We start from the raw sequence: 126,134 nt of genomic DNA, 5'->3' as shown, positions 1-126,134 counted from the left end.
GTTTTCAGTTGGCAAGGCCAGAAATACACTTTCACTATGCTACCTCAGGGCATCTCATCTCTCCAGCTCTATGTCCCTCTCTGCTTCTGGTGACGCCTGCCTAGGTCTAAGAGGTCTTGTGCAGAAAATCTCTAATGGTCATCACTGGGACAGCTTTTCCCTACTCTGCTGTCCATCATGTGGCCCTGTCTTCCACCCTAAGGGATCTTGGTACATTGTGGGCAGTGCTCTGCTGACAGTAATGCTTTGATAACCAAATGGGACTTATGACTTAGGACAATTACTATTGTTACAGAAACAGCAGGGGTTCAGTCCAGGTCCTGTTACTCACCACACAGGAAGCCACCCACTGAGACAACAAGTAGTGCCAAGGAAAAAGGTTTTAATTGGGTGCTGCAGCCGAGTAGATGGGTGCTCAGTCTCAAGTCCATCTTCCTGACTGACTAAAACCAGGAATTTATATAGCAGGCAAGAAATGTAACAATGTGTAAGAAAATAGAAACTTGGGAAGGGCCAGGAAGTGATCATGGTGAATGAGGCCTCCATCATCTGGTGTCCCTCACACTCCCAGGCTGGAGTACAGTGGCACGACCCCGGCTCACTGCGACCTCTACCTCCCAGGCTCAAGCAATTCTCCTGCCTCAGCTCCTGAGTAGCTGGGACTATGCGTGCACGCAACCACACCTGGCTAATTTTTTTTTTTTTTCGTATTTTTAGTAGAGACAGGGTTTCACCATGTCGGTTAGGCTGGTTTTGAACTCCTAACCTCAAGTGATCCTCCTGCCTCAGCCTCTTAAAGTGTTGGGATTACAGGCGTGAGCCATAGTGCCCAGCCTATGACCATTTAACAAGCACAAACTATAACAGCAAGCCTGGGATGGAAGACAGGGGTCTTTCTAATTTACTTTTATGTAATTCCATGGTGATTAGAGAATACATTTTGTATGAATTAAATTATTTTAAATTTATTAAGACTTGTTTTATGGCTCAGGATATGGTCTATCTTGGTAAATGTTCCATGGTCACTTAAAAATAATGCATTCTGGCCTGGTGCAGTGGCTCATGTCTGTAATCCCAGCACTTTGGGAGGCTGAGGCTGGCAGATCATTTGAGGTCAGGAGTTCAAGACCGGCCTGACCAACATGATGAAACCCTGTATCTACTAAAAAGTACAAAAAATTAGCCGGGTGTGGTGGTGCACACTTGTAGTCCCAGTTACTTGGGAGGCTGAGGCAGGAGAATCGCTTGAACCCAGGAAGCAGAGGTTGCAGTAAGCTGAGATCACTCTATTGCACTCCAGTCCAGCCTAGGCAACAAGAGCATAATTCTGTCTCAAGAAAAGAAAAGAAAAAAAAAGGGGCCGGGCACAGTGGCTTATGCCTGTAATCTCCACACTTTGGAAGTCCAAGGTGGGCAGATCATGAGGTCAGGAGATAGAGACCATCCTGGCTAACACTGTGAAACCCCATCTCTACTAAAAATACAAAAAATTAGCTGGATGTGGTGGTGGGCGCCTGTAGTCCCAGCTACTCGGGAGGCTGAAGCAGGAGAATGGTGTGAACCCAGGAGGCAGAGCTTGCAGTGAGCCAAGATTGTGCCACTGCACTCCAGCCTGGGCGACAGTGCGAGACTCCATCTCAAAGAAAAAAAAAAAGCATTCCTACTGTTGTCGGGTGGAGTAGTTCATTAATGTTAATTAGATCAAGTTGATTGATAATATTATTCAAGTCTTCTATGTCCTTGCTGATTTTTTTCTATCTATTCATTCTTTTAATTGTTGAGAGAGGGATGTTAGAATCTCTGATTATTATTGTGGATTTTTCTATTTCTCCTTGCAGATTTCAATCTGATATCATTTTCTTCTGCCTGACAGACTTTTTAAAAAAATTTCTGGCACCCGCCACCATGCCCGGCTAATTTTTTGTATTTTTAGCTGCGCCTGGCCTCCTCTGGCTGCTCTTAAGATTTTTCTCTTTATCACAGGTTTTAAGCAGCAATTTGATTATGACGTGTTTGGTGCTGTTTTCTTCTATTTTATGTTGCACGTGAAGTTGATCGAGCTTCTTGGATCTCTGGGTTTAAAGCAGCGTTTCTCAGCCTCAGTCCTATGGGGCCTGGGGGAGGCTGTCCTGTGCACTCTAGGAAGTTTAATAGCATTCCTGGTCTCTACCTACGAAAGGCAGGTGGTATTCCCCAGTTGTGGCAACCAAAAATGACTCTGGACATTGCCAAATGTTCTCATGGGGAAAATAATCCCCCGTTGAGAACCACTGGTTTAGAGTTTTTTAGATCAGGTTTGGAAAATTTGGGGCTATTTCTTCAATAATGTCCCCTTTCTCTATTCTCTCTTGCAGGAACTCCAACTCCATGTGTATTAGCATGACTGAATTTGTCCAATGACTCACTGATGCTCCATTAATTTTCTTGTCTTTTTAGTGTTTCGTTTTAGACAGTTTCTATTACTATTTCTTCAAATTCACCAGTCTTTTCTTCTGCATTGTCTAATCTTCTCTTAATCCTATCCAGTGTATTTTTCAACTCAGATATTGTGTTTTCACCTCAAACAGTTTGATGTGGGTCTTTTTAAAATTTCCCACACTCCTGCTAATGTGTTTGATTTTTGTGGAACATATGGAAAACAGTTATGATCATTATTTCAATGTCTTTATCTGCTAATTCCAATATCTGTGTCATTTCTGGGTCTATTTATATTAATAGATATTTCTTCTCATTATGAGTCTTAGTTTCCTATTCCTTTGCATACCAAACATTGTGGATTTTACCTTGCTAGTGCTGGCTCCTTTTGAATTCCTATGAATATTAGTGAATAGTATTCAAGGATGCAGTTAAGTTACTTGGAAACAGCTTGATCTTCCCAACTGTTATGCTCTTCAGCTATGTCATGTGAGATTAGAGAAACCTTTATTCAGGGACTAATTTCACCATTTCCAAGTACCCTATCTGATGCCTATGAAGTAAGAGGTTTTCTTCTCCGGCTGGTGGGAGCAGCAGGAACTATTCCTGTCCTATGGATCTCTGAGGTTTGTTCTCTCTGCTTCTTTTTTTTTTTTTTTTTTTTTGAGACAGTGTCACTCTCTCACCCAGGCTGGAGTGCAGTGGTGTGATCTCGGCTCACTGCAACCCGTATCTCCCAAGCTCAAGACCTCTTCCCACCTCAGCCTCCCGAGTAGCTGGGATTACAGGCGCCCGCCGCCACACCTGGCTACTTTTTTTTGTATTTTTAGCAGAGACTGGGTTTTGCCATGTTGGCCAGGTTGGTCTTGAACTCCTGACCTCAGGTGATCCGCCCACCTTGGCATCCCAAAGTGCTGGAATTACTGGCGTAAGCCACTGCGCGCAGCCTCTCTGCTTGTTTCTGGTGGCTCTTTCCCCAGCCTCAGGTGATCTCCCTCGCACTAAGTACACTGCTTAGCACCCAGCTGAGGCCTCAAAAGGGACTCTTGGTTCAGAGCTTTCTCTTCAACTGCACAGCTTTCTTCTCTTAGGTACCCTGCCCTGGGAAACTCTCCTTAGCCTCTCTAGGCTCCCAACGCCCCGTTCTCAATGCCAGCAGACCACCAGCTCCCCCTAGAGTCTCTTCCTGGACATGCACCCGCAGGTCTCCTCTCCCAGGACACTGTTCACCACCCTCCAAGGACCAGTGTCGGAAAAGAATTGTTTCATAGGCTTCATCTGTTTTTGTTTATTTGTTACAGGCTGGAAGGCAAATCTGGTCCCTGTTATTCCATAGTGAAAGCTTAAACCATTCTTTAAATGCTTAATTTTCATGTTAACTTTAATTTTTATATCTTTTTTTAAAAAGTGTTTTCTGTTTCTATTTGAAAAGTGTCTATAGAGGGCTGGGCATGGTGGCTCACACCTGTAATCCTAGCACTTTGGGAGGCCGAGGCGGGCAGATCACCTGAGGTCAAGTGTTCGAGACTGGCCTGGCTAACATGGTGAAACCCCGTCTCTACCAAAAATACAAAAATTAGCTGGGTGTGGTGGCGCATGCCTGTTATCCCAGCTACTTGGAAGGCTGAGGCAGGAGAATCACTTGAACCCAGGAGGCGGAGGTTGCAGTGAGATGAGACTGTGCCACTGAGCTCCAGCCTGGGTGACAGAGTGAGACTCTGTATATATATATATGTGTGTGTGTGTGTGTGTGTGTATATATATATATTTTAAAGTCTGTGGAGATCTAACTCTGAGCACAGTTTAAAAATTATTTACAATTTTAAAAACCTGGCAGATTTAACCTTTTTGTTTAAGTGCATAAAAACAGCAAGAAGGGGGTATCTAATTAGGATTTGATGTACCTTAGTATAGGAAATAAATTGTGAGTATTCATAGGTTGTACAGTTATCTTTCTACAGATTAATATGTCCCATTTTCAACACCTAATGTTTATAAAAGAATTACAGGCCAGGCGTGGTGGCTCACGCCTGTAATCCCAGAATTTTGTGAGGCCAAGACAGGCAGATCACGAGGTCAAGAGATCAAGACCATCCTGGCCAACATAGTGAAACCCCATCTCTACTAAAAATACAAAAATTAGCCAGTGTGGTGTCACATGCCTGTAATCCCAGCTACTGGGGAGGCTGAGGCAGCAGAATCGCTTGAACTCAGGAGGTGGAGGTTGCAGTAAGACAAAATCGTGCCACCACACTCCAGCCTGGAGACAGAGCGAGACTCTGTCTCAAGAAAAAAAAAAAAAAAAGAATTACAAATACTTTCTGTAAGAGTGTGCACCTGCTTCCTGAGATGCACACTTTTACCTGATTTCTAATTTTTAATATTTCCATAAACATGTTTCATGTAATGCACATATAGCTGACCTCACAGAAGTGGCTGACACATTACAGATGGCTCTGAAGTGGATCATGGTGGGGGAAAGTAAGACTTCAGGCTGTATTATTTTAAAACTCCATACAGTATGCTCGCTTTTAAGCTAAAATAAAATGTAACATTTTTGTGTGGGTTTTAATATGTGTAGCTGAAATATGATCTATTTTTGAAGACCACAGACATTTACAAAGAAAAACTAAAAGAAGCAGTTTTTGTATCATTTTAGGATGGTAGGTAGTGCTCTCTCTCTCTCTCCTCTCTTCCAATGACAAGATTTTAAAATCATTTTTAGATTTTGTGAGTTAACTTTCACGTCTAGATTTTGGGAAGTAGAAAGAAAGTGAAGCTTCTAGCTGGAAAGGAGCTGTCAAGTGGGCCACTTGCTGAGTACTGAAAACAATGGAAAGGTACCTTGTCGGCTAACACAAAATTCATTTCAGACACTGAATATATTAATAGGAAATTTTAGCAGAACTTATAAGAAAGACAATGTCTAAGTTGAGAGCTCGCCTAGTCTTTTCAGCACCACTGAATGGCCTTATTTTTTTTATTTTTATTTTTTTTTGAGACAGAGTCTCGCTCTGTCACCCAGGCTGGAGTGCAGTGGCCGGATCTCAGCTCACTGCAAGCTCCGCCTCCTGGGTTTACACCATTCTTCTGCCTCAGCCTCCCAGGTAGCTGGGACTACAGGTGCCCGCCACCTCTCCTGGCTAGTTTTTTGTAATTTTTAGTAGAGATGGGGTTTCACCGTGTTAGCCAAGATGGTCTCGAGCTCCTGACCTCGTGATCTGCCCGCCTCGGCCTCCCAAAGTGCTGGGATTACAGGCTTGAGCCACCGCGCCCGGCTGGCCTTAATGTTTTAAGTAGAGACGGGAGGATCCCTCACCTTCATTACCTGCCATTCCATCTCCCAAAATTCAGAGGTAAGACAACTTTAGGAGTTTACGTTTTTCCTATGAAGTAATGAAGTATACTGTTAGGAGTTAAAGTCATCTTTGAATTTAGGTTTCATACTGGACTTTGCTTTCTTCCCTTCTCAGTCCCAGCCAGTGGAACTTAGTCTTCTGGGGTCAACCCAAACCTAGGTCAGATGGTGTAAACATGTGTCGTCAGTTGAGGCTGCTATAGCAAAATACCACATGCTGTGCTTAAACAAAAGAAATTTGCTCCCTTGCAGTTCTGGAGGATGGAAGTTCAAGATCAAGGTGCCAGCAAGGTTGGGTTCTGGTGAGGGCTCTCTGCTTGGCTTGTAGTGGCAGCTTTCTCACTGTGTCCTCACAATGGGTTGAGAGAGAGCTCGGGCACCTGCATGCTAGCTCTCAGGTGTGTCGCTCTTCTTATAAGGAACTAATCCCATCGATTTAAAAAAAAAAAATCATTATTTATTTATTTAGTGAGACAGAGTCTTGCTCTGTCTCCCAGGCTGGAGTGCAGTGGCGTGATCTTAGCTCACCGCAACCTAGGCCTCCTGGGTTCAAGCAATTCTTGTACCTCAGCCTCCCAAGTAGCTGGAGTTACAGGTGTGCACCACCACACCTAGTTAATTTTTCGTTGTTGTTATTGTTTGTTTTTTGTTTTTTGAGGTGGAGTCTTGCTCTGTCGCCCAGGCTGGAGTGCAGTGGCGCGATCTCGGCTCACTGCAAGCTCCGCCTCCTGGGTTCACGCCATTCTCCTGCCTCAGCCTCCTGAGTAGCTGGGACTACAGGCGCCCACCACCATGCCCGGCTAAATTTTTTGTATTTTTAGTAGAGACGGGGTTTCACTGTGTTAGCCAGGATGGTCTCGAGCTCCTGACCTCATGATCCGCCCGCCTTGGCCTCCCAAAGTGCTGGGATTACAGGCTTGAGCCACCGCGCCCGGCCTCTATTTTTAGTAAAGATGGGACTTTGCCATGTTGGCCAGGCTGGTCTCAAACTCCTGGCCTCAAGTGATCCACCCACCTCTGTCTCCCAAAGTGCTGAGATTACAGGTGTGAGCCTCCATGTCATCATTAAGGCCCTACTCTCATGATCTCAGTGGTTGATGGGTTGATGGAATTAAGGTGAAAATATGGAAGAAAATAGGAATAGGAATAGGAATATTTGAATGGACTTTATGTGAAGTGGTTGCACCTCCTTTACCTGAATGTGTTTACGGGATGGATATTATGTCTGACTGGGGAACATGTCTGTATCTAGTATTGTGAAGCAGATGGCACGGACGTTTGCCCTTCGGCCAATATTAATTGGACACACTAAAGGGGAACCCATGGGCCCGAGCCCAAACAGGCTGTTAATTTGAAAAAGTATGAAACACTCAGTGAGCAAAGAGATTTTCACTTTAATGACCTGTTGGAGGCTGGAATCCTGGTACTCTGGTCTCTGTGCAACAGCATTGTGCATGAGTGCCACCCAGTGGTGACCACTGGGATTTTGGACCAGGAAATCCCCAGACCTGGTAGGTAGTAGCTTTCGATTGGGCATTAATTGAAACTGCCCCTAAGACTGAAGGACATACTCTAATCTTAAAGCCTGAAATACACATGTTGTCTTTCGGGATGGCAGAGATACACTTCAATAAAGAAGGCAGTGCTTAGAAGAGTTCCATAATACAACGGAAATGGTTTCTACAGGAGCATGATACTGAGGGAATGCAAGGAGGGCTTTTCCCCTGGGGCTGGTTTTGGAACCAGCTGAGGACCTGCCAGGTCTATGGCATCACGGAGGGTGCCCCGTGAACAGTTCTCAATGGATAACAAAGAGCTATTTGGTTTGTGGTTGGCAGTTTCAAGGTAGGTGGACAACATCCAGATCTGAAGGCCACTACCTTGTGAGCAATAATGGGAAAACTCATATTGAAAAAGGCAAGAACAAATCAGCCCAGCGAGATGAACTGCATGCTGCGTTTCTTGCTGCGATGAAAGAATGGAACAATCATAAGAGCCCGTGTTTGGGTTTTTACTGACTCGTGGGCCGTGGCCAATGGCCTGGCCCTGGGACCAGGCAGAGGGTGATGGCAAACTGGGCTGTGAAAGGGATGCCCACGTGGAGCACAGCACTGCAGGAATTTCAGGGGCACGTTAAAGTAGGTCATGTCAATGCCCACCTGAAGAACCCCTCCCAGGATCTGTGGTCAGATCCGGTAGGTGGATATCCTGATGAACAAACTTGAGGTGGCCACCTGGGTTCAACAAAGGAGTGGGCGACAGTGCAGGGATGGGCTGCTCGGAAACATGTCCCTCCTGCACCCTCAGAGACACAAACGCCAACAAGAACTGTCTTGACAACAAGAAGATGGAGACCGCAGGTGGCTAAGGGGCGGATTCCCCAGCAGGAGAAGACCCCACATGCAGCTGGCAGGTGGACTGTACGGGACCCCTGCTGGGAGTCCTGGAGGGAGTTTAACAATGGGTTCTGGCAGGAATAGATACTTACTCCGGACTGAGCTTTACCTTCCCAGTGGCAGATGCAAATGCTTAAGATACTATAAAAGTACTGAGCAGAAGACACTGTATCAATGTGTGTCACTAAGTTACATACCTTCGGACCAAGAAACACACTTTACAACCCACACAGGGCAAGGAGACTTCCCATCAAATGGGTATATCATGCTGCACATTATCCTTAGAGCAGTTTGTGAGAGAATTGAAACGGGCAATGGAAACATTTGTTATCTTACATAGGGAGAGACAAAAGCATGAAGGCTTACACACCTCCATGCATGTGTGCTCACACTTAACATGTGGAGGTCAAGGAGGGTTCCCACTAGATAGATTCCTCCACTCTCGGGGTGATCTGGGGAAGATGGCTGGGAAGGATGCTGCTATCACTATGCAGTTCTTCCTAACAGCACCTCAACTTTCCTGTTTCCCACTTGATGAAAAGAGCCTGAAATCAGGCCCGTCAGCCACCAGTGTTGGAAGCATCTGCTACTGGGGAGGTAAAGCTCATGCCACCATGCCCAGATAATTTTTTTTATTTTTAGTAGAGACAGGGTTTCACCATGATGACCAGACTGGTCTCGAACTCCTGACCTTGTGATCTGCTGGCCTTGGCCTCCCAAAGTGCTGGGATTACAGGCATGAGCCACTGCACCCGGCTGGAAGCAAGAATGATTCTTAAGTGAGAAATAGTTGCTGTATCTTTCAACATTTGTGTCAGAAATCCTGAAGGTCTGATGGGATGGCTATGCCTCCACTGCATCTGGCAAATCAGAGGTGGTGACTGAGTGCAGCTGTATCTCCTGGTGGTCAGGGCAGCCTCCCAGTTTGTCTCTATGCAGCCCTACCGTACATGACTGAAATGGCCCTGGGGGAGGCACTTGCTGGAGTAGGATTGCTGCTGGTCATCTGGACCTACACAGTGGATGAAACTAACATCCCTTTGTCCTTTCTAAAGGTGTAAAAGTTTGGGTGAAAATCAATGACAAATGGAGAGAAGGAGAAATAGTAGCTGAAGACAAAGGAATGAATAAATGGGTTATGCAATGAGAGAAACCCAACAATACATTGGTGCCTTGAAGTAAGCTCAGAGCAAGGGAATGATATTGTCTCTTAGCACAGTTATACCAGATGCCTGAAAGGGTAAACTTGTATGTTTGTCAAAACCATCCCCGCTTTAGGAATCTGACGAAGTTGAATGGCAGTCTGCAAACCTAGTGACATCACTGTCAGCGACACTGTGGTCACACGACGATGAGCAAGTGGAACTCTAGCATCTTTCAACTCTGACTTTTCAGGGTACATCTATGACAAAGGATATCATCTGGGAAGGGGTTTTTGGGAACTACTCCCTATTGGGGCATCACACTGCATGGTGTATGATTGCTGGTTGACTGACTCCTGTGTAACTATAAACCCTGGTGATCAGAGACTTACAAAGGTCCCCCCGGTTATCTTGAACGTCATAGAATGGTGGCCTGCCCAACATGCCACAGTGTGCTGTGCACAGACACAAATCACCCTGTTCTGTGAACAGAAAGCTCTTACACAAACCAGGAAAAACCACTGGGATTCTGATAGAACTAAAGAGTAGGCATCACCTGGTGGGTCCAAATTCCCCAGGAGAGCATCCTCTCCATGCACAAGGAAGACAATGGAAACCTCTATGACATATTCAGACTAAATGACAATGAGGTGCGACCACCACTTATACAATGCAAGTATGGGAAAACCCAATACTTTTGGGTAATGAAACATGTATCCTAACTGCACTCAGCCATGAGGACACAGTGGCAACAACATGCATGGTGGCCTGAACACCGGCCCACCAGACAGAAAAGGGCCTTAGGCTTAGGCTTTGGCTTCATGGGATGAGCTGAATTTGCCGTTTTTTTGTTTTTGTTTTTTTTTTTTTTTTTTTTTTTTTGAGAGGGAGTCTCACTCTTGTTGCCCAGGCTGGAGTGCAATGGCGTGACCATGGCTCTCTGTAACCTCTGCCTCCCAGGTTCAAGCGATTCCTGCCTCAGCCTCCCCAATAGCTGGGATTACAGGCACCCGCCACCACGCCTAGCTAATTTTTGTATTTAGGAGAGATGAGGTTTCACCATATTGGCCAGGCTGGTCTCAAACTCCTGACCTCAAATGATCTGCCTGCCTTGGCCTCCCAAAGTGCTGGGATTACAGGTGTGAGCCACCGCACCCAGCCTGAATTTGCTTTTGATGAGGAGCAGCACTCAGGGGGGAAAGATTCATTGAAAAAAAAAATAAGCAGATTAGAGGCAGCAAGGGGTAGGAGTCAGCCTGGGAAGATGATGAGGCTTTGGTGAAGTGGGTTGGGTAATGTTGGGTAGAGCTAGCACCCAGTGTTGGGAAAGGGCTTCTCCCTAGATCCAGAAGGGTTCCTTGACTATCCGTTACAGATGGAGGCCAAAGTGGCCATGGGACAGTGGCCCTCTGTCCTGATTGCTGAGGCTCAGGGGGCCCACCTGTGGGAATCGTATGGGTCTCCAAACCTATGGAAGCTCTCTGAGAGCTCTTGCAACTTGGACCAATGCACTCTGCTCTGGATAACCCACATCCTGTAGTATAATCAGCAGGAAAAGGAACTAGTCTGAATCCCACCCACATCTCTGTCAGAGAGAGGATGTGAGCCCCGCTGTGTAACGGAAGCCAGTCTTGCAGTACAAGCCTGTGAACTAAGACAAGGTGACTGGCTTTGAAACCCAGGAATTACCAAGTCATGGCCAATTTTTTTTTTTTTTTTTTTTTTTGAGACGGAGTCTTGCTCTGTCTCCTAGGCTGGAGTGCAGTGGCACGATCTCTGCTCACTGCAACCTCCACCTCCCAGCTCCAAGAGATTCTTCTGCAAGCCTCCTGAGTAGCTGGGACTACAGGCGTGTGCCACCATGCCCGGCTAATTTTTGTGTTTTTAGTACAGATGGGGTTTTACCATATTGGCCAGGCTGGTTTTGAACTCCTGACCTGATGATCCGCCCACCTTGGCCTCCCAAAGTGCTGGGATTACAGGCGTGAGCCACCGCACCTGTCCTGTCATGGCCAATTGTAATGATGCCTGGTCATAATAATATGTGGCATGTGAACACGGGCGGATTCTGTTGGAAAGGCCTAGCAAATAGCACTGAAATTATGACTGATGTATTCTGTGATGAAGCTAAATTGTGTGATGCAGCACTGGCATCGTTGGTAACATTCAACTATCCTACATATATAAGTCATATGATAATCTGATGTTGATGACCAAAGATATTGGGAGATTGAGTTAAAGCCTCCTGAGGACGTAATATCACTGGAAAATCACTGGCTTTTGGAAGAACTGGATTTAGTTAACCACCAGCTAATTTCTGTGCTAAAGAGTCTATAGGAGGCTATCATAAGGTACAAACAGCAGTACAGCAAAGGGGGACTGAATAATCAAATTAATACAGAAATTTGAAAATGTATGTAATGGCTTTATAGGACGGGTTAGTTATTTCTTTCAATCTAGCCCTATCCCATCCTGGCTCAACTACATTTCAGGCACATTCACACTGATACTATTGCTGTCTGCTATACAAATTCTATACTAAATGTAGATGCTTAAACAAATATAATTGTCTTGCAGTAAGAGAGTTCAGCCTAAGTATCATGGAGGTGGCCTGAGCAGACTCAGGGGGCTGATTCAGTAGGCTTCGTGGGGCTCAAACTTGCACATTCAGGCTGGGTGCAGTGGCTCACGCCTGTAGCCCCAGCACTTTGGGAGGCCAAGGTGGGCAGATCACCTGAGGCCAGGAGTTCAAGACCAATCTGTCCAACATGGCGAAACCCTGTCTCTACTAAAAATACAAAAAATTAGCTGGGCATAGTGGTGGCACACGCCTGTAATCCCAGCTACTCAGGGGGCTGAGGCAGGAGAATTACTTGAACCAGGGAGGTGGAGGCTGCAGTGAGCCGAGATTACACCATTGCACTCCAGCGTGAGCAGCAAGAGGGAAACTGTCTCAAAACAAAAACAAAAACAAACAAACAAAAAAAACTTTCACCTTCCAAAGAAAGGAATGGCCTGGATTGGCTTCTGATTTTGTATCTTGCAACTTTGCTGAATTCATGTAGTAGTTCTAAGTTTCTTTGTGGAATCTTTAGGATTTCTGTGTATAAGATCATGTCATCTATGAAAAGACATAATTTTACTTCTTTCTTTCCAATTTAGATGTCTTTTATTTCCCTTTCTTGCCTAGTTGCTCTGGGCAGAACTTCCAGTATTGTGTTAAAGAGAAATGACAAAAGGGCATCCTTGTTTTCTCATCTTAGCATAAAAGCTTTTAGTCTTTTGTCATTCTATAGAATGTTTGCTGTGGGTTTTAACAGATTTTTTTTTTATCAGTTGAAGGAGTTCCCCTCTATTCCTAATTTATTGAGTGTTTTTGTTTTGTTTTGTTTTGTTTTGTTTTGTTTTGACAGTGTCTCTGTCGCCCAAGCTGGAGTGCAGTGGCCTCCTGGGTTCAGGCAATTCTCCTGCCTCAGCCTCCCGAGTAATTGGGACTACAGGCGTGTGCCACCATGTCCGGCTAATTTTTTTCTATTTTTTTTTTTTAGTAGAGATGATGTTTCACCATGTTGGCCAGGATGGTCTTGATTTCCTGACCTCATGATCTTCCCACCTCAACCTCCCAAAGTGCTGGCATTACAGGCGTGAGCCAGTGCACCCGGCCTATTGAGTGCTTTTATTATGAAAAGGTGTTGAGTTTTGTTACATGCTTTTCCTGCATCTATGGAGATGATTGTGTGGGTTTTCCCCTTCATTCTTGGTTTTCATGTGTGCCTCTACTCTCGCATTCCTGGAATAAATCGCACCCAGTCATGGTGCTTACTCTTTTAAATACGCTGCTGAATTTAGTTTGTTAGCTTTTTTGAAGATTTTTGAATCTATAGTCATAAACGATATTGATCTGTAGTTTTCTTGTGGTGTTTTTGTCTGGTTTTAGCATCAGGATAATACTGGCCTCACAGAATGACAGAATGACTTAGGAAGTGTTCCCTTCTCTTCGGTTTTTTTGAAGAGTTTAAGGATTGGCCTTGACATTTAGCCTAGGCTTTCCTGCTGCAATTCTTTTTTCAATGTTTGGTAGAATTCACCAGTGAAGCTATGGTGTGAAGCTATTTGCTGCTGCACTTTTCTTTGTTGGGAGGTTTTTTGTTGTGTTTGTTTGTTTGTTTGTTTTTGAGACAGAGTCTCGTTTTGTTGCCCAGGCTGGAGTGCAGTGGCACCATCTCGGCTCACTGCAGCCTCTACTTCTGGGATTCAAGCGATTCTCCTGCCTCAGCCTCCTGTGTAGCTGGGATCACAGGTGCACACCACTATGCCTGGCTAATTTTTGTATTTTTAGTAGAGATGGGGTTTTGCCACGTTGGCCAGGCTGGGCTCAAACTCCTGACCTCAAGTGATCTGCCCACCTCAGCTTCCCAAAGAGCTGGGATTACAGTCATGAGTCACCGGACCTAGCTGTTGGGAGGTTTTTGATTATTGATTCAATCTTTGATATAGTTTGGATGTCCCCTCCAAATCTCACTTTGAGATGTAATCCCCAGTGTTGGAAGTGGGGCCTAATAGGAGGTGTTTGGGTCACGGGGGTGGACCCCTCATGTCTTGGTGCTGCCCTCACCGTAATGAGTGAGTTCTTGTGGGATCTGGTTGTTTAATGTGTGTGGCACCTCCACCCTCTTTCCCTCTTGTTCTTGCTTTCTTTATGCAAAGGGCCTGCTCCTGCTTTGCCTTCTGCCATGAGTAAAAGCTCCCTGAGACCTCCCCAGAAGCCAAGCAGATACTGGCACCATGCTTGTACAGTTGCAGAACAGCGAGCCAATTTCACCTCTTTTCTTCATACACTACCCAGTCTCAGGTATTTCCTTTTTCTTTTCTTTTCCTTTTTCCTTTTTTCTTTTTTTTTGAGACAGGGTCTCGCTCTATTGCCAGACTGGAGTGTAGTGGCACAATCTTAGCTCACTGCAACCTCCCCGTCCTGGGTTCAAGTGGTTCTCCTGCCCCAGCCTCCTGACTGGCTGGGATTACAGGCACGTGCCACCACGCCCAGCTAATTTTTAGTAGAGATGGGGTCTCACCATGTTGGCTAGGCTGGTCTTGAACTCCTGGCCTCAACTGATCCACCCACCTCGGCCTCCTGAAGTGCTGGGATTACAGGCGTGAGCCACCATGCCTGGCCAGGTATTTTTTTTATAGCAATGCAAGAATGGATTGATACGATCTCCTTACTAGTTGTAGGTCTGTTCGGATTTCCTATTTCTTCTTGAGTTGGTTTTTGTAGTTGGTGTCTTTCTAGACATTTATCCACTTCACCTAAGTTATCAACTTTGTTGGTATAAAATTGTTCATAGTACTATCTTATAATCTCTTATAATCCTTTTCATTTCTGTCAAATCAGTAGTGATGTCCTCACTTTCATTTCTGATTTTAGTAATTTGAGGCTTCTTTTTGTTTTCTTTATCCAGTTAGCTAACATTTCATTCCTTTTGTTGATCTTTTAAAGAACCAACTTTTGATATTGTTGATTTTCTCGATTGTTTTTCTATTCTCTATTTTATTTGTTTTCACTCTAATCTTTATTATTTCTTATCTTCTGCTAGCTTTGGATTTGGTCTCCTTGTTTTTCTAGTTCCTTAAGATATACAGTTCGCTTTTAAATTTTGAGGTACTCCTTCTTTGTTAATGTCTGCATTCACAGCTGTCCATTTCCCTCTTAGCACTGCTTTCACTGCATACCGTAAGTCTTGATATGTGTGGCTTTTGTTTTCATTTGTCTCAAGGTATTTTCTGACTTCCCTTATGATTTCTTCTTTGACCCACTGGTTGTTTAAGAGTATATTGTTGGCCAGGTGCGGTGGCTCACACCTGTAATCCCAGCACCTTGGGAGGCTGAGGTGGGCAGATCACAAGGTCAGGAGATTGAGACCATACTGGCTAACACAGTGAAATCCCGCCTCTACTGAAAACACAAAAACAAAATTAGCCGGGCATGGTGGCGGGCGCCTGTAGTCCCAGCTACTCAGGAGGCTGAGGTGGGAGAATGGCATGAACCTGGGAGGCAAAGCTTGCAGTAGGCCCAGATCGTGCCACTGCACTCCATCCCAGGCAACAGAGCGAGACTCCGTCTCAAAAAACAAACAAAAAAAGAGTGTATCATTTAGGCCGGGCACGGTGGCTTACATCCATAATCCCAGCACTTTGGGAGGCCAAGGCAGGCAGATCACAAGGTCACGGGTTCGAGACCAGCCTGAACAACATGGTGAAACCCTGTCTCTACTAAAAATACAAAATTAGCCGGGCGTGGTGGCACATGCCTGTAATCCCAGCTACTCGGGGGGTTGAGGCAGGAGAATTGCTTGAACTTGGGAGGCAGAGGTTGCAGTGAGCTGAGATCATGCCATTGTACTCTAGCCTGGGCAACAAGAGTGAAACTCCATCTTAAAAAAAAAAAAAAAAGAAAGAGTATATTGTTTAAATTTTCACATAGTTCTGAAAATTTCAGTTTCCTTATGTTACTGATTTTTAGTTTCATTCCATTTCAAACAGAAAAATATACTTTGATTTCAAACCTTTTTTTTTTTTTTTTTTTTAGACAGAGTTGCTCTATCCCTCAGGCTGGAGTGCAGTGGTGCGACCTTGGCTCACTGCAACCTCTGCCTCCCAGGTTCAAACAATTCTCCTGCCTCAGACTCCCAAGTAGCTGGGACTACAGCCATATGCCACCACGCCTGGCTAATTTTTTTGTATTTGTAGTAGAGACAGGGTTTCACCATATTGGTCGGGCTAGTCTCGAACTCCTGACCTCAAATGATCCGCCCAGCTCAGTCTCCCAAAGTGCTGGTATTACAGGCATGAGTTACCACGCCCGGCCCAAACTTTTAAAATATATTAAGATTTGTTTTGTGTTCCTTGGCTGATATTAGTCTGTATCCTTTAGCTCTAATAAAACAGTAACCAGGTGTATAACAGCTTTTCTGGATTATCTGAGTCATTCTAGTGAATCATTAAACCTTAGTGTGCTCATGGGGAAACTCCAGATACAAAGACCTAGAAAGAAAACTGTTAAATAGAAGTGGTGAGAGTGAGCATCCTTGTCTCGTTCCAGCTGTGTACACTAGTACAACCACGATGGAAAACAGTGTGAAGATTCCTTAAAGAACTAAAAGTAGAACTACCATTTGATCCAGCAATCCCACTACTGGGTATCTACCCAGAGGAAAGGAAGTCATTATGTAAATAAGGTACTTGCGCATAGATGTTTATAGCAGCGCAGTTCACAACTGCAAAAATGTGGAACCAACCCAAATGCCCATCAGTCAATGAGTGGATAAAGAAACTGCGGTATATATATATGATGGAATACTACTCAGCCATAAAAAGGAATGCATTAAAGGCATTCACAGCAACCTGGATGGGATTGGAGACTATTATCCTAAGTGAAGTAACTCAGGAATGGAAAACCAAACATCTGACGTTCTCACTTATAAGTAGGAGCTAAGCTATGAGGGTGCAAAGGCATAAGAATGACACAGTGGACTTTGGGGACTCAGGGAGAAGGTGTGGGAAGAGGGTGAGGGATAAAAGACTACAAACTGGGTTCAGTGTGCACTGCTCAGGTGATGGATGCACCAAAATCTCACAAATCACCACTAAAGAACTTACTCGTGTAACCAAACACCACCGATTCCCCAAAACCTATGGAAATAAAAAATTTCTTTAAAAAGAAAGAAAATTGGGCCGGGCGCGGTGGCTCATGCCTGTAATCCCAGCACTTTGGGAGGCTGAGGCGGGCGGATCATGAGGTCAGGAGATCAAGACCATCCTGGCTAACACAGTGAAACCCCATCTCTACTAAAAATACAAAAAATTAGCCAGGCGTGGTGGCGGCCATCTGTAGTCCCAGCTACTCGGGAGGCTGAGGCAGGACAATGGTGTGAACCCGGGAGGCGGAGCTTGCTGTGAGCCGAGATCGCCCCACTTGCACTCCAGCCTGGGTGACGCAGCAAGACTCTGTTTCAAAAAAAGAAAGAAAGAAAGAAAACTGTCAAACAGAAAACATGAACAAATACTTGAACAAATGGAAAAACTACCAAGTTCTCCGATGGGAAGACTCAAAATAATGAAAATTCCAAATCTCCCGGAGTTATTTCCTAGATTAAAATCAATCCTAACAAAAATGCCATTAGCAATTTTTTAAACTAGCTAAGGTAACTAACTATACAATTTATATTGGGGGTTTGACGAAGGAAAGTAAGATACTCAGGACATTTTTGAAAGGGAACAGCAGGTGGGGACCTAAGATATCAAAGCCTACTGCAATGCTTAGTACTTTAAACAACGTGAAATTCATATGCAAATAGACACCCAACTGGAACAGAATAGAAAGTCCAAAAATTCCCAAGTACATACAGAATTTAAAATATGACAAAGATGGTACTTCAAATATATATGTTGCTGGGAAAATTGAATATCTGTTTTGCAAAAAAAAGAGAGAGAGAGAGAAGGAAGGGAGAAGGAAAGAGAAAGAAAAAAGCAAAGAAAGAAATAAAGAGAGAAAGAAAGAAACAGGCCAGGCGCGGTGGCTCATGGGTGGATCACCTGAGGTCAGGAGTTCGAGAACAGCCTGGTCAACATGGCAAAATCCCGTCTTTACTAAAAATACAAAAATTAGCTGGGCGTGGTGACAGGTGCCTGTAATCCCAGCTACTCAGGAGGCTGAGGCTGAGGCAGGAGAATCGTTTGAACCTGGGAGGCAGAGATTGCAGTGAGCTGAGATCACTCCAACCTGGGGGATAGAGCAAGACTCTGTCTCCAAAATAAAATAAAATAAAAAAGTAAAAAGAAAATAAGCAAATCTGTGCTTCATGCTATATACAGAGCACTACAGATTCAAATGTAAAACTCCCACAAAAATTAGTGGAACATGACTTGACGTAAGACTTTTCTAACTATGACAAAAACCCCAGAAACTCTAAAAAGAAAAACTTGATGCATTTGGCTACATTGGAATGAAAAACCTTTACTTAGTAAAAATCTCACTGGCAAAGTCAAAAGACAAATGACTAACTGGGAAAATGTGCAACTCATTTTATAATCAAGGGGCGATATGCTTAATATACAGAGTTCTATATCAATCAAGACTAATACCCAGCAGGAAACTGAGCAAAGGATACAATGTTCTCAAAGCTTGAGTGGCTTGGTTCTGATTGCACTCTTGCCATTTGCCATAATTTGCTTCTGGCAGCCACTGGTTCAAAGAGGATGAGAGGTTTATGAGACAAATTGGAACCTGTTATACGGCTAGGAGTCAATCCTGGGTGTCTTACAGCTCCAAGGAGAGCTACTTGGCTGAGCACAGACGGTGTCTACCAAACCGCAGTGGATCCTCAGTCCTGTGAGTGAGAAGTGGTATGGTAATCAGCACTATCACAGCAATAGCCAATTAACGCACCTGTGAAATAACAGATTACAAGCATATTAATGGCAGGATTTTTTTTTTTTTTTTTTTTTGGCAAAAACAATTATGTGGAAAAACTAAACGTCCCCCAAGAAGTGGTCATAAATTATGACCGGTCCATACAATGGATTTCTACACAAGGAAAGAGAATAAAGAAGCTCTGTGTTTACTGACAGGGAAAGTTCTCCAACGTAGTTGCCAAGTGAAAAAGGAAAACCACAGAGTAGAGTGTATGGTGTACTGCTGCTTGTGTTTTAAAAGAAGGAAAGGGGAGACAAACGAATTTATACTGACTTATGTATTCGCTGAAAAAAGGTCTCTGGAAAAATAAAGTGATAACTCTGCTTCTTGATGGAGGGATAGGAACTGGGCAAACGGATAGGGGTGGAGATTAAAACTAGAGTTATTTATAAGTAAAGTTTAAGAAAAGTAATCTAATAGTTGATAAACTTACTTTTCTTTCTTTCCCCCCAACACCCTGAGACGGAGTCTCCCTCTGTCGCCCAGGCCGGAGTGCAATGGCACGATCTTGGCTCACTGCAACCTCCGCCTCTTGGGTTCAAGCAATTCTCCCGCCTCAGCCTCCCAAGTAGCTGGGATTGCAGGCATTCGCCACTATGCCCAGCTGATTTTTGTTTTTTGTTTTTTGTTTTTTTGAGATGGAGTCTTGTTCTGTCCCCCAGGCTGGAGTGCAGTGGCACAATCTCAGCTCACTGCAACTTCTACCTTCCGGGTTCAAGCAATTCTCCTGCCTCAGCCTCCTGAGTAGCTGGGATTACAGGCACACACCACCACGCCCAGCTAATTTTTTTTTTTTTTTTTTTTTGTATTTTCAGTAGAGATGGGTTTTCATCATGTTGGCCAGGCTGGTCTTGAACTCCTGACCTTGTGATCCGCCCACCTTGGCCTCCCAAAGTGCTGGGATTACAGGCGTGAGCCACCGTGCCAGGCCTGATTTTTGTATTTTTAGTAGAGACGGGGTTTCACCATTTTGGCCAGACTGGTCTCGAACTCCTGACCTCAGGTGATCCGCCCACCTCGGCTGCCTGAAGTGCTGGGATTACAGGCGTGAACCACCGGGCCCAGCCAACTTACTTTTCAGTAAGGTTAGAGAAAAAAATGAAAAGGCCAGGAAGAACATTTTTCATTAAGAGTATACTTTTGGCCAGTCGCGGTGGCTCACGCCTGTAATCCCAGCACTTTGGGAGACCGAGGCGGGCGGATCATAATGTCAGGCGTTTAAGACCAGCCTGGCCAACATGGTGAAACCCCGTCTCTACTGAAAATACAAAAAAATTAGCTAGGCGTGGTGGCACATGCCTGTAATCCCAGCTACCCGGGAGGCTGAAGCAGGAGAATTGCTTGAACCTGGGAGGCAGAGATTGCAGTGAGCTGAGATCACACCACTGTACTCCAGCTTGGGCAACAGAGCGAGATTGCATCTCAAAAAAAAAAAAAGAAACAACATCAGAACCCTGTGGGACAGCTGGTACTCACTGTCCATCACGGTCCTGGAGCTGCCACCTCCATTCTCACACCCTGCTGTTCCCCAGGTCCCTGCTCTGGCCCCAGATTCATTCTCAGGAAGTGCTCTTGCTACCACTTCCTGCTCCTGTTCCTACAACAGACATTACTAATTGATCCCTACACAGGCTGCAGAGAAAGCTGCAGAGTCCTTCATGCAGCCATCAGGGCAGCCAGTGCTGGTCAAGCTCGTCTTCAAAATGATCCCCACCTGCAATCTGGCTCATGACGGTGTCCACCTGAACTTCCTGTCTTTGCATATTCTGTTCCCACGTCTGAAATGCTTGTCCCAGCCTCCCTCTAGCTGACTGGTATTCATCCTCATCCTTTAAGACTCAAGAGCCTCCCTCTAGGAAGCCTTTGCTGCCCCATCCAGATCCAGTGCTTGCTCGACTGTAGTGCTCACACTCACTTCCCCTGAGACCCTCTTCCCACTGTTTTACAATGGTTGGGCCACATTATCACCTGCTCTGTTAGACCGAGATGCTGGGGGGCTGGGACCCCTTCCTTCTCCCTGTTCCTTAGTCAGAGTGGCTTCATGGGCCTGTGACCTGTGCAGTCCCAGGGCCTCAGGCTTAGGAAGGCCCTGCACTTGGCTTCATGCTCTGCTGTCACCATCTCATGATTCTTAATACTTTTATCTTTGAGCCTGTGCTTTAGAGGTCAAGTCCAATGGGATGTTGGTCATGCACTGGTCACCAACTGCCTTCCTGCCTCTCTAGGACAACTTCTTGGTGGCTCCGTCCTCTTCTTCTTGGTGCCAGGTCCTGCCCAGCCTCCCCTCCTAGCCTGGAAACCCTGCCTGCCTCTGCCCAGGCAGCAACTGGGTCCTGTTGAGCCGAGAAGGCTGGGTGCAGGTGCCAGAGGGTCGAGTCAGGTGTGTACGCTCTGTGACATCTGGGGACAGGGACAGGCAACACTACAGCCATCCAGACTCTGAGTTTTGGGGGTTGCCTGTGTGCCACGGGTTGGGGTGACAGCTGTGGGAAGGGGAAAGGCCAGCTTGACTTCTTCAGAGCCCACCAGGCTGCCAGGGGGGTGCCCAGCAGCCATGGAACCCGAGTCAGAGGGCGGCTGGGTGACCTGGCCACGAGGATAGACTCCCTTGGAGTTCCCCATGCCCAGGAGCTGGGGTGCCCTCTTCTCTTTCCAACCTTCTAGAATTCAGCTTGCATTTGTCTCTTCTGTCTGGCTTGAGGCATTCTACATGCAGAAGATGCTACAAAATACAAATTGTAGAACTTTGGTGATTCTGCATGCGAGTTAAGTGCCTTATGTTTGCATCTAAAACCAGTACTGTGCAACGTAAAGATTCACAGGAAAAACCGTGCTAATGATTTAGAATTCTAACTTTTCTTTATTTCAAATGAAGTTAAATAGCAAACATAAACACCATGAAAAGTCAAGAGAGAGACCATAGCAGGAGAAGAAGGCTTTATATGTCACTCTTCTACTTTTTAAACGTTGGGCGTGGCTGGAGTTTTCATTTTTCACTGGGGTCCACAAATCCTATAACTAGCTCTCCCGCTGTCCTCAGTGCCAGGTGGAGAGCAGATTCTGGAGATTGTTGAATGAACTTGGACACACGTATTACTTTAGCCAAGCCAGCTCTGCCCATGACCCAGAACCGGACACCTCAGGGGCCTGTGTGCGATGCCTCTGTCCTGGCCCCAGGCTGCCGCTGCACTGTGCAGAGAAGGGTGGAGGTTCTCAGGGACGCCTCTCTGGGAACTCAACTGTGACACTATTTGCAATGAGCAAAGACATCCGAGATGCAGGGAAGCAGCCTTCCCTGGGGATTGACCTGGAAGAGAGTAAGATTCTAGGAGGATGGCATCACCTCCATGGCAACCCTTGCCAAAAGTCAGAAATCCAGGCCTGCAGGCTGTGGGTGCTGACGCCCTGTAGCTCTGTTCTGCCCAAGCTCTGCAGAAAGGTCTATTTCTAGCCAGAATTTTTTTTTAAAAACAACAGATCAGTTCCTATTACAGGTAGAAGTCTTCAGGATTAAAAAAAAAAAAGTCTGTAGGATGTAATACTGTTCCTTAATGGGAATCGTTTGTTCACATAAATGATTATTTACTGATATTTCGTTCTGTCTCTCTCTCAACACGGAGTCATATTTACTTTAGGGTTTTTTTGTTTGGTTTGGTTTTGGTTTTTTTGAGTCAGGGTCTTACTCTGTCACCCAGGCTGGAGGGCAGTGTTGCTATCATAGTTCACTGCAGCCTTGAACTCCTGGGTTCAAACAATCCTCCCACCTCAGCCTCCTAAAGTGCTGAGATTACAGGTGTGAGCCCCCAAGCCTGACTGACTAGGTTTCCTTTTAAGCATTAAGTGGTTACAAAGCTGCAGTTCCTACAATTCACTCTTGAGCCCAAATCCCACCCTCTCCATGCCCCGTCTTTCCTCAGAGAAAACCAGTGTTATGAATTTGCCTTCTCTGCAGTCCACACTGCCTTCCTTTTTCAGCATGTGGTCCCAATGTGTTCATTTCCAAATTCACAGGAATGCATTCGCACCGTAGTTAATGTTTTAAACTTGCTTCACTCCCCAATGTTATGTTAGTTAATTCATCCCTACTGAGATGTGTAGATTTACTTTATTCATTTTTACTGTGTTATATGGTATTCCATTTTACTAATACACCATAAAGTATTAATTTCTCCTCTAGATTATGGACGTCTGACCTTTCACGATTAAAGACACTGTTTCCGTGAATATTCTTGTGCTAGTGGCCTTGTGAGAGAGTGCTGGCTGTTCCTGCTATTTTCCTGCTCTTTACAAGAGATACCAACACCACAAACATTTCCCAAAAATTAAAAATAGCAAGAAGCTATTGAAAATATCTTTCTGCCAACAAGTTTGTGAACATAGAGGAAATAGACAATAGGCCTCCAATCTCTCCTGCCTCTTCCGTTGTTGCATCTCTCTGGTCTCTTGTTTTCTTTTCTTTTTCTTTCTTTTTCTTTTTCTTTTTGAGAGACAGGAGTCTTTCTCTGTTGCCCAGGAGGAGTGCAGTGGTGCAGTCTTGGCTCACCACAACCTCCGCCTCCTGGGTTCAAGTGATTTTCCTACCTCAGCCTCCTGAATAGCTGGGACTACAGGTGTGTGCCACCACGCCCAGCTAATTTTTGTATTTTTAGTAGAGACAAGGTTTCTCCATGTTGGCCAGGCTGGTCTCAAACTCCTGACCTCAAGTGATCCACCTGCCTCGGCCTCCCAAAGTGTTGAGATTACAGGAGTGAGCCACCATGCCCAGCCTCTTGTTCTCTTTTAAATATTTTAGATTCCCACAGTACCCAGCGAAACTCCAAAGCAAAATTTCATGTGAAAACAGAAAAAGCTCCCAGGATTTTCAGGAAATTATTTGCAGTGATGCCTTTCAGGGGGAAGCTGCTCTTGGCTTCTCAGCATCCACGTCATCCTGAGAAAGGACCCTTAGTGGCATTACCAGGTTCCAAAGAGAAATACCTAAAGGCCAGGTCATGTCTGTGCCTGTGCCGTGCCTTAGCACTCTGCAGGAAAGTCAACTTTTCATTTCAGAAGCCACCCTTCATCTTCAGGAATAGAAACAGCAGAGCTATTTCCTACTACAGAGAAGCTTGGTGTTTTTACAACTGAGGAGCAGAACAATCACCAAGGGAGCTGGTGGCCTAGGAAACTTCAGTGGCTGCTGGACCCTGCGCCCTCCTTGGCATCTTGCTTACCTCCTCCTTCCTGTCTGTCCCTCTCACCCTCATGGTTTTGTGTTCAGCATCACTGCATACCCCTAGTCTGCTAATGAATGGCCAGTGGACAGAGGCCTTGGAGGAATGAACTTGACCTTCCCGTGCAGTTTGGAGAGGCACCTAGGGGAGAGGCCAGAGAATCCCAACTGGAGGGGAAGTTACGCTGCCCTCAGGATCCTGGTGAGAGGGTCCTGCTCTGTGGCCGCCCTTGCAAAGAACCATTCCTGTGAGAAGCTGGTCTAAGGACACAGAGCCTAGGTCCTGGCCTGAGCCCAGCCACCTCTTGTGCTCATTTGTTCTTTCATTCTACAAACTGTGGGTTCCCGCGCTGTGCCTGGGACCATCCGGCCCTCAGAATGCATCAGTGAGGAAGCTGGCTTTGTGCTCAGGGCATTCTCGCTCTCCTGGAACGGAGCGATGGTCACCCTAGTCTGGGGAGGACCCACTGCTAGCTGGGCCTTCCTTATGGCAGCCCTGTGAGAGCAAGATTCTGTTACAATGCCCATTCTGCAGATGCAAAGCTGGTGGCCCAGAGTGAAGGGGCCTAAGGCCACGTGGTGGTCAGAGGCAGGACTCTGAGGGTGTACAGCTTGTGCCTTCTGCTTCCCTGAGTGGTCCAATATGCGAAGCTGAACCCCACCCCATCTCTGGTGCAGGAGGGCGTGAAGTTTCTTAAAGCCTAGAGCTGCCAACCCTGTGAGCACCATCCATTTACTCAGCAAATGCTCTGTGGCCCTCAAGCCACATTACAGGGGAGAAGCATGGCTGAGTGGAAAGCATGTGAGTTAGACATCTCATCCAGCCTTCATCATTTAAGAGCAGGTGAATTTTTTGTTTGTTTGTTTTTTGATAGGGTCTTGCTCTGTCGCCCAGGCTGGAGTGCAGTGGCTCAATCATGGCTCACTGCTACCTCTGCCTCCCAGGTCAAGCGATCCTCCTGCCTCAGCCCCCTGAGTAGCTGGGACTACAGGCATGCACCACCATGCTCAGCTAATTTTTGTATTTTTAAACATTTTCTGTAGAAACGGGGTTTTGCCATATTGCATAGGCTGGTCTTAAACTCCTGGACCCAAGTGATCCGCCCACCTCGGCCTCCCAAAGTGCTGGGATTACAGGCGTGGGCCACAGCACCAGGCTGAGTTATTCAAGACTTAGTTTCTTCCTCTGTAAAGTGGGGGATCTAAGGATTTTATGAGGCTCCACAGAAACGACACGTGTAACCTGCCTGGTGTGTATATGCCACAGGAAACATCAGCACTATGATTACAATATTTTTGTCTCCTCCAAAACTTATTACATTTCATGTTGAAATTTAATCCCCAATATGACAGTATTGAGAGGTGGGGCCTTTAAGAGATGAATGGGTTAATCCATTAATGGGTTATTGTGGGAATGGGACTGGTGGTTTTATAAGAAGAGGAAGACAACCCTGAGTAAGTACATCAGCACGCTTTGTGCCCTCACCATGTGATGGCCTGGGCCACCTTGGGACTCCACAGAGAGTCCCCATCAGCAAGAAAACCCTCACCAGACTTGGTTACTTTTCCTTGGATTTATCAGCCTCTATAATTGTAAGAAATATATTTTTTTAATATATTACCCAATTTCAGGATTTCTGTTATAAGCAACAACAACAACAAAAAAACCGGACTAAATCAGCACCTTCCCTTTTCTGAAGGTTCAGGTTGCCCTGTCAGACACTGACTGAGGTCTGAGGAAGGGGAAGTCTGATGGTCAGGGTGAGCTGGTAGCAGCCAGTGCTCTCTGCAGCTGGCGGGTGGGGGGTGGGGTCACTGACCAATACAGGGTATCTGTGCAGGGCTCCAATTTAAACAATCCCAACCTCAAGTCCTGAAGACCTCTTGGTTTGTATTTTCCCATCCAGAGAAGAGGTCACCATCCAATGGCGTATAATAAATCTAGAGATGTGTAACACATTACCCCCAAACTTAGTGACTTGAAACAACAATAAACACTTATCATCCACCCCAGTTTCTAAGGGCAAAAAGTTCAGATGCAACTTAGTAGGATGTCTGCAGCTCAGGGTCTCTCATGAGACTGCAGTCAGATGATGGCTGGGGCTGTGGACTCATCTGAAGGCTTGACTGTGGCTGATGATACACTTCCAAGGTGACTCACTCATGGCCACTTGGTGCTGGCTGTTGGCCCAGTTTTTCCCCACATGGGCCTCTCCACGGGGCCCCTTGAGCATCCTTACAAAACGGTGACTGGTTCATCTCAGAGTGAGTGACCCAGAAGACAGGCATCCAGGCAGAAGGTATTCTTTTTATGACCTAAACTCAATAGTTGTATCACATCACACCTACCACATTTGTTTGGTTACAAGTGAATCACTAAGCCCAGCACACATGCAGGGGGAGGTGAACCAGGCTCCACTTTTTGGAGAGAAGAATGTCAAAGAATCTGTGGATATATTTTAAAGCCACTGCACATGGTTTCTCTTTGTTCCTCGTTTCCAAGCCAATTTCTTCCCCACAGCCCCCAACTCCACCACAGCTCCAGTGCTGGAATTCCCTCTGAGCAGGAACTTGCGGAAGGGTTTGAATGTCTATCAGCTGTTTTCTTTCTATCAATGTTTCCAATTTGCTAATAAGGTAGCATGTGTTTAGACTACTGAACACTTCCTAAAACCATTTCCTCTTGGGGTTTCTAAAATGTAGGGCAATCTAAATCAGAGAGATTAATGGGAGAAATCGTTGTTTCACCTGTGTAAAGTAATCCAGGGTTCTGCCAGGCAGGGCCTCAGAGGTCACCTCCCTTGTTTCCAGCCTGCATATTCATTCATTGTCTTCTTCTGTCTTTTAACTCATCTCACCAGGTTAGTCTGAAATACCTCAACCACAAATGTTGAAGGGGGTTTTGACTCTAAAGGGTCTTCAAGGTTAGATTTGATTTAAGGAGTAAAACTCCCTAACCAGAAGTTGTCTGCAGAGCTTCTGTGCCTCAGGCACAGGGACGCACAGGCTGCAGTCTCTGTCCTGGGCACCATGGCATGGGGTGGACTCAGCAGTGTCACTGGAGTTTCCTGTTTAGGGGTGGCTGTGGACTCTCCAGGCAAGGCCCAGAGCAGTGGTTCAGGGTGTATTTGGTGAACCTGTGCTTCCCCCTGGGATGGGGCTCCTCCGCCTGATAAAAGACCATCCGTGATGAAATCGAAGGAGGCCAAGGACTTGTTGTTTATTAAGCACCTTCTGTGTACTAGGTGCTTAACGAGGGGTCACACATGGAATTCTCAACAATGATGGGGACAGGTTGGGAGGAATATGGTCCTCACTTCAAGGGGGACAGCACAGAAGCGGGGCGAGGTGGGGGCTGTGTGGTCGGGCGGGTCCCACCATGGACTGGCCCACACATGCTGTCCATCAGGCAAGAGGGCAGGGCCCTGCTGTGTGGGGTTGCTCACTAGCCAGGGCACAGGGGCCTTCCGTGTGCTGGCTTGTCTGAGCCTCCCAGCAGCCCGAGCAGAGGGGCCACACAGAGAAGACCCCATAGCCCAGAAAGGGACTCACCTGCCCCGGTCACACAGCCAGGGGCAGAGTGGGTTTGGGAACTCCGACTGCCTGGCTCCAGTCCTCCTGGAGAGCCTGGGGGGCCCCGACTCACTCTTGCAGCTGGCTTTTTCCCCTTTACCTGACCCAGAGTCAGAAACTGGAGAATTTTATTTCTGGCACCTCTGTGGGGCCTGAGTGTTAGGGAGGAAGAGCTGAGCTGCTTTTTTTTGAAGTCCTGTCCCCTCCCTCCTCTGGACTCACAGTTGCATTTGTGGCCTGGAGGACTCGGGCTTGGCGTGAAGAAATTGCCCACACCCCAGTGTGCCTGGCCGATCTCACTGGTCCCAAGTGGTTTCTCCCTGAGTGCTCACAGCAACTCCCAGAGGCAGGGGAGGGGTGCATCTGGTTTACAGATGGGAAGCTGAGGCTTTTGTGAGGCCACCAAGTTTTTGCTGCAGGGTGACTTAGTGGCGAGCCTTTATAGGGGCTCTCTTGGGTAGAGCTAGATACTGCTAAGTAAAGCAAGTGCGGCCCACACTCACTGTCACATAAATCCCCAGTAACACACAGATAGCAAAAGTCTCAGGACACCTTCCTGACGGTCTAGACTTTGCCTCAGAATCCTCTTAATACTAAATTCCAGCCACAAGCTCTTTGCAACATCCTCTCTTCCTTGACCTCTTGGCCTCCCTGAGATCTGTGGATCTGTGGCTATGCCCTCGCCCACATGGCTCTCATCCTCCTCCTTTCCCTGGCCTCCTGAAGTTCTGCCCATCTTCAGTCCATCCACCTCCTCCCTCTCTCCCTCCATCCTCCTCCAGCAGGGTAAATCTCAGAAGAAGGGAAGAACTCTTCCCCCCTGCACTCAGCCCCTTTCCTGCCCCCCACCACTATCTGGATTAATTTCAACCTCCTTGGTTGGGCTCCGCCTTGCCTTGTGTTCCAGTGGGGAACCTCGTGAGGTCCCCCAGCTCTCGCCCTGGGCCATCCCTGCAGCCTTTGCTGTCTTCTCTGTGACCTGTGTTGACCTCTCCTGACATCTGCTGGTTACTCCCTCATCCCTTGAGTCTCCCTTTTGGCCCAACCCCCAGTCTGGCAGCCAGACAGTCTTTGAAACCTGTAGTTATCAGGACCCTGCTGCTTAAAACCTACAGGGGCTTCCCACAGCTCTCAGAATAGAACCCAGGCCTCTTCCTGATCTGATGAAGACCCCAGGGCTGGTCTCAGCACCCTTCTTTGGTCTCATCTCCCACCAGGCTGACTCCTGCCTCAGGGCCTTAGCACCTGCTCTTCCCTCCGTCCTTCCCTCCTTCCTGTATCTTTTTTTTTTTTTTTTGAGACAGAGTCTCACTCTGTTGCCCAGGCTGGAGTGCAGTGTGTGATCTCAGCTCAATGCAACCTCTGCCTCCCAGGTTCAAGTGATCCTCTTGCCTCAGCCTCAGCCTCCCAAGTAGCTGGGATTACAGTCACTGCCACTGCCCCTGGCTGATTTTTGAATTTTTAGTAGATACGAGGTTTTACTGTCTTAGCCAGGATGGTCTTGATCTCCTGACCTCATGATCCACCTGCCTCGGGCTCCCAAAGTTCTCCCAAAGGGGTGAGCCACCGTGACCAGTCAAATAGCTTTTGTCTTAAAGGCTGAACTGAATTCTTTGTTGCTAGAACTTACAGAAAAATTGCCAAAGTAGTGCCAAGGATTCCCTGTGGGTATTTCTCACCCAGCTTCCCCCAGCGTGAACCCTTACAGAAAAGAGTACAATGATCAAAAGGAGGATATTTACATTAGCACAAAGTTATTAACTAACTCCTGACCTTTCTTGAATTTCACCAAATTGTCCATTAAATGTTCTTTTTCTGTCTAGGCTCCCACCCTGTATTGTGTCGTTATTTCTCCTGGGTCATCCCCAGTTTGTAACAGTGCCTTGGACTTTCCTTGTCAATGGTGATTTGGATTAAAGAGTCCTGAGCAGCTATCTTTGCAGTGTGCCCCTCAGTTTGTGCTTGCCCTGTGTCTTCTCATGACTGAAGTAAGCTTTGTATCTTTGGCGGGAATACCACGGAAATGATATGCCCTTCTTGGTGCATCCTACTGAGAGGCCCAGAATGTCTGTGCGTCTGATACTAGCCATGTGAACCTTGACCACTGGGTTAAGTTGATGAAATTTCTCCACTGTACACTTTGATGAAATTTCTCCACTTTATAGTTACCATCTTTCTTTTTGTAGTTCAGTATCTTGGGGGAGACTGTGCACATTCCATTCCCCCCAAAATTTCACCCACTAATTTTTGCCTCTGCTGTGGCATTGTGTCTGCAGCCTTTATTCCTGGTGTTTGCCTGTCGGCATGTTTCTATCTTCATTTCTTCATTGGAATTCTGTGAAGAAGCATCATCTCTTCTCCGTTTGTTTATTGACTTTTTTTCCATTACTAATATCAGCATGATGGATATTCTATTCTGTGGGTGAAAAATCTAATATCATCCTTTATTTTGTTGCTCAAATTATTCCATCCTTGGCAATTAGGAGCTCCTTCCGGTTGGGTCCTGTTTGGACAAATTCCTTCCTTCCTTCCTTCCTTCCTTCCTTCCTTCCTTCCTTCCTTCCTTCCTTCCTTCCTTCCTTCCTTCTCTCTTCCCTCCCTCTCTTCCTTCTTTCCTTCCTTCTTTCCTTCCTCCCTCCCTCCCTCGCCTGCTTCCTCCCTCCATTCCTTCCTCCCTCCCCTCCTTTCCTTCTTTCTCTCAGTACCTCTTCACTTTCTGGTATACAAGATGCTCCAGGTTCATGTTCTATGTTCTCTGCCCCAGCCCTGGAGTCAGTCACTTCCCCTGAGAACCCTGATTTCTATTACTGGAAATTGGTGCTTAGGGACCAAGCTCTGGGCACAAGGGGTGCTCATTGTTATAGGGTGTCATTGTTTGGTCGCTCTGATGAACAGAGCCCATTTAAATATTGTCAGTTGTCTGAGCTGTCCTGTCTGCAGGGTCCTGTGTGGCCCCAGTGCAGCAGTGATATGTCTAACTAGTGTCTTGCTAATGGAAGCTGCTGGGTTGCAGATGAAGAAAGCCCCATCCAAGCCCCAACCAGGCTGGTTGGTTGAAGGAAGCCCACTAAACAAGGGTGGCAGTGGCACCCCCTCAGTGAGGGTGGCAGAGGGACCTGGGCCTGACCCACCACACAGTGTGGGAAACCTGGAGGCTTTTCTGGGCCCCAATACCCTCTTGGGTGGAACTTGAGCTTGTGCTAGATGAATGTGGAGGGCAGGACCCTTGAGGTCTTCCAGGCCTGAGACATAGCACATAGCCAGATTCAGTGGTCCAGTGTGCTATCACCACCATCACCCTCCACTGGGCCCTTGGCCAGGTCTGGGGTCTCCCTAAGGTACAGGGGCAATGGCAGCAGCCCCTCAAAGAGCTACTGTAGGGCTGACACCAGCAGGCACACCAGACTCTTGGGAGAAGGTTGGAGTATGGAGTTCACACAGCACAGGGAACTGTGGTGGGGACCTTCACTTTGGCCAGTACCTGAAGGTGAACATCAGAGCATCTCCTAGGACAAGAAGGGGTGAGGTCCAGGTTGTGCCCAGGGTCAAAGAGGGGGTGGTTGTGGAGATCCACTCTGGGTTAGGGCAGTGTTGGGCTGCAGAGGTGGAGCAGACAGCTGGAGGATGTTGGGATCGACTGTATTAAAGAAAAAATATTCCCGTTGCTTGTTAAAACCCCATAAGGTCAACTTTATTCAGGCCCATTGAGATAGGTACAGGGTCTTGTAGTGGAAGAGAGATACTTGGCTCAGCTCCAAACACAGCATAGACCACTGGGGATTGAGAGCCAAGGGCAGGGTGGGGGTTGCCGGATGGAGAATGACAAAGGGAAAACAGCAGGGGGAAGGGCGATTCTGGCTCAAGCCACCTAACAGTATTGTTGCTGAAAGACGGCCACGGTGACCAGATAGCACCCAGGGTGTGGCACGGGATGGGGAGTCTGGCCAGTTAGTGAGGGTGACCAGTAGACTGAGGGTGGGGTATTCTGGCAAAATTGGACTTAGTAGGATCCTTGCTAAAATTGGACAATGTAGGCCAGGCGCGGTGGCTCATGCCTATAATTCTAGCACTTTGGGAGACTGAGGCGGGCAGATCACCTGAGGTCAGGAGTTCGAGACCAGCCTGGCCAACATTGTGAAACCCCCTTTCTACTAAAAATACAAAAATCAGCCGGGCATGGTGGCTACTTGGTGCCTGTAATCCCAGCTACTTGGGAGGCTGAGGCAGGAGAATTGCTTGAACCCTGGAGGTGGAGGTTGCAGTGAGCTGAGATCACACCACTGCACTCCAGTCTGGGCTACAGAGGGAAGCTCCATCTCAAAAAAATTGGTCAATGCAGAGATAAACATAGAAATCCCCAAATCAGGACTTGGTTGAAAGACAGTTCAATGGAGCCTGAGTAGAATCTGGTTAAGGAGAGAACCTTGTCAGCTGCCCTCATGACTTGGGGCCTGGAGTCTTCTCTTCCACAAAGCCCGACGTCAAAGCTAAGAGGACACGAGGCCGGTGACTTGACTGGGCTTCTGGGTCCCCTGATGCCAAGTAGAAAAAGTGTCTGAAGTTGAGGTTTTGTAACATGCTGTTTACCAAGGCTGAGCTGGCACGGGTCTTAAACACCATATTCCCAGAACATGGACAGGCCGATGCTGCCCTTACCATCATTCTGCCATGGGCCTGTGCACAGACCAGCAGCTGTGGGCAGGGAGGCTGCCTCAGCCGGGTGGAAACACTGTGTTTCCCTGTGTTTAGGTCCCGTGGGTTTGCACAGCTGGTAATGATAGGATTGGGGATCTGGGATGCATCATCCCGGAGTGCTGGAGCCTTGGGCGGAGCTGGAAAGTGGAGCTGCAGGGACAGAATAGGGAGGCAGTGAGGCCCCGACAGGGAGGGCCCTGGTTGCAAGGAGACATCATTTCATCATTTTGCAAGTGAGGTCCCCCAGAGGGAGTTTCTGGAGCGATGCAGGTATCAGTAAAGCATCTTTCCCACATTCTGGATGTCTGGCAAGTCTACCCTCCCTGGTGTTCCTTACCCGGCTGTGGCGGCCACCAGCACTCTGTCCTGCCAGCATCCTCAGGTCTGACTGATGTGTTCCAGGAGCCATCGCCACTGAAAATTAAAACTGCCATCCCCTCCAGATGCACTCCAGAGGGCAAGGGGGCAACCTGGGCTACGTAGCGGGGTGCTCCTTGAGGCCACCTGGGGAAGAGCATTCTCCTTCAGGGACCCTGGTGTCCCCAGGCGCTGATAGGGCTATACCGATTCAGCTCCAGAGCCTACCAGGGCTAGCACTGAGGTCAGAGAGCCCAGGAGCCCAGAAAGGAGAATCTCGGAGCTCCCATGCCCAGGGACACTCACTGCCCACCCTCACCCAGAACCGCTGTTCCCGAAGGATTTTACACATTGCTGATGGAGACGAGCCAAGTGGGACAAGCAATCTCCATGACGGGAATAGAGGGGCTGCTGTGGGGCGCCCTTGATGGCCAGCTGTGGGGCCTTGGCTGAGCCATGCCCTCCCCTGAGTCTCAGTTTCCTCATCTGTGGAACAGAGTTAATGATGGACCACCCAGGAGCAAATGATACCCTTGTGTGAAGGCCTGGCATGTACAAAGTATTTAGAACTATGTATTCATCATATATTCCATATACAGATGGACATGCAGTTATTTCGTAAAGAGTTCTTATTTAATTCCAATTTGGTGTGTAACACTTTACTCCTTCCCTTTGACCAGTTGCTACAGAAAGCAAATTCTGTTTTGCGGTAGGCTTTCACCTCCAGCCGCTGCACAGTGTGTTGTATGTCCGGGTAGGTTCTTCAGCATCTCGGAGGGAGGCTGCCATTCCTGGGCTGCTGGGCCCTAGCAGGTCTGACACAGCCAGTGCCCTGTGGCCGCATGCCCAGATGCTGAAACTTGTTCCTGGCTCAGCAGTTTGGAAAGAGTTAGTGCCACTATCTGTTCCTTCTCCTCCAGAATCAGACGGGAGGGTGGGGGCTAGCAAGAGCGGGTGTGAGACCGTCCACTGGGGCGACAGGAAGCTGCAATTGATGCTTCCGCTGTGAAATGTCACAAGCTTGTGGCTGAAAGCTACAAAGAAAGGGGAACGTGTCCAGCCCTCTAGGATGAAGCACTGGCACCTTTGTGCTCCTAGGCAGCAAAGGAGGACTGTCTTATTGGTGCAGGCAGCCACTTGGATATTTAAAAACCCAATAAATAAAGCTTGGAATTGAAGTGTTTCTGCATTTTTTCTGGGGGAAATCCACATTGCTCAAACTTCAAGTGAAGGCACCTTTTCCTTGCTGAGACTTTTTAATTTTATTTTGTTTTTGAGATGGAGTCTCACTCTGTTGCACAGTCTGGAGTGCAATGGCGTGATCTCAGCTCACTGCAACCTCTGTCTCCCAGGTTCAAGTGATTCTCCTGCCTCAGCACCCCCAGTAGCTGGGATTACAGGTGTGAGTCACCACACCTGGCTAATTCTTGTATTTTTAGTAGAGACGAGGTTTCACCATGTTGGCCAGGCTCGTCTCGAACTCCTGACCTCAAGTGATTCGCCCGCCTCGGCCTCCCAAAGTGCTGGGATTGTAGTCGTAAACCACCATGCCTGGCCTTGCTGAGGCTTTTGAACACAAAAGTTGCCATGGGCTCAGGCCATTTAGGGCTGAGTTCCATGGTAACATGTGGCCGACACTTTCCGTGGCAGGCCAGGGACCACCTTCTGGGGCAGGACTTGGGGCTGACCTGGACATGTTGCAGCTTTCACTCTCCTTAGTGTTTTAGAAGTCATGAAACAGCCATTCTCTGAGAGGTGTGTGAGAGTTTTGGGTGAAAAAACCCAGATTTTGATAATTAAATGAAACTCCCTAGGGAAAGTACCTGGAACATAATGGATACTTCGAAAACAAAGGAAATCCCTTGTTTTTTATTTTTATTTTTTATTTTTTCCTGTTTTTCGTTTATTACATATTTTTCTTTCTCTCTCTCTCTCTTTTTTTTTTTTTTGAGACGGAGTCTCACTGTATTGCCCAGGCTGGAGAGCAGTGGCGCGATCTCGACTCACTGAAGCTCCGCCTCCCTCCTGGGTTCACACCATTCTTCTGCCTCAGCCTCCCAAGTAGCTGGGACTACAGGCACCCGCCACCTCACCCGGCTAATTTTTTGTATTTTTATTAGAGATGGGGTTTCACTGTGTTAGCCAGGATGGTCTTGATCTCCTGATTGTGTGATCTGCCCACCTCGGCCTCCCAAAGTGCTGGGATTACAGGCGTGAGCCACTGTGCCCGGCCTATTATACATTTCTCATCACAACAAAAGAAAACAAGAAGAATATTTGCACAGAGTCCCACAACACACTGTGTCCTCTCCACGCGTGCAGAAATAGTTTTGACCAGGTGGTAATTGCAGCTTTCATGATTCTGTTTTTATTCTTTGCAGTGTTTTCCTATGTTGCCACATAACACCCCTGATTATTTTAACAGCCACATGACAGTTTGTGCATCAGCTCTTCAGGAGCAAAAGACCATTTAGTGAGATGAAGGCATTTTTCCTAGACCACAAGTCTATGTTTTTATTTGTGGGATTTTTCCCGGCACAGCGAAGGCCAGATCAGGACAGCTAGAGTGAGGAACCCGGAGTTGTCTCCACAGGAAGGGATGAGAAGCACAGGATTCCCCCGGTCCTGAGAGCCATCCCTGGGCATGGCCTGTTGGTCCAGACACTGCGTGGGAAGTCACCTACCAGGCAGGCACATAGTGACCAACTGGCAGCCCTGTGAGGCTGACCCTGTGGGACTGGGGTGCAGGCTGCCTGCCACACTGCTGGTTCTTGCCCAACACAAGTCCCAAGAACAAACCAGAAACGTGGACCCACAGGAGGTCCTCAGCTTAACAGAACTGAGCTCCCCTTGTAAGAACAAGGGGTCTAGGCCGGGTGTGGTGACTCATACCTGTAATCCCAGCTACTCTGGAGGCTGAGGCAGGAGAATCATTTGAACCCGGGAGGCAGAGATGGCAGTGAGCCGAGATGGTGCCACTGCACTGCAGCCTGGGCAACAGAGTGAGACACCATCCCAAGAATAAAAAAAGAAAAAAAGAACAAGGGGTCTGGAGGGTCTTGGGTCCACATGCTCTGGGTGGTGTGTGGTGTCCTGGGTTTGCAGGAATTTCTCTGTCCCTCTGTAAGATGGGCGTATGGCAGTGTAAAAATGAGCCATTGTTCATGGTGCCTTGAGAGCATCCGGGCAGAGTGGGGTCTGTGGGTCAGGGCTCGGTGAGAGAGGTGCCCGTCGGAGAAGGGAAAAAGTGCTCGATTGCTAGTTTCTACCCATGTCGACCTCCTATCAGGGACCGCAAGGGCAGAGAGTAGAGAAGCACCAGCAAAGAACTGGCTGGGACCCAGGAAGGACTGGGTGGGAAGAATCCCATGGCCATAGGAGAACATTTATTAAAAGCAAAAAGGTTGCAATATGTTGCAGGGTGAGAAAAACACACCTAAAACAACAGGCATGGTAGAGTCTGATTAAAAAATAAAAAGCACATGTAAATACTGGAGTAGTAGAATGGTACCAGCTGGCATGAATAGAGCAATAAGGGGGAGTTGGGCCATGGGTGTATTTGTGTCCCACGGAATTCTCTGGCAATGCCAAAGGAGGCTCAGCTAGAAGATGTAGAAGATGTCCACTTTACAGTTGAGGGTAAGAGGCCCCTCGCTTGAGGCGTGGGCCGAGGCTTAGACCTCGGTTTTGGCACTTAGGGACATCCTTTTCCTTCAAAATATTTTCTCTTCATTGCTTTTGCTTGCTTGCTTTCTTTCTTTCTTTCTTTCTTTCTTTCTTTCTTTCTTTCTTTCTTTCTTTCTTTCTTTCTTTCTTTTTCTTTCTTTCTTTCCTTCTCTCTCTCTCTCTCTCTCTCTTTCTCTCTTTCTTTTCTTTCTTGCAGAGTCTCTCTGTCATCCAGGTTGGATGGAGTGCAGTGGTGCAACCTCGGCTCATTGCAACCTCCGCCTCCTGGGTTCAAGCGATTTGAACATCATACACATACTGCTGAGACCAGCTCAGCTGGGGAGACCCTAACTCAGCAGCGCTAGAGGAATTAAAGACACACACACAGAAATATAGAGTGTGGAGCGGGAAATCAGGAGTCTCACAGCTGTCAGAGTTGAAAGCCTCGAACAGAGATTTACCCACATATTTATTGACAGCAAGCCCGTGATAAGCATTGTTTCTATAGATTATAGATTAATTAAAAGTATTCCTTATGGGAAATAAAGGGATGGATAGTTATCTGCAGCAGGAGCATGTCCTTAAGGCACAGATCGCTCCTGCTATTGTTTGTAGTTTAAGAATGCCTTTAAGCGGTCTTCTGCCCTGGGGGGGCCAGGTGTTCCTTGCCCTCATTCCAGCAAACCCACAACCTTCAGCATGGACGTCATGGCCATCATGAACATGTCACAGTGCTGCAGAAATTTCTGCAGCACTGTGGGCTGGGGGCCAGTTTATGGCTAGATTTTGGGGCCTATTCCCAACACATACTACAACACAACACACACCACATAAACCATACATGCACCATGCATACCACACACTACACATTGCACACAAACCCCCGTATCACACACACATCATACACAACACACAACATACCACATACACAACACAACGCATCCATACCACACCACACAAAAACCACAAAACATACCATACACACATCACATCCCACACACAACACACACACACAACACAACACACATACACTACAAAGCGCATCACACACACCATACATCAGATACACCATACAAAGCCTACCGCACATACACATACCACATGTACATGTCACACGCTGCACACACACCGCACACACGAGCATGCACAGCGCACACACACGTCACACACACGCACAGGCACGCACAGCCTCTGCACCAAGACTTCTCTAAGCAAGAGCCTATTTCCCACTCTACCCTCCCTAAGCCTGGAGGAAAGTGCTCACACCTAAAAAGGCGTTTCCTTGTGGTGAAGGAGCAAAGAAAGTTCCTGCTGCCCCGGGACACTCTAGAAAAGTCTGACAGAGGTAATGGCTCCCGGTAGAGGGGTCAGGAAAAATAAACAGCATTTCCCCTTGGCCTGAGGGACCCGCTGGGCCCGCAGCCCCCAGCGCTCGTTGCCATGGAGAGCGGCCTGCGCACCCGGGCCGGCGCCCCCAGCCCTCCCGCGGACTCTCCGCGGGCGGCTTTGTCAGGGCTCAGCGCGTCCCTGCAGCTGCGAGGGGAGGAGGAGACGCGGCGGCTGCTGTGGGTGCCGCGGACCTTCGGGGCGGGCCGGGGAGGCGGGACCGCTCCTCGGAACCCCAGAGACTTAGTGCTGGGCTGATTGGGGCGGGAAGCGCAGCGCGGCCCTCCGGGTCCCCAGGGAGACCCCAGCCTCCTGCCGCCCACTGTGAGCGACCGCTCCGGGGCTCCTCTGGAAGCGGCTCCGGCAAGCACCGAGCTCGCCTGTGCAGAGCTGGGGGAGCCTCCGACTTCCCTGTTTGCTTTGTAAATGGTTTCCGTCCCTAGAGGAAGGCGGTGAGTAGGTTCATTGGAAAAGGTGGAGATTTTCGTTGGTTTCAGGTGGCTTTGAGATCCTGTGTGGGGTCATTTTTCTGGGCGTCCGGGGCTGAGCAGGGCTTCTCCAGGGGGCGGGCTGGCGGGAGCCTTCTGAAGAAGGAGGAGGTGACTGCCTGGTGTCCAGTTTGAAGAGGGGTTTTAATCAGCTTTCTGCCCCCACCTGAGCACAGCCCAGGGGAGACTGAGCTGAAGAAGACCACCTTGGCAGTCCTCGCGGTGGGTCCTGGGGCCCTTGGCTCTGGAACAGGATTCTCCAGGATACCTACTGAATGAGAAGTGCTAGGCTGGACTGTGATGAGACCTGTTCTATTTCTGGATTTCTCCACCCTTGCCCATTCTTCCCATTTCTTTTCAAATGGATGGGAAAAGAAAATAGTCTGCTTGAAAAAAAGAACACATGTTATTGCCTGGGCGATTGCCATGGCAACGGAGACCCCATGTCAGATGCTGGGATTGTCTTTTCTTTTTGTTACCTTACTCTTACCACTCGGCATTTCCCCTAAGTGTCACCTCTTGTAAGGGAGAACATAAAACCAGGGTGAAAGCGGGTGCTTTGGCGCTGCTAGGCAAAAGTTTGAGGTTTATTAAGACCTCCGGTTCTTGGGCTAGACATGGGTGGAAAGAGGCCGCAAGGCCGGCTGTGCCCCTTTTCGTGGTTCGTGTCTCTGGTCCTTGCGGATCCAGGTTGTCCCGGCTCTTTGACTGCACGTTTCCTGTGCTCTGTGTCTGTGAATTGGGACAGTTAGAATGTTGTCATTTTCTGGGATGGCTGGGAAATACAGGTATCATTGCCTAAAATCAGTTTGAAGTGTAAACAATGAGTGTGTGTGTGTTACATCTATGTATGTGTGTGCACAGGATTTAATGTTGTGAACTATTAGGATGACAGCAAACCCCAGCCCCAGTGAGGTGGACCCTCTCTTTCATATTGTGCAGAAAAGTTACACATTTCTCAGCAGCAGGGGAACCTGGCTGCTTTCTGGCTGCTGCCCATGGCTCTTCTTCCCAGGCCCTTGTGTTGGGGCAGCGGGTGGTCAGCTGAAGGCCAGCTGGCTTTGGACACAACGCCTTCTCTGTGTTGTGCCCAGGGTCCCAGCTCATTCACTGAGAGTCAGCGGCTCACACCATCTGTTCTGGGTTTGGGCTGTGTCCCAAGTGCCCCTCCTCATCCTCAGACCTCAGGACTCACTGGGCAGAGGTTGGGCTGGGGCTGGAGGCCTCAGTTTCCTTATCTGCAAAATGAGGGTTATGACAGCTCATCCCTGGGGCCTTTAGTTGGGCTCCTGGGGGATTGTAGGCTTCTCCAAGCCCATCATGGTACTGGCTTTTCTCTGGACACCCCAGAGAGGGGGTCACACATGATCTGGGGGAGGTCAGAGCAGGACACATCCTCCTGTCACCATGGAGCACATGTGCTGAGGGACTGGTGCCTGGAAAGGGAAGCAATGTGGAAGGAAATCTGGCCCCATCCTGTGGACCAGTGCCTCAGTTTCTCCATTTGTAAGTGGGGTCATGTGTCACCCCCTGGTGGCTTGCTCTTGGGTGAAAGAGCCGAAGACTGCATTTTCACTGTGTGTGACCTGTATGGAAGCCTCTCATCCGCGATAGTGACAAGCACCTGCCAGTCTGCAGTGGGGCATCCGTCCACTCTGGCTATGGGGGAGATGTGGGCCCATTTCCCCATTATCCCTGCGTGTCCAAGCTCATGAGCACCAGTGCTGACTCAGCCCTGCAGCGTCAGTTCAGCCTTGAACTCATTGTCCAGGACATCCCAAGGAGGGACATCCAGTATCTCTCCTTGAGGGTCCCACCCTCAGGGACAGGATGGGTTTGGGTGGTAGCCATGGCTCTGCAGTCTCAGGTTGCCCAGGGCCACCAGGCAGCAGCTCTTGGCCCTGAGTGTATCTGTGTGGGCCAAGAAGGGGCGAGGTGCTCGTGTGTGCAGAAATGTGCCAGTAAGGACAGGGGAGACTCAGGCTTCCTCCACAGCACCCTTGTCAGAGTGTGCCTGTGAGGGGTGGGGCTCCCTCCTCGCACCACAGCCCTCTGAGGAACTTCCCTGTCCTGTTGGCCAAGGAGCTCTGTGCCCACCGGCAGGGGCTCAACTAACCAACCAACTAACCAACTAACCAAGCAACGAATTCATCAACTCCCTTTCTCTTCTGTTTTCTCCTTTTCCTCCTACTCCCTTCTTTTCCTCCCTTCCTTCCCCCCTCTCTTCTTTCCTTCCTCTTTTTTTCCCTTTTCTCCTCCCTTCATCTGTTTACCTGTTATTCCAGAAAGCCCTTCATCTGTTTACCTGTTATTCCAGAAAGGATCTGGTTCAGCATAGAGTGCAAAGGATAAAAAGAAGCAGATGGGGCTGGGCATGTTGGCTCACGCCTGTAATCCCAGCACTTTGGGAGGCCGAGGCAGGTGGATCACGAGGTCAGGAGATCGAGACCATCCTGGCTAACACGGTGAAACCCCGCCTATACTAAAAATACGAAAAATTAGCTGGGCATGGTGGCGGGTGCTTGTAGTCCCAGCTGAGGCAGGAGAGTGGCGTGAACCCAGGAGACAGAGGTTGCAGTGAGCCGAGATCGTGCCACTGCACTCCAGCCTGAGCGACAGAGCGAGATTCTATCTCAAAAAAAAAAAAAAAAAAAAAAAAAAAAAAAAAAAAGAAGAAGCAAATGGGTGAAAAGTAAGAGCAGGAAGAGCAGGTTGGATTTGCCAGACAGAACTTGTCATGGGGATGACAAAGTCTGAGGACACTGAGCAGGCCCCATGCAGCTTGGCAGTCCCTGCTCACAGAGGCCTGGACTTGGACCAACACTCCTGGGCCCCTGACTGAGGGTGGGGAAAGAAGGGGTCACACATGATTCAGGAGGGGTTCATTCAAGGCTGGCAAATGTAGCCCGAGTCCCTTCTGACCCCTGGTAGGGCCCTCATGAACTGTGGAGGCTGTGGTAGTCTGTGGCTAGGGTGCCTGGTGACATTTGCTCTAAAGAATTAAATCCAGATGCAGATGAGTCCACCCAGGAGGGATCTGTGGATGACAGCCGCTAAGTGACCTGGGGACAGCTGCCTTTTCTGCCTAGGCAGATGGAAATGGAGCCAGGATCCTTGTTTTGCCACATCCCCTGCATGCTGACGAGGAGACGGGCAGCAGATGTGGCCCCATCAGCGCTGGAGATTTGCTTCTCCCCGAGATCTGGCTGCCCCTGGCCTGCTTGGGCCCTGAGGAGAATGAGGAGAGGCAAGGGTGCCTAGGAGAAAGGTTACAGAGGTGGAGGGAGCCCTGCAGGCTGAGGATTGTGGGCAGGGGCTACTGAGACACCAGGCTGCTCTGGGGGTCCCGCTCTAGGTCTAGTGTGTTCATGAGGGAATTCCAACAGGCCTTTTAGGAATGTGGGGCTTTTAGAAGGAAAATGGTGGCCGGGCGCGGTGGCTTATACCTGTAATCCCAGCACTTTGGGAGGCCGAGGTGGGAGGATCACAAGGTCAGGAGATCGAGACCATCCTGGCTAACAGTGAAACCCCGTCTCCACTAAAAATACAAAAAAATTAGCCGGGCGTAGTGGCAGGCGCCTGTAGTCCCAGCTACTCAGGAGGCTGAGGCAGGAGAATGGCGTGAACCTGGGAGGCGGAGCTTGTAGTGAGCTGAGATCCAGCCACTGTACTCCAGCCTGGGTGACAGAGCGAGACTCTGTCTAAAAAAAAAAAAGAAAGAAGGAAAATGGTATATAGCATACTAATATGTGCTTGTTGAATGGATACATGAAGAAGGCCTTGTATTTTTCTGGTTACTGATATCCAGTAATTCTAAGTATTCCTAGCTTGTCTTCTCTGGATAAATTATTTTGCTTTTCAGAATATGCCAGCTAGACACAACCCGTAAGGCAGAATTTTTCACTGAAATGTGTCTTACATGGAACTTGTAACTTCCTAAAATAAAGTTATGTAGCCGAACAGGATGGCTCATGCCTGTAATCCCAGCACTTTGAGAGGCCGAGGTGGGTGGATGACTTGAGTCCGCAGTTCGAGACCAGCTGGACAACATGGTGAAACCCTTCTCTGCAAAAAAATACAAAAATAAGCCACGTATGGTGGCACACGCCTGTAGTACCAGCTACTCGGGAGACTGAGGTGGGAGGATTGCTTGAACCCAGAGGTTGAGGCTGTAGTGAGCCATGATTGTGCCAGTGCACTCTAGCCTGGGTGACAGAGTGAGACCCTGTCTCAAAAAAAATTGATTAATTAATTAAAGTTGTGTAGAGTTGGCGAGACGTGGGGTTGTGTCTAAGCATGCTCATGTTCTTGGTCCTTGAAATGTTGGTGCCCGCAGGATTCATGTAGCTGCAGAGGTGGTAAACTGAATGAATAAAACTGTGGCCTTTGACCATGCAAAGTGGGTGCAAAGTAGGCTTGGGGGGATCCCAGTCAGAAGACCCTGACTTTACAGCCACAGAGAGGATGCCCCTGTCCCCCGGTTCCAGGGCAGGCAAAATCTGAGGGGCTAAGATCTTCAGTGGCAAAAGGGGCATCTGGTTCTTTGACCCTCTCCCTGATCCTGCTTTTAAACAAGTTCCAAAAAATTTTGTCTGCAAAACAAACTATGCTGCATAAGGAATAATTCGTTGCCCTAATTCGTCCATTAGACTTCACACTTGACTCCCCACAGGCTTCTTAATATCCCTGGTTTCCAGCTCACGGGAGTCGATGCAGGGGGTGACCACAGCATATCTCTGTTTATTTTCAAGTATGCAAAGGATACATGCATATATCATTGTTGAAAGTCAAAAAAAATTTTTTTTTGAGATGGAGTCTCGCTCTGTCACCCGGGCTGGAGTGCAGTGACATGATCTCAGCTCACTGCAAGCTCCGCCTCCTGGGTTCCCACCATTCTCCTGCCTCAGCCTCCTGAGTAGCTGGGACTACAGGCGCCCACCACCACGCCCAGCTAATTTTTTGTATTTTTTAGTAGAGACGGGGTTTCATCTTGTTAGCCAGGATGGTCTCGATCTCCTGACCTCGTGATCCTCCCACCTCAGCCTCCCAAAGTGCTAGGATTACAAGTGTGAGCTGCGGCGCCCGGCCCAAAAATCAAAATGTTTTAAAGCCGAAGCGCCCCCCACCCCATCCTCTACCCTCCAGTCCTAAGGCCCTCCTTAACATGAAGGTTGAGCAAGTGTGGCTCAGATCTCTCCTTCCTTCCCCCTCTTCCTCCTTCTCTTCCTTTCTCTCTCCCTCTCTTCTTTCTCTCTTTCCTTCTTTCTCTCCTTCCTTCCTTTTCTCTTTCCTTCCCTTTTCCCCTCCCTCCTTCCTTTTTTTCTCCTTTAGAATAGTGCTGCTGTGATCACCCTTAGGTGCCTCCAATTCTAACCTTTCTGGTTACTTTCTCCCCCCAGGTCTCCCAGCTTAGCATCTGCCCTTAAAGGAAACCTAAATGAACATGTGCTGTTGCATTCTGAATAGCCTCTGGTTGATCAGGAGCTTAGACTAAGGACTGAATAGTAAAGGGTGGATCCAAGTGATTGTGAGAATACCATTTGGCAGAATGTGATGTCTGGATTGGACATGGAGTGCATAGGAAGGGACCCCGCACTTCCCTGGGTATGTGAGTGTTTCTGGTTGACGCTGTGCAGCTGCCCCATAACAATGCTGGAATTATCCTTTATTCAGGGCCTGACTGAGTGGGGGCGTGGCCACCCCTTTATTGCCTTATTTTTTTAATGTATATCATTCTCTATTTACACATTGATAATTTTTTCCGACAGGGTAAAAAAAAAAAATGCACCAGCCGCAGCACTTTCGTGTAAGTATAGACACATCAGAGCTCTTTGTTAAGAATAAGAAACAATCGCTCCCACTTCAGGCTCTAATGTTATCATAGCCAACTGCCAGAACCGCTCTGTGATTACGTCTCCTGAGTGGAAAACCCTCAAAATGCCTCTTGGTCTAAGAGTTTGAAGCTGGGATTGCCTCTCCACTTTGGCCAAGATGACTAAAGCATCACATATTTTTAGAGCAACTTTTAAGAAGTGAGGTGTGGTGAGTGATGACTAGAGAGCTCCTTGCTGCTCACACTATAGCATTTTACACGCATTTTCCCAGGGAGCCCCCAGGAACCTGGTGTCCAGGGATATTTTCCTCGTGTTGGGGTGAAGGGGCTCACACAATGTCACCTGCACGCGGGCCTCACAGTTCCAGATCTGGGCTTGTCCACCCTCCCAGCTGCCTGCTCAGGAGGAAGGCAGGTAAAGTTAAGGGCAGTGCCAAGGTTTAGGAAATACTGTCTGTCTTTGGATCAAATGTAATTTCAGTTTAAAGTAACCTAGAAAATGTTTTGCAAAAAATGTGTTTTCAGAAAGCAGAATTACACTCAGTATCCCTTCTTTTTTTGGTTTGTCAACCACATCTTTCCTTAGAGAGATTTAGGACAGCTAAGTAGAAATTAAATTTTCCATATGTAAACAGGCATGGAGACAGCTGGCTTTCATTGGGCAATAGTTCCCAGCTGGGAATCTCCAATGAGCAATGAGCGATTTTGATTCTTGTATTTTTAAACAGGTTGGCTTTCCTCCCAATTGCAAATATAAATGTTCCTGGTAGAAATTTATATGTTACTGAGAAGCATCAAGAAGCAAATGAAAATTCCCAGAAGCTCACCACCCAGAGACGGTCACCCTCAGGGTTTCACACAGCCTCTGTCTGGGGAGCTTTCGTTTCCTTCGGTCTTGTCTATTGTTAGGTCACATGTTCAGTAGGATTTGTCTTGGAGCCTGAACGCTGACAAAGGTGCACCACCCCCCAACCCCATCCAAAGCCACATGGGAATGACTCCTCTGGCCCCACCCACTTCCTGCCCTGGCTAGTGTGTTATTTTTGTGGCTTTCCCCTGTCTTGTCAAAAGAATGAGAGTAACTCAACGTGGATACTTAGTCCAAACCTTGGGTCTCAAGCGTTCTGGGAAGGATCCAAGACCTGTGGTTCTCGGTTCCCAAAAGCAGGCAGGTGATTGGAGAAGCAGCTGGGCTCTGAGTCCTGTGCCCGTGTGGCCCAAGTGACTGGCTGTGACCCTAATAAGTGAGCAGAAGGGAAGGGGCCGGGGTCACCTTGCACAGGAGGAGTGGCAGCCCTAAGTGTCTCTGCAGGCTAGAGCCGCTCCTTCCTCAGGGGCCATCTCCCGACCCTGCCGAGTATTCTTGTGTCCTAGGAGCCGCTCAGCAAATGGTTGTTGACTGACTGAGTGACAGCACTTTGGCCTCTCTGAACCTCAGTGTCCTGGTTATTGAATGGGACTCTTACTTCCAAGCTCTTTACTCCCCTGAGCCCCTGGTCCCCTGGTTCCCCTTTGTCCTGCACCTCAGGCTGTGTCCTAGAGACCAGCCGCCTCAGCTGCATCTCATTAGGCTCTGAGTGTCGTGGCCTTAACAGTTCCTCCACCTCTCTGAACCACAGCTTTGTCTTCTGGAAAAGGAGAAATGAGAGGATGCTTGGAGCATCGTTGCCTGCATTCATGGAACTCATGGTCTGCCTGGAGAGTGATGGTGATATGGTGTCTGTGTGTCCAAGAGCCAGCTGCACCCAGAGGGAAACTCTAAAGCTGGTGTGGCCAGGGGCGGCCAAGAAGCAGAGAGAACAGGGTCCGTGACGGTGGGGAGAGGTGCTCCCAACCATTGCTGAGGCCAGGAATGAGGCTGGGAGGCTGCAAGGACCGGGTTCCAGCCGGGCCAACTCTGAGATGACGCTGAGGATTCCAGCGTTACTGTGAGTCACTTGTCGGCTCACTGCTTCTCTTAAGAGCCAAGGGATGGCCAGGCGCAGTGGCTCACGCTTGTAATCCCAGCACTTTGGGAGGCTGAGGTGAGGTGTAATCACCTGAGGTCGGGAGTTCGAGACCAGCCTGACCAACATGGAGAAACCCCATCTCTACTAAAAAAAAAAAAAAACAAAAAAACCCCCCAAAATTAGCCAGGCATGGTGGCGCATGCCTGTAATCCCAGCTACCCAGGAGGCTGAGGCAACCTGGGCAACAAGAACAAAACTCCCTGTCAAAAAGACAAAAAAAGAAAAAAAGAGCCAAGGGATGCCACTAGCTGGTTGTTTAATTAAACTTTTTATTTTGAAATGACTGTATCGACACATAACAGATAATGCAGAGACACTATGGGTCTTTACCGAGGAGTTCCCAGTGGTGACAGCTTGCAAAACGATATAGCTCGGACATTGACACTGGTACAGTCAAGACACAGAGCAGCACCAGCACAGGGAACCTCCTGCAGCCCTTTGATGTCCACACCTGCTCCCTGCCTGCCCCTGACAGCAGCCAATCTGTTCTGTTTCTACAATTTTGTCATTTTGAGAATGTTATATAAATGGAATCATATAGCATGTAACCTTTTGAAATTATCCTTTTTCCACCAGCATAATCCCTTGGGATTTGTCTAAGGGAATTCATCCAGGGGAATCATCACACAGCTCGGCTGCTGTGTGTGTCAGTAGTGTTTCCTTGTTATTGCTAAGTGCTGTTGTGTGGCATGGATGTACTATAGTTCATGTGTAAATGGCAACACAGTTTTCATCTCCGTGTCTGCATGTTCATTGCCAGTATATACAAATTCAAGTGATTTTTGCGACTTGATTTTGTATCCCTGACCTTGCTAAATTCACTTACTAGTTCTGGGAGGTTTTTTTTTTTTCTGCTTCTTGGCATTTTCTTTGTAGACAATCATGTCATCTGCAAACGTGGACAATTTTATTTCTTCCTTTCTGCTCAGCATGCATTTTCTTTTCTGTTCTTGTTTTATTGCGCTGTCTAGAACCTTCTCCACTATGTTGAATAAGAGTGGTGAGAGGAGGCGTCTTTGCCTTGTTCTCACTTTGGGGGACTATTATGGGCCTGACTATGTCCCTGCAAAATACATGTTGAAGCCCTAATCCCTAGGACCTCCGAATGTAACTGTGTTGGAGACAGGGCCTTTAAAGAGGTAATGAAGTTAAAATGAGGTGCTGAGAGTGGGTGCTGATCTGTCATGACTGGTGTCCAATAGGAAGAGCTGAGGACTCACAGAGGGACAACCACGTGAAGACACAGGGAGACGATGGCTGCTTGTAAGCCAGGGAGAGAGGCCTCAGGAGAAACCAACCCTGCCAACACCTTGATCTCAGAGTTCCAGCCTCCAGGAACATGAGAAAGTAAATTTGTGACCTTTCGGCCACCTAGCCAGTGGGACTTTGTTCTAGCAACCACGATAAACTAAGACACTGCCCTCCAGAGCAACACAGGGCACCTCTGTTCTGACTTCAGAAACTAGTTCCGCCTGTCTTTGAACTTCATCTAACAGTCTTTTGTGTCTGGCTTCGAGATCCATCCATATAATAGCTTTTTTTTTTTTTTTTTGAGGCAGAGTCTTACTGTGTCTCCCAGGCTGGAGTGCAGTGGTGCAATCACAGCTCACTGCAACCTTGACCTCCAGGGCTCAAGCAATCTCCTGCCACAGCCTCTGAGTAGTTGGGACTACAGGCACATGCCACCACACCCAGCTCTACATCACTGTTATGTCAGTGGCTTACTCCTTTTTATTGCTGAATCCTGTTCTATCTATATTATGGCTGCACCATACTTTGCTTATAACGCATTCTCCGGTTGTCGGACCCTTGGGTCGTTTCCAGCTTCGAGTTATGAATACAGCTGCTCTGCACATTTGGGTGCAGGTCTTTGTGTGAACAGATGTTTTCTTTTCTCTTGGGTAGATACCTAGAAGTGCAATTACTGGGTCATAGGGAAGGTGTATATTTAACTGTGAGAAAATGCCAAACAGTTTTCCAAAGTGGTTGTGCAGTTTTCTGCTCCCACCAGCATGAGAGTTTCGCACTGAGGGTTACGTTTGCGCCACATCCTTGCCAGCACATGGCATTGTCAGTCTTTTTCACTGTAGCCATTCTGCTGGGACTGGAATCATTCCTCAGTGCGGTTTCTAGTTTCCCTGATGGCTGCAGTGTTGCCCACCAGCTCGTGTACTTACTGTCTATTTAGGTAACTTAAGTCAAATGTTTGTTTTTTGTTTCTCATTTTAAAAATGGAATTGTTTGTCCTTTTTTTAATTATTGATTTGTAGGAATCTTTATGTATTCTGAACACAAATCTTTTATCAGATATATGTATTGCAAATATTTTCTCCAAATCTGTGATTTGCCTTTGAAATTTTCTTTTCTTTTCTTTTGTTTTTTTTTTTTTTGAGACAGAGTCTCGCTCTGTTGCCCAGGCTGGATGCAGTAGCCTGATCTCTGCTCACTGCAGCCTCCACTTACCAGGTTCAAGTGATTCTCCTGCCTCAGCCTCCAGAGTAGCTGGGCTTACAGGTGTGTACCACTATGCCCGGCTAATTGTTGTATTTTTGTGGAGATGAAGTTTCACCATGTGGGCCAGGCTGGTCTTGAACTCCTGACCTCAGGTGATCTGCCCACGTCAGCCTCCCAAAGTGGTGGGATTACAGGCATGAGCCACAGCACCCCGCTGCCTTTGAATTTTTTTTTAAATATTTAATTTTTTTTTTTTTTTTTTTTTTGAGATAGGGTCTCATTCTGTCACCCAGGCTGGAGTGCAGTGGCATGATCTCGGCTCACTGCAACCTCCACCTCCCAGGTTCGAGTGATTCTCCTGCCTCAGCCTCCCAAGTAGCTGGGATTACAGGTGCGTACCACCACACCCAGCTAATTTTTGTATTTTTGGTACAGACAGGGTTTCTCTATGTTGGCCAGGCTGGTCTCCAACTCCTGACCTCAGGTGACCCGCCCTCCTTGGCCTTCCAAAATGTTGGAATTACAGGCGTGAGCCACCATGCCTGGCCTTAAAGACTTAACTTTTTTAATGGCAGTTTTACATTCACAGTAAAATTGAGAGGAAGGTACAGAGATTTCCCATATATTCCCTGACCCCACACATTCAGAGACACTCCCTTTATCAGCATCCTCCCCAGAGGAGACGTTTGTTGTAACTGATGAACCTGCCTTGACATATCATTGTCACTCAGAGTCCATATGTGGCCGGCCTTTTCATGTTCCTAATGGTGCCTTTCCATAAGCAGAAGTTTTCTGTGTTGATGAAACATATTTTCGTGTTGAAGAAGTTGTTTACCAAGTCTTTTGTGTGTGTGGCTTAGTGCCTTTTATACCCTAAGAAATCATTACCAACATCAAATTCATGAATATTTTCAGCTATGTGTTTTTAGAAGCTTTATAGTTTTAGCATTCACAATGGAGGTTTTGGTTCATTTCTAGCTATTTTCTGTGTGTAGTGTAAGTAAGCAGTCAAGGTTCATTTCTTGGTACGACTATCTAAATGTTCCATCACTGTTTGTTGAAAGGACTTATCTTTCCCTATCGATGTGTGCTGGCACCGTCATTGAAAATCAGTTGAACAAATGAATGAAAATCTATTAGTTCATTGATTTCCATTGATTTATCCTTATGTTGATACCACATTGTCTTGCTTTTGAAATTTATTTTATTACTTATTTATTTTTGAGACGGAGTCTTACTCTGTCGCCCAGGCTGGAGTGCAGTGGCGCCATCTTGGCTCACTGCAACCTACACCTCCCGGGTTCAAGAAATTCTCCTGCCTCAGCCTCTCGAGTAGCTGGGACTACAGGCGCCCACTGCCATGTCTGGTTAATTTTTTTGTATTTTTAGTAGAAACGGGGTTTCACCGTGTTGCCCAGACTGGTCACGAACTGCTGAGCTCAGGCAATCCACCCACATTGGCCTCCCAGAGTGCTGGGATTACAGGTGGGAGCCACTGCGCCCGGCCGAAATTTATTTTATTATAATAATTATTTTATTAATGAAAATAATTACTATAATAATATTATTTTAGTTAACAAAATATAATTACTATAGTAAGTCTTGAAATAGGGTAATTGGTTGAACTAGTTCTCTGTTGTTGGACCTTCAGCACATCTCTGACATTGGGCAAGGCTTGGTGGCTCATGACTGTAAATCCCAGCACTTTGCAGGGCTGAGGTAGGTGGATAGCTTGAGCCCGGGAGTTCAAGGTCAGCCTGGGAAACATAGCCAGAGTCCGTCTCTGCAAATGATAAAAACTTAGCCAGGCATAGTGGCACACCTGTGGTCCCAGATACTCAGGAGGCTGAGATGGGAGGATCCCTTGAGCACAGGAGGTCGAGGCTACAGTGAGTCGTGATCGGTCCAGTGCATTTCAGCCTGGGAAACAGAGGGAAACTCTGTCTCAAAAAAAACCAAAACCAAAAACAAACAAACAAACAAACAGCCCTAATAAGACTGTACAAAATGTCCTTGCTCATTTGTGTGGGTGTTTTGGAAGGTCGACGGCTGAAGCGAGTGTCCCTTATGTCTGCATGTCCTATGTCCTTGTGTCCCCATGCCCCCAAGTCCCCACCACAAGTCCAAGGCTCACGTCCCCACGTCCCCTGTACCCCATGTCCTCATTTCTCTATGTCCATGTGGCTCCACATTCCTCATGTCTGCATTTTCTCATTCCTCATGTCCCCATAACCTCCACATCTCGATATTCTTCATGTCCCCATGTCCCTCACATCCCCGAATCCCTGTGTTCCCGTGTCTCCATATTCCCAAGTCTCCATGTCCTCTTGCCCCATATCTCCATATTCTTTGTGTCTCCATGTCCCATATCCCCATTTTCCCATGTCATGTCCCCGTGTCCTCATGTCCTCATGTCCCTATGTCTTCAAGTTCCCATGTCCACTTGTCCTCACGTCCCCATGTCTCCATGACCTCCACTCCCCATGCTCTCATGTCCCTAGATGCCCATATCCTCATGTCCTCTATGTCCTGTCGTCATGTCGCCATGTCTGCACGTCTCCATATCCCTCGTGTCCCCAAGTCCCCCATCCCCACATCCTCATTCCCCCATGAGGACTCCTCCTATCCCCACATCCTCATGTCTCCCATAAACCAGCCCAGAGCAGGGTTTGCCTTCTGCTGTGTGCTTGGTAAATATGAGCTGCCTTCCTCCTTAAACCTTCCACTTAAAGGCCGCAGAATCACCATGTGTAAGATGGCTTCCCTGAAAAAATGCATCCCAAGTGTCACTATTAGACGTCAGGTGGACACTTTCCCCCACAGCGAATAAACTGGTAGCAACCCTGGGAAGGAATGGGGTGTAACGGTCAAGGCCAGCTGGCTGCTGTAGCAGTCCCAGGCTTAGTCATAGTCCAGTGCTGGCAATGGGAGAGTTGTGGGGGCTCTGTTCCATGCAGTCAGATGGGGAGCACTCACCCACCAGGAGAGAGGCCCAGGGAGAGCACTCACCCACCAGGGGAGAGCCCCTAGGCCAGCTGAGAGAAATTAGGCCAGGAGATGCTAAACAGGGTAGAGCCCCTGGGCCTCCCTCCTGGTGAGTGGGTGTTCCCCTTTGGCCTCTCTCCTAGTGGGTTATCCCCCCAGGTCTCTCTCCTGGTGGGTGGACCCTCTCCCCAGATCTCTCTGCTGGTGGGTGGACCCTCCACCCAGGCCTCTCTCCTGGTTAGTAGATGCTCCCCCTGGGCCTCCCTCCTGGTGAATGAGTGCTCCCCCTGGGGCTCCCTCCTGGTGAGTGAGTGCTCCTCCAGGACTCTCTCCTAGTGGGTGCTCCCCCTGGGCCTCCTTCCTGGTGAGTGGGTGCTCCTCCAGGCCTCCCTCCTGGTGAGTGGGTGCTCCCCCTGGACCTCCCTCCTGGTGAGTGGGTGCTCCTCCAGGCCTCTCTCCCAGTGGGTGTTCCCCGTGGGACTCTCTTCTGGTGGGCGGGCACTCCCCCTGGTTGAGAGTTCTCTGCCCGTAGGCTCTCTCCATCCTGGCCTCTGTGGTCACACACAGGTCCCTCTGGGTCCTGGACTTCACAGCTCCTCTACCTGGCCATTGCCAGCTTTCCTGGAAGACAGGGCTGGGGGTCCCTGGGAGAAAGCAAGAGTCCTGGGGAAACCCCCTTTCTTATCAGAGGCACCCACCCCTCATGAAGTGAGCCGCCTGGGGGAGGATGAGCAGTACCTCTGAGGGACAGGCTGAGGGACACTGGAGGCACAGGGCCTTCTCTGCAGAGCCTCTGACTCCATAAAGTTATTCAGGGGCTTTGAGATTGAATGGCACCCATGGATTATCACTGTGGCCCCCAGGAGCCCTCCATGGGTTGAGTAGTGTGGCCAGGAAAGCCTCTTCAAGGAGAGGGCAGAGAGCTGAGGGGCCTGAGTGACCCAGGGGACAGTGGTCCAGGCTGAGGGAGTAGCAAATAGAAAGGCCCTGAGGCAGGTGCCTGCAGGAGCCCTCCAGGGTAGGAGACTCATTTGAGCCATTGGAACATGAGTGAAATAATTGGTTAAAGAAATTGGAATATGTGTTACTACTTCCTGGTGGCCACTTCTCCCCACCAGGCTGATCCCACCATCCCCCAACTTCAGGTCACCCGTTGCCCTTTTTCCTGATGAAAATACTACATCACTGTAAAGCAACAGTAAACACTTAACTCTAGTTTTGATGGGTCAGGAATTGAGGTGTGGCTTGGCTGTGGCTTGGGGATCTCTCATGAAGCTGCAGATGGTGGCTGGGGCTGCAGTGTCATCTGAAGGCCTGACTGAAACTGAGGATCATCTCCAAGGTGACTTATTCACTCACTGCAAGTTGTTGCTGGCTGCTGACTGGGGGCCTCAGGTCCTCTCCACATGGGCCTCTCTGCAGGGCTGCTTGAGCATCCTCACAATATGGCAGCCGGCTCCCCCAGAGTGGGTAATTCAGGAAGGAAAGGGAAAAGCTGCAGTGTTATGTATGGCCTGGCCTTGGAAGTCACCTTCATCATTTCTGTAATGTTCTATTGTACAGTAGTATCCACAGGTCAGCTCTATTCACAGTGGGAGAGGCAGATGACCAGCAGTTGATGATGACTGGGCCATCGTGGGGCTGGCTGCCACAAACATGTTTCTTTTTGAATGATGTCACTCCCAGGTGGAGGCACCTCTTCCTCCCACTCACCCCCACCAGGGATGACAGGACACTTGGCCTCAGTTCTACTTTCAAGCCACAAACCCCTCCCCATCCTCTTTTTGTCCTTCACCTACCACAACCCCTCACCTTTCAGGTCATCACAGCCAGCCTGCCGCTGTGTTGCCAGAATTTATCTTGACCTTCTTAGGACGACAGTTGTGTATTCCTGGTGGACGTGGGTTTGTGTCCCTGGTACTAATGGGACCCCACTGCTGGCCTTCTGGTACAGGGGACGTCTGTAAAGGAGAAGGCTGAACCAGGTGGTGGTGGCAGGCACTGCTGTCCTTCCTGGCCTGGGCTGGCAGCATCTGGATGGTCCAGGGCTGTCTCCTCAAGGGGCAGGAGCCAAGACTCCAGGGCCCAGGCATTGACGGCACAGCAACGGTGATTCAGATGTTGGTGGCTGGGATCCCTTGAGTACCTACCGTGGGCAAAGCCCTCATTTCTTACAAAAACTCCACCATGTGCATCCCACATTTTCTCCATTTCGTGGAGGAAGAATGGAGGCTTCAAGAAGTTCATCAATGCCTGGGCGTGGTGGTTCATGCCTGTAATTCCAGCACTTTAGGAGGCCGAGGCAGACAGATCACCTGAGGTCAGAAATTGAGACCAGCCTGGCTAACAGTCTCTACTAAAAATACAAAAAATTAGTTGGGCATTGTGGTGGGTGCCTATAATCCCAGCTACTCGGAAGGATGAGGCAGAAGAATCTTTGAAACCGGAAGGTGGAGGTTGAAGTGAGCTGAGATTGTGCCACTGCACTCCAACAGAGTGAGGCTCCGTCTCAAAAAAATAAAATAAAATAAAACATAAAAAAGAAGAAGTTCAGCTATGTGGCTAAGGCCACAGCACCCATGCATCTGAGCTCAGGTGACACTGTCCACTCCATCCTTGTCACAGCTGGGTGTAGCTCTGCATCCTTACGCAGACAGGGAACTAGGGGACAAACTCCACATCACCTTGGCCTTTAGCTTTTGGGAGGGGGGGCACACTACTGTGTCCCGAGCCTCAGTTTCCCTGTTAGATGGGGATAACTATACAGCCCCTCACAGGGGCATGAAGGGGCCTGATAAGCAACCACCCACAGGGCACCTGCGGCAGTGCCTGGCACAGGGAAACTGAGGCCTAGAGAAATTGCTTTTATTTATTTATTTATTTATTTATTTATTTTTATTTTTATTTTTTATTTTTTGAGACGGAGTCTCACTCTGTCGCCCAGGCTGGAGTGCAGTGACCGGATCTCAGCTCACTGCAAGCTCCGCCTCCCGGGTTTACACCATTCTCCTGCCTCAGCCTCCCGAGTAGCTGGGACTACAGTCGCCCGCCACCTCGCCCGGCTAGTTTTTTTGTATTTTTTAGTAGAGACAGGGTTTCACCCTGTTCGCCAGGATGGTCTCGATCTCCTGACCTCGTGATCCGCCCATCTCGGCCTCCCAAAGTGCTGGGATTACAGGCTTGAGCCACCGCACCTGGCTGCTTTTATTTATTTATTTATTATTTTATTTTTATTTTTATTGAGATGGAGTCTCTTTCTGTCCCCCAGGCTGTAGTGCAGTGGCACAATCTCAGTTCACTGCAACCTCCACCTCTGGGGTTCGAGCGGTCCTCCTGCCTCAGCCTCCCTAGTAGCTGGGATTACAAGCATGCGCCACAACGCCCAGCTGATTTTTGTATTTTTAGTAGAGATGGGGTTTCACCAAGTTGGCCAGACTGGTCTCAAACCCCTGACCTCAAGTGATCCTCCCTCCTCGGCCTCCCGAAGTGCTGGGATTTCAGGCATGAGCCACCATGCCCAGTTGAGAAATTGCTTTAAAAAAAAAAAAGAATTTAAGGCTGGATTAACAAGCTTTATTAAAATGGAGTCAGACTTTGCACTCTAAGTCCTTCAGGACCCGGTGTTATTATTTATTGATTCTCTCCCTAAAACAATGAGGGTGTCCTCCTGGTGGGGCTGCTTAGCAGGGCAGGTGCTGGGCCTGTTGGAGCAGCACTCACGGGTCAGGTCTCCCAGGAAACATCTTGAAATATCTATTTGCTGGAGGTCTCTTCACTTTCTAACTTGTGACCATTTCATTGTTCCCAACCAAGAGGGTCTGAGGAAGCCTCTGATGGTGTTTCTGGTCTCACTCTGGGCTTGTCTGGTCTAGGGCCGGCCCCCTCACTCTCTGCTGGGCCCCTCCTCCCTGAAGATCTACACGGCAGATCTACTCACAATAGTCCACCCAGCAGAAGCAGGAGGGTGGTGGTTGTGGGTCCTCTGTGCGCAGCCCTGTTAACCTTTAAACCAGCACGGCTTCCGCGGCTGTGAGCCGAGCGCCTGGTCAGTGGAGAGCTGTGGATTGCATGCTTGTTTGCTGTTGCCCCCGCCACCCTGCAAGTTGCACCTTCTAGAACCAGCAAGCCAAGCTCCTCTCACCCCAGCAGAATGATGCGGAAATGCAAATACACCATCATGTTGTGACCCATATTGCGAAAATTAGAAAGAAGGAAGTTGTGTTTCGCTATTGCACGAAGTTCAGCCCGGAGGAGAAACTCGCTCGCCTTCGGAAGACAGGTGAGTGGGGCCGGCCCTGAGGTCTTGGCGGAGCCCCGAGATCTGACTGGTTTTGTGGAACTTTGGGGTGGTGGGAGCATTCAGGGCAGGAGCCATTTGAGGGAGACGGATGTTTTCAAGGCAGGAAGTGGCTGTGGTGGCACGGAATGGTGTCTTGTTTTTGTTCTGTCGTCTTTCTCTGGGTTCCTGGAGCGTGATGTGTAAAAATTCAGAGTTATTATGGGCCTCAAATGGCAAGCGTGAAAAGCCTTTGTCAACTGCCTGGGACAGTGCTGGGACAGTGTTGCCTATCATCTGGGGGTGGCTCAGGCTCTCACAAGATGAACGGTGCCTGCCTGTGTCCCCATCAAAGTCTGGCAGGGGCCCAAGTCCAAGGCTGACCAGATACAGGGAGCCTTTTTCCATCGGCTGGCAGTGCACCAGCCAGGGCATCGAGACCACGGCCAGACCCTCTCATGTCACCCAGGCCTCGGGGGCTGGGGGCAGTGTGAGCCTTCCTCTGCCTGAGCAGAGGTGGGTGGTCCCAGACGTGTCCTGGGGCTAGGCTTTCCCACACAGTGTGGCTCCAGAAGCTTCCTCTGCACTCTGCAGTTTAGATATTAGCAGATGTGGGCCTGTGTAGCATGGGGCTATGAGGAAGGAGTGCCGCGCCCACTGAAGCCTTCTCACACCCCGTGCAGTGCCTGGCAGTGTGGGACAGTGGCGGGGCCACCTCAAGAGGTGCGTGGACTGCTGGCAGGGTCCCAGCGACAGTGGCGGCACAACCCGACGCCACCGTGATTGTGCCCACTGTGCAGAGGGGGCCCGAGGGGCAGGGTCATGTTCGGGTCGCACAGCATGGCCACACTCATCTGTAAAGTGGGGACTGAGTCGTGCCAGGCTCACTGTAGTTCGGGACTGGACGTGCTCAGCAGGTGCCGCTGCCATTCAGATCAGTGCTTGCCAATGCCCAGGGCAGATGCTGGTCAGCCATTCTTGCAGGGAGAAAACTGAGGCACGGAGCTGACTTACCCTGGGCCCCCCAGCCTGCAAAGTGTCTGACTGAGCCCCAGTACAAATCTTCACCACTTGCTCCGCGGCCCCAGAGCTGGGTGGGGCTAGCCAGCTGCATGTGAAACGGAGGAAGTGGTTTGTCCCCAGCTGGGCTGTTACAGGAGGCCCCGGCTCCACTCCTCAGGGGGCTGAGGTCCGCGTCTACACAGAAACCAGCACTCCGCCATGTGCAAGACCCCTCGGAGCTACAGCAGGCTGAGTGCCCTGCACACAGAGGCCTGCAGCTGTGTTGTGCAGAGGTGAGAGCTGAAATGACCTTTTCCTGAGAAGCCGCACTGCTGTACAAGGACGGGCCTGACCTTCCTGGCCTGCACAGGTCTGCGCCCCTTGAGGATTCCCAGGTTAGTCCTTGGACTGAAAGAGTGACCCGAGAGTCACTGGTGCATGTGCTGGGAGCTCCCAATGCATCCTCCCCACCTGCCCCGATGGGTCTATCAGGAGCCCTGTTTACAGATAAGGAAACTGAGGCCCCTCAGTAAGGGCAGTGCTGGGCAGGTGTGAAACCTAGACAAGGATGAGACTGGGCTTGTGGAACAAGGAGTCGGCGGCAAGCATGTGCTGAAAACAATGAACAAGGACAAGAGGAAGAGCAGCCGGGCACTGTGGTGCCTGCCTGGCCCTGGGCGGGACAACCATCAGCTGTGGGGACTGAGCCAGTCAGGAAGGAAGCAGGACATGAGGACCTTCATTCATCCCTTACATTTCTCCCCGTGTGCTGCCTTCTCTTTTCTGCAGATATTGTGGGTCCTGGTAGGTGACAAGGGGCCCATTGTCTGAGGAGGGAGACAGGGACATGAGACTGCCACGGTTGGATCTGGCTGGCTGCAAGGACAGTGCAGGGCAGGCCCTGTGTGAAATGGGGGCTGCCACGTCTGGGCCTGGGGACAAGCTGCCTGATGCCTGGTGACACGAACTTGCACCCGTGGTGCCTCTGTCCCCACATGTAAGACGAACATGTGAGCTTCCCTACTCCCTCCTTCTGAGCTTGCCGCCTGCCGGTGAGTGTCCCTGGTCTCAGGAAAGTAGCCCACAGGCAAATGGTTGCTGCATTTTCCCAAAAGCAAGTATTGAACTCCTAACAATAATCCCAGCCCTCCAGGATGGGGCGCCCCACTCTGTGTCACAAGGTGTGCTGTCCCCCAGCCCCACCCCCCAGGTGGGGGCACCGCAGACTCAGGCCTAGAGGCTGCACCCGTGGGTCCTGCCCGGGGCCCACCCCACCTGGGGGTCTGTGTGAGGCCTCTGCCCAGGGTGCCAGTCTTCTGAGGAGCAGCGGTGGCTGTGCATGTGGACCAAGGAAGGAAGGCAAGAGTGCGTGAACAGGGGCTGAGCTCCATAGCCTCAGAAAGGGACACTAACGATCCCACCTCCCCCTGGATGCCCCCAGCTGGGCAGGGAGGTTGAAAAGGAGGCTGGCCTGGTGCAGGGCCTTGCCCTTCACACCTTGTCATTTCGGTATGAATGCAAAAAGCTTCTCATGCAAATCTTCTGAAATCCATACCTTTAAAAAAAGTTTTCTTTTTTAAAATGGCAGTAAAATACACATAACCTAAAGCATAGCACTTTCATCTTCTTTTTTTTTTTTTGAGATGGAATCTCACTCTGTCTCCCAGGCTGGAGTGCAGTGGCGTGATCTCGGCTTGGTGCAGCCTCCACCTCCCGGGTTCAAGTGATTCTTCTGCCTCAGCTTCCCAAGTAGCTGAAATTACAGGTGCCTGCCACCAAGCTGATTTTTTTGTGTTTTTAGTAGAGACGGGGGTTTTACCATGTTGATCAGGCTGGTCTCGAACTCCTGACCTCAGGTGATCCACCAGCCTCGGCCTCTCAAAGTTTTGGGATTACAGGCGTCAGCCACCGCGCCTGGCCTCCTTCATTGTTTTCAGGTGATCAGTACAGTGCCCTCAGCACATTCACGTTGCTGTGCAACCATCACTGCCGTCCATCTCCAGAGTGTCTTCACCTTCCCAATCTGAAACTCTGTCCCTGTTAAACCCTCTCCATTCCCTCCCCTGGCCCTGGCAGCCGCCAATCTGGTTTCTGTTTCTGAATTTGACTCCTCAAGGACCTCACGTAGGTGGAATCACACAGGATTTGTCCCTTTGCAACTGGCTTATTTCACTTAGCATAATGTCCTCAGGGTTCACCCCTGTTGTGGCATGGGTCAGAATTTCCTTCTGGTTTATTAATTTATTTATGAGTCGGAGTCTCTGTTGCCAGGCTGGAGTGCAGTGGCGTGATCTCGGCTCACTGCTACCTCTGCCTCCCAGGTTCAAGCTATTCTCCTGCCTCAGCCTCCTGATTAGCTGGGACTACAGGCGCCCGCCACCATGCCCGGCTAATTTTTGTATTTTTAGTAGAGACGGGGTTTCACCATGTTGACTAGGCTGGTCTCGATCTCTTGACCTTGTGATCTGCCTGCCTTGGCCTCCCAAGGTGCAGGGATTACAGGCGGGAGCCACTGCGCTCGGCCTCCTTCTGTTTAAGGCCGAACATGATTCTGTTCTGTGGAGAGGCCACCTTTTCTTTATCCAGGTATCTGTGAATGGACACTTGAGCGGCTTTCACCCTTTGTCTATTGTAGGGAATGCTGCTGTGTATGTGGGTGTACAAGTACCTGTTTGGGACCCTGCTTTCAAACCTTTTGGGAGAAACATTCTTGACTCGATGGACTCACATGTTGGAGTAAATGTGGCTGCCCTAAGAAAAGCTGCCACACCCTTGGGAGAGGTAGACGCCCCCCGCCCACCAGCCCCCAATCCCAGGCTGTCCAGCCTGTCCTCCCACTCCACAGTCACAGCGTTGTGCCAGGGCTATGGGTCATGAAGAGTCACACAGTCTTAAACAGTAGAGGTAACTTGTAAAGGTGGTGGTGTGAGCTGTATTTGTGAGTGTCTGCTCATGGCATGCCTGCAAACGGGCAGGTGCTTCGTTGATCTGCCTCCTCTTCTCCCTGCTCAGCTTGCCCTCGCCTCCCGCCCTCTCCGAGGTCCCTCTGACCCCCACCCCAATTCAGGAGCATGTGGCACCTCACTGAGTTCTCAGCAGAGATAATGGAGACCCCCCCTCTATCCACGCCCACAGCAGACAGGGCATTTCCCAGGCTGAGACCCCAAGGTAATTACTCTGTGCTTCCAGGCACCTCTGGGTCACAAGGTGGCTTTATTTATTTGTTTATTTATTTTGACATGGAATCTTGCTCTGTGGCCCAGGCTGGAGTGCAGTGGTGCGATCTCCTCACTGCAACCTCCGCCTCGTGGGTACAAGCAATTCTCCTGTCTCAGCCTCCAGAGTAGCTGGGACTACAGGTGCAAGCCATCATGCCCAGCTAATTTTTGTATTTTTAGTAGAGATGGAGTTTCACCATATTGGTCAGTCTGGTCTCGAACTCCTGACCTCAGGTGAAGGTCTCCCAAAGTGCCTCGGCCTCCCAAAGTGCTGGGATTGCGGGTGTGAGCCACTGCACCTAGCCTGGTGGCTTTAGTTGATTGCCATCAGCCATTACACCTGGGCATGGCCAGGGTGCCCTGGGCCTTGCTCACTGTGGGTGGCCTCAGTGGGTTTGGGACCTCAAGGCACCGAAGTTAAGCCAGGGAGAAGCCATATGGGGACCAGCAGACATGGGCAGTACACATGGTTTATTGTATCACCTGGAGGCACTTACAGTATTGCCTGGATTCTCTATTGCAGGGTAACGCACAAGGGAGATCTTGTCATCATCCCTCATGATTCTCGGCCACCTGGGTGCAGCAGGCAGCTCTTGCCCACAGGGCTGGGACCCATTGCAAAGGCTTCCCCCAAATGCTTCAGGCCTGGCTGCCGCTTGCTGTTGGCAGGGATGCCTCCGTCTGCCTCTCTGCGTGGCCAGGGCTCCCTCACAGCGAGGCGCTGGCTTCCAAGGGCAAGAGCCTGGAGCTGTCTTCCCTCCTGACTTGGCCTCCCGTATGCTGCCCTCTCTAGTTACAGCGAGTCTCTTAGGGGCTCTGTATTTAGGGGAGGGATGTCAGAGTCCGCTTTTATATTGAAGGGGCGTCAAAGAATATATGGCAGTTTAAAAACCACCACTAACGCGTTTGTTGCTCCCCCCACATAACATGCTGTTGTTATGGAGCCTTCTGTGTGCCGGGGGCCACTGGGCCACTCCAGCAACAGGACAGGGGAAGTCCTTGCCTGCTAGGTGCCAGACGGCCCAGTGGACAGGTGCCGTGGTGGGTTTCTTTCAGAGGGGAGGGGACTCCCTCACGGCCCCCAGGAAGGGACGTCTGGTGGCAGGTAGAGCTGGGTGGTAGGCAGACTGGTGGCCCATCTGTGGGACCAGCCCTGCCCATCTTGGGGGGCCGATGCACTGCGGAGGGACAAGGGGCAGGGCCAGAGCACTTCACCCCCCTGCTCACTGACTGCTGTGATGGAGACACATGAACAGTTCTAGGATGCCCTGGATTCTGGGCATTCTTAATTTCTTCAGGTTTGTGGATTTCCTCGTGCTAGGTGGTGGCAGCCCCGAGTGTCTGGGACCTGTTTCCTGGCTGAGTCCACAGTGGGCACGACTCATCTGGGTCAGCAGCTCCAGCCTTGCTCACCTCAGGTGGCTCAGGGCTTCCTAAAAGGAGAGCTGAGGTGGTGGGGTACAGAGAACTGACCTCGGCTCCCTCAATGCCCCTGTGGAAACGTAGGCATAGCCCTGGGTGGATCAGAGTGACCCAAACGCAGGGGCTTCCAGCACCTGTGTGCCAGGGCCAGCCTGCCTGAGCCTCGGCTTCCTCATATGAAGGACAGAAATGTCCCCTGCAAATGTGAGAAAGGGCTCAGCAATGACCCTGTGCCTGGGTGTGCATGGGTGTACTTGTATTATATGTGTGTATGCGTTGTCAACCTAAAATAATCAAGAGAATCACAATATAGTCTAAAGAGAGTTTATTCAAGCACAAGGTTGAGGACTGCAGCCAGGGAGACACTTCCAAGTTGCCTCAGGGAATGTCTGGAGAACAAGAGAGGCTCAAGTGTTTAAAGAAAGGATGAATCAGGAGAGGGGGTGGTGACCGTTGTTCATCAGGAACTCTCATTGGTTCACAGAAATAACACTGGTTAGTGATTGGCCAGTCACTGTTGAACTACAGGGAATGTGGCATTTTAGGGTTACTTGGCATCTGTTAGTCTAGAGCCTGCATAGCAAGTGGTTTCAGGAGGGACCCATTTTGCTCGATGGGGAGTGACACGTGACTGTGTTGCATTCCAGTGCTTCTCGACACCTGATTATATAAAGGGGCTGGCATTCCTCAGATAAAGGTCTTTTTATTTTTCAGCATACATGTGCACACATGTGTATGTATGTGCATATGTGCGCTTGTATATGCATGTGTGCACTTGTGCCTTGAAGGCCAGGCAGTGGCCACAGCAGCCCAGGAGGGTTGCTGCTGGTAAAGCCTTTGGCCGCAGAGGGGCTCTGCCCAGCTACACTTCCCAAAGTGGCTCCTCCCTCTCCTGCCCCTCTATCCAGCTTTGTTTGTCTGTTCTCATTACCTTTTATTTTAAAACAACACATACTCTGTAAAAAGTCCCTGCAACTGGGCCGGGTACAGTGGTTCACGCCTGTAATCCCAGCACTTTGGGAGGCCGAGACGGGTGGATCACGAGGTCAGGAGATCGAGACTATCCTGGCTAACACAGTGAAACCCCGTCTCTACTAAAAATACAAAAAAAAAAAAAAAAAAAAAAAATTAGCCAGGCATGGTGGCAGGCGTCTGTAGTCCCAGCTACTTGGGAGGTTGAGGCAGGAGAATGGCATGAACCCGGGAGGCGGAGCTTGCAGTGAGCCGAGATCGCGCCACTGCACTCCAGCCTGGGCGACAGAACAAGACTCTGTCTCAAAAAAAAAAAAAAAAAAAAGTCCCTGCAACAGAATAGAAGGAAGTGAAGTGACAATTAGGGGCTCCTCAACCCAGGTTGCCCCCACCAAGGGCACCCTAAAAGCCTCACTTTTAATTTGATTACCTTTGTAAAGACCCTGTCTCCAAACTTTTCTTCATTTTGAGGTACTGGGGGCTAGGACTTCAGTGAGTGAATTGCGGGGTACGACAGGATCCATAACACAGGTGTTGGCAATGCAGAGTTGCAAACGCAAAGCTGGAGGTGAGTGTCCTTCATTTGTTTTGGTTCATCTGCTCTTGGACAAAAGCCCTTCCAAGACGGGAGTGATTTAAGGGCCTCCGATAAGCACAGTGCACCTCTCTCCTCTGGACAGGATGTCCGGGGGCCGGGCTGCTTGAGCCTCCCAGGCTGCAACCACACACCTCCTCACCTCTCCTCATGATCCATCCTCCCTTCTGTGGTAAGGAAAATGATGCTCAGGAATGTCTGAAATTCACCAAGTTTGTACAGTTCTTAAGGGTGGGATTTTTCTTTTTTTTTTTTTCTTTTTTTTGAGACAGAGTCTGGCTCTGTCCCCCAAGCTGGAGTGCAGTGGCGAGATGTCTGTTCATTGCAACCTCCACCTCCCGGGTTCAAGCGATTCTCCTGCCTCAGCCTTTTCGAGTAGCTGGGATTACAGGAGCCCCCGACCATACCTGGCTAGGGTCACATTTTCTTGATCAGCCCTGTGAGGTATACTTGGCATACCATTGATGCATATGTTTAAAGTGTACAGTTGGATAAACTTTGACGTGGGGTATGCTTGTGAAATTATCACCACAATCAAGGTAATGAGTATGTCTGCAACATCCCTCAAAGCTCTTGTGCTCCTTTGTAAGCACCCTCCACCCCACCAGCCCCCTCACACCCCCAGCCACCTCTACCCCCTTCCCCACTCACCCCCCTCCCCCACGCCAATCCCATAGCCCCTCCCCTTCCTTCCAGGCACCCAATGACCTGCTTCTTAGCACCATAGGCTACTTTGCACTTCCTAGAATTCCGTAGTAATGAGAAAACACCGTAGGTCTTCTTTGGCTCCTTTTGTTCAGCATAATTATTTCTAGATTCATCTGTGTTCTACTCCCTTTTTAAAACTGGTCTGAAAGATCTGGCTGGACGTGGTGGCTCATGCCTGTAATCCCAGCACTTTGGGAGGCTGAGGTGGGAGGATCACTAGAGGTCAGGAGTTCGACACCAGCCTGGCCAACATGGTGAAAACCCATCTCTACTAAAAAAAAATACAAAAATTAGCCAAGCGTGGTGGTGGGTGCCTGTAATCCCAGCTACTCAGGAGGCTGAGGTGGGAGAATCACTTGAACCCAGCCCAGGAGGCGGAGGTTGCAGTGAACATAGATTGTGCCACTGAATTCTAGCCTGGGCGACAGAGTGAGACTCCATCTCAAAAAAAAAAAAAATGGCCTGAAAGATCATTAGATGTAGGTTTAGAATTAGCATCATTATTTTCCTGAAATGTTTGTAGAATTCACCAGTGAAGATCTCTGCGCCTGAAGTTCTCTATGTGGGAAAAGTTTTAACTACAAGGATTTTTTGTGCTTACTTTATACTGAGCTTCTTAGATGTGTAGATTTATAGCTTCCATCAAATCTAGAAAACTTGTCATTATTTCCTCAAATATTTTTTCTGTCCACCCCTTTTTGAGACTCCAATTACACATGTATTACACTACTTGAAGTTTTCCCACATTTCGCTGTTGCTCAGTTTTCTCTGTGTGTGTGTTTCATTTTGGGTAGTTTCTGTTCTTGTCTCTTCAAATTCACTAATGTTTCTTCTACAATGTTGAATTGGTTGTTAATTCCTTCCAGTGTGTTTTTGGTCTCACGCTTTGTAGTTTTCATCTCTGGAAGTTTAATGTGGGCCTTCTTACATCCTCCATGTCTCTACTGGATTTTAGAACATAGTAGGACACAGACATGATAGCAGTTTTGAATGTCCCTTTTTGCTGATTCTAACATCTGTGTTAGTTATGTGTTTATATTGAATTTTTTCTCTTCATTTTGTATAGTCCCTTTTATGCCTGGTAATTTTTTTTTTTTTTTTTTTTTGAGACAGAGTCTTGCTCTGTCGCCCAGGCTGGAGTGCAGTTGCACAATTTCAGCTCACCGCAACATCCGCCTCCTGGGTTCAAGCAATTCTCCTGCCTCAGCCTCCTGAGCAGCTGGGATTATAGGCACGCACTACCATGCCTGGCTGATTTTTGTATTTTTAGTAGAGATGGGGTTTCTCCATGTTGGCCAGGCTGGTCTCGAACTCCCGACCTCAAGTGATCCATCTGCCTTGGCCTCCCAAAGTTCTGGGATTACAGGTGTGAGTCATTGCGCCCGGTCTATGCCTGGTGATTTTTGATTAGATGCCAGACTATGGGAATTTTACCTTGCTGTGCACTACATATTTTTGTAGTTCTATATTTTTTAGCTTTGTTCAGGGATGCAGTTGTGTAAACATGTGGACTTCCTGTTAAGGTTTGTTAATATTTGCTAGGTGGGACCAGAGCAGTGATCACTGCAGGGCTAATTATCCATCATTCCTGAAGCAAGACCCTCTGAGTATTCAATGCAATGCCCCGTGAACTGTGGGGTTTTTCGGGTTGGCTGGTGGGCACAGGCGTGTTCTTGCCCTGTGAAAGCTCCCTGTGGTCCTTGCAGGTGGTTCTTTCTCTGGCCTCACATGCTCTCCCCACTGCACACATGCCGAGTGGTCCTCGAGGGGTCCCTCTGAGATCTCCGGGTTCTCTCTCTGTGTGCAGTTCTCTCCTCTTCAGGGCTCCATGCTGTGGACTCTGGCCACCGTAGTCTTCTGGGCCTCCCAGTTTTGTCTTTTCAACTCAGAGGGTCCACTGGGCCCCATAGGGCTCCCCTTCCCTGATCCATGGTCCAGAAATGGTCTCTGGGCAGTGAGCTGGGACAATAGGAGGGCTCACCTCATTCATTTCCATCTCTCAGGGACCACGGTGTTTTACTGCTTTGTGTAGAGCCTTGCAAACCTCTTTCGTAGGTTTTGTCCATGTTTGTTGTTGTTGTTCCAGGTGAGAGTAAATCTGGTTTCTATTACTCCATCCTGACCAGAACCCTAATTCCCCTGAGATGGGGTTGAACCAGGCTCTGTCTTGCCAGACAGCTACCTTTGAACACACTGAGGCTGAGCGCAGCTCACATTCCATCTGGTGTATTTTTATTGCTGTGCCACGTTTGACCTCTGGAAACCTGAGTTTATCTCTTGTGCTATGAGAAGAATGCGGCAAAACATGTATTTTCTGTTTAGAAATCTTAATATTGCCCCCCATTGAATTCGTTAGGAATGTGGCAGTAGCCAATCATAAATGCCCACCTGAGTGATTCTGGAGTCATTTAAAGAAACTTCCACTCAAAAGTGGTTTTGCCCCAAGAGAGCGAGCACTCAGGAGCCTGTGCGGGGTGGGGGTGCTCCACCGTGGAGCTGGTTGGCATCCACAGCCACTGGGACGCTGCCAGAGCCCAGGCCTGCATCACGCCCTGCCCAGAGGCACACCTGCCTGCTCAAGGCAGCCAGGGCTGGCTCACGGTGTGCCTGTCACTGTGTGAAGCCTGTTTCTTCACTGCCTCTTCTTTATTCTGCTTTGCAAGTGAGGCAGGAACACGTAAAGCTGCTGGCAGAGGAATATCTAAGTGTGAGTGTGAGTGTGCGTGTGTGTGTGAACCAGCTCATCGGTGTGTTTGAGGGAGCCTCTCTGTGTGTGCCTGGGGGAGGGTGTGAGGTGTGGGCTGGGGAGGGGCCTGGCGATGCCCACTGGCTCACCTCACACTGGACAGTGCCTGCACCTTCAAGGTGACCCTTCCCCTGGGCCACAGGATGCTGCATGGCCAGGGACAAGCTCAGCCCTGACCCCAGAGTTTCCAGCCGAGCAAGACACTGCCCACCCCACACTGAATGGCTGCTGGTGCAGGCGCCACCCTTTTGGAGGCGTTGTGTGCCAGCCTGGGGGCTGAGGATATGGCTGTGCAGACTGCCATGCCCCAATCCTGGATCCACTATGCTGGGCAGTGGCATAGAGCTTCCCTCCTCCACACACCCCCTAGAGCCGGGGCCTCTGGCTGCTCCAAATGCCAGTTGGAGAAGGTGGTTTTCTTTCTCTTCTAATGTCTTTTCAGTACCTCCTAAATGGCTCTACTTTGAACCTGCTGGGCAAGGAAAAGATTTTCAAGGAAACCATCTACTGTGCGCGAGTCCCTGCCGGCCAATCCCAGACCCCAGCGCGGAGCCAGGCGCCTGTGCCTGCCAACCCTCAGCACCCTCCTCGGAGAGGCTGGTGGCATCAGGTATGGGAATAAGTGACCGCCACTTGCAGCCCCTAGGCTCCTCGGCAGCTGCGTCTTGGGTTCAAGAGGATGATTTTGAGGGATGACAGTTTCCCTCTAGGCCCATCTCACCTTTGCTTCTCCTCAGAGGCGCCCAGTGAATTCTCTGTGCACTTAGAATTGACACTTGAATGTGGTCCATGAGAGGTGTGGTGGGCCAGTGGGAGGTGGCTCCAGTGCACAGGAGGCAGGAGGAGTTTTGGGGCAAAGACCTGGGTCCACATCCTCTGGTGAGACCCACCTCCTGCCCCAGCCCTCCCCTGAGGGATACAGTAGAGACAGCTGGGACCTTGGACCCCTGGGGGCTGTTTTCTGACCTGTCCAGCAGGCAGTGGTGGGGAGAAGGAGGAGGAGGACACTGGCCTCACATCCTGGGAGTATCAGAGGATTGAAAAGCACCACAGATGTGCTATAAACAGAAGCCACTGTGTTCCTGTTGGTTATGGTCACTACCTTGAGCATCTATTTGAATTTATTGAACAGCAGATAGCTTCACACCACAGGGTAACTTTTTTTTTTTTTTATGCAGAAGAAACTTAATTTTAAAAGAAAACATTTTCCACTTTCTGTTCTCTAAAAGCCTGTCTGTACAAGACCCAACTGAAGCTGACTAGGGTATTCACACTTCACACACAGCCCCCAGCCCACCTGCTCGAGGCTTTGGGTAGGGGGTAGAGGGTACTGCCTGGGGGCTGCATTTGGGGTTTGCACCTGAGGGGGCTGGTCCATGCCTGGCTAGTACTGACTCTGTCTTGTTTCTCCCCTACAGGAAGCCCCTGGCCAGCCTCCACCTGAGCCCAGTGACCTCAGCTTTAAGGATGGAGTCAGGCAGGGGGTCCTCAACCCTTCCAGGATCCATTGCTGCCCTAGAGGTGCCAGATACTGGACCTGGTAGTTCCTCTCTGGGGAAGCTCCAAGCACTCCCCGTCGGGCCCAGGGCCCACTGTGGGGATCCTGGCAGCCCAGCTGCAGCAGGGAACGGCTCTCTAGACACGGGCCCCGCGGGAGAGCAGAGTGGTAGCTTAAAGATCCCCAACCGGGACAGCGGGATCGACAGTCCATCCTCCAGTGTGGCTGGAGAGAACTTCCCCTGCGAGGAGGGCTTGGAGGCTGGCCCAAGCCCCACTGTGCTGGGGACACACCCAGAGATGACCCTGGACAGCCAGGTCCCGAAGGTCACCCCCCAGGAGGAGGCCGACAGCGACGTGGGTGAGGAACCTGACCCTGAGAACACCCCCCAGAAGGCTGACGAGGACGCCGGCCTGGCCCAGGTAGGCTTCCCCTTCTCTGTCCCCGCTGCAGGCCGCAGGCCTTTCCTCGGGAGGGTTTTGAGATTTTTAGTGGGCGTCACCCCACACCTTGTTTCCAGGAATGTGGCACACAGGCTCGTGCCGTGTGCAAGGGGAGGTCCTGGGATGCAGTGTGCCCGAGAAAATCCTGTGGGAAGAATCCGTGCAGGTCAGGCCAGGCCTACCTGACACCTTGAGCAGTGACCTCAGTCCTGAGCCTCGGTTTCCACAACTGCGCAGTGGGCACCTCCCGACCCTGGGAAGGTATGATGGTCAGTCCTACCGGTGGTGCTGCCAAAGCTGCCCTTTGCGCAGTGCTCACTGCCGACTTTATAAAACTCCTGGGAGGAGACAGTGTGAGTGGGGAAACTGTTTTCCTCAATGGGAAACTGAGGCACAGAGAGCATGGTACCTGGCCGGGGTCATCCATGGGGTGTGGCACAGGCTGGGTGCTCTGTGCTCTTCAGGACACAGTGGGGCAGGACCTGTGAGGCCCGCAGTGCAGTGTGGAGACCAGAGCAGACAGTTCCCACAACACGATGGGGCTGCATTGAGGGAGTTTGTTTGCATTCTCATTAGCATGTATGGGGCTCTTGGCTCGGTGCTGGGGTCTTGGGGAGATGGAGAAGCAGCGGATGGCCTCAGGCTAAGAGAAACTGTGGGTATGGGCACAGCATGGGTAAGCTGCCAAGTGACCAGGTCATGGGAGCGTTTTGCGGGTCAGGCTTGCTGGCGCCTGCATGGGGACGTTGCTGGCTGACACGGGTACCATCAGGAGACAGGCTGGGCAGGTGAAGGGAAGCCCGCTGCCTGGACCACTGGAAGCCGGCTTCACGGAGACGAGGCCAGGGCTGTGTTCAACGGAGGCTTTATTATCACTCAGGTGTAGGAAGGATCAGGAGACCACTGCCATTGACAAGATGGTTTGTCATCCTCAGTTTCCAAGAGAAAGGGGCACATCACACCACACCGTGGGGCCACAGGGAAGCCCAGGGTCCGTCAGGAGGCAGAGGGTTCAAGGGGAAACTGTGGGCCTGAGACGGTAATATGGTTTCCGCAGGAAGGAACGGGCAAGGCAGGGTGAGTGGGCTGAGGATTGGTTGGTGTGAATGATTTCATTGGGTTCTGGGGCACAGGGGCTGTCCCTGGCTGTCTGGTACCCGCCCTGGGGTGAGGAGGGCAGGGGCACATGGCCTGGAGTGTGAGGGCCCCATAGAAGGGGGGTGGGGGTGGGCTCTGTGGGGGTTGGTGGGCATTGGAAAGGCGAGTTTGCAGGGCAAGCCTGGGCCTTTACTCTCTCTAGAATTGGCTACCCTGGGAGGGGCAGTCCCTCCAGGGTCAGAAAGGTCCAGATGTCAGCACATCAGAACACAGACAACAGAAGGCCTGGTGAGTCCTGGCCACACCACCCACAGCTCCAGGGGTGTCCTGAGCGGGCTGTCCAGTCTCCTGAGTGCCGGGGACAGTGCAGACCCCAGGCCCAGCCCCTCAGGTTCTGGGGTGTGCACAGGGCCAGGCTTGTGTGGGGAAGGCCCAGGTCCTGGTGTCTGCAATAGGAAGTTTCCAGCGCTTGCTCTGGTGCTTCTGTCACTGATGGGAACGAGTTTGTCTCCTCCCTTGTGGGATGCCTTGACAGAGTGCAGTCTGTCACACACCGGCCAGTCCTCAGGGTGAGGCACCACACAGGATCTTTGGGTCCCGGAGTCTCCTCTACCCCACCCTGAGGAAGAACAGGGGTCTGATGTTGTGGGTGATGTAGGGGAACCCACGCCAAGCCAGTGAGCCAGGCTCTGTGCTGTGAAGAATTAGCCAGAAGCAACCTGGAATGTGATACAGGAAAGGCATTGGGGAAAGGTTAAGGATGCTTCAGCAGCACACTTCTTGTTCCCGAAATCACCCAGCTCTCAGGGGAACGTGGGGTTGCCTGGGTCAGGCATGAACCTGCCACTCACATGGAGACAGCAGGAGCACTGGGCCTGGAGCCACACAGCAGGGCAGGCAGGGCTGGGCTGGCATCCCTAAACCAACAGGGGGGTTTGGCCCCTTCCAACTCCCTCAGGAACACTCTTTCAGGAGGACTCTCCACCCAGCCCACCCTGGCCTTCATGTTTTTTGTTCGTTTGTTTGTTTGTTTTTGAGACAGAGTTTTGCTCTGTTGCCCAGGCTGGAGTGCAGTGGCACGATCTCGGCTCACTGCAACCTCTGCCTCCTGGGTTCAACCAATTCTCTGCCTCAGCTTCCCGAGTAGCTGGGATTACAGGTGCCCACCACGATGCCTGGCTAATTTTTTGTATTTTTAGTAGAGACAGGGTTTCACCATCTTGGCCAAGTTAATCTTGAACTCCTGACCTCGTGATCCATCCATCTTGGCCTCCCAAAGTGCTGGGATTACAGGCTTGAGCCACTGCGCCCAGCCTGCCTTCATATTTTTAAAAGGAGTTTCTTTCAAGGTTAGGTAAAATAAGGGAGGCTCAATTAGACTTAAACGTTTAACATCTTGCATTCCTGTCCTTGGTACATGGTGGGGTGAGGCCTCATGAGTGTTGGGGACACCACTAGCTTGTCTGTCCTTTCAGCATTGTTCATGGGGAAACTGGAGAGTGGGGGCTTTTTTTTCACAAATACGGAAATCGAGGCACAGAGGGGTTGAGTTATGAGTATGGGATCAAGATGTTCCAGGCTAAGCCCTCATCTCTCCCTGGTTTCCCCTTAGGCCTGTCCCTGTGAAGGCATCCCCTGGGCAACCCACTTTGCTCGCCAGAACCTGGGAGGTCTCCATGCCCTGCTGCATTGTTCCCTCCCACTCCCCTCCTGCTCTGAGGCTGGATCTCTCAGTCCCTCAGGAATTGTGCTCTCCTCTCTATTCCCATAGCCCCATCCCACCTGGCAACCCCCTGGGAGCATCCCCTCACCTCCACGCAGCTATCAGAAAACTCCCCTCTTCTTCCCATTGCCTGGGCACTGAGGCCTGATTTGAAGGCCCCAGGCTGGTGCACACGCCGCCCCAGGCTGGTACAGATGCCTCCCCAGCCTTATCCCACCACCAGCCGCAGAAAGGGCCTCTTTCTTTGCTAGGGACTCAGATCTGTGCCACCTGCCCAGGGGCCTGCAGGAAATCTGCCTGTGGGATTCCGGATCGCCCTGCCCATGGGTACCATCCTGGCTAGTTGCTTTGTGCAGTTTCCCCACTAACCTGCAGCTGCTGAAAGGGACTCACATGGCCTCTGCCCTGAGGTGTGGGTCACAAGGACTCAGGACCCAGTCTGCAAATGAACACGAGTAAGCCAACCCCAGATTGTCGAATAAGGTGAAAAACGCAAATCCAAGACGAAAGCGAATAAGGTGAAAAACGCAAATCCAAGACGAAAGCATTTTTTCACAGATAGGTTTGAGCAGGGTTCATTATTGGAGGTCTGGTCCCAGGTGTAGGGGAATGGGGCTCCATCTGGAGACCAGCGGCTGCCTCAGGATGCAAACTTCTTGGGCCTTCTCTGTAGAAGGCATTTGACAGACCAAGGGCAAGGAGGCCACTCAGCGACCAAGGGAAAGGGGCAGGAGCACCCAGAGGCCAGGCTGCAGAGGGGCCGCAGCCAGCAGTCAGCAGGGCCCCTGGCTGCGCCCCTGGGATACTCCACTGCTTTTTCTTTTTCTTTCCTTTCCCCTTTCCCCATGCTTTAGCTTAAGCAGCCTGGTGTGCTAAAACTATAACACAGGAGGCTGTAGGGAAGGCTGAGGCTCAGTGATAGATTGTCATTTAACCCTGTAAACTAAAAATAAAATCCTAAGCCCCCCAACAACTGAACAAACCCCCTCGTGGCCGAGGGCACCCCAGAAAAACCTTAAAAACTTCAGTTCCCAGCCGTGATGGGATGGGAGGTCAGACACACCTGGTTCTACTTCCTTCCTTTTGTAGTTTACACACAACTGAGTAGCATTAATCTTAAAACAGAGATCAGAAGACTGACAGAATAGACTCCGTGGCAATAAGATACCAAATTGTAAACAGAACCTGGCAAGTGTACACACCATACACTTAAAGAATAGACTATATTCTGGCTGGGTGCAGTGGCTCACGCCTGTAATCCCAGCACTTTGGGAGGCTGAGGTGGGTGGATCACCTGAGGTCAGGAGTTTGACACCAGCCTGACCTACATGGATAAAACCCATCTCTACTAAAAATACAAAATTAGCCGGGTGTGGTGGTGCATGCCTGTAATCCCAGCTGCTTGGGAGGCTGAGGCAGGAGAATAGCTTGAACACAGGAGGCAGAGGTTGCGGTGAGCCAATATTGCGCCATTCATGCCAGCCTGCGCAACAAGAACAAAACTCCATCTCAAAAAAAAAAAAAAAAAAAAAGAAAGAAACTATATTCTGATAGCCACAAGGTATTTTCTTTTTCTTTAGCAGCTAAACAGGCAATAAGCAATATTAAAACAACTGTAGCTCCACCAGATGCTGACTGACCTCCCCACCCCACCCCCATTCCACCAGTCATAACTGCAGCCTTGATTGGACAAAAGACTGATTCAGTAACTTTCTTTCAATAAGATCACTGACTATGTATGGACTAGCTCTGGCCAGTTTGCAGAGGCTGCCCACTTGCGTGCATTTGTGTCCTGAAAAGACCTTTTGGCATATAGAGCCTGACTGTAATAGATTTAAATGTTAAGGCTCCACCCCAAGGTGAACATGAGTTGCACGTTACACGCACCTTCCCCTCCCTTCCCCTCCCCTCCCCTCCCCTTCCCTTCTCTTCCCTTCCCTTCCCTTGAGACAGAATCTCACCCTTCCTTTCCTTGAGATGGAATCTCATTATATTGCCCAGGCTCATCTCAAACTCCTGGCCTCAAGTGATCCTCCTGCCTTGGCTTCCCAAAATGTCAGGATTATAGCTGCAGGCCACCATGCCCAGCACCAGCTGATTTTTTTGTGTTCATTTTGTATCCTGTAACCTTACTGAATTGGTCCGTTAGTCCTACCAGTTTTTAATGGAATCTTAAGGATTTTCTACTATAAAATCATGTCATCTGTGAACAGAACTAATTGTACTTCTTCCTTTGCAATTTGGATGACTTTTCTTCCTTTTCCTTTCCTAATTGCTCTGGCTAGGACTTCCCATACTATATTGAATAGAAGTGGTGAGAGTGGGCATCTTTGTCTTATTTCTAATCTTAGAGGAAAAGCTTTTAGTTTTTCACCATTGAATATGATGTTAGCTGTGGGCTTCTCATACATGGGCTTTATTATATTGAGGTAGTTTCATTCTGTTCCTGGTTTGTTGAGTGTTTTTATCATGAGAGCATGTTGAATCCTTTCAAATGCTTTTTCTGCATCAATTGAGATGACCATGTGGCTTTTGTCCTTCATTCTCTTAATGTGGTGTATTACATTCATTGGTTTTTGTTATGTTGAACCAGAGTTGCATTCCAGGAATAAACTTGGTCATGGTAATTAATCCTTTCAATGTACTGTTGAATTTCATTTCTTAGTATTTTGTTGAGGACTTTTGCATCAATATTCATCAGGGATATTGGCCCGTAGTTTTATTTTCCTGTATTGTCTTTGTATGGCTTTGGTATCAGGATAATGCTGGCCTTACTGAATGAGCTTGGAAGTATGCCTTCCTCTTCAATTTTTTTGGAAGAATTTCAGGAGGATTGGTTTTATTTCTTTTTGAAATGTTTATAGAATCCATCAGTGAAGCCATCTGGTCCTGGATGTTTGTTTGTTTGGAGGTTCTTTATTACTAATCCAATCTGCATACTCATTATTGTTCTTTCAGATTTTCTATTTCTTCATGATTCAGTCTTCCTAGGTTGTGTGTTTCTAGGAATTTACCCATTACTGTTCACAGTATTCTCTTACAGTCTTTTTTATTTCTGTGGCATCTCTTATAATGTCCCCTCTTTCATTTTAGTTTAGTCTTCTCTCTCTCTCTTTTATTTTGAGGCAGTCTATTTAAAAATCACAACATTTAGAAAAAAATCTATAAATTTAGACAGTAGAATAGATTTTTTTTTTTTTTTTTTTTTTTTTGAGATGGAGTCTCACTCACTTTGCTGCCCAGGGTAGAGTATAGTGGTGCGATCTCAGCTAACTGCAACCTCCACCTCCTGGGTTCAAGCAATTCTCCTGCCCCAGCCTCCTGAGTAGCTGAGATTACAGGTGTGTGCCACCACACCCAGCTAATTTTTGTATTTTTAGTAGAGATGAAGTTTCACCATTTCGGCCAGGGTTATCTCAAATTCCTGGCCTCAGGTGATCCACCTGCCTCAGCCTCCCAAGTGCTGGGATTACAGGTATGAGCCACCATTCCCAGCCTTCTTTTTCTTAGTTAACCTAGCTAAATGTTTGTCAATTTTTTTTGCTCTTTTCAAAAAACCAACTTTTCATGTTGTTGGTTTTCCTATTGTCTTTCTATTCTCTATTGCAGATACCTGTATGTATATAGATATCTCTTTATGTCTGATCTTTATTACTTCCTTCCTCCTGCTATCTTCAGTTTCAGTTTACTCTTCTTTTTTGAGTTTCTTGATGTGTAGAGTTAGGTTGTTGATTCAAGGTTTTTCTTTTTTAAAAAATGTACATATTTATAGCTGTAAAATTTCCTCTTAGCACTGCTTTTACTGCATTCCATAGGTATGTTATTATTTCATTTTTTTCTTTTATCCATTGGTTGTTTACGAATGTGTTGTTTAGGCCAGGTGCGGTGGCTCACTTCTGTAATTCCAGCACTTTGGGAGGCTGAGGCGGGTGGAGGGCCTGAGGTCAGGAGTTTGAGACCAGCCTGGCCAACATGGTGAAACCCTGTCTCTACTAAAAATACAAAAATTAGCCAGGCGTGGTAGTGGGCACCTGTAATCTCAGTTACCCGAGAGTCGGAGGCAGGAGAATTGCTTGAACTGGGGAAGTGGAGGTTGTAGTGAGCCTAGATCCTGCCACCATACCTGGGTGCCAGAGCAAGACTCCATCTCAAAAGAAAAAAAAGAAAAAAAAATGTGTTGTTTAATTTGCACATGTCTGTGGATTTTCATTGTGTTATTGAATTCTAGTTTCCTTCCATTGTGATTGAAAAAGATAGTTTGGGCCAGGTGCGGTGGCTCACACCTGTAATCCCAGCACTTTGGGAGGCTGAGGCGGGCAGATCACGAGGTCAGGAGATCGGGACCATCCTGGCTTACATGGTGAAACCCCGTCTCTACTAAAAATACAAAAAATTAGCCAGGCATGGTGGCACACACTTGTAGTCCCAGCTACTCGGGAGGCTGAGGCAGGAGAATGGCATGAACCTGGGAGGCGGAGCTTGCAGTGGGCTGAGATTGTGCCACTGCACTCCAGCCTGGGTGACAGAGCAAAACTCCATCTCAAAAAAAAAAAAAAGGAAAGAAAGAAAAAGATAGTTTGTGTAATTTTAGTCTTTGTGTGTTTGTTGAGACTTGTTTTATGTCTGCTATGATCTATCCTGGATAATGTTTCAGGTACACTTGAGAAGAACATATATTGTGCTGTTTTTGGGCACTGTGTTCTGTAATTGTTTGGGTCAACTGGCTGTAGAGTTGTTCAAGTTCTCTATTTTCTTATTGATCTTCTGTCTGTTTATTCTATTGGTTTATTGAAAGTGGGATATTAAAGTCTCCTAATATTATTTTGCTGCTATTTCTTCTTTCAATTCTACCAAAGTTTCCTTCATGTATTTAGGAGCTCTGAGGTTTGGTGCATGAATATTTATCACTGTTACATATTTTTGGTGACTTGACCTTTTTATCACTATATTCTGTGATAATAGAATTTATCACTATACTGAGTGATAAATATAGTGATTTATCACTATACTAAATAATAGTATTTATCACTATACTGAGTTCCCTTCCTTCAGATAAATGTCCAATAGTGCTATTGCTGGGTCATATGGTAGTTCTATGGTTTTTCTTTTTAAAAATTTTAGTTTTTTAATGTATTCATTCTGTTTTTCCTTTTCTTTTCTTTTTTTTTTTTTTGAGACAGAGTCTTGCTCTGTCACCCAGGCTAGAGTGCAGTGGCAAGATCACTGTTCATGCAGTTAGCTCCTGTTCTGCTTGATATTCATGAACATTTCAGCTCTCCATAAGATTCCTGAAAGTTTTTCCTCTATTCTAATATCATAATCTCCAAAGTTGTCAGAAACCTGCATTTAGGAGCACCTGTTAGAGTCCTATAGCTGACTATAAAAACCACCTTTTGGCCAGGCATGGTGACTCATGCCTGTAATCCTAGCACTTTGGGAGGGTAAGGCAAATGGATCACCTGAGGTCAGGGGTTCAAGACCAGCCTGGCCGACATGGCCAAATCCTGTCTCTACTAAAAATACAAAAATTAGCTGGGCATGGTGGTGCTTGCCTGTAATCCCAGCTACTTGGGAGACTGAGGCAGGAGAATTGCTTGAACCTGGGAGGCAGGTTGCAGTGAGCCAAGATTGTGCCAATGCACCCCAACCTGGGCAACAGAGTGAGACTCTGTCTTAAAAAAAAACAAAAAACAAAAAACTCACCTTTTAAAGAGGATTAAAACAAGACAACAATTGTCTGTGGATGACAGAAAGTCTTATGGTGCCACAGTCAAAGACACAATTGAAAAAGAAGTTTGTTATCTCTGTGGCTAAAATTGTTACCTCTAATTTTAACATAACAATTATCATTATTAGTGATAACATACTAAATTATATCATAATTATAGAAGTTTTGTGTAATTTTGGAACATGTACCAATAACACATTTATAAGGAGCAGAATAATGCTGTAATAAAACTCTGTTGTGCTTTTATTCCAATGTTCAATTTATGGAAAAACTGAATACTCCTTTAACTCTAGCCAATATGGTCACATACAGAATTTCTTTTACAAGATTAATTTTAACAAACAACTTGCTTTAACCTTTATCTTTATCATATATAATTTAAAACCATCCTTTAACCCTCTAAACTAGGCAAAAATATCCATATTTCTGTGCCTTCTTATAATCTTTTACCAAAATCACATTCTGCTTTTCCCACACACCTTACATGCAAACTGTTTTTCCAGTAGTGTCAAGTACACATTACACTGTTAACTCTTAGCAACTTTTACGTTTGGTGAAAAACCTAGTAAGTAAGCAATTCTAATTATGCACTAGGTTTGGAGCCTAGGACACCCAACAGAAATGCAGATAAGGTTTGACTCTTTCCAGCATGGATATGGGGATACAGTTAACTCTGTATGTCCCCAGGCCTTACCTAGCTGTAAAGCAGGCAAGTTGTACAGTTAAGAGTCGTGATCACCGTTTATAAAGCATTTTACAATTTGCACTGACCATCTACAGCATGCTTGGACTTTCTGACTTGACCTAAACATCCCTCTTTTAAACAACCAGTTATTTTACTTTGGGACAAGAATTTACCATACAAAATCCTTTTCATACAAAATCACTTTTCTTTATAAACTTCCTTACCAACAATACCTTTACCTTTATAACCTTTGAATTAGACAAAGTAATTTCCTTCTGTTAGGAAGTTATGGTTTGTACTACATGTTGCTGTATGGGTCCTGTGAAGCAGGGAGCAGACAAAGAGGTTACCTACATACTGTAGAAGGTATCCCCCCTTGAGAGATGCCTTGGTTATATTTTTGCTAGGGTTTGTCCAAATAAGTGTGGGCTATTTCTAAATCCCTGAGGTTGGACTGTCCAGGTTAAGGTTATTGGTTAAAGATTTAGGTAGCTTTCCCGGGAGAAATAGAGCTATTAGAGAGAAAGATGAATTCAGAGGTCAGGTAAATATTAAGCAAGCACCCATCTAAGGAAGTATATGTTTGCCCCAAAGAGGTGTAGGGTATTTAGACACTAGCAGGGACTGGTGGGAAAGTGGTAATTGGTCTCTTAAATAATGTTAAGGGGTGTGAATCTATTTTTTTTGGAAGGAGGGAGTGCTATTTGCCCACATTACCTGACTGCATTTGGAGAAGAATTGCTCAGAAGAGATTAGCACAGAGTAGGCAGCTCTTGAACCCAAAAGGGAAATGTATAATTTTTTTTGCTGCCTCCAGAGTCACCCTTGGCTTTGCCCTGCTAGTGCAAATGTCTGATTTGAAAGCCAGCTGGAGCAGAGAGCTCTCCAGCTCAAGGCCATCAAGGGCTGGGATTCTGTCCTGGGACCCCTTCAGCCTTCGAAGCAGTCCCATTTCCAGTGGCCAAGCTTTTGGCAGAGGGGGCAAACCATGTGAAGTTTCCTCCCTCTTGTCCCACTGGGGCAGTTTGCCTTCCAGTGGCCTGGCTTCCCACTCCAATGGCAGTTACCTGGAGGAGTGTCCTTAGGGCAACCTGGAGGAGGCTAGTGGGCTTGCAGAGCAGCCAGTAGTTAAGCCTGCCTCTGGTCCCTGCATTTCTCCTTTTCCTTAGCCCTGTCCTCCTTATTCTACTCCCAGTTATAAAAGACTGAGGAGGTGACTTTGAGGATTTCCTGCATAGGGACATTGGGTTCTGAGGCTGACTTTTGTAATTTAGTCCCAGTTAATTTTGAGGAAAAACAGTATTACAAAGAAAACCTAGTTTTTCTATTTTTGTTTGTTTGTTTGTTTTTTGACAGAGTTTTGCTGTTATTGCCCAGGCTGGAGTGCAGTGGCACAATCTCAGCTCACTGTAATCCACTTCCTGAGTTCAAGTGATTCTCCTGCCTCAGCCTCCCAAGTATCTGGGATTACGGGTGCCTGCCACCATGCCTGGCTAATTTTTTGTATTTGGTAGAGACAGGGTTTCACCATGTTGGTCAGGCTGGTCTCAAACTCCTCACCTCAGGTGATCCACCCACCTCAGCCTCCCAAAGTGCTGGGATTACAAGCATGAGCCACAGTGCCTGGACCATTTTTCTGTTTTAAGGTTTGGGGGATCAAACTTTTCCCACTTTTTGGGAATGCATCTGAGGGGTGTGTCCTGTGGTGTGGAGATATGATTACCCATCTGTGAAGACAGAACAGAGGAGAAAAAAGGTAAAAGGTGAAAGTAAGTCCCTTCTTACTTTCCTATTATCCTGAATAGGGCATCCCTCATTCATCCTTAGGGTTCCAGAATGGACTGGTCTTACTGTGTACCCTAAACCTTGGTCCCATTTCATCACAATTATCCACTTGAGAACAGAGGAGATACCAGAGTGAACAGCGGGCCCCCTGCTCATCCTTGGGGTTCTGCAATGTCTTACCTTGTACCCCTAACCTTGCCTTTGTCTCTGTTTTAGTGATAATCTATTAGCCTTTATCTCTGTCCTATGGGTCTCTTGTGCCTGTGGCTTTCAGCCGGCCTATATCCTTATCTCCATGACCTTATAGTGACTCTTGCTCGGAGCATTCTGGCAACAAAGTGATGATCTCTTTTCGCAGGGTCCCATTTCTCATGTTCTTCAAGTAGATGAGAAGCCTGTTTTTCAGCTAACTACCACAAGGGGGCTGACTCCCCTCCCTGCGAATATGACCTTGAAGGTCTTGATGCATGTTGAGAAGGATGTGGAAGTGATTAGAGAAATGGAGGCTACAGGAGGAAGTGGGAGGAGGCAAGAGGAATACTCATGGAAAACCTTCATATGCTCACAAAAATAGCAGCCCTTCCATTTGAGAGGGCGATGTTTATTTTCCCTCCTGACATAAACGAATAACCTCTGGAGGACTTGGCGCTTAGGGTAAGAACTTGTAATGGCAAAGGAAGAATGTTCCCTCCTCCCAAAAAGTGCTAACTCAAAAAAGCAAGTAGGCAGGGTCCTTAAAGGGCCACAGAGTGAGGCCCTGTGCCCGCAGACAAACTGCTTCAAAAGCCACTGGAAAACTTGGCCCTGGGGCATAACAGGAATGAAAAGCATATGGTAAGTCATAAGGAGCTGGCAGAGCCAGGGTTCCAATTAGTGTCTGTCCCGACCATGTGCCAGTAGTCAGGGGAAGGGTTAGAGGTCATCCGAGCTGGTAGGGTAAAACCAAGTATAAATCTCAGGGCGTATCCCCAAGGGAGCCTGTGTCTTTGCTGCCACACAAATGCAGCAAGAGCCATGGGTGCATGAATAACAGGGAGTGTGTGTTTAAGAAGTCAAGTGACATGCAAAGTGAAAACAAAGTGGCAGACTTGCCCCCAAGGCAGACAGTCCAGTGAGTGCACAAGCCATTTCAGAATACACACAGAGAAAACAGGAGAATAGGCAGTATGGGTTTTTGGAAAAGAACCAATTTTAGTTGAAAAAGCAGAGGAGGCCAGGTGCAGTGGCTCATGCTTGTAATCCCAGCACTTTGGGAGGCCAGGGCGGGTGGATCATGAGGTCAGGAGATTGAGACCATCCTGGCTAACACAGTAAAACCCCATCTCTACTAAAAATACAAAAAATTAGCCAGGCGTGGTGATGGGTGCCTGTAATCCCAGCTACTCGGGAGGCTGAGGCAGAAGAATGGTGTGAACCCAGGAGGCGGAGCTTGCAGTGAGCCGAGATAGCGCCACTGTACTCCAGCCTGGACGACAGAGCAAGACTCTGTCTCAAAAAAAAAAAAAAAGGCCGGGCGCGGTGGCTCAAGCCTGTAATCCCAGCACTTTGGGAGGCCGAGACGGGTGGATCACGAGGTCAGGAGATCGAGACCATCCTGGCTAACACGGTGAAACCCCGTCTCTACTAAAAAATACAAAAAAACTAGCCGGGCGAGGTGGCGGGCGCCTGTAGTCCCAGCTACTCGGGAGGCTGAGGCAGGAGAATGGCGTGAACCCGGGAGGCGGAGCTTGCAGTGAGCCGAGATCCAGCCACTGCACTCCAGCCTGGGAGACAGGTCGAGACTCCGTCTCAAAAAAAAAACAAAAAAAAAAAAAACAAAAAAACAAAAAAAAAGAAAAAGAAAAAAAAAGAAAAAGCAGAGGAAACAACAGACATTGCATAGTGTTAGGCTTTAGCCCTGCCACTCTCGTGAGCCTCCTGTCTAGGAGGGCCATGGGTGCCTCAGTTCTACTCAGTGCAGACTCCAAGGTCCCTTCTCTCTGACTTGAGAGATTCAAGTGCTCCATTTAACCTTTGACTTAGGGTGATTCTGCACTGGCATGCTTCCAGGGAGTTACATTCCTTCTCCCCTGATTCTTTTGTGTGGTGGGCTGTCTGCATGCCCAGTGGCCCGCCAGCACTTGGGAGGGGCCGTATGCATCGTGTGTTTACTGGAGTTGTGAGCATGCTCACTTGAGACGTTCTTCCTGTACCAGTCAAGAGTTCCTAGAAGGTCATATACCAACTACACTCCACCATTTCGCCCCTTAGTGCGCATGCATGAGCCCATTTATCCAACTCCTGAGATCTTATCAGGAAGTTGATTACCTGTTTCAAGTTTTTCTATCTATCTGGAGACTGCCTTTCCCTGGTGCTGGCTGCTACCAATTATTATTTTAGAGAGGCTGTTTAGCAACCACCTGACCAATGCAGGATTTTTTGCTCCTTAGTTCAGCTAAAATCCGGGTTCTTGTCTCATTACCAGGAAAACTTAGGCACGAGGACACATTGAAGGGTGAGCAGGGCGGATTTATTAGGCAAAAAGAAAGCTCTCAGCAAAGAAAGAGGGGGTCCTGCCAACAGGCTACCACCTCACAGATTGAATACTAGGCCACCACACACTAGTTGAAGAGGCCAGGCTCCTCCCCTGCATGAGGCATGAATTCCTGGTAGCTCCACCCCACTTCCCCAGTGCCTGTGGGCCTCCAGTCCATTGCGGGCATGCCCAGGCAAGACCCTGCGCAGGTTCCCTTACCTACACAAAATCATCTGGCATAGGCCAGGCGTGGTGGCTCACACCTGTAATCCCAGCACTTTGGGAGGCTGAGGCGGGTGGATCGCAAGGTCAGGAGATGGAGACCATCCTGGCTAATATGGTGAAACTCCATCTCTAATAAAAACACAAAAAAATTTAGCCAGGCGTGGTGGTGGGCACCTGTAGCCCCAGCTACTTGGGAGGCTGAGGCAGGAGAATGGCGTGAACCCGGGAAGCGGAGCTTGCAGTGAGCCGAGATCGCACCACTGTAGTCCAGCCTGGGCAACAGAGCAAGACTCCGCCTCAAAAAAAAAAAAAAAAAAAATCTGGCATAAACGCTTGCGGAGCAGATTGGAGATTCTCCAGGGACCCTTTCTTATCTGCCTCCTGCATCTATTAAGACCATCACTGATGATGGTCACCCGATATTCCTGGTGTGGCGGGGAGCCTGCTGCCCTGCTCGTGTCTGCCTGACTACCTACCTTAACGCTAATCTGCCATGTTGACTTCTGATTAATCATAGTTCCAGGAATGCCTCTAAGATTTCTATCTTATTACTGTTCCTTGTATAAGAGCAAGTATTTATTGTAAATCTTACCCTTAGGTCATGACAACTTTGATGTTATCATAAACACATATTTACCATAAATCCTGCTGTTACGCTATGATAAATACAATATTCTTGACTTTCCCCAAGGGGTTGATTTCAGTGTCCTACACATTCCTTCTGAAGCATCGTATACCCTTTCCCTATGGCATATAAGTCCTGGGTTTGGGGGTTGATAGTGTGAGGATCTACCTGTTTTGTGGCCACTCAAGACACATCTCCTGTCTGTAACTTCCCCAATAAATCACCCCCTGCTGAGAAACTACATTAGTCTGCCTTGTTCTTTGGTTCCTCAACTCCTTCAGCATTTGGGGGTCTCTGCATGCACAGCCCTTTCATGAAACATTATCTGCTTCAATTTCTTTCATCAGTGTTTTTTTGTTTTGTTTTGTTTTGTTTTTGAGATGGAGTCTTACTCTGTCGCCCAGGGTGGAGTGCAATGGCTCAGTCTAGGCTCACTGCAACCTCTGCCTCCCAGGTTCAAGCAATTCTCCTGCCTCAGCCTCCCGAGTAGCTGGGACTACAAGTGCGTGCCACCACACCCAGATAATTTTTGTATTTTTAGTAGAGACAGGGTTTCACCATGTTGGCCAGGCTGGTCTCAAACCCCGACCTCTTTTTTTTTTTTTTTTCTTTTTGAGACTGAGTCTCTCTCTGTCACCCAGGCTGGAATGCAGTGTTGCAGTCTCAACTCACTGCAAGCTCTGCCTCCCGGGTTCACGTCATTCTCCTGCCTCAGCCTCCCGAGTAGCTGGGACTACAGGTGCCCATCACCACATCCAGCTACTTTTTTTGTATTTTTATAGTACAAACGGGGTTTCACCATGTTAGCCAGGATGGTCTCGATCTCCTGACCTTGTGTTCTGCCCACCTCGGCCTCCCAAAGTGCTGGGATTGAAGGTGTGAGCCACCGCACCCGGCCTCATCAGTGTTTTTTTAGTTTTCTTTTGTAAACCAAAAAGTATCTGAGACTGGTCTCAATCAATTTAGAAGTTTATTTTGCCAAGGTTGAGGTTATGCTTGGAAGAAATAAACATGGAATCATAGAAAAACAGTTTGTGGCCTGTGCCTTTCTCCAAAGAGGACTTTGAAGGCTTCAGTATTTAAAGGGGAAAAGTGGGCTGGAGGGGAGAAAGGGAGGGTGTGTTAATCCACATGTTGCAAGAGAAAAGAAGCTGGTAGGGGAATAGTCAATTATGTATTCATCTGGTGCTCAGTAAATCGGCACTTTACACAAGATGGGGTAAACATAGGGCAGCCACCTGTGGAGATATTTAACCTTTCATCTATAGCTGTCTGCTTAGGAACAAAAGGAAAGGCAGTTTCTTGCATGACTCAGCTTTCAGCTTAATTTTTTTCTTTTGGCATCATGAATTGGGGTCCTGAGTTTTTGTTTTCCTTTTGCACCTTGTAGAGGTTTTTTTTTTTATCTCCTTCGTTAAATTTATTCCTAGGTATTTATTTTTCAGTTATTGTATATGAGATTGCCCTCTTGATTTCTTTTTCAGCTAGTTTGTTGTTTGTATGTAGAAACACTACTGTTGTTCATATATTGATTTGGTGCCCTGCAACTTTATGAAATTTATCAGTTCTAAGAATTTTGTGCTAGAGTATAGGTTTTCCTATATATATAAGATCACATCAGCTAGGTGTACTGGCTCACACCTGTAATCCCAGAACTTTGGGAGGCTGAGATGGGAGGATTGCTTGAGCCAAGGAATTCAAGACCATCTTGAGCAACATAGTGAGACCTTGTCTATACAAAAAAAATAAAAAAGTTAGCTAGGCATGGTGGTGCAGGCAACAAAGTGAGGTCCTGTATCAAAAAAACAAAAAAGATTATATCATCTGCAAACAGGGACAATTTGATTTCCTCTATTCTCATTTGGATGCCTTTTATTTCTTTCTCTTGCCTAACTGTTCTGGCTGAAACTTCCAGTACTATGTTGAATAATAGTGGGGAAAGTGGGCATCTTTGTTTTTTTGCAATTCTTAGAGGAGAAGCTTTCAGCTTTTCTCATTCAGTAAGATGTTAGCTGTGGGTTTCTCACATATGGGCTCTATTATTTTGAGGTATGTTTCTTCTATACCTAGTTTGTTGAGGGCTTTTATAATAAACGGATGCTGAATTTTATCAAATGCTGTCTCAGCATATATTAAAATGATCATATGGTTTTTGTTCTTAGTTCTCTGAATGTGATGTATTACATTTATTGATTTGTGCATATTGAACCATCCTTGCATCCTGGGATAAATCCCACTTGATTCTAGTTTATCTTTTTCATGTGCTGTTGGATTTCGTTTGCAGGTATTTTGAGGATTTTTTCATCTATTTTCATCAGGGATATTGGCCTGTAGTTGTCTTTTTAGTTGTGTCTTTTCCTGGTTTTCGTATCAAGGTTTTGATGACCTTATAAAATGAGTTAGGAAGAATTTCCTCTGCTTCAATTTTTTGGAATAGTTTGATAATTGGTATAAATTGTTCTTTATAGGTTTAGTAGAATTCAGTGGTGAACCCATTGGGTCCTGGACTTTTTCTGTTTGGAGATTTGTTTGTTTCTGAGACAGAGTCTCACCCTGTCACCCATGCTGGAGTGCAGTGACGCAATCTTGGCTCACCACAACCTCTGCCTCCCTAGCTCAAACTATTCTCCTGCCTCAGCCTCCCGAGGAGCTGGGACTGCAGGCACCCACCACCACACCCAGCTAATTTTTATATTTTTTGTAGAGATGGGGTTTCCCCATATTGCCCAGGCTGGTCTCAAACTCCTAGGCTCAAGTAGTATGCCAGCCTTGGCCTCCCACAGTGCTGAGATTACAGGTGTGAGCCATTGTAAGGGCTGCCTGGCCCTTAAATTTCATTCTTAATTTCTTCCTTCATCCATTGGTCATTCAGGAGCATGTTATTTAATTTCCGTATATTGATATAGCATTGAATGTTTCTCTTGTTATTGATGTCTGGTTTTATTCCATTGTGGTAAGATAAGATACCTAATATAATTTTGATTTAAAAAAATTTTGAGGCTTGTTTTGTGTCCTAATATATTGTCAGTCCTGGAGAATGTTCCATGTGTTCATGAGAAAAATGTGTATTCTGCAGTTGTTGGGTGAAATGTTCTGTAAGTGTCTGTTTGGTCCATTTGTTCTATGGTGTAGTTTAAATCTGATGTGTCTTTGATTTGCTGTCTAGATGATCTATCTAATACTGCGAATGGGGTGTTGAAGTCTCTAACCATTATTGTGTTGGAGATCTATCTTTCCCTTTATATCTAATAATATTTGCTTTCTATATCTAGGTGCTCTAGTATTCAGTGCATATATATTTATAATTATATTCTCCTCCTGAATTAATCCCTTTATTATGTAATGTCTTTCTTCATTTATTTTTATAGTTTTTGACTTGAAGTCTTCTTCATCTGATATAAGTATAGCTACTCCTGCTTGTTTTGGGTTTTGGTTTACATCGACTATGTCTTTTCACCCTTGACTTTCAGTTTATGTGTATCTTTACAGGTAAGGGGAGTTTCTTGTAGACAGCATATAGTTGGGTCTTGGTTTTTTGATCCATTCAGCTAGTTTATCTTTTAAATGGAGGAATTTAATCTGTTTACATTCAAGATTATTATTGATTGGTGAGAACTTAACTCCTGTCATTTTATTGATTGCATTCTGGTGGTTTTGTATATCTTTTGTTACTTACCTCCTCTCATTATTTATTTTTGTAGTTGAGTGGTTTTCTGCAGTGATAAGGTTTGATTCATTTCTTTCCTCCTTTGTGTATCAGCTTTATCAGTGAGTTTTATAGTTTTACATGTTCTCACGATGGTGTTTATTGTCTTTTCACTTCCAGATATAAGACTGTCTTGAGCATTTCTTATAAGACTGGTCTAGTGGTGATGAATTCCCTTAGTTTTTGCTTGTCGGTTAAAGATTTTATTCCTCCTTCCTTTCTGAAGAATAGCTGGGAGGATTGCTTGAGCTCCTCCTGGGTTGGAATGGCAGATTGTTCTTTTAGCTGAAAGCGTGGCAGTGAGGGTTGGTTTCCCTGCTGTGCAGGAACAGAGTCACAGCTGATCCTGGGCCCAAGCTCTATGCAGCTGGGGCTGTGGCATTCAACCACTCATGTGGTCTTTGTGGAATGGAGATGGAGCCCCAGTGCTGGAGAGGTACAGTAGCTACTGCCTGGAGCACTCTGGAGGTGGCTCTGGTCTTAGGATGGTGCCATGCCACAGCAGCCTGCTTCACAGTGGGTGCTTGGGGGGGTGGGATGTGTATACTTTGTGATCCTAATCTGGGCAACGTAGCTGTGTGAATTCTCACAGCTCTCCAAACTGGGCTTGGGGCTTGCAAGGAATGTGGGATTCTCTCGTGTTGTACTTTTTCCCTGCAAAGGAATGTCCCTCTTGACTCTGGATAGATGCTATCTGGTTGGAGGGAGATGGGACCACTAGAGGCTGGGTGCCTCCACACTGTTCTCCCAGTCATCACAGGTGCATCTCTACTCCACCACTCACTCCAGCGCCAGCCAAATCTTAGTTTTTTGTGCCTTAGTCTTTTCCTGAGATAAGGGGAATGCCAGGTGTTTCTACTCAGCCATCTTACTGCTGTCACCCTCCTTCTTTTTTTGGTACAAGGTCTCACTATGTTGCCCAGGATAGCCTCAAACTTGTGGGCTTAAGTGACCCACCTCAACCTCCTGAGTAAGTGGGACTATAGGTGTACACCATTGCATCCAGCCTTGTAACAGTTTTTGCTGTAAAGTCTATTTTATCTAAGTATGGCCACTCCTGCTCTCTTTTGGTTACCATTTGAACGAAATATCTTTTTCCATCCTGTCACTTTAAGTCTGTGTGTGTCCTTATATCTAAAGAGAGTCTCTTGTCAACAGCATATAGTTGGAGGCTGTTATTTTTAATCCATTCAGCCACAATTTTTTTTTTTTTTTTTTTGAGATGGAGTCTTGCTCTATTGCCCAGGCTGGAGTGCAGTGGCACAATCTCAGCTCACTGTAACCTCCGCCTCCTGGGTTCCAGTGATTCTCCTGCCTCAGCCCCCTGAGTAGCTGGGATTACAGGTGCGTGCCACCATGCCCGGCTAATTTTTGTATTTTTAGTAGAGACGGAGTTTTACCATGTTGGTCGGGCTGTTCTCAAACTCCTGACCACATGATCCCCCCACCTTGGCCTCCCAAAGTGCTGGGATTACAGGCGTGAGCCACCATGCCCAGCCGCCAATATGTCTTTTGATTGGCAAGTTTAATCCATTTACATTTAAAGTAGTTACTGATAGGAAAGGACCTACTACTGCCATTTGGTTGTTTTCTGTATGTCTTATAGGTTTTTTGTGTCCCTCCTTTACTCTCTTACTGCCTTTCTTTGTGTTTCATTGATTTTTTTGTAGTGATATGGTTTTATTTCCTTCTCATTTCCTTTTTAATCTATAGATATTTTATTTGTAGTCACCATTGCAATTACGTAAAACATTTTAAAGTCATAGCATTCTATTTTAAACTAATAACAACTTCAATCACATGCAAAAACTCTTTTACAATTTCACTTCCCTCTCCCTGCTGTTATTGATATCATGAGTTCATCTTTATTTATTCGTATAGATTTAAATGTTTAAACGTTTTTGTAATTTAAATTCTATGCACCACAAGGACAATAGTACAAATTATCGTATTTATCCATGTGTTCACCTTTACTAAGAACCTTATATTATCATGTGGTTTCATGTTGCTTTTTACCATCCTTTTGTTTCAACATAAAGGACCCCCTAATCTTTTTTTATTTTAGAGCAGATTTAATGGTAAAAAACTCCCTCAGCTTTTGTTTAACTGGAAAAGTGTTTATTTCTCCTTTTTTTTTTTTTTTTTTTTTTGAGACGGAGTCTCACTCTGTCACCCAGGCTGGAGTGCAGTGGCCGGATCTCTGCTCACTACAACTCCGCCTCCCGGGTTCCCGCCATTCTCCTGCCTCAGCCTCCTGAGTAGCTGGGACTACAGGCGCCCGCCACCTTGCCTGGCTAGTTTTTTGTATTTTTTAGTAGAGACGGGGTTTCACTGTGTTAGCCAGGATGGTCTCGATCTCCTGACCTTGTGATCCGCCCGTCTTGGCCTCCCAAAGTGCTGGGATTACAGGCTTGAGCCACCGCGCCCAGCCTATTTCTCCATTTTTGAAGGACAGTTTTGTCAAATAGAATATTCTTTGTTGACAGTTGTTTTTTTTCCTTTGAGCACTTTGAATGTATCCTCCCTCTACCTTCTGGTTTACAAAGTTACCACTGACAAATCCTCTGATAATCTTATGGAAGACCCCTTATATGAGACAAATTACTTTTGTCTCACTGCTTTCAAGATTTTCTTTGTATATTTGACTTTAGACAGTTATATAGTGTCTTGATACGGTTCTCTGTTGATTTACTCCAGTTGGAGGTCTTTGAGATTCTTGAATTTTTAAGTCCATTGCTTTCCTCAAATTGGGGAAATTTTCAGCCATTATTTCTGTAAATAAACTCTTTGCCCCTTTCTCTCTCATCTCCTTTGGAACTTACATGTGCATATATTGATCTACTTGATAGTGGTCCCGTACATCCCTTAGGCTCTCCTTGCTCTTCTTTTTTTTTTTTCTTATCTGACTCTCTGATTTCAAATGACCTCTCTTCGAGTTTGCTGACTTTTTCTTCTGCCTGATCAAGTCTGCTATCAAACCCCTCTTAAAAATTTATCGGTTCAGTTAAAGTGTATTTCAGCTCCAGAATGTCTGGTTTGTCCTTTTTAATAGTTTCTGTCTCTTTGTTGATATTCTCACTTTGTTCATGCATCATTTCCTGATTTTGTTTTTTAGTCATCTGTCTGTTCTCTTTTATCTCATTGAGCATCTTTATGACAACTATTTAGATGTTTTTTTTCTCAAGCAGCTCATAGATCTGTGTTTCCTTAGGATCAGTTTTGGAGTTTTTTATTTTGTTCCTTTGATTGGGCTACATTTTTCTGTTTCTTTGTAGCTAATTTTATTTCACTGTCCAATATATTTTGAGGTGCTTGCTGCAACTGCTCTGTAGTCAAAGGCCCAGGAGGGTGGAGTTATCTTTGGGCTAGAGAGGCTTTTGGGGGCTGCCAGAAACTACTGTGCTTTTCCCAAAATCCTCCATGCGAATATCATCTATGAGAACTGAGCACGACATCGCCAGCACAGTGGCCCCCTCCTGTCCCCGATCCTGCCCCTGTGGCCTCCTGCCGCCCCCATGGCCCCTGGTTCTCCTGCACACAGTGGCAGCCTGTTAGGTACCGATTCCCCAAGGCTCATCTTCCCCAGGTGAGCTGCATCTCTTCTCTCCACAGCACTCTGGCCCGCAGAAGCTTCTCCACATTGCCCAGGAGCTCCTGCACACCGAGGAGACCTATGTGAGGCGGCTGCACCTGCTGGACCAGGTAGCCCACATGGCTTGGGGGCCCACCTTAGTCCACTCCCAGAGTTTCAGTTGGCAGTTTCAGTATCTCTTAGCATTGGCTGGGCATTACAGGTGCAGTATGAATGACTTAAATACTAAAACTCAGACAAATTTAAGTCTGGTCTACAAACTTTTTTTTTTTTCTTTTGAGACAGAGTCTCATTCTGTCGCCCAGGCTGGAGTTCAGTGGTGAGATCTTGGCTCATTGCAATCTCCGCCTCTTGGGTTCAAGTGATTCTCCTGTTTCAGCCTCCCGGGTAGCTGGGACTACAGGCACATGCCACTATGCCTGGCTAATTTTTGTATTTATAGTAGAGATGGGGTTTCATCACATTGGTCAGGCTGGTCTTGAACTCCTGACCTCAGGTGATCCACCAGCCTCGGCCTCCCAAAGTGCTGGATTACAGGTGTGAGCCAGCACGCCCATCCTAGAAACTTATTTTTTGTTTTCAGTGCTTATGACTCTGAGGAAAAGGCTTTGCCAAGTCACCTGTGGGACATTTCTTCCTGGCAGCTGCATGATCTGAGCATGTAAATGGCTTCTGGATGTTTTTCTGCATAAATAGTCGGGACAGGGGTTGCCACTCATCCCTATCCACATGACAATGTGGGGTTTATGAGCTCAGAAAATAAAGCGCCCGTGGAAGCCGGGGTTTTGACAGACGGTGCTGCTGCTGTTTTTATCTGACAAGACAGAGAAGGAAGTCTGAACCTTCCATTTCGCGTGAGAGGTGGCTGAGGAAAGATGTCCTTCCCTGTCCTCAGGGGACTGTCCCTGCCGCACCCACATTCCTAAGTCATAAGTGAGCTTGCATTAAGACCATGAGGTTGTCTGAACCAGTTCGATGAAAAGGGAGGACAATAATTCTGAAGTTCATTAAGAAAACACAAGGTGGCAGCAGCGGCCCCTCCCGCGCGCCCTCACCTGTGGCCGAAGCGGGACGCAGCTGTGCTCAGCGGAAGAGGCTCACTGGCCACACGTGGGCTTCTCTATGCTCAGGTTTTCTGCACCAGGATGACGGATGCGGGGATCCCCCCAGAAGTCATCACGGGCATATTCTCTAACATCTCTTCCATCCACCGCTTCCACGGGCAGTTCCTGCTGCCGGAGCTGAAGACGCGGATCACGGAGGAGTGGTGAGTACCGTCTGCGGATGCCCGTGGGGCCCCTCAAGTGGTCTCTAGACCTGGGTTCATGTGCCTGAGAGCCAGGCAAGTGCTGGGGGACTGTGCCATGGTGGCTGGGCGCCTCCCTTCTCTGCACGGTCTGGGTCCGGTCCAGACTCCACCCCTTCCTGGTTGGTGACCTTGACCGGCCACTTACGGTCTCCAAGGCTTAGTTCCTGAGAAAGCAGATGATGTGGAATGAAGGGCTTTTAACGCCCCACTCGGGGCTCTGAGACTAAAATGAGGTTTGACATCTGGAAACGCCACACAGTGGATAGTGCTAGTTAGTTTTCTTTTCCCTCCTAGCTTACACTCCACCTTTGTTTAAAAAATGTTATTTTTCCCCCTCAACAGTGGACATCAGATCCTCCTCCTGCTGTCCCTGGGGCCTGTCCCTCTGTCCCACTAATGCTTCTGTTCATTAGCAGAGGGACAGCTCAGTGCAAGTCACAATTCATGAAACTTCCCAGGCGTGGCCCCCAGGCTCATCAGTTCGCCACGTTGCGTGTTACCTTTCCCCTCATTCTGGGTGCCGCTGCTGTTTGACTTAGGGTCTCTGCTGCCTGCCTCGTTCGCAGGCCCGGCTTCCCTCTGCATCAGGAGCCAGGCCCTTCTGTGTCCCACAAGCCTGTTCTCCAAGCTGCAGCCCAGGAGACCCCGGAGGCTTGGCTGGAATGGGAAGCCAGGGGGAGTCTTTTCACCTGTTGCTCAGGGAGGGACTATGTCAATTCATAAATTTGTACAAGGACATGGTCCAGCTGCCGAGCAGGTTACATTGTGTCCCCAAGGCAGTCAGGACTGGATGCGGCCTTCTGGCTGACAAAATCCATGCTTGGTAGAGACAGGTTTTCTCCTGCAAGGCCCTGGAGACTGCTAACTCATGAGCGCACGTGTGACCTCCTCTGCTCCTTTTATAACAGCACAGGGGTCCCATGACTTAGCCACCCTGCCCTTTGGATCTTTCAATTAAATGTATGAGTGCAGTTCACAGCCACGCCTCAGTGATGGCTTTGTGCTGGTGGCTTTTTTCTTTCTTTTTGAAACAGTCCTAAGGACAAAGACGATTAGTATATGTTTCTGTTTCTTGAAAATTATTTGCAAATCCCTGTCCAAAGCAGCTTTTTTCATTATCGGTACTGCAAAGAGTTACTTTCCCCAGGACTTCGCCAGCATTGAATAGAACCATTGTTTCTAATCTTTGCCCATTTAAAAGGAGCATAATGGTATTTTGTTGGTTCTCTTTGATAACTGTGGCTCATCGTTCAGGTGATTCTGCTACTACTGCTATCTCCTGTGTCTGGGGCACTGGTTCTAAGCTTGCAGCTTGCACTTTCAACTGTTTTACAGGCACCTTTCATTTAATTGCCCTGTTAACTATTTTCTACTCTACATGACATAGGGGAGGAAGCTAAAGCTCAGAGAGGGCGACCAATTTGCTCACCATCACACAGAGCTGGCCGCCACCCCACACTCCCCTGGTGGAGTTCATGTCCACTAACCTCGGAGCCCCCATTGCACCCAGCTATTTCTCTGATGATTCACTTCTCCACGAAGGGACACAAACCCACGGCTCGGGGACATCCTGCAGAAGCTGGCCCCATTCCTAAAGATGTACGGCGAGTACGTTAAGAACTTTGACCGAGCCGTGGGGCTGGTGAGCACGTGGACCCAGCGTTCCCCATTGTTTAAAGACGTCATCCACAGCATCCAGGTAAGGCGGGCAGCGGGAGTGTGGACACGGATGTCCTCAAGATGCACAGAGCCCGGTGTTTTATTTAAAATATATATATATATATACTCCAAAAAGTAATATATGACATTACTGAAATTTTGGAACATAGAGAAAATTAGGAAAATTATGAGATGTGTCCAGATGCTCTTTGTGTCCAGATGTGTCCAGATGTTGTTGCTTTGAGCGTTACAATAACTCCCAGAGACGAATCAGCATTCCCATTGGAAAATCGTGGCTCAAGAAGCTGTGCAAGCTACAGCATCACAAGCTATTATCTGATGGAACCTGAATTCAAAGGACAGTCTCTGATTCCACAGTGTTCCTCGATATCTAGTGCAGGCATTTTTGTTTAAATGTTACATTGCTTTTTTCTTTTTCGCTTTCTGCTAACAGCCTCCTCACAGCCCTGGCTGCTCTTATCTCCTGTAGGGTTGGTCTCTTTCTTCTTGATTCACAAGGCTTTTATATGCTAAGAACATCAACTACTTTCTCTCATGCATGCCACAGATTATTTTCTCCCATCTTTTATTTTTTATTTTATTATTTTATTGAGACGGCATCTCACTCTGTCGCCCAGGCTGGAGTGCAGTGGCACGATCTCGGCTCACTGCAAGCTCTGCCTCCCGGGTTCACGCCATTCTCCTGCCTCAGCCTCCAGAGTAGCTGGGACTACAGATGCCGCCACCACGCCTGGCTAATTTTTTTGTATTTTTAGTAGAGATGGGGTTTCACTGTGTTAGCCAGGATGTCTCGATCTCCTGACCTCGTGATCTGCCCGCCTCGGCCTCCCAAAGTGCTGGGATTACAGGTGTGAGCCACCACTCCCGGCCCAGAATTTTTTATTTTTAAGTACTTCCTCTCACCACTTCTTAAAATGTAAAGCTTATTTTTAAATGCATTTCCCACTACCCAAGACTGTATAACCCCATCTCTACTAAAAATACAAAAATTAGCTGGGCATGGCAAGTCTGTAGTCCCAGCTACTCTGAAGGCTGATTCAGGACAACGGTTTGAACTGAGAGGCAGAGGTTGCAGTGAGCTGAGATCATGCCACTGCAATCCAGCCTGGGCGACAGAGAGAGACTCTGTCCCCTAGACCCCCCACCGTTAAAAAAAAAAAGAAAAAAAAAAAACACACAAAATCCGGATTAATTTGGTTTTCTTCCCGGGTTGCCAATCAAGCTGGCAACTCCCATCTAGGCTTCAGAATGAAGTAAGGGAAGGGCATACTCTGTGTAGACGCTGAGACAGTGAAATTAGTCACATGACCATGTGGCATAATGATACGTGTGTGCTGTCCAGCTTGAATGAGCCCTTCCAGGGTGCAGCGAACAGTCACTCTCCTGGCGCAGGCTGTGGTCCTCTGTCCATCCCTGGCAGACCCCGTTCTTGGGTCCAGCAAACCCTTAGGAGGCTAGACAGTTTCTGGATTCGGATGCAGACACGTCTGCAGCAGCTACCGCAGCACTGCCACATCCTGGATGACGTCTGCCTGGGGACACTCGAGGCAGACATGGTCCCGGTTGCAGGCCAGCCACTGGTCTGCACATCCCCTCACCGTAGGCAGGTTGGGCACAGGGCCAGGCAGGCTGTGGAGAGGGCTCTCCGCCTGGACTCAGTGCCATCCATCCATTCCCTGAAGGTGAGTTTGCCCGCCCGGGGATCCCAGGCCATATCTGCAGACGTTGGTGGTGCACCCAGCATCTGGTGGGTCCAGGGATGCTGCAAAACACGTTGCAGTGGACAGGATGGCCCACCGCAGAGAATTCTCTGACCCGAATGTCCATAGTGCCCAGGGTGAGAAGCCCTGGCGTGGACAAAACAGGATCACGTGACAGTCAAGTTTCCCGTGGCCTTTTGCAGGTTTCCTTCCTTTAATCCAAAGCATGTTTTAAACTTTAAACTTTTATTTTGAAATAACTTTAAACCTTTACAGGAAAGTTGCAAAAATGCCAAATTGTTATGCACTATTCACATTTCGTTAATAGCCTTACTTTATTATTCTCTCTAAACTCCTACAGATGATGATGACTTTTGAGCGTTTCAAGACTAAGTTGCAGACACTGTAACCCTTTAGCACTAAATGTGAACAAGGATATTCTCTTGCGTACTCCCAGCTCAGTGATCAAAATCAGGGATTTTACATGGATGTCCTGGTGCTGTCTACTCCGCAGCCCACACTCAGATGTCACCGATTGTCCCAATAACGTTCTTGTTTTCTGGTCCATAACCCAGCCCAGGGCCGCACATTGCTCTCATGATTGTGTTTGGCTTCCTGGGTCTGGAGCAGGCCTAGGTCCTTGTCTTTTTGAGGGGTGCAGGCTAGTTACTTGTAGACTGCCTGCTTGGGCTTTTCTGCTGTTTGTCCAGTTTGATTGAGGCTGTGCCTTTTCCCAGAGTGAGGCTGTGTTTTTCTGCCTGCGTTCTGCCCGGTGGCTCAGTCTCTGCGTCCTGGGGATATTGACTTGATTAAGGGCGTGTCTGCCAGGACTCCTCAGGTGAAGCTGGGTTTTTTCCCCAATTAATACGTTTCTTGGCTGGGCGCAGAAGCTCACGCCTGTAATCCCAGCACTTCGGGAGGCCGAGGTGGGTGGATCACCTGAGGTCAGAAGTTCGAGACCAGCCTGGGCAACATAGTGAGACCCCCCCCCCATCTCTACTAAAAATACAAAAATTAGCTGGGTGTGGTGGCACACACACGCCTGTAATCCCAGCTACTCGGGAGGCTGAGATAGGATAACTGCTTGAGCCAGGGAGGCAGAGGCTGTAGTGAGCCAAGATCACTCCACTACACTCCAGCCTAGACGATAGAGCAAGACTCCATTAAAAAAAAAAAAAAAAAAAGTTTCAGCCAGGTACAATGGCTCACGCCTGTAATCCCAACACTTTGGGAGGCCGAGATAGGCAGATCATGAGGTCAGGAGTTCGAGACCAGCCTGACCGACATGGTGAAACCCCGTCTCTACTAAAAATACAAAAATTAGCCAGGTGTGATGGTGGGTGCCTGTAATCTCAGTTGCTCAGGAGGCTGAGGCAGGAGAATCACTTGAACCTGGGAGGCGGAGGTTGCAGTGAGCCGAGATGGCGCCATTGCACTCCAGCCCGGGAAACAGCGAGAGTCCGTCTCAAAAAGAAAGAAAGAAAGAAAGAGAGAGAGAGAGAGAGAAAGAGAGAGAGAGAGAGAGAGAGAGAGAGAGAGAGAGAGAGAGAAAAGAAAAGAAAAGAAAGAAAGAATAAAAACAAGTTTCTTTTAGGGAGACACTTGGAGATTATGTCAATATGTTGCCGGAAACAGTTGCTTTTAGGAAGATTTGGGTTTCTCTCACCCTGTTGTATCCCAGGCATTTTTGAGCTCATCTGAGCTGGAAGCCGTTCTATTCTGGGCCCTGAGCCGGGTGAGGGTGGTTGAGGCCCTCAAGTTGCTGGCAGGTGGGTGGGGAAGCTGGTGGACAGGATGACGGCGGCAGCAGGCCCTCACAGGCTGCCCAGTGGGCATCGTCGGGGGAGGCAGAGGCAAAGTGGCCCGGGCAGGAGGACCCGAGTGGGGAGCATAGAGGTGACAGGGTGGCAGCATTCAGCACACGTGTCTGGGGTTCGGGTGCCAGACGCAGACGTGGCAGCGAGGAGGTGCTGCAGGGTGGGAGGCAGGCACGGGGAGCCGGTGAGCAGTGCTGGGCACGGGTGGGGCGCAAGGGTCTCAGCACCCGACTGGAACACTGGTGCGTTTACGTCGAGCGCGATCTGCAGGAGGACTCCCCAGCGGCCTCTAGGCATGAGGACAGGCCCTGGCCCGATTCCCAGTGGGGAGAGTTGGGCGAAGCTCTGCCTGATTTCTCAGCAGAGGGGTCAAGGGAGTGCTGCATAGGCCCACGGGTGGGTGGGGAGTGGGGAGAACCCGATCTTGAGAGGAGACAGTCCTGTCCAGGCATTTATTTTCTCCACCAAGGATGCATATAAGAGAGCCAGCTCTGGGCCAAGGGCCAGGCTGCCTGGGGTTCCAGTCCTTGCTCCGTTGGTCAGTCTCTCCGAGCCTCAGTTTCCCCTGTTGTAAAGTGTGGTCTGTGCCAGCCATGTCTTGAAGGGCAGTCAGTTCTGGGCAGCCAGTTCCAGGCAGCCTTCTGGGGCTGTGGTGGCCAGAAGCCGTGGTGGGGCCGGTGTCCACACACGTGTCCTTGGGGTGCCCCATGCTCCCTCTGTCCCCACAGAAGCAGGAGGTGTGTGGAAACCTGACGCTGCAGCACCACATGCTGGAGCCCGTGCAGAGGGTCCCCCGGTACGAGCTGCTGCTCAAGGACTATCTGAAGAGGCTCCCGCAGGACGCCCCAGACCGGAAGGACGCGGAGAGTAAGCTGGGGCCAAGGGCTCCCAGGAGGGCACAGGGGCACCTGCCAAGAACTCTGGGAGTGGGGAGAGAGGGGGAGAGAGGGTCGTGGGGGTAGGGGAGAGAGAAACAGAGAGACCAGAGGGAAAGAGACAGAGACAGGGGAGGGAGAGAGATGGAGACAGAGAGAGAGATAAGGAGACATCGGGGAAAGAGAGGGAGAGGGAGGGAGAAACAGAGGGGAGGGGAGAGAGACACACAGAGACAGAGGAAGGAGAGAGAGAGAAAAAGTGAGACCCCTAACAACCCAGGAAGGGACTTAGTGTCTTTGAGGGCAGAGGAAAATCTCCCCTGCTTGAAGTACGCTGGTGGACGTGGGTCTAGGGAAGGTGCTGCTAAATGCTGGCGCCATTCAGAGCTTAGGCCCCAGGAATGGGCCTTATGGGGCTGGTGGGGGCTGCTCCTGGTCCAGTCACTGCCTGGTGTGGCTGGCAGGCAGCCCGGGCAGGCGTTTTCAGGATTGTGGGAGCCCCCTGCCTGGTATTGGCCCCAGCAGAAGGGATGTGTCTGCAGGGTCAGAGGCAGGGTCACCCCCTTCCTCTGGGCCAGTCCTCTAGAGTAGCCCAGGCACCATGGGAAAGGCCGACAGCAGAGACAGATCCTCTCTCTGGAGGCAGCTGCCCTGGAGCCCCTCAGGCAAGCAAAAATGGAGCCACCGTGGCCCCAGGCTGAACCCAGTCTTCCTCCTGCAGGGTCCTTGGAGCTCATCTCCACAGCCGCCAACCACTCCAATGCCGCCATTCGGAAGGTGGTGAGTGCGGGGCTGTGGCGGGGACCAGCAGGGTGGTGAGCAAGAGTGAGGGCCAGGGGCCCTTGTGGGCCAGCCCTTCGCCCCCATCCTTCGGGGGGCTCCACGAGTGACTCATTTACACCTCCTACCCCCATCCCCGGGGGGTCAGCTGGACAGCCCCGCCCCTTGCTATAATAGATCTGTGTCCGTGGTGAGTTATTTAACGCTCTATGCCTTAGTTTCCCCATCTATAAAATGGGAGCCCTGACAGCCTGTCTCATTGGGCGTCTGTGGAGATTAAAAGAATCACTCTGGCCGGGCGCGGTGGCTCACGCCTATAATCCCAGCACTTTGGGAGGCCAAGGCGGGTGGATCATGAGGTCAGGAGATCGAGACCATCCTGGCTAACACGGTGAAACCCCGTCTCTCCTAAAAATACAAAAAATTGGGCATGGTGGCGGGCACCTGTAGTCCCAGCTGCTCGGGTGGTTGAGGCAGGAGAATAGCATGAACCCGGGAGGCGGAGCTTGCAGTGAGCCGAGATCGCACCACTGCACTCCAGCCTGGGTGACAGAGCCAGACTCCATCTCAAAAAAAAAAAGAAAGAAAGGAAGAAAAAAAAAAAGAATAAACAAAAACCAGGAAAAAAAAAAAAAAAGGAATTTCCTTTGTTTTCTAAGTATCCATTATGTTCCAGGTACTTTCCCTAGGCAGTTTCATTTAATTATCCAAATCCGGGTCTTTTCTCCCAAAACTCACACACCTCTCAGAGAATGGCTGTTTCATGACCCCTAAAACGCTAAAGACAGTGACAGCTGCAACATATCCAGGGTCAGCCCCAAGTCCTGCCCCACAAAGCAGTCTCCGGCCTGCCCCAGACAGTGTCGGCCACGTGGTACCATGGAACTCAGCCCTAGATGGCCTGAGCCCATGGCAACTTTTGTGTTCAAAAGCCTCAGCAAGGCCAGGCAGGGTGGCTCACAGCTGTACTCCCAGCACTCTGGGAGGCCGAGGAGGGCGAATCACTTGAGGTCAGGAGTTCGAGATCAGCCTGGCCAACATGGTGAAACCCATCTCTACTAAAAATACAAAAATTAGGCCTGGTGGCGCCCACCTGTAAGCCACCGGGTGTGGGGGAGCACTCTACATAGAATGCTCAGAACAGGACCTGGTGCAGGAAGTGTCAGTGCTCGGTGTTACTGTCATTCATTCACTCACTAAAGCTGCATTAGTCCCTTCATGGACTGGCTCTGTGCTCACCCAGCCCCCCAGGACATGACAGGTGCACACCCAACCCTCCCAGTACATGCCAGGTGCATACAGTTCTCCACTATTAGACACCAGCTGCACACGCAGCCCCCCAGTACATACCACGTTCACACCCAGCCCCCGGTACACACCAGCCACACACCCAGCCCCCAGTAGTGGGCAGGTGCACAGCCAGCTCCCCTGTGTATATACCAGGTACCTGCCCATTCCCCCAGTTCTCAAAAGACCCTCACCCCTACCCTGGTCTTCTCCTCTAAGATCTCTGCTGCTGGCTCCTCTAGTGCCCCCCACACCGTGTGCCCACTTACACCTACCTGCGTTGGTACCGGAGACAGAAGGGTCAGCCAAACCCACCTGCCTCCAGGGTGTACAGGCTGAGATCACTCAGGTCCAAGGACAGGGCTTCTGAGGCACGGCAGGTCCAGACTCGGACACATGACTGTTGTCGAGGTTGCTGCAGGCTCAGCTCTGCCTTCCGCCGCACTGGCATCCGGCTCAAAGCTGGGCCATGAGCTTTCACCTTGTCCCATCGCACTTCTGGGTGCTGGTTACCCACATGACCACCCCCCCAGTCACCATGGCCAGGGAAAGGTGACATACGGATTGTCCGAGTCTGGGTCTCAGACACTCAACTGACCTCTCTGTGCCTCAGTTTCCTTGTCTGTAAAATGAAGATAACAATGGCACTCACCTCACTAGGTGAGTTAAAACGTGTATCATATGTAGAACAGCACCTGGCTCACAGCAATGGTTAGCTCTGTTGCTGTTTATCGTTGTTATTATGTTCTGCATGGCGAACTCCTAGTCATCCTTCAATACTCAACTCAAACATCACTCTGATTTCCCTCCCACCCCTGTCAGTAGCTCATTGTCCTCTCTGGATTCTGGGCCACAGTTGCAGGGAAGGGCTCCGCGTATCTCTAGGTCACCAGCCACTTTCACAGACCTTTGGTGCCTGAGCCCCATGTCTCTTGCAGGAGAAAATGCACAAGCTCTTGGAGGTGTACGAGCAGCTGGGTGGGGAAGAGGACATTGTCAACCCGGCCAACGAGCTGATCAAGGAGGGCCAAATCCAGAAGCTATCAGCCAAGAACGGCACCGCCCAGGACCGCCACCTCTTCCTGGTGAGCCTGGCTCCTGCCAGCCCAGCCGCAGAGCCTCCCTTGCCATTTGCCTCAAGCCCAGGGCAGTGCCAGCAGGGCTCTGGCTGCCCAAGGACATGGCTCTTCTGTGGCCTCTCCTACTGGGACTCTGGCTCCCTCTAAGACCCTCAGCATCCCTCCCCTAGCCACAGGGAGCCTCGCTTCTCCACATTCAGACACCAGACTTTTGCCGCGGCTTCTCCCCATTTGCTGCAAGTATCTAATTTTTAAATCCCTCACAGCCAATACCTCTTTCCTCCCCGGAATTGAGCAGACTCCAGCTTGTAGCAACCAGGAGAGCACAGAGAACTGTAGCAGCAAATCATGTTTTCAACTATTCCTAAGCCAAACCCTGGCCGGGAGGGAGGGGGAAGGCGGGATGGAAGTGTAATTCGAGACCCACCCTGGGTGCCGTGGCGCAGTAGAAACAGATATGTTTCTTCTTTCCTCCTCTATTTTCCTCTAGCTTCTAATTCTCCTTGAATAAACAATTATTTCTTTGAAAGTTTTTTTTAAGTTTTTAAAAATTATGTTAACTAAAACTCATTTTTGCTTTACAATTCTGAGTTTTGACTAATACAGTTGTGACCACAATCAAGTTACAGAACAGTTTTTTGGTTTTTTTTTTTTAAGACACAGTCTCGCTCTGTCCCCCAGGCTGGAGCATAGTGGCTCAATCTCTGCTCACTGTAACCTCCACTTCCCGGGTTTAAGCAATTGTCCTACCTCAGCCTCCTGAGTAGCTGGGATTACAGGCATGTGCCACCACACCCGGCTAATTTTTGTATTTTTAGTAGACATGGGGTTCACTATGTTGGCCAGGCTGCTCTCGAACTCCTGACCTCAGGTGATCCACCCACCCAAAGTGCTGGGATTACAGGTGTGAGCCACTGTGCCTGGCCAAGTTATAGAACAGTTTGATCACTGCCCCCCTCCCACCGAAATTCCCTTGTCCCACCCCTTTGTGGGCAAGTGCTCCCCTGCCCTGGCAACCATGGATCTCTTCTTTGTTGCTAGAATTTTGCCTTTCCTGAATGTCACATCAATGCCATGAGATGAGTCTGGCTCCTTTAGCTTCCCATGTGGGTTTGAGAGATTCATCCGTTTTGGTGAATGTATCAGTAGCTCATTCAAAAGTTTTGGTTTGGCTGGACGTGGTGGCTCATGCCTGTAATCCCAGCACTTTGGGAGGCTGAGGTGGGCGGATCACCTGAGGTCAGGAGTTCGAGACCAGCCTGGCCAACATGGTGAAACCCCATCTCTACTAAAAATATAAAAATTAGCCAGGCGTGGTAGCACCTGCCTGTAATTCCAGCTACTTGGGAGGCGGAGGTTGCAGTGAGCCAAGATTGTGCCATTGCACTTCAGCCTGGGCAACAAGAGCAAGATTCCGTCTCAAAAAAAAAAAAAAAAAGTTTTGTTTTTTTGATTATACAATTAGCTCATGTTCATGGTTTAAAAATTTAAAAATAGAAATGAACAAAAATAAAGCTAGTGACTAGAGTCTCCTCACTCAAAGATGTAACCGTAGTTAAAATTACTGCACATATCTTTTAAAAATATTTTTCACTTTTTAACATTTAAAAAAAATGAAAAGATCCCATGAAGCTCACTGGGGCCCCTGGGGGTGGCCTGCGGGCAGCTCCCGTTCCTCACCTGTGCCATCCCTCTTGCAGTTCAACAGCATGATCCTTTATTGCGTGCCCAAGTTGCGGCTCATGGGCCAGAAGTTCAGCGTCCGGGAGAAGATGGACATCTCAGGCCTCCAGGTGGGTGAGCTCCTCCATCTCAAACCTGTCCCCCTGGAAGGGACATTGAGCAGGGCTGGGGACACCGGGCTCTGGCTGCTGAGGCACTCACCTCTGTGCAGCCTGGCACCCCTGCCTGCTTTTCCAAGCCACAGACCCTGTCTGTGACCAAGGCATCGTCTCAGTCCTGGTGCCCCAGGCCGGAAGGGCAGGATTCCATCCCTCTCTGCTTCGCCCACCTGCCACATTGCTGCCAACTCCCCTTTCTGCAGAGCCTTGGAGGATGCGGGGGCAGTAGGGATGGCACCAGGACCTGGACTGAACCCTGTCATCTCTAAGACTGGGACTCGGGGCCCTATTTACAAACAAAAACATGAAGCCCAGGGTTGCAAGGAGAAATCCTGGCTGGGGCGAGGGCCTGCTTCCCTTGCCTGGTTCCTGGGTTCCGAGCTCTTTCCTGTCCTCCTGCACCAGAGCTGGGGGAGGGTTCCAGGCATATCTGTAGCGTGGTCCAGAATGACCTTTTTTTTTTTTTTTTTTTTTTTTTTGAGACGGAGTCTCGCTCTGTTGCCCAGGCTGGAGTGCAATGGCGTGATCTTGGCTCACTGCAACCTCCACCTCCTGGGTTCAAGGGATTCTCCTGCCTCACCCTCCCGAGCAGCTCCAATTACAGGTGCACGCTACCATGCCCAACTAATTTTTGTATTTTTAGTAGAGACGGGATTTCACCATGTTTGCCAGGCTGGTCTCGAACTCCTGACCTTGTGATCCACTCACCTCAACCTCCCAAAGTGCTGGGATTACAGGTGTGAGCCACTGCGCCCAGCCTAGTTAGTCATTATTTTTAATGGTAGTTCTTAACCTGGAGTACAATGGTGTGATCTCGGCTCACTGCAACCTCCACCTCCTGGGTTCAAGGGATTCTCCTGCCTCACCCTCCCGAGTAGTTGTGATTATAGGTGCATGCCACCATGCCCAGAGACGGGGTTTCACCATGTTGGTCAGGCTGTTCTCAAACTCCTGACCTCGTGATCCACCCGCCTCAGCCCCGCAAAGTGCTGGGATTACAGGCGTCAGCCACCATGCCCAGCCATGACTGATTTTTTATAGAGAAACACTAGAAAAGTGGTTTCTTCTAACTACTATAAAAAGCCAGGCACGTAGTTTTGGTGGCTCACGCCTACAATCCAAGCACTTTGGGAGGCTGAGGCAGGAGGATCACTTGAACCCAGTTCAGGACCAGCCTTGGCAATGTAGTAAAACCGTGTCTCTATAAAAGATAAAAAATTAGCCAGGCATGGTGGTGCACATCTCTATTTCCAGCTACTTGGGAGGCTGAGGTGGAAGGATTGCTTGAGCCCAGGAGGTCAAGGCTGCATGATTGTGCCACTCACTGCACTCCAGCTTGGCTGACAGGGCAAGACCCTGTCTCAAAAATAACTTAAAAAAAATAATAAAACAACCTTAAAAAAAGGTATTTTCTCTAGTTAGTCTTTTATTTCTTAACCTGAATTCAGAGAATTTCAATGTAAGAAGGGATTGTTGGTGGCATTAAGCAAATGACTACATATTTTGATTTAGCGAATGTTTTTGGAGCACCCATTCATTCAAAGTCCTCTCAGCTACCACTGCAATGAGACACGGAATAGGTGTGAGCTACCGTGCCCGGCCATGGTCTCTGTGGTCTCATCCTGATGGAAGAGGATGGAATTTGAGGCTGTGGTTCTGTGAAGAAGTGACCCCATTTTCATTAGTTCTGGGCACGCATTGTCCTATTTACATCTCATCTCAGGGCACACCTGCTCAGGGGCAGAGACTCTGCAGGGTGGCTTAGGCCATCCTTGCTCTTCTCATCAGGTCCCTTTCCATCCTAAGGGGACGTGGCTGCTGTAGGGGGGCAGTGCCCAGTGGTACCTGTGGGGAATGGCTTGGCTTCGAGGAGGATGGATGGGGGCGACATGGGGAGGAAACCTGACAGGCTGGGTGTCAGGGGATGGATTTGGTCAGCAGAGTTCCAAGCACAGAAGATGAGCGGTCCCAGCTGTGTCTGAGCAGGGTGGGAGGCCTGCTGTTCCCGATGGACCAGCTCATGCAGCAGCCACGGTGACCTGAACCTCTGCGCCCCTCTCCCTGAGAACTGTGGGGCCGCAGGCTCACCTCTGCTACCTCCTCGGGGAAACACTTCTAAGTCAGAAAACGTGAGGCTGGAGTTAAGGACCCGCTAAAATGACTAGCTGGGGTTTGCTTTGTTCTTTGTTCTTGCCTCTTCAGGTGCAGGATAGCGTCAAGCCAAACACAGCACATACATTCATCATAACGGGAAGGAAAAGGTCCCTGGAGCTGCAGACGCGGTACGGAACGGGCTGTTTCTGTGAATGTCTTTGACCTCATGTCTTCTTTTTCTAAACTGGATAACCTGCAATATATTTTTATTTATGTATGGCTTAAAATTTAACATTACTGTTACCCAAACACCAGGGTGCTATCTAGGTCCTGCTGCTTGCTGCACAGAAAGCCCATCACTGAGATGATTATTGCCGAGGAAGAAGCTTTAATCGGCCAAGGAGATGGGAACTCAGTCTCAAATCCATCTTCCTAACCAACTAAAACTAGGGGCACATACAGCAGGGAAGAAATGTAACAATGTGTAAGAAAACAGGAACTAGTGGGGGCAAGGAAGCAATCATGATGGATAAAGGGTCTGGGCATCTCATTGTCTGGATGTGGTGACCTGGTGAGTTCAGTCCCTTGATGGTTTTTTTGAGAGGCCTTAAGGTTACTGAGGAAGGAACTCAGATAAAACAAATGTTAACTTTCAAGCTTGAAGACTGGAAGGGTCAATTTGTGTGTTTATTGGAAAAACTATCTATAGGATGATCGGGGCCCTTTCACTACCAAGGGAAGTTGGTGAAAATTAAGCCTCTGCCCACCTCCTGGTCAGCAGGCCCAGCACATTCTTAGTCCTCTCTTGAGTATTCTTCTAGGATTTTCTTTTCTTTTCTTTTTTTGAGACAGAGTTTCGCTCTTGTTGCCCAGGCTGGAGTGCAGTGGCGCAATCTCAGCTCACAGCAACCTCTGCCTCCCAGGTTCAAGTGATTCTCCTGCCTCAGCCTCCTGGGTAGCTGGGATTACAGGCGCCCGTCACTATGCCTGGCTAATTTCTTGTTTGAGTGAAACCCCAACAGGGTTTCACCATGTTGGCCAGGCTGGTCTCCCACTCTTGACCTCAGGTGATCCACCCCCCTGACTCGGGCTCCCAAAGTGCTGGGATTACAGTGTTAGCCACTGCGCCTGGCCCCTTCTAGGATTTTCTATGCACATGCACCTGTGTCTACGTTTTAAATCACAGATGACTGTTTATACTTGTCCTGCATCTTGCTTTTTCACTTAATTTGTCAAGAATCACCCCATATCTGCACACCATTCCTAAAGAAACATGATTTCCCATTAATGATCATTAGCTAGTTCCCGCTGACGAGGACCTGGGCTCCTCCTGAACCTGGCCATCACAAATGGTGCTGCAAGCAGTGTCCTTGTTTTTAGATGTTTCTGCATATGTGTAGTTGTAGCCATCAGATGGATTGCTGACGTAGAATTGCTGGTCACAGGGTAGTGCATCTGTTTGAAATTTTGGTGGCTGTTGTGTCAGGCTGTGCTCTGACTAGCCATACATGGGAGTTCTGTTCTCCCACAGCCAACCAACAGTGGGATCTTCGTAATGACCCATTATGGTCCAAGGAGGCATTGAATTCCAGCCACTACAGAGGGCTCCACGTGGCTCACCTGGCCCCACCAGGCCACAAGTGTTTTGAGGCCCTTGGGGACAATCTTCCCATCCTTGAGCTGTGTTGACAAGCCAGTGCATGGCTCGGGTGTGCTGCAGGGCTGAGAGAGGGCTGGTCATTTAGAGTCAGTATCCAAGACTGGATTAATACAAGACTGTTTTGGTTTTATAGGACAGAGGAAGAGAAGAAAGAATGGATTCAGGTGAAGCTTCTAAACTTGTAAAGTAACCAAACGACCAAGTGATTGAGCAGTAAGGCCATTTATGTTGGGACAGAGGGTGGGGGCCCTGGCCTCCGGGACTGCTGGCCCTGTGCTGCACCCTGCAGGGATGCAGTGACCACACTGTGCCTTCATAAGCACCTTCAGATGTCACAGGCCTTTCAACCCATTCATTTGTTTGAGAGCCCCCAAATAAACATGAACAGGCCTGGTGGAGTCACAGGCCAGGTTCCCCGCTCAGGGTGGATCTCCTCAATCTGGACAGCTCGAAGGGGAGACCACATCATTGGTAGCAGGGAAAGGAGATGGCCGGTGGCCTGGGCATTGTTCCGGGAACGCCAGGGCCCGTCCTCGGGACAGAGGCAGGCGCATCCTTCCTGCGGGTAGCGTCCTCCCACACCCCTTGATGGTCCTCCCTGTTGTGTTGCTGTGTCCAGATCATCCAGGCCACCATCGAGAAGCACAAGCAGAACAGTGAGACCTTCAAGGCTTTCGGTGGCGCCTTCAGCCAGGATGAGGACCCCAGCCTCTCTCCAGACGTGCCTGTGAGTCAGTGGCCCGGGGCGCAGAGGGGCCTCCAGGGGACAGGCTGCCTGCGGAGAGCAGAAGGCGCTGGCATCTGGGTGGGCAGCCCGACCTCCAGGCTTTCCTCCTGCTGTACTAGGGACCAGGACAGCGGGCGCTCCCTTGTGTTAAAAGAAAAACTTCAGACAAATGAAATTTAACAATTTAATTGAGCAAACAACTACTCGTGGATGGGATAGCACCTGCCCCCTACAACCCTTGAGACCAGAGTAGGTCCAGAGAGCCTCCTCTGCTGCTGTGTGGTCGGAGAGGATGTATGGACAGAAAAGGGAAAGTGAAGCACAGAAGCAGCTGGGTTGGTTACAGCTCCGCGTTTGCCGTGTTTGACGTGGTTTGAAGTGTCGGCCACCTTTCCATGGCAGCTTTAGACTGAACTGAATTTCACCCCTACCCACCCTCCACTAAGTGCCCGCTGCAGCCTGCTGGGCCCCAGGCCCGTGGTCAGCGCCCAGGTGGGCGGGAAAGCAGGATGTGGCCGTGGAGGAAGCGCTCCTGCGTGACCTGTTTGGTTGTCTGGTGCCTTCTGCGCAGCATCCTATGCACCAAGGAATGTTACATCATCCCCGTGGAAACTGAGTCTCAGAGGAGCTCGGTGACATCCCCAGGTCGTGGGTGGTGGACCCGGCGTCACAGGGCTGTGGTGCACTGCCCGCATACCACTTTGGCCCAGGACGGCCCATGAGTGCAGACACCTTTCTGTGACTGTATTTTCCCCCCAGTGCCCCCGTGCCCTGGGAGATGGTGGCTCAGAGCCCCTTGGGGGAAGCAGTAGGAGCATCTCATGCCCCATCCTCATGTGGAGCTTCCCCAAGGGCCCAGGGGGATTTCATGTGGAGACTTAGGCTGGGAAAGAGGCAGGGCTACAGGGTCCTTGCCGAGAAGCCTGGCCAGGGAGTCAGGGCTGCAGCCCCAGGACCAAGCCTCAGCCATTTCTCCCCACAGGGCTTCCCTGGAGTCAGGGAGAGAGGATTGGGTGAAGAGGCTGCTCTCTGCCCGCTGCAAGGAAGGCCCTGGAGCCACTGGCCCTGGACAAGGCATAGGGGTTGGAACTGTAGCAAGGACACATCCGGGGAGGCACCCAGGAGAGACGGTGCCCTGAGCCCTATGCCAGGCCCTCTGCTCCAGCCTTCATGGGGGTACCGGGCATGACTCAGAGTGAGGGTGCCCCAACTCTCGCTGCCTGACCCAGACCCCGCAGGCCCAAATCCCAACTCCAGGCTGGCTCTGCCCTCTGTACCACCTCCATGGGTCTGCCTGGCGCAGTCCACTTCCCCCATATCCACTTCATATTTGTATCAAGTCCACTAGGTTTTTTGTGCTTTCTGCATTCACTTTGTAAGAACTTTGCATCATCCAGAAAGGAAGAGTCCTGGGACTGCCTTGAGTGGAGGTGACCTGGGAATGTGAGACACTGAGCCTGGCTGTCCTTAAAGCTGGCCAAGCCCTTTCTGTCCAGAGACTAATCCCAGAGCCTCACTCTGCTGAGAAAGTGGGGGCTGCAGAGACTCTCCACAAAGAGCCCTGGAGGATGAGAGAGGACCCAAAGGGACCCTCCTCACTCACTGGGTGACTTGGTGTGAATTAGAGCCTCTGATCAGGGTGGGCCAAAGGGAGGCATCACCCACCAGCCACCCACCACACTGGCAGATGCTCCTAGGAGAGGCCTTCAGCTCAGGCCAGGCCCAGGGAGGAAGCAGCTTCCCCAAAGGCACAGCAAATCCTAGGCCTGGAAATTCCTGCTCCTGAGCCTGCCCTCAATGCACGGAGGTGCTGGGGGCTTCAGGAGCTGTCCCCGCTGCACAGGGGCTGCGTGGCCCTGGAATCTCCTCTCACTTGGCCTCTGTGTCCCTTCCAGATCACGAGCACCAGCCCTCTGGAGCCTGTGGTGACCACCGAAGGCGGTTCGGGTGCAGCAGGGGTAAGTGCCGTATGCTCAGCGGTCAGCAGGGGTGAGAGGCAGAGCAGGGGGTCAGACCAGGATGACTTGTAGGGAAGTTGGAGAGGGACGGTCAGACCAGGGCCTCCTGGAGGCTGAGGACTGAGGGGCCAGCCTGTCCTGCTCACTGTGCCTGGGGGCCTGGGTGTGTGGAGGTGAAGCCATGTCTGAGTCCAGGCTCTAATGACTTGTGTGGTCACTGCAGAGGACTCTGTGAGGCAGGCATGCAGAGGCCTGTCAATGTGGGGATGTCCATTACCTAGTTGGACGTGGTCACACAGCTGGGCACACATGTGAGAATCCTCTGAGCTCCAAGTGAATATTTATGCTCTTAACATGGTGAATCGTCCCATAAAGCGTGTATTGACAGTGCAAGGTCCTCAGGAGGCTCAGTAATGCAGAGGACTGCTTAGTCCTTCACCCCAAGCTGCGGCCAGGGAGGCCTGAGCCTCCCTGCCTCTCCCCGTCTGTGTTCTCTTGTGCCTTATGGCAGCCAGCCCACAAGGGTGCTGCTCCGGCCAGGCAGGCTGTGTCCACGTGCCCGCCTGCCAGGGGATGTGCTGTAGGAACTGGGATGGGGCCTGCCTCCTCCATTTAATCCGGGAAGTTAAAGAGGATGAGGGCCGAGAGCATCTGTACCTGGAGCCATCATCATTGACGCCCAGGCCTGGCACTCACCAACGCTGACAGCAACATCACCCTGGAGCACCCCGATGTGGCTGCTGCACCCAGATGCAGGAGGGCGATTCTCCAGGTGCTTCGCCTCCCCCTATGCTGTGCAGGCTCAGAAATGACGTGGCCCCAGATGGCTGCCCTAGCCCGACCCCAGACAGGCGTCTGTCCAAGTGGGCTGGCTGCTGGCCGCCCCCTCCCATGACCTGAGCTTTACCAGGCCCCACCCATCGTGATCTGGGCTGGCCTGGCGTTGGGAAACCATGAAGACACTCAGGAGGTCTTGGGAAGGATGTAGTGTTTCAGGGGCACAATGGAGTGTGCAGGCGTGGGGGGACTTCCACATACATCCCAATGGACAAGAGGAGAGACCCCAGATTCACAAAGCACAGCCACCTGGCCCCTGCAGAGCAGACAGGCACCCTGCAGGGACATCTTCTTAACACTAAAATGAGGAAGTCTCACAGCCTGTGGGGAAGTGGTCCCCTGGCCTCCTAGGAGAGAATCTCCTCTCACTTGTCTCTCCTTCTGTCTGGCCTCACCCCGCTTCCTGGCCACCCTCCCTGCAGATGCCCTGGGCTCCCCTTGCCCTGCCAGGCCCCAGGGCCTTGACATCTGCTGTTTGCTCTGTCCAAGTCTATGAAGCCCCGTAGCCTGCCCCAGGGGCCCCTGATCAAAATGTCTCAATGACAGGAATCTGCCCATCAGCAACTTGTGTTTCTTTGAGACGGAGTCTCACTCTGTTGCCCAGGCTAGAGTGCAGTGGCGTGATCTCAGCTCACTTCAAGCTCTGCCTCCCGGCTTCACACCATTCTCCTGCCTCAGCCTCCTGTAGTAGCTGGGACTACAGGCGCCTGCCACCACGCCCGGCTAATTTTTTGTGTGTGTGTGTATATATATATATATATATATTTATTTATTTTAGTAGAGACGGGGTTTCACCGTGTTAGCCAGGCTGGTCTCGATCTCCTGACCTCGTGATCTGCCCTCCTCAGCCTCCCAGAGTGCTAGGATTACAGGTGTGAGTCACTGCACCAAGCCTTTTTTTTTTTTTTTTTTGAGATGAAGTGTCGCTGTGTCACCCAGGCTGGAGTGCAGTGGCACAATCTCGGCTCACTGCAACCTCCACTTCCCAGGTCCAAGCAATCCTACTGCCTCAGCCTCCCAAGTAGCTGGGACTACAGGTGTGTGCCACCACACCCAGCTAATTTTTAATATTTTTAGTAGAGATGGGGTTTCACCATGTTGGCCAGGATGGTCTCAATCTCTTGACCTCATGATCTGCCCTCCTCATCAGCTGGGATTACAGGTGAGAGCCACCACGCCCGGCCTATGACGGGAATCCGCCCATCAGCAACTTTTTGTATTGCCAGCAGTAAGTGAGAGGCTGGCTGTGCCCCAGACTCACAGAGCTCTTCAGTCCCTTTTCTGGAGCAGTAAGGAAAGTTATGAAAAGCAGTGTGTCCTCATGGTATGAGTGCAGCCACAGAAGCGTGAGCTGCCCACAGTGGACACACAATCGCAGGGTCACAGTGGGGACGTGACAGCCCACACCTGTGTGTATGAGGCACTGCCTGATCAGCCCCACTGCCTGGCATCCCACAGCCAGGGCAGGCATCCCTGACAGTTTCCATGGTGACGTCCTGGCACAGAGCACTGCCTCCCACACATACAGCTCATGTAAGGAGTGAGCTGGACTGGCCTCCGCTCGATGACCCTCCATGTCCAGCCCCGGGCCCTGGGCCAGGCTTATGGAGGCATCCGTGGTCACAGTCCCGCCGCAGAGGCATCAAGACTCAGCGACAGCCACCTGTCCTTTGTGAGTGCGTCTGTCCTGTGTGTGAGCCCATAGGCCCTGGAAAGGCACCTTCAGTGTCTTGGGGAGGCAAGGAAGCAGAAGTGGGTGGAGGCCACATGCTGAGGGAGGCCCTGGGTGGGCAGGCCCTGGGTGGGCTGTGGAAACAGCAGGAGCCCGGGCCTGGCTGAGGGGATCCACACAGGGTGTCTGAGTGTGGTCCTGGGGAGTCTAACCCCGGGTTGGTGCCTGGACAGGAGAATGTTCTAGCTGGAAGAACCTGCAAGGCCATGGTTTAAAATGTTTTAACTTGTGGGAAGACACAGCTTGGAGATGGCCTTGGAGCAGGGCTTTGAGGCACTGCTGGCCACACAGGCAATGCCCCTATTGGCCCCCTGCTTCCGTCACAGGCGAGAAGGTAACTGGGGCTCGGGGCCTCAGTCAGTGTCCGGGCGTCTGCTGGACCAGGCTGTGGCCAGCAGACCCGCTGTGCCTCCATGGGTGCGCCCAGCTGGGTGGACAGTGCCGCTGGCCCCACTCCCTGTACTTCCCCTGGCTCAGGGCCCAGCTGCCTCAGGTTCTGCAGCAGCCCAGGGAGCCAGGTGCTCAGGGCCACAGTTCCAGTTCCGGTCTCTTGTCTCTGTCCCTTACCCACACCAAGCCAGGGCTGGGCCCACGACAGACCACTGAACAACAACAGGCCTCGGCTCCAGCCCACAGCCTCCCTACCCCCAGTGGATGTGGCCTGACCTGGCCGTGTGTTCCTCACTGGTGGCTTCCTGTGAGCAAAAACAGCAGAGTTGAGACCGTGGTGGGAGCTGGGACAGCTCAGTGTCGGCATCGAGCTGCACAGGGTGAATGTGGTGTGATGGAGGTGAGCTCAGTGTGCATTTTACAAAGCACTCAAAAGCAAGTTCATCCTCTTATCCACAACAGTGATTTTTGCTACAGTACACCAAACTGAAACTTACTTCCTGAGCCCGATTTCTTCAGTGGTATAGTCCCTGTAAGCCCCTTTCCTAAGAGAAGCTACACCCGAGCCAGGAAGTTGTGCAAGGGGCCTTGCGGAATTCAAAGGCTTCCCTGATGGGCAAGCATCGAGTTGCTCTTAACAGAAACACAAAATGTCAGAATCCAGAAGGTCTCTTAGGGCCTCAGACCCGCCGTGGGTGACACATGAACCCCTCCAAGGTGCCAGTGAGGCATCAGAGGGCACCCTTGACAGGGCAGTGCCAGGGCCTCTTCTCAGGCACTGCCCCGTCTCAGGCACTGCCCCTCCTGGGACGAGGCCACGCCCTGTGTCTACCCTCGGGGCTCCAGGGCAAGGCTGTCACGAGGGGCACAGCCTCAGGCCTCAGCCCAGCCACCCTCTTGTTGGAACATCCCCAGGCAGTACCTGTGCCCCACAGCCTGTGTCCCCTGCTGGGTCATTTCTAGTATCTGATGAAACTGACTTGTCTTCATCAGGGTCACTTACTGGGCTCCAATTCTATGTAACTCAGCTGTGCCCTCTGTTCCTGGATGTGCAGCTCAATTTGCTCAAGAAAAATTGCTGGAGGGGGCAGCCCCGTTGACCCTTGGTTGAGACCACTTTCTGGGTTAACGCTGGTGTGTTTTGGGCGCTTTGGGGGTGAAGTCATTCGGTCAGATACTGAGGAAGCCACAGTTCTCCATCTTCCTGGAGAGACTTGGGCCCAGCTTTTCTGATATCCTGACATCCACAACGAAAACCTGAGCTCCCTTCTTTGGGTCAACCTGCGTGGGAACATCATCCACAAAGGGGCGTGTGCATGGCCGAGAGACTATCCCTGGCTACTTAGGTGGGCCTCTTGCCCCTCAGCCACTGGGTCATGCCTACAAATTCTGCCACACCTTGATGACGGGAGCTGGAGGGTTGGCCTCGGTGGGCTGCGGGCCTCAGCTCCATGGGAGCTGGTGCAGGGCCAGGACCCATCCCGAGTGCTCAGCTCAGCTCCACAGCTGAGAAGATTTGCCAGATGAAGGAAGCCAGTGGGACTCCCGGCACCGCCCCAGCCCTGAGCCACACTCGCTGCTTCCAGAATTGTTGTCTGTCCCTTCACTGGGACCTGGTCCCCGCTGGTCTTCAGAGGCCAAGCTCTTGCTGTGCACCCAGCCCCGCAGGTACCTGTCCTCCTACATGGCTGTTCTTCGCTCCTCCAGTCCCTGCTGCCCCCTGCCCCATGAGCATGCCATGTGCTGTTCTCAGCTGCCATGCAGTGCTGCCCCTGGGTGCCGTGGCACAGGTCCCCCTTCTGGGGTCCTTACGAGCAGGCAGTTCTGGGCTGAGGTGCACATCGGGGCCGCCCTTCCACCAATCACTCCCACTTCCCAGCCTCTCTGGGTGCCCACCTGGAGAACAGGCTTTTACCACCAGGTCAGTGATGCCAATTCCCCGCCTAGTGTGCTTGGAGCCCCCACTGGGGTCTTGAACGTGAGAAAAACTGCAGAAGGAGCCGAGGCCGCCTCACCCATGTCTTTGGCACAAGGCCCATTCATCAGAGGTGCTGGGGGCTGCAGCACAGCGAGTGAGCGTCCCTGTCACCCTCAAAGGAGCCAGCCCTGCCCTTGGGCTCCTGTGCCAAACTGGCCGGGCGCTTGGGGGACCTGCAGGTGGGCCAGTGAAGGGGGACCACAGACCAGGCCACACAGCTGGAAGTGCCCGGCCAGAATTTGCCCGGAGGCACTGGTGTCAGTGTGTTTTGGCTGCCAGAACAAAATACTACCTGAGGCTGGAGTCTGAGATCAAGGTGTGGGCAGGGCTGGTTTCTCCTGAGGCCTCTCCTTGGCTTGGAGATGTCAGTTTCCTCCCTGTGTCCACACACAGTCTTCTCTCTGTGTCTCGGTGTCCTCATCTCTTCTTATAAAGGCACCAGTAAGATTGAATCAGGGCCCAACCGAAGACCTCATTTTAACTTAATGTCTCTTTAAACACCCTGTCTCCAAATAGAGTCACATTTTCAGAGATACTGGGAATTAAATTTTCAACATATGAATCTGGGGGGACACAGTTCAGCCCATCCCAGCCTCCAATGCTTATGCCCAATCTGAGCCACCCCTTTCTTGCTTCTTTACCCCCAACCAGTTCAGTTCATCTTTTTCTTTCTTTCTTTCTTTCTTTAATTTTTTGAGTTGGGATTTTGGCATGTCCTCAGGCTGGAGTGTGGTGGTGTGATCACAACTCACTGTAGCCTCAACCTCCCGGGCTCAAGTGATCCTCCCACCTAAGCCCCCCACATATCTGGGACTGCAGGCACGTGCCACCACGGCAGATAATTTTTTGAATTTTTGTTGAGACACAGGGTCTCACTATGTTGCCCAGATTGGTCTCAAACTTCTGGCCTCAAGCAACCCTCCCGCCTCCCAAAGTGCTGGAATTACGTGCGAGAGCCACGGCGCCTGGCCCTTTCTCCTTGAACCTGAAGAGTTTCTGTTAAACTTTTTTTAAGCGTATGTTGTTCAGCGTTTTCCTGCGGCAGTTTTGGACCCACACAAGTGGGGATAACTGCAGTGAGTGTCCCTCCCCAGCTCCAGACACCTCAGCCTGGTGCTGTTCTTACGGCCCCTCGGCCCCCAGCCCTGCCACCCCCCCCCCCCCCACACACACACACTTCTGTTTACTGTAATATTTTAAAGCCTATCCCAGACCTGTTTTTATTCTGCGCAGCTATACTAATGGCTAGCTTATTTTAGGTAGTTTTCTTTTAAACAGAAAAAAAAAAAAGAAAGAAAGAAAAACAACACCTGCAGGCTTCAGTTTCCCTGACTGGAGAGGTTGAGATAAACATTTCTAGGGGCAGCTCCAGCTCTGACATCCTGGGGAACTCGAGACATAGCTTTGCCTTTTCCTAAAGTCTTCTTAAGGGTGTTTTCTGCGCCCATAACAAAGTATCTCAAGGGAGGCGCCTCCTCCCCAGAGAGGAAATGCTGGGTGTGGACCAAGCTTCAAAAGCCCAGGAAGTTATTTCATCAAATGATGAGGCCTTTCCAGGGTTGCAGACTATAACATGAAAGGGTAATTAGCTTCACCAGGGCCTATTGTGGGGCGGGGGGAGCGGGGAGGGATAGCATTCGGAGATATACCTAATGTAAATGATGAGTTAATGGGTGCAGCACACCAACATGGCACATGTATACATATGTAACAAACCTGCACCTGCACGTTGTGCACATGTACCCTAGAACTTAAAAAGTATATTAAAAAAAAAAAATTCACAAGTTGAAAAAAAAAAAAAGAAAGGGTTAAAATTAGCAACTTTCCAAAGTGGCGGTTTTATGTACTGTGATGAGGCTTAGGGCCCAGGGACCAGTCACTCATCCCATTTTACAGGTGAGGAAACTGAGGCTTAGAAAGGAGAGGTGAGTCATCCAGGGTCTCATGGCTGACAGGAGGCAGGAGCCTGGGGTCTCTCCACCTTGCACGGTTCATAATCAGACAGGGAAACCAAGGCTGGGCTGGGCAGCCCCAGGCTACACCTGCTGCAGCCTCCACACCACCCTCCTCTATAGGCAGTTCAGGCAACAGGAGACAGAGGGAGGCACAGCTCTTCATGGCTTCCTCACGTCCTCCCAGATTTTTTTTTTTTTAAAGTCTCGCTCTGTTGCCCAGGCTAGAGTGCAATGGTGCGATCTTGGCTCACTGCATCACTGCAACCTCTGCCTCCTGGGTTGAAGCGATTCTCCTGCCTCAGCCTCCCGAGTAGCTGGGATTACAGGCACCCACTACCACTGCCACTACCATACTCGGCTATATTTTTGTATTTTTTTTTTAGTAGAGACGGGGTTTCACCATGTTGGCCAGGCTGGTCTCAAACTCCTGACCTCAAGTGATCTGCCCGCCTCAGCCTCCCAAAGTGCTGGGATTACAGGTGTGAGCCACTGCGTCCGGCCTCCCCCTAAAATGTTGCCATGCTTGTCTGCACACTCAGGCATGTGGGTGCACACCTATATTCATCCATGTGGCGTGTCTGGAGGGTGTGGCCCCCCAGTGCCCAGCATAGAGCAGGCATGTGGCCACATGGCTCGGGTTGCAGGCAGGGGTACCCCCGTCCCCAGGGCTGCAGGCCGTGGCTGTGCTACCCACTGCCCACCCTAGTAAGCGCTGTGTTCCTCCAGCTGTGGCTCCTTTCAATAGTTTCTCAGATGCACCAGATAAAGTCATTGGCCAGGTTGTTCCAAATATGAAGATCTTGATCCACTTAAAATCTTTACTCGGTGCAATAGGCACAGGCAGCCGCTTGCGGGGTGAGGGAGGTAAGAGAGATGTGGCCGACTTGGCTCTTCACTTCATTCCCTTCTGCATGTTCCACTTTTTGCCTTGAGCCTGTGTGGCTTTTACAGTCACGAGAGCTGCCACTCCACTGCCGTGTGGGGTAGGGTGCACACATGACTCGGAAGCTGATGGCATCTATTTGCCTCCTTGTAGCTCGAGCCCAGAAAACTATCCTCTAAGACCAGACGTGACAAGGAGAAGCAGAGCTGTAAGAGCTGTGGTGAGACCTTCAACTCCATCACGAAGAGGAGGCATCACTGCAAGCTATGCGGGGCGGTGAGTCCCAGGAGAGGGGGACAGGGACAGGAGGCCACCCTGCTCGGACACAGCAGCTGAGTCCTCACCAGCAGCACACCAGCCCTGCACAGAAGAGCTTCCTGATCCTGGCTCATGGATATAGATGCCCTTGAGTGCAAAACTGTCCTGTCCAAAGTAGAATCTGATCACTTTTCTCTGGTCAGCTCTGGTGTTCAACAAACACTCCTTGTGGCTGGAGAAGTGCTGGATTGGGAACCACAGAACCGCTAGCTGGGTGACCTTGAGAACAAGGAGATGATAGTCCTCATTCCTTGCAAGGTGTAGTGGAGATGGGCGAAGGGTGTGGCTGTGCTGGGAGCTCCTACTGCTGATCTTTGCCCCAGCGCTCCAGTGGTGCTGAAGGCCTGGTGGGCCCATGTGATGAGGCAGTGCCTCCACCTGGCACCCCAGCTGCACACCATCTCCATTCCCCTCACTCCAAAGCCCATTCTCCTGAGAGTGGAGAAAATTCAATGCTTAATATTGAATATAAAAGTATCCCTGAGGAAGGAACTGATGATTTAAGTATCTTTAGGTTAAGAGGTTAAAGTTAAATCTACGTTAGCAACTGGATCTCAACACAGAATGCTTTGGTGTTTTTCCAAAGGGCACCAGCAACTTGTGCCTGAAGCAGTTGGTGTTACTTGTCATACCTTTGCCACGCAGCAGGAGGCAGCAGGGGGAGGGGAGTAAGTGGATGAGTCCTTGGAAGGATGGATGATGGATGGATAGGTGGGTAGAAGGATGGATGAATGGAAGAGTGGATGTAGAGGTGGGTGAATGGATAGGTGGGTGGGTGGATGGATGGATGGATGGATGGATGGATGGATGGATGGATGGAGGGATGGATGGATGAGGGGATGGATGGATGGATGGATAGGTGGGTAGTTAGATAAATGGCATATGGAAGTATGAATGGAAGTGGATATATAGGAAGTATAAATGGATGACTAGAGAACTGATGGATGGATGGATGAATAGACAAATAGTTGGATGGCATACAGAAGTATGGATGGATGGATGAAGGATAGATGGTGGAGGATGGATAGATGAATCGTTGGATGGATGGATGAATGGATGAGTGGATAATGAATGGGTGGATGGATGGATGGATGGATGGATGGGTGGATGAAGGGATGATGGATGGATGGATGATGGATGGATGAATGGATGGTAGAGGATGGATGGGGAGGTAAGTGTGAAATGTGATCTGTACCTCTTAAAGAACTCTCAGTTTGGGGCCCAGTTTATACTCCAGAATTGGGGGATTTAACTTAAACCTGGTTTCCCCATCAGACCTGAGGGGAATCTGTTGCTTTAAGAGCCATCCTCAGACTATGTGCCCAGGCCCCTGCTCAGCTCCAGGCCTCAGGCTTTGTGACCACTCAGGATCAGAAGCTGCAGCCTCTGTTAATCTTCTTTGGAGTGGGCGTCCTCATGGCCAACCTGGACTTCCCCGCACAGCAGAGGTGGCTCAGGGCCCTCACTGACGTCACTGCATCTCCATGTCAGCCTGCTGGGGCTTAGCTTTCATTGCCTTGGTTTGTCCAGTATTCCTGCTTCCTCACACAAGTGATAGAGAAAAGATAAATTCCAAAAATAAATAAAATCCTCGTAAAAATAGGACTCCAGAACAGGGTGCCTTCCATCTACTTAAAAAGCGCAATCTCCCCCCTGCTGTGGCTCCTGAGACCTTTGATATGAGCTCAGTGTTTGAGTGCCATGGTCCCTTAGCAGCCGGTGCCCACAGGTTTAGGTTCAAACTAGAATTTCCCAAGGTTTGAACAAGGATCTCCCAGTCCTCTGCAATATTCGGTACACGGGGCAGGATGGAACAGGAGAAGCAGATGCAGAAGTGGGTGTGGGTGGCCCTGAGGCAGCAGGAGCCTCTGTGTGCTGGGAAAAGGATCCAGCAGAGGGAGGGAGACCGAGGCAGAGAGAGACAGGACCACTGACGGGACGCAGCTGGAGGGGCCAGAGGAGGGGGCACAAGGGGGCCTGCCAGAAGTGTCCAGGGTAGGAAAAGCTCTGGAAAAGTCACTGAGGAGCACTCCTTGGCTACATTCCCACGCTCCACCCATGCATCTGAGTCACATGTCACTGTACAAACAGACCATGACGACTTCATCCATTCATCTGCCAATGGACACGGGCTGCTTCCAGCTTTTGGCTACTGTGAATAACACCGCTATGGACGTGAATGTACAAACATCCCTTCAGATCCTCCTTTCAGTTCTTTTGGGTACATGCCCCGAGTGGAACTGTTGCATCGTATGGTAACTCTGTGTTTAACATTTTGAGGAGCACCCTACTGCTTCCCACAGAGGCTGCGCCAGTTTGCTTCCCACCAATAGTGCAAGGATTCCGATCTCTCCACATCGTGCCAACACTATTTTCCTTTCGTTGCTGTTGTCATTGTTGGTCTGGAAAATAGCCGTGCTGAAGGGTGAGAGGTGGTTTCTGCTTGTGAATTTGATTTGCATTTCCCTGATGGCCAGTGATGGGGTGTCTTCCCGTGTGCTTGGCGGCTCTTCCCACTCTTCTTCCCATGCACACAGACTCCTGGACTCTGGACCCTCCAGGACAGGAGGGTGGATACCAGATGCCCAGCAGGGTCAGCCTTGCTCTCTGCCCTCAGACAGGACTCCCCCCTGCACGTCAAGGAGAAGCCCTTACGCCTCCCCACACTGTGTTAAGTCTCCTCCCGCCCACTCCACCTCTCCTCTGGCCTCTTCCTGGATAATCCTCTGCCCCAGAGCACTGGGGTCACAGGTGCCCTCTGTTTGGCAGGTCATCTGTGGGAAGTGCTCCGAGTTCAAGGCCGAGAACAGCCGGCAGAGCCGCGTCTGCAGACAGTGTTTCCTGACACAGCCAGTGGCTCCCGAGAGCCCCAGCCCCGAGGCTCCGGCCGAGCCCAAGCAGAGCACAGAGGTGGGTGCTCCCAGCTCCTGCTGCCATCCTGGCAGTGTGGCAGAGCCTCCAGACACCTGCTTCCGTGCCCCAGCAGCTCCAGCTGCCTCTGCTTTCGGGCGTCCTTGGGGCCAGGACAGATGTGAGTGTGTCTCAGTGGGGCCCCCAGGCTGGGAACACACTCGGAAGATCCCGTGTGTGCACACTGGCTGCTCGGGACCAGCCACGGCCAAGGCTTGGGAACCATTTGCATCTAGGAGTTAGATGGGAACAAGTGTCACTCCTGGTCACCTGGTTGGAGGGCATGGATTGAAGCTGCCCTCAAGTCCAGGCCTTGAGGCCCACCTGAGGGGAGACACTGCCCTTGTCTCGGCCTGCCTCACCTCCAGCTGTCAGAGGGTGAGCAGGGCCCTGGAGGCAGGCACCTCCTCCTCCTCCTCCCACTCCCCTTCTCCTCCTCCTCTTCCCCCTCCTTCCTCTCCCTCTGCATCCCTGTCTTTCTCCTTCTCCTCTCCCTCCTCCTCCTGCTCCCTCTCCTCCTCCCCATCTTCTTCTCCCCCACACTCCTCTCCTTCTCTTCCTCTGTTCCTCCTCCATTCCTCTTTCTGAGAGTGGCTGCTGCTTTCCCTGCCTTCTTTCCTCAAGAACACAGTCTATTCTGGGGGGTTGCAGGAAAGCTGAAAAAGAAAACGTGAGCTTCCAGAAAAGCGCATCGCCCTTTCTCTGCACTCGACACAGCCTGCAGTTCGCAGTGCCGGCTGCACGCTGGGGTCTCCTGGGAAGCTTCTAGTGTTGATTTCCCTCGTAGAGGCTCAGTCAGATGATGGGGGTCAGTGTGTTTTCAGGGTCCCAGCTGCTCTGACTTACTGGAGCCCTGACCTCGGTCCTCGGTCTCAGAAGTCAAGGATGTAAGTCTATTAGGACTGAGCGTTGAATGGTCTTGATGGTGAAAAAGGACCTTGCTCTGCCCACTGAGCTCCCTCATGCCTGCAATTTAAATACCAAGGTGTGTTCTGAGAGCGCCAGGTCCTTGGGGCACGGGCCTCCAGGGTCCTGTAAGGTGGACTCTGGCCTCGAAGGGGGCCCAGGTCTGAGGAGTCCAGCTCTGGTGTCTAAGCCATGTCCAAATGGTGGACAGTAGCTTCAACAGTGACATGACAGAGGGAGGGCCTGTGTGTGGCACGTGTGGTGTGTGTGCTGTGTGCGCATGCACACGCATGTATACGGTGTGTATAGAACTGACACGCGTGAAGTCCCTGTCCCGTGACCCACCCTCAGGTACTTGCTGTTGGGTTTTCCTGTGATTTTGATGTGTCCTGACCCAGCATAGGGACACCCTCCCCTTAGAGAGCGCAGCCTGCAAACCCCGCCTGACACCACACACGCCTACGTCCTGCAGGCTTCTGGTGACCCTTGGAAGCCGGGTGAGCCTGGTCCCGGTCTCTGTGCAGGGCTTGGCCAGGTCTCCACAGCCAGCTCCTCCCAAGCAGTGGCCCTGGCCCTGCCCCAGCCTCCTCAGAACAGGGTGTGACCACTGCAGGCGAGACTGCCCCTAACCTGTGTTTTTGTATCCCCAGAAGACACCCGCTGCAGACGCCCAGCCCAGCCTGCTCTGTGGCCCCCTGCGGCTGTCAGACAGCGGTGAGACCTGGAGCGAGGTGTGGGCCGCCATCCCCATGTCGGATCCCCAGGTGCTGCACCTGCAGGGAGGCAGCCAGGTACGTGTCCCCACACCCCCAGGCCCTTGGGCCAGCAGGCCTGTGCCACCAGCTGGGGCCCACCTGCTTGAGCAGTGTCACCTGGGGCCTCAGTTTCCCCAGCAGCGCAGGATTCCCTCTGCTCCCCAGTCACAGGAGACAGAACCTACTGGCACCTGGGTGGACCCCAGAGCCAGCCAGGGTGCAAGGAGGGGTGGGCCAAGGGGGCACAAAGGGTGGCCAGGAGCCACAGAACCTGTCAGGTGAGACTCAGGAACCCACACAGCCCTGGCCTGGCCCCTTGGAGCCCCAGTTGCTGCTCTGTCATAGGGACTGGCCTGTCCTGCCTCGCCTCCCCAGGGGCCAGACAGCCCAAAGGAGGCCATGGAGTCTGGGGGGTCAGGTGAGGGGGGCAAGGCGTCCCCTCCCCTATATCCTCCCTCGGGGAGAACCAGTAGGTCCCCCCACCAACTGGCCTCCTGTTGACAAAAGACAGTGCAGGCACAGCCACCAGGCCCCTCGGGCTCAGCACCTGCCTTGTGTTGCAAGGGTCTGGGAGTGGCTTCCTGGGAGAGGCCCCTGTCACTGAGGTGAGCCCGAGGCCGGGAAGCTGAGGCACTGCTGACCATCTGCTCCTCTGCTGCAGGACGGCCGGCTGCCCCGCACCATCCCTCTCCCTGGCTGCAAACTGAGTGTGCCGGACCCTGAGGAGAGGCTGGACTCCGGGCATGTGTGGAAGCTGCAGTGGGCCAAGCAATCCTGGTACCTGAGCGCCCCCTCCGCAGAGCTGCAGCAGCGATGGCTGGAGACCCTGAGCACTGCTGCCCGTGGGGACACGGCCCAGGACAGCCCGGGGACCCTGCAGCCTCAGGTCCCTGTGGGCACAGCTGCTCCGTGAGCTGAGTCTCCTGCTGCCCTGCACTCCACCACATTGGGCCTGTGCTCTCCTGGGAGGTGGTGTCAGAGGCCAGATGAAGACCGCCCTGGACTGCTGAGGGTGGGCCAACGGCCCAGAGCTCAGGACACTTGGCTTTGGAGGGAAGGAAACTGAGGCCCAGAGAGGGGCAGCCACTGGCCAAGGGTCACCCAGCAAGTCTTGGCTGAGAGCCTGGCCTCCAGCCCCAGCAGTGTGGCCCAGAGCAGGGGCCGACTGCCACAGTAACCATCATCCATATGGATCGTGTGGTGATGCTGGCCCAGAAGGCAGAAGGAGGCAGCATGGGCACTGCCAGGGACAGCCACATCCGGCCGGTCTGCAGTGTGGTCCACCCCCGCCTCTGCCCAGCCTGTCTACACCGTGTGAGCTGAATCATGACTCGCTTCCCACCTCCCTTCTCTGTCCTCTCCTGAGGTCCTGCCTCCAGCCCCCAGGAAGTGGACCTGCCGCGTCCTAGCTGGACTCATGGTTCCTAAATAACTGCACTCGGAAGCTCTGCTGGGACTTACCCCAGCCACTGAGTGGCAGACGCATGAGATTTGTGGCTGTTCCTGGCGCTAGTGGCACACAGTGCTTATCTGCATAAATAAACACTGGCCACCGGCAGTGGCGCAGCCTCAGTGCTCTCTCCTGAGCCCCTCAGCGGGGTCCCCCCCACAAGGTGGACTGACTGATAAAAGGTTGAGGGATAAGGGTGATGGAACTGCACACCGCCTGGAGAGCAGTTCTGCATCTGCTGTCCTGCCAGGGGTGGGCAGATGGCAGGTGAAGATGGCCAGGCTCAGAGATGGGGAGGGTGGGGTGCAGGGCACTCGAGATGGTGCCAGTGGGGACCTTGCAGAGGCCACTGGGGTGCGGGTGCTCTTTGCACCAGAGCCCCAAGGGCCTCTGGGAGAGAGTGGGGGAATTTAGGGACCAGTGATGGGGGATGCTCACTGGTCAGGACCCCCACTCCTCTAATATCCATATAGCACCATGTGGAGACACCTAGGAAGACATGCAGGGCACCTACCGGGGGGCTGAGAGGGCAGGGGGAGGAGCCAGAAATGGGAGACTGATCCCAGGTGGGGGGCAGGTGAGCTGGGAACACAGGTAGGGGGGACAGCTGAGATGGGGGCACAGGCGAGTGGGGGACAGCTGAGATGGGGGCACAGGCGAGTGGGGGACAGCTGAGATGGGGGCACAGGCGAGTGGGGGACAGCTGAGATGGGGGCACAGGCGAGTGGGGGACAGCTGAGATGGGGGCACAGGCGAGTGGGGGACAGCTGAGATGGGGCACAGGCGAGTGGGGGACAGCTGAGATGGCACAGGCGAGTGGGGGACAGCTGAGATGGGGGCACAGGCGAGTGGGGGACAGCTGAGATGGGGGCACAGGCGAGTGGGGGACAGCTGAGATGGGGGCACAGGCGAGTGGGGGACAGCTGAGATGGGGGCACAGGCGAGTGGGGGACAGCTGAGATGGGGGCACAGGCGAGTGGGGGACAGCTGAGATGGGGGCACAGGCGAGTGGGGGACAGCTGAGATGGGGGCACAGGTGAGTGGGGGACAGCTGAGATGGGGCACAGGCGAGTGGGGGACAGCTGAGATGGGGCACAGGCGAGTGGGGGACAGCTGAGATGGGGTCACAGGCGAGTGGGGGCACAGGCGAGTGGGGGCACAGGCGAGTGGGGGACAGCTGAGATGGGGCACAGGTGAGTGGGGGACAGCTGAGATGGGGGCACAGGTGAGTGGAGGACAGCTGAGATGGGGCACAGGTGAGTGGGGGACAGCTGAGATGGGGGCACAGGTGAGTGGGGGACAGCTGAGATGGGGCACAGGTGAGTGGGGGACAGCTGAGATGGGGGCACAGGTGAGTGGGGGACAGCTGAGATGGGGCACAGGTGAGTGGGGGACAGCTGAGATGGGGGCACAGGTGAGTGGGGGACAGCTGAGATGGGGGCACAGGTGAGTGGGGGACAGCTGAGATGGGGGCACAGGTGAGTGGGGGCACAGGTGAGTGGGGGACAGCTGAGATGGGGGCACAGGTGAGTGGGGGACAGCTGAGATGGCACAGGTGAGTGGGGGCACAGGTGAGTGGGGGACAGCTGAGATGGGGGCACAGGTGAGTGGGGGACAGCTGAGATGGGGGCACAGGTGAGGGCGAGGGTGAGCTCCCATGAGCTCTAGCGGGGCCGTGCTTGGATGCTGCAGCCACTGCACACGGAGCCCCTGCTGGCTACCCGGGCCTCTGCCACTGCTTCCCACACTGTGCTGGATGTTCTGGTCCCACTTCACACTGAGGAAACTGAGGCTCAGGCATGCTAAACAATGTGCATGCTTCCACACTGGACAGTGCCCGCCGGGGGAGATGGGATCAGACCTTTCTAGCTGCACAGAGGTGCCCCGACCGGCTCCAGCTGCTGCTCAAGGAAGCAGCAAAGCCCCTCACCCCGCTAGGGACAGGGGTGGAGGAGGCCTCAAGGGGACCCCAGCTGCTGGTCCTGCCTTCTGCCCTGCAGATCTGAGCTCTGACCCACATTCATCCCCTACGGAGCAGTGGCGGAGCCGCTCCCTCACACACATCTACTGAGCATCCGCGGCAGCCCTCATGAGGCCCTTCTTTGAAGGGTCAGGACTCCGTCCTCTGCCTGCTCCAGTAGTTCCATTTCTGCCATCTCACCACAACCCCAGGAAATCCCCACTTGACAGCTGAGGAAACTGAGTCAGAGAAAGGACACCCCCAGAGCCCCACAGCTCTGGAACTGAGCAGGCACCTGGAATTGGCCTGCCGGGCATGGTGAATCCAGCAGGGCAGGGGTCTGCTGGGGCCAAAGACTGTGCTGTGGGGGTCGCCATGGTGAGTCCCCTAGCCTCAAGCCCTCTGTCTTGCACCCACCAGTCTGGCTAGTCCGCTGGGAGGCAGGGACAAGGTGCGTCACCGCAGGTCTGGGGCAGGGCATGCCCCCGGACTCTGCCACCTGCTGCGAGGCCAGTCCTGATGGGAGCTTGTTTGCTGTCATACTGGTGGCTGTAGGCTGTTGTTCCCACTTTTTCCAAAAGAGGAAGCTGAGGCTCAGACAGGGGCAGTGAGAGGCCTCCGGCATGCAGAGCCTACGTGCTGTGCCCTTACAGATCCGGCCTTCCTAGGGTCTGTCCTCAGAGACCCCTCCTGCGGGACACCCCACCAAAGATGCTGCTGGGGAGCTGGCTGCCACGGGGGCCTCCACACCGGGGCGTCGGTGCTGCCTGGGCCTAGCCTCTCGCCACACACTGCCCCACCCCCCGTTCCGGCCCTCCCACCCCACAGTCCAGGGCTTGGGCACACTCCACTGCCCATTAAAGGAGTGGCGGAGCCTGGACGCATGCTGGACGCATGCTGGCTTTTGGCCTCTTTACCATCTTCCCTCCCCTTTCTCCCCAAGGCCACCCCCTCCAGAGGCATAGGAGACCACTCCCTGGGTTGGAGGAAGGGAGGCCTGTGGCTGAGTGGGAGGTAGCTCCTGGTGTCTCAGGCCTGAAGAACGTGGAATGGGGCAGCACAGAGTCTGGGGAGTCCATCACCACAGGAGTCAGGGAGGGACTGGGCTGGGGGCCCTTCTGAGGCTCCCCCACACCCTAGCCTGCAGGATGGGGGCTCCTGGTACCAGCCCAAGGGCTAAGGTTGGAGCACAGTGGACACCAGAGCTGAAAGGCTTTCACAGGTGCAAGCGGTGTGGGTGGTGAGAGCAA

The 126,134-nt window shown here is 50.1% G+C and overlaps 1 protein-coding gene across 9 annotated transcripts; it reads left to right on the top strand.

The window, feature by feature from the left end:
* The first annotated feature begins 37,481 nt into the window (after positions 1–37,481).
* Positions 37,482–123,033, top strand: FGD3 (FYVE, RhoGEF and PH domain containing 3). 9 transcript variants are annotated; one of them, XM_073021443.1, is made up of 20 exons: positions 55,146–55,720; positions 56,898–57,114; positions 57,509–57,771; positions 66,823–66,990; positions 67,799–68,300; positions 90,024–90,113; positions 91,134–91,270; positions 92,855–93,011; positions 97,238–97,376; positions 98,106–98,164; positions 100,390–100,536; positions 102,231–102,323; positions 104,574–104,653; positions 106,259–106,289; positions 106,745–106,852; positions 108,748–108,810; positions 116,739–116,861; positions 119,673–119,813; positions 121,370–121,510; positions 122,136–123,033. In XM_073021443.1, exons 5-20 carry the CDS (start codon positions 67,848–67,850, stop codon positions 122,385–122,387), a joined length of 2,214 nt encoding a protein of 737 aa, XP_072877544.1. In that variant the 5' UTR covers positions 55,146–55,720; positions 56,898–57,114; positions 57,509–57,771; positions 66,823–66,990; positions 67,799–67,847; the 3' UTR covers positions 122,388–123,033. The 9 variants fall into 9 exon arrangements, with proteins under 9 accessions (XP_037854560.2, XP_007967957.3, XP_072877544.1 ...); XM_073021444.1 differs by lacking the exon at positions 57,509–57,771; XM_037998630.2 differs by lacking the exons at positions 55,146–55,720; positions 56,898–57,114; positions 57,509–57,771 and adding exons at positions 62,675–62,899; positions 63,012–63,098.
* Positions 123,034–126,134: the final 3,101 nt, after the last annotated feature.

The sequence above is a fragment of the Chlorocebus sabaeus genome, chromosome 12, assembly GCF_047675955.1.
Source record: "Chlorocebus sabaeus isolate Y175 chromosome 12, mChlSab1.0.hap1, whole genome shotgun sequence".
In the NCBI taxonomy this organism is placed as follows: domain Eukaryota; kingdom Metazoa; phylum Chordata; class Mammalia; order Primates; family Cercopithecidae; genus Chlorocebus; species Chlorocebus sabaeus.
Note: the sequence above shows the minus strand (reverse complement) of the source record. Positions and strands in the feature narration are given on the sequence as shown.

Excerpts from the sequence above, each read along its gene's own strand:
- FGD3 (XM_037998632.2), top strand. The coding sequence starts at position 67,848 with ATGGAGTCAGGCAGGGGGTCCTCAACCCTTCCAGGATCCATTGCTGCC. Across the intron at positions 97,377-98,105 it reads AGACCGGAAGGACGCGGAGA|GGTCCTTGGAGCTCATCTCC; the intron begins GTAAGCTGGGGC and ends TTCCTCCTGCAG. Across the intron at positions 106,853-108,747 it reads GCCTCTCTCCAGACGTGCCT|ATCACGAGCACCAGCCCTCT; the intron begins GTGAGTCAGTGG and ends TGTCCCTTCCAG.